Source organism: Populus trichocarpa, chromosome 7, assembly GCF_000002775.5.
Source record: "Populus trichocarpa isolate Nisqually-1 chromosome 7, P.trichocarpa_v4.1, whole genome shotgun sequence".
NCBI classification, from domain to species: domain Eukaryota; kingdom Viridiplantae; phylum Streptophyta; class Magnoliopsida; order Malpighiales; family Salicaceae; genus Populus; species Populus trichocarpa.
The window spans coordinates 6,297,473-6,441,651 of NC_037291.2; the positions used below are offsets into that span (position 1 = coordinate 6,297,473).

At 34.6% G+C, this 144,179-nt stretch overlaps 5 protein-coding genes and 1 pseudogene across 9 annotated transcripts; 3 read left to right on the forward strand and 3 right to left on the reverse strand.

Annotated features, from left to right (window-relative positions):
* Positions 1-12,696: 12,696 nt before the first annotated feature.
* On the reverse strand, positions 12,697-29,465 carry LOC18101069 (butanoate--CoA ligase AAE1). The gene is made up of 2 exons (XM_024605219.2): positions 29,191-29,465; positions 12,697-14,360 (listed from the first exon to the last, which is right to left on the reverse strand). The coding sequence occupies exons 1-2, from the start codon at positions 29,389-29,391 to the stop codon at positions 12,906-12,908; spliced, it is 1,656 nt and encodes a 551-aa protein (XP_024460987.1). The 5' UTR covers positions 29,392-29,465; the 3' UTR covers positions 12,697-12,905.
* A 20,731-nt stretch (positions 29,466-50,196) lies between these two features.
* On the forward strand, positions 50,197-50,988 carry LOC112328234 (pentatricopeptide repeat-containing protein At2g17670-like; annotated as a pseudogene).
* A 9,072-nt stretch (positions 50,989-60,060) lies between these two features.
* LOC18101064 (uncharacterized) lies at positions 60,061-60,966 on the forward strand. The gene has a single exon (XM_006380507.2). The coding sequence runs from the start codon at positions 60,061-60,063 to the stop codon at positions 60,964-60,966; it is 906 nt and encodes a 301-aa protein (XP_006380569.1).
* Positions 60,967-74,917: 13,951 nt separating this feature from the next.
* On the reverse strand, positions 74,918-91,295 carry LOC112328235 (uncharacterized). Its single transcript, XM_052454603.1, has 6 exons — positions 91,272-91,295; positions 91,089-91,135; positions 90,918-91,006; positions 90,722-90,792; positions 85,304-85,945; positions 74,918-75,325 (listed from the first exon to the last, which is right to left on the reverse strand). Exons 1-6 carry the CDS (start codon positions 91,293-91,295, stop codon positions 75,203-75,205), a joined length of 996 nt encoding a protein of 331 aa, XP_052310563.1. The 3' UTR covers positions 74,918-75,202.
* A 1,361-nt stretch (positions 91,296-92,656) lies between these two features.
* Positions 92,657-96,322, forward strand: LOC18101063 (uncharacterized). 2 transcript variants are annotated; one of them, XM_052454341.1, is made up of 7 exons: positions 92,657-92,885; positions 93,374-93,506; positions 94,325-94,428; positions 94,506-94,677; positions 94,936-95,076; positions 95,183-95,271; positions 95,353-96,322. In XM_052454341.1, exons 1-7 carry the CDS (start codon positions 92,794-92,796, stop codon positions 96,092-96,094), a joined length of 1,473 nt encoding a protein of 490 aa, XP_052310301.1. In that variant the 5' UTR covers positions 92,657-92,793; the 3' UTR covers positions 96,095-96,322. The 2 variants fall into 2 exon arrangements, with proteins under 2 accessions (XP_052310301.1, XP_052310302.1); XM_052454342.1 differs by having other exon boundaries at positions 92,728-92,885; positions 93,397-93,506.
* A 9,828-nt stretch (positions 96,323-106,150) lies between these two features.
* LOC18101060 (protein S-acyltransferase 10) lies at positions 106,151-117,629 on the reverse strand. 4 transcript variants are annotated; one of them, XM_024605708.2, is made up of 12 exons: positions 117,284-117,623; positions 117,087-117,201; positions 116,261-116,335; positions 116,029-116,100; positions 115,761-115,898; positions 115,168-115,201; positions 114,688-114,711; positions 114,119-114,228; positions 113,506-113,592; positions 113,173-113,256; positions 106,860-106,925; positions 106,151-106,599 (listed from the first exon to the last, which is right to left on the reverse strand). In XM_024605708.2, the coding sequence occupies exons 1-12, from the start codon at positions 117,333-117,335 to the stop codon at positions 106,425-106,427; spliced, it is 1,032 nt and encodes a 343-aa protein (XP_024461476.1). In that variant the 5' UTR covers positions 117,336-117,623; the 3' UTR covers positions 106,151-106,424. The 4 variants fall into 4 exon arrangements, with proteins under 4 accessions (XP_024461476.1, XP_024461477.1, XP_024461478.1 ...); XM_024605709.2 differs by lacking the exon at positions 115,168-115,201 and having other exon boundaries at positions 114,654-114,711; XM_024605710.2 differs by lacking the exon at positions 114,688-114,711 and having other exon boundaries at positions 117,284-117,619.
* Positions 117,630-144,179: the final 26,550 nt, after the last annotated feature.

Here is a 144,179-nt window from a genome sequence, read left to right on the forward strand (position 1 = left end):
TGTTTCTCTTATTCATAATATTCAGCCAAGTTTATTTTGTCAAGGTGAAAAGGGTACACTAATGGTGTAAGAATAAATATAATATAAACTCAACATGAACTTTAATGTTTGATACTAACATGTTATGTATTTGTTATCTTACTCACTTTTAATACCTTGCTTGTTAAATGGTTAATCTAGATTGTTTTGTACAACTCTTGGTACAACAAATACTTGACACTTTTATAGCCAATGGTATGGTATAACTGACACCTGAGCTATGAAAGGAACTTGCTTTGTTGTTAACATAAGTTATCACCATGAATACCTGATAATATTTACAAGTATTGGCATTACTTGAATAAGATAATTAATGTAATCATGTTAACAATTTATAATCAAATTGGAACCTCCTTTGTGTGTGGTTTCCAGTTAAGTAATAAAAAGAGTTTATACTATACTTGTTTGAAATACCATTAGTGGATCCTCTAACCATGACAATTATTTTATCCTTGTTTAATCCTTACATCAATATCACATATCAAAAGTTCTCTTCAACTCCTTTTCATTTATTGTTTATAATTTTATATAGTTCACCTCCCTATGATTCGACCCCGGTCTTGTCGGGTTATTTATTACTTCGACACTCTTGCACTTGGGATAAGACATCAACTTAATGATCGTGTCACATAACAATCATAATTCTTTCATATACTTGGTATATACAAAACATAGTACACATAAACACATCAATTCTTGAAAGTAACTTATTGCGATGTCACGGTCGCACAAATTAATTACCCTAGCTTAAATAAACAAGATAGTATAGAGCAAGCAAGGAGCCGATCCCACGAGGAAGTTTTAGTTCAGATTTTTATGCTATACAATATGCAATTGGAAGGGATTTTGAGATTATCTAGACTATAGCAGAATTAAACAATCAAGCTAAATTAAATAAATTAGAAAACTGTCAAGAGAACAAACCTTGGTTTCAAGTAAATATCCACCTATGGAAATTAGAACTAATCAATGAAACGAAACATCAATTTATATTCTGAATCCTTATCTTTTCTTAACATTAGTTAGTTAACAAATCCGCCGTATAACTAACCCTAACCATCAAATAATCACAGTGTCTGCACTAGTAATTAAAATTCAATGGCAGCCTTAAGAATTAGATAAGTTGATTAATCTAGACAACATAACTGTTCGCAGTTCATGTTTGACTTGATTGAATGTTTTCCCTAAGATTAATAACATAGATCTGCTACGATGATTAAACTTAGTTGCTTCACAAGTTCATATATCACAACTCCAGTTTTGATAGCAAACTTAGCAATAGATTGTTCACAATAATAACTTAGAGTCCGCTGATGCAACCATATTATTCGATAGTTTCACCCACATTTAACTAGTGTTTTGCCTATGTTTTATATATAAAATACCTTGATATTCTTTGTTTTATGTTTTGAAGGCACTTTTGGATGAAAGATGCAAAAAGGAGTAAATTAGAGATAATTGGCAGATTTGACCTTCAGTCGATGTTTTGTGTAGAGCGTGAGCTCTAGAGGTTGAAATGAAGTGATTCAAGTGGCATTAAAAATCTAACATCCATACCTTTCTGGACATCTAAGGCAAGAAAATAAAATAAGGAAGAGCATGGAAATTGCAGCCTTCAAAGTCAAATCTCGCAATCTGCCAGTGTTGCCCTTCGGCCATTCCAACTTGAATATCTAGAGCTACAGAAGTCCAATTTATAAAAACTCAAATGTTTTGGAGTCATGACTCAAAGGTCTATAAAAGCTCTAAATTTCAGCCAAAAAAGATGTCATATGAGGGAGATATGATTTTTCAAAGATGACATCTGAATTCTGCCAGCAAACAGGTTTCGTGAAGAAACGAGTCCAAATTACGTTCCGAAGCATCTAAACCGATATCCAAGTTTTTATTTCAGCAATTTAGCTCCTCTAAGTCAAAGCTTGAAGATTTCATGCAAGGCTATTTCTCCTTTTTTAGGAAAATAGTTATTGAAGTACTTAAATGTAAACAGTCTACTTAATGGAGGACTATTTTGTAAAATAGAGACCTAGGGTTTCCTAGGATATAAAAAGAATGAGAGAAGAGAAGGGGGGCAGCCAGCCAAGAAGAGAAAAACGCCCCCTTCCTCTAAGAAACCCTAAATCATGCATTCTTCCTTCTTTTTGATTAGTTGTTCAACAAACATGCAAGGCTAAACACTTTTTCTTGGTTGCAAGGACACGGAAACCTTCGGATTTCAAGAACTGTGAGATTTATTTTACCTTTTCTTTTCAGTTTATATGATGAATATGTTTGTTCTCCTATGCTTATTTTTCGTATGATTGTTTATTTTAATTGCTAGAGCGGACTCTAAGTTATTATTGTAGACAATCTATTGCTAAGTTTGATATCAAAACTGGAGTTGTGGTATATGAACTTGTGAAGCAACTGAGTTTAATAATTGTGGCGGATCTACGTTATTAATCTTAGGGAGAACATTCAATCAAATCAAACATAGACTGCGAACAGTTATGTTTTCTTGATTAATCAACTTATCTAGTTCTTAAGGCTTCTATTGAATTAAATTACTAGTGCGGACACTGTGATTGTTTAATGGTTAGGGTTAGTTATACGGCGGATCCGTTAATTAACCAATGTTAAGAAGAGATAAATATTCAGAATATAAATTGATGTTTCGTTTCCATGATCAGTTCTGATTTCTATAGGTGGATGTGTGCTTGTGACCAAGGTTTGTTCTCTTGATAATTTTCTGATTTTATTAAATTTCGTTTGATAGTTTTCTGTTTTCTTTAGCTTTAGCCTAGATAACATCCAAACCCCCCATATTGCATATCATCTAGCATAAAAATCTGACTTGAATCTTCCCCGTGGGATCGACCCCTTGCTTGCTCTATACTATTTTGTGTGTTGTGTTTGAAGCTAGGGTAATTAATTTGTGCGACCGCGACATCGCAACAAATTTTTGCGCCGTTGCCGGGGAGGTAATTTTAGTTGATTCTTGTGCTTGTACTGTTATTTTTATTTGTTGTGATTCAAAAAAAAAAAAAGAGAAACAATATTTTCTCTTGCGGCGGTACTGTTCACTTGCGGCAGCGATACTGTTCAAAACAGAATTTTTGGTGGAATTAGGTTTCGACCTTTTCTTTCCTTAAGGGAAACGACGTTCTGAACAGGACTAGTGGTAACCACTAGCCCCACCCTATCGAGGCCAAAGTCCACTGTTTTCTAAGGTTTTTAGGCAGTTTTAGTTTTCTAGCGTAGGATTTTCATATAATTTGCATTGTTTTTTTTTTTTTTTTTATCTCTTGTGTGAGTTGCTTTCTTTTGAGTTTTCTTAGCGATTTATGCCTGTGACCTGTTCTACTAATCAAATTCAAGTGCAAGTTGATCTTGAAATATAAAGCACTTTATGCAGGTTAAGAAAGGAAGCTCGCCTCAACATCATGGCGGTTGTACGACAACAAACACTCAAGGAGCTTGCTGCTCCTAACGTGGAAAATCAACCATTGTGCATAAACATTGACAATAATGTAAACTTTGAGCTCAAATCTGGTTTTATACATTTGTTACCAACATTCAATGGTCTTGCAGGAGAAGATCCTCATACTCATCTCAAGGAGTTCCATATGGTTTGTGTTGGCATGAAACCGAATGGAGTTGATGAAGAACAAGTTAAGTTGAAAGCTTTCCCTTTCTCTTTGAAAGGGGCAACAAAGACATGGTTTTTCTCTATTCTCCCAGGTTCCATTGGAACGTGGAATGCCATGAAGAAGATTTTTCTTGAAAAGTATTTCCCAGCATCTCAAGTTGCCAACATAAGGAAAGAAATATGTGGGATTCGACAATCTCATAGAGAGACACTTTCCGAGTATTGGGAAAGATTTAAGCAACTGTGCATTCAATGCCCTCATCATCAAATACCCGATCAGCTGCTCATTCAATATTTCTATAAAGGATTGATGCCTACTGATCGTAGTATCATTGATGCTGCAAGTGGAGGGGCATTGGTAGATAAGACACCCGAGGCTGCACGCCAATTAATCTCAAACATGGCAGCCAACTCGAAACAATTTGGCACGCGTGGAGACTTCGTAAACAAACGAGTAAATGAGGTAAGTATTTCTAACCTTGAAAATAAAGTTAATGATCTTACTTCTCTTGTGCGTTCTTTGGCTTGTGGAAATGTACAGTAGGTGAAAGTTTGTAGCATATGTTCCTTACAAGGACATACCTCAGATATGTGCCCAACAATGCAAGAAAATTACATTGAACAGGTTCATGCAGTTGATAGAGGATTCAACGGACAGTCCCAACATAAATATGATCCCTTTTCCAACACGTACAATCCCGGATGGAGAGATCATCCAAACTTATGTTATGGGAACCCACCTCAACAAGGCAATCAAGGCCGACAGTTCCATCCCCATGGATTTCAGCCCCAACAGAATTATCAAGCAAGATAACCCCCTCCATTCACAAACTCCAATGTTATGGGGTCGTCATCCAGTGATGATCTTCGTGAGATGATGAAAACTTTGGCTTCTAACACTATGACCTTGCAACAAAATGTCATGTCTTTTCAACAGGAAACAAGGTCAAGTATTCACAACTTGGAGAAGCAAATGGGGCAAGTAGCTTCAAGTGTGGGGAAATTGGAAGCACAAATGAATGAAAAATTACCCTCCCAAGCATTGAATCCAATAGAGAATGTTAGTGTGATCATGCTGCGAAGTGGGAAAGAATTTGAAGAGAAAAGGTCAAAACAAATTGAGATGGAGGAAGAAGAAGAGATAGAAACCAAATTGAGTACAAAGAAGGAACATCCTCCTCCTCCACAAACTGAAACATCGACCGACACTCCAAAGGTAACTCCTCACTCAATGAATTCCAGTTTTAAAAAAATTCCACATTTTCCTATGAGTTCTTCTAGGTCAAAGAAAGAGGACAAAGAAAAAGAGATTTTAGAGGTTTTCAAGAAAGTAGAACTCAACATTCCTTTGCTTGATGCTATCAAGCAAATTCCCAAGTATGCCAAATTCTTGAAGGAGTTGTGTACTACCAAGAGAGCTTTCAAACTAAAAGGTCATGAAATAGTAAGTATGGGTGAAGTTATATCTGCTATTGTTCAAAAGAATATGCCTTTGAAGCAAAAAGACCCAGGTGCGTTTACTATCCCATGTGTTATTGGTAATGCTGGTTTCAAAAGGGCTTTGTGCGATTTAGGTGCATCCATTAGTGTTATGCCTAAACATGTTTATGATTCTTTTAGTCTTGAGCCTTTGAATAAAACTAGCATTATAATACAACTTGCGGATCGTAGTTTTGTTTACCCACTTGGTGTGATAGAAGATGTCCTAGTCAAGATTGATAGTTTGGTCATTCCATGCGACTTTTATATTCTTGATATGGAACATGATTCTTGTGATTCATCAAACAACACTCCTATATTGTTTGGGAGACCATTCTTGAAAATTGCCAATACAAAAATTGATTGTGGTAAGGATACTTTGTCTATAGAGGTAGGAGATGAAAAAATTGAATTTAATTTTCATGATGCAATGACATAACCTTGTAGCAATGTTTATTCTATCACATGTTATGACCAAGTTGATAAGTGTGCGCAGCAAGTTCGTGATTTTGATAGTGAGGATGGATTAAGCGTAGCTTTGAGCTATGGCTATGATTTTACCAAGATAGAAGAGATGGAGAGGCATATATGTGTTTCCTAAAACGTGCATGAATCATCATTGGCTTTGCAAGCTTTGCAAATTGTTCCCCATGATACATGAGTCATTCACCCCATCATGGACAGTGAATGGGTGGCGCCTATTCTTTTGGTGCCTAAAAAGATTGGAATTATGTTGGAAGAAATACAAAATGATGCTTATGAGAATGCAAGGATTTACAAAGAAAAGACTAAGAGTCTCCATGACCGAATGATTACAAGAAAAGAGTTTAATGTTGGAGACAAAGTCCTTCTTTATCATTTGCGTTTGAAATTTTTTCCTGAAAAGTTGCGCTCTCGTTGGATTGGACCCTTTGTTGTTTCTAAAATTTTTCCTTATGGTGCAGTTGAAATTACAAGTTTAGAAACCAACAAAGTACTCAAGGTCAATGGGCATCGCTTGAAACCTTTCTATGAAGGTTGGACGACAGAACTCACCGCTTCTGCGGAGTTAGCTGAACCAATCTATGAAGAATGAGCATGCAACATGTTGAGCCAATGACATAAAACAAAAGCACTTACTGGGAGGCAACCCAGCACAAAAAAGAAAAAAAAACACATTTGCTTTCTTTTTCCTTAATCTTTTATTTTTCGCATTTTACTTTATTTTTGTCATTCTCCTATATTCCTTTTCTTTTATTTCAACATTGAGGACAAGGTCGTGTTTTAAGTGTGGGGGTATTGGGAGAATGTTGGTTTTCTTATTTTGATTTTCTTTGTTGTTCCAAAAAAAAAAAATTTCTATGTTTGATCTTTTAAACTCCTATTGGTTTATAAGAATGTGAGTATTACATATAAGAATTAATTGAGATAGATGGAGATATGAATCGAATGAAGGAGTGTGCATGCAAGTTTTAAGGTTTAATTGGTTTAGGGATTGACTTTGAGAATATGCCATGTTGACTTTATAGTGTTATACCAATGCAAGCTTTTGAGCCTTCAACATTATATTCTTTTATTCTGCCTTCTTTCAATGATATGTATCTCTAGAACTTGCTTCATATCTTGTTGAGATTACATTCACATTACATATATACATGAAGATGATAAAGGCATTAGGAATTTTAACCATTTGAGCCAAAAAGTCAACCTAAAGCATATTATCCTTAGTGAGCCCCTTTTGAGCTTGTTTATCTTTTCTTTGCTTTATCCATGTATAAGCCTTAACTTTTTATATGTTTTCCTTTTCCCCTGGCCAAGGATTAGTAGAGCATATACTTATGATATCTCATGGAATTATGGTTGGAAATTATGTGAAAAGAAAGAAGAAGTGATGCTTGATGAAAAGATGGGCAAAGTTGACAAAGGTAAAAAAAAAAAAAGAAAAAGAAAAGGAAAAGGAAAAGAAAAAGAAAAAAAAGAGAAAAAAGTGTTCCTTTATGTTCTTAAGATTTTATGTTGAAAAAGCTTGAAATCAAAAGAAGTTAAGCATTTGTGATTAAAGATGAAACATTTATGTGCTTTGATGGAATATCTTGTTTGAAATATCATTTTTCAGAATGCTCTACTTTCTTTGGTTTGAACCTTTTCTTTTACTCTCTTTTACCCCACCTTAACCTTAGCCCCATTACAACCAGAAAATAAGACCTTTTGATTCATGCATTGTTTGTAATATGTTAGTAATGGAGATGAGATTGAAGAGCAAGCTTATGGTAGAACATATTCATTGATTGAATTTGAGAGATTTAAACACATAAACCTTAAACATGTGAGTGTTGGAGTGTATATCAATGAGAGGACCTATCACTTTAGCATGACATAGATTTGATTTAAATCCCGACGATTAATTGAATTTTGAAGTTTGCATGTAAATAAATTCATGAAAATTTATACTCTTTATCCTTCTTAATTGTGTTCTTGTTTAAAATGCATGTATTCTTGGATATTGATGGGAGATTAGAAGATTAGTCATAGTGATTTAATTTAATTTAACTTCAATTTGATTTTACCTATCCTTTCTCGAGGACGAGCAAGAGCTAAGTGTGGGGGTATTTGATGCAACCATATTATTCGATAGTTTCACCCACATTTAACTAGTGTTTTGCCTATGTTTTATATATAAAATACCTTGATATTCTTTGTTTTATGTTTTGAAGGCACTTTTGGATGAAAGATGCAAAAAAGAGTAAATTAGAGATAATTGGCAGATTTGACCTTCAGTCGATGTTTTGTGTAGAGCGTGAGCTCTAGAGGTTGAAATGAAGTGATTCAAGTGGCATTAAAAAGCTAACATCCATACCTTTCTGGACATCTAAGGCAAGAAAATAAAATAAGGAAGAGCATGGAAATCGCAGCCTTCAAAGTCAAATCTCGCAATCTGCCAGTGTTGAACTTGAATATCTGGAGCTATAGAAGTCCAATTTATGAAAACTCAAATTTTTTGGAGTCATGACTCAAAGGTCTATAAAAGCTCTAAATTTCAGCCAAAAAAGATGTCATATGAGGGAGATATGATTTTTCAAAGATGACATCTGAATTCTGCCAGCAAACAGGTTTCGTGAAGAAACGAGTCCAAATTACGTTCCGAAGCATCTAAACCGATATCCAAGTTTTTATTTCAGCAATTTAGCTCCTCTAAGTCAAAGCTTGAAGATTTCATGCAAGGCTATTTCTCCTTTTTTAGGAAAATAGTTATTGAAGTACTTAAATGTAAACAGTCTACTTAATGGAGGACTATTTTGTAAAATAGAGACCTAGGGTTTCCTAGGATATAAAAAGAATGAGAGAAGAGAAGGGGGGCAGCCAGCCAAGAAGAGAAAAACGCCCCCTTCCTCTAAGAAACCCTAAATCATGCATTCTTCCTTCTTTTTGATTAGTTGTTCAACAAACATGCAAGGCTAAACACTTTTTCTTGGTTGCAAGGACACGGAAACCTTCGGATTTCAAGAACTGTGAGATTTATTTTACCTTTTCTTTTCAGTTTATATGATGAATATGTTTGTTCTCCTATGCTTATTTTTCGTATGATTGTTTATTTTAATTGCTAGAGCGGACTCTAAGTTATTATTGTAGACAATCTATTGCTAAGTTTGATATCAAAACTGGAGTTGTGGTATATGAACTTGTGAAGCAACTGAGTTTAATAATTGTGGCGGATCTACGTTATTAATCTTAGGGAGAACATTCAATCAAATCAAACATAGACTGCGAACAGTTATGTTTTCTTGATTAATCAACTTATCTAGTTCTTAAGGCTTCCATTGAATTAAATTACTAGTGCGGACACTGTGGTTGTTTGATGGTTAGGGTTAGTTATACGGCGGATCCGTTAATTAACCAATGTTAAGAAGAGATAAATATTCAGAATATAAATTGATGTTTCGTTTCCATGATCAGTTCTGATTTCTATAGGTGGATGTGTGCTTGTGACCAAGGTTTGTTCTCTTGATAATTTTCTGATTTTATTAAATTTCGTTTGATAGTTTTCTGTTTTCTTTAGCTTTAGCCTAGATAACATCCAAACCCCCCATATTGCATATCATCTAGCATAAAAATCTGACTTGAATCTTCCCCGTGGGATCGACCCCTTGCTTGCTCTATACTATTTTGTGTGTTGTGTTTGAAGCTAGGGTAATTAATTTGTGCGACCGCGACGTCGCAACATCCGCTCTAGCAATTAAAATAAACAATCCTAAGAAATAAGTATAGGAAAACAAACATATTAATTCATCATATAAAATAAAAAGAAAAGGTAAAATAAATCTCACAATTCTTGAAATCCGAAGGTTTCCATGTCCTTGTAATCAAGAAAAAGAGTTTAGCATTGTATGTCTATTGAACAACTAATCAACAAGAAAGAAGAATGCATGATTTCAGGTTTTTTAGAGGAAGGTGAATTTTTTCTCTCTTGGCTGACTGCCCCCTCTTCCTTTATCTCTTTCTTTTTATTTGATAAGAAACCCTAATATCTTTTTTTCTACTAAATAGTCCTTACCTAAGTAGACAATTTACATTTAAGTAGTTCAATAACTATTTTCCTAAAAAAAAAAGAAATAGCCTTGCACAAAATCCTCAAACTTTGACTTTGGACTTATAAGAGTTAAATTTCCAAAATAAAGACTTGAATGTCGGTTTGGATGTTTGGGAAGTAATTTGAACTTGTTTCTTCACAAAACCTGTTTGCTAGCAGAATTCATGTGACATCTTAGAAAAATCATATCTCTCTCATATAAGCTTCTTTTCTACTGAAATGTGGTATGATGATAGGTCTTCGAGTCAGGAATCCAAAAAAAGTAAGTTTGTATCAAATGGACTTCTCTAGCTCAAGATATTCAAGTTGGAATGACCAAAGGTTAACATTGGCAGAATACAAGATTTGTCTTTGAAGGCTGCGATCTCCATGCTCTTTCTCTTTTTAGTTTCCTTGTCATATATTTACAGAAAGATATGGATGTTAACTTTCTAATTCCACTAGAATCACTTCCTTTCGACCTCCAGAGCTTAAGTTCTGCACAAAACATCGATCGGAGGTCAAATATGTCAATTATCTCCAATTTACTTCTTTTGAATCTTACATTCAAAAGTGCCTTCAAAACATATAACAAAGAATATCAATGAATTTTATATATAAAACATAGGCAAAATTCTAGGTAAATGTTGGTAAAACTATTAAATAATATGGTTGCATCATAACTTATAACTCCCAAATCCGGTTATCCCCTTAGAACACCATTAGCCGAAGCCAGTCATTCATTCATCTCGGTCATCCACTTATGATGCCATTAGCCGAAGCTAATCATTTGTCCATCTTGGTCATCCCCTTAAGATGCTATTAGCCGAAGCTAATCATTTATTCACCCCGGTCATCCACTTAGGATGCCATTAGCTGAAGCTAATCATTTATATCATTTATTCATTCCGGTCATCCAATTAGGATGCCATTAGCTGAAGCTAATCATTTATATCATTTATTCATCCCAGTCATCCTCTAAGGATGCCATTAGCCAAAGCTAATCATTTATATCATTTATTCACCCCGGTCATCCACTTAGGATGTCATTAGCCAAAGCTAATCATTTATATCATTTATTCATCCCGGTCATCCTCTGAGGATTCTATTAGCCGAAGCTAATCATTTATATCATTTATTCATCTCGGTCATCCTCTGAGGATGCCATTAGCCGAAGCTAATTATTTATTCATCATGGTCATCCTCTTAGGATGCCATTAGCCGAAGCTAATCAGTAACCAATCAAACATTCCAAAGACAGTTTATGAAATCACTATAACATGATAATATATCTTTTGTAATGCTCATTGAAACGATTCATAACAATTTGACATTCACTATAACATAATAGTAAACCCTTCGTAATACTCGTACATACATTCTATAATAGTTTAGCGTTCAGTATAACACAACAATAGATCCCTTGTAATACTCAAATAAGCATTCTGTAACAATTTACCATTCTGCATAACACAACATTAAATCATTCGCAATACTCATACAAATATTCGTGACAATTAATATTCAGTATAATATAACGATATATCCTTTGTAATACTTATATGACTATTCGTGATAGTTAATGTTCAGTACAATATAACGATGATCCTTTATAATACTAATACAAATATTCGTAACAATTTAGCATTTTATATAACACAACAATAACTCCTTCACAATATTCATATAAACATTCGTGACAATTTACATTCAGTATAATATAACAATAGATCCTTCATAGTACTCATACAACTATTCGTGATAGTTAATGTTCAGTACAATACACCAATAGATCCTTTGTAATACTCATACGAACATTCATGACAGTTTAGCATTCCATATAGCACCACAATAGATCATTCATAATAAATTCACTTCAGAAATTCATGTTACGCTAGAAGGGGGTGGAAATCACCTACATGTTCCACCCGTGGGGTGTCCTTTTCCTAACGAAGGTCTGATTTGGGTCGCACCACCTAAAACATCAATGGCCATAAATCAGTACATTCGTATTCAGTAATCACTCAACTCATCACCATGCATCTTTCAAGCATACACAAGTTCATATTCAAGTGTTCCACACAGTACAATCACACCAAGCAATCATTTTAACCACTGGACCAATACAGATACATAAATCTGCTGTAGAAATTAGTTAACGAAAAACTAGTTCGCTAGTGATGTAGATTCGTCAACAGACTGATTCCCTGGAGCACAGAATCGTCAGCGAATTGATTCACTATTAACACCACAATTCAGTAGTGGAGACTGATTTGCTGTAGACAACACAATTCGACAGTGAAAACTGAGTCGCTACAGATAACACAATTCGACAGTGAAAACCGAGTCACTGCAGACAATACAATTCGGCAGCGAAAATTGAGTTGCTGCAAACACCACTATTCGACAACGCTGTGAGAACTGCCTCGCTGCAGACAACACAATTTGGCAGCGAAAACTAAGTCGCTGTGGACAACATAATTTTAGCAACGAAAACTAATTCGCTGTGGAGAACACAATTCGGCAACGAAAATTGACTCGCTGCAAACACCATAATTTGGCAACGCAGCGAGAACTGACTCGCTGTAGATAACACAATTCGGCAGCGAAAAATAATTCTCTGCTGACAACACAATCCGATAATGAAAACTAACTCGCTGCAAATTGTGTGATTTAGAAATCGGCAGTGATGGTGGGGTCAATTTCTAGCTTTACCCTCTTTTTTATTTTTGGTGTTTACAATAACATTAAAATTATCAAGACATGGTTTTTGGTTTTTTATTAAAACTTGTTTTTTAGAATACGATGATTATTTATTTAAAAAATGTGCTGCTATTAAAAAAAGATATATTTTTGTCAAAATAGAAAAGAAATGAATGAATAACGAAAAAACGTTTGAGTGGATTAAAATAATTAGAATTTTTATGAATATTTATTTTAATTGTCTTAAGTATTTATTTTAAAAAATGTTGTTAATAAAAAGCATATAAATAATAAAAGAGAATTTCGATAAAAGAAATATATTTTTTTAAAAATTTAAATCATTGAAGTTTTTAAATGAATATTTATTTCACTTGTTATAAGATTAAATAAAAATATATTTTAACTGGCGCACAAGCATACTAAAAAGTACAAATACTAAATATAAAAATATGCTGTTGATATATGCTACCGAATTTAATTTGCTGCTCCTGTCATGCCAACAAACTACTTTCAACAATTGGAAAGGCTGGTGCTGCAAATGACCTTCTCCCTTATAGCAAATTTTTGCACCTTTCCAGAGAAATTGACTGGTAAATCCCCAAAAACAATAGACTTTGGAATCATATGGTCTGGCAATCGATTACCACAGAAGTTAGTAATCTCTTCAGCACTAGCACCAAAACCTTCCTTCACTTTAACAAATGCACACGGCACCTCATTCAAAATAGCATCAGGTTGTCCAACAACAGCAGCCTCTGAAACCTTTGGATGACTTAACAGCACTGCCTCCACCTCCAATGTGCTTATAGCCTCTCCCCCTGAAATGATAATATCCTTACCTCGGTCCTTCATTTGTATGTAACCATTCTGATGCCTAACTCCAAGGTCCCCTGTGTGATACCATCCACCCCTAAAAGCTTCTTGAGTAACTTCTGAATTCTTGAGGTACCCTGACATCAAAATGTTGCTTCTAAACATGACTTCACCAATGGTTTTCCCATCCCTTGGTACGCTCTTCATGGTGTTTGGATCCTTTACATCAACCCCTTCAATTAAGAGGTTGTGCAGTCCCTCGCGGTTTCTAATTTTTTCTTGTTCATTTTCGAATGTAGAATCCAATTCAGGTTTCCATGGCCTCACGATTGCTGGACCGAGGGCTTCCGTCATGCCGTAACCATGATACACATTAAATCCCAATCCTTCAACCTTGGTGAGAATCTCTGAATATGGGAATGGACCGGCTATGATAACATTGACATTGAATGGAAGTGGATTTTGGTTACCAGCTGGTGCATTTGCAATGGTGTTCAAAATAGCTGGTGGACCGCAGAAGTGAGTTACCTTGTGAAGTGATATTGAATCAAATATGACTTCTGCTGAGACATTTCTAAGGCAGATGTTTGTAGCACCAAGAGCAGCCATTGCCCAAGTAAGGCACCATCCATTGCATCGAAACATGTCCACTGTCCATAGAAACACTGGCATTTGTCTCATGTCAAATCTGAATATCTCTGCCAAAGAATTGAGGTAGGCAGCTCTATGACTGTATATCACTCCTTTAGGTTTCCCGGTGGAACCTGAAGTATAATTTACTGAAATTGGATCACATTCTTTGTTCGGTCGAATTATTGTAAAATCATCTCTCCCCATTTCTAGAAGACCATTGTAATCCAGGTCACATGATATGTTTTTGCAGTCCATTGAAGAAGTTGATTTGTCACACTCGGGGATTCCCACGAGGTGGGGTGGCTTGACACTTTTTAGAGAGAGTAGGTCCAGTGCCTTGAGTGCAACATCATTGAACTGGTAATCCACAAAAATGAGTTTGGCGTTCAATTGCTCTAATGTCAATGCCAATGTGGATGCATCTAACCTGGTATTAAGCGCAGAAAGAACTGCCCCAGCCATTGGAACACCAAAATGCAGCTCGTAAAGTGCTGGAACATTAGGAGCCAAAGCTACAACCTGGCCATGGAAGACAACTATTAGAAATGGCAAGATTTCAATATCATTGTGGCAACATGTAAGATCCAGTGATCCGTTAAACTAGTTTTTTTTTACTTGGAAAGTCACCCCTCCATACGTTAGGCCACCAGTTCCTTGACAATATGGAATCTTACATGCATCTACTAAAAAAAACATGACGTTTGACTTAAAAGGGCAGCTCAAGTAGCTATTTCATGCATTTGAGTTTGTTAAAATGGATGAAACCTTGACAGAGAGTTGACACTTCAAAAATAAAAATAAAAGTACAAGGATCAAAATAAAAAATTTCAGCGGTTAGAGACTACGTTTTTGTTGGTCAAAGGATCAGGGCAGGTTGGAACCAATTAACCATAATTAATCAATGTAATTATATAGGAAAAGGGGTGCGACATTGTTCTTGGTAGATGGTAGCTTTTGCTTCTTCTATATATTCTAACTGTATAGAATATGCCTTTCGGATTTCTGTTGGAATGGGTTAATTGAATCTAAAATACATGCACTAAGCAAGCAGATAGTGAATTCATAAATGACTTAATATACAGTCCAACTTTTGTTTTTAATAGCTATCATGATTGGGTTGGCATCTGTTAAGGTAACAAAAGATTAGATGCGATGCAATTTCAATGCAATTTCAATTGTTGGAAGTCACAAGCGGACTTTGTGTCATGAGTCAATGGAACCACCATCCTCCTAGTAGACATATTATTATTATTACTACAACATTGTTAGCCGCTATACCTTGGGTTAAATTAATTTTTTTAACATAAAAAATATTCAAAAATTGTTATCATATTTTCTATAAACACCTTGCTTCAAACTAGTAAATTAATGCAACAAATGGTAAAATTTTTATTGAGAAATGATAGATTAGAGATAAAAGTTGTGTATCAAAATAAACATTTTCAGGTGATTAAATAAAATTTCAGATGAGAAAAAGAAATAAATTAGTACATGAAATATTAAATAGTGATAAATTGTGTAAGTTTCTCGATCGGCTAAAATAATTATTTGAAAGAGAAAATCTTGTAAATTTAAGTGATATTATTTAGAAAATAGAAGGAAGTTTCGAATAAATTAATGTAGGTCTCTTTTGCGTGAGAAATGTTGATCTCCGGAATAAACTCACGCACAAAAGTGCGAAGGGAACTAAAAGTGGTAAAGACTCTAAGAAAACAATTATGATAATTATAAATAGGAATCTACAACGAATTAGTCTAAGACACACAATGATTTAAGTAAATTATACAGTATGCAAAATTCAGATTTTTGGTGAAAAAATATCGACTGTTTAGTTTTACAATGTTGAGCGTATCTCTCAATCTGAATGTTGGATCGAACTGTAATTTTACGAGGGGTAGTTAGACATATTGGTTTATCTTAGGTTACAATTTCAAGACAATTAGAGCTTGGGAAGGTAATAAAGATCAAATTTCAGTGGTTAGTGCATAAAACAATGGAAGTTTAAGTTGGGGCCAAGTTGTAATTATGGAAAGTTTGGGCAAGACTATAATAAATAAAGTGAGAGCATTTAAATTGTGAATGGCTTCTCCTAGAAACCATTCATGGTCAGCCACTTTGTTTAAGAAAAAAGGGCAAAGTTTTGTTGATTTTTACTTGATTTCCACCTAATTCATCCTTTTAAACACTAAATAAGAGTGAGTAAAGGATCAAAAGAGAGTTTTAAAGGAATTTGAACTAATAATTGAAGACTTCTTGAAGTTTTGGAGAGTATAAAGTGACGGGTTGGGAGGAAACAATTAGAGGAAGAAAAAACTTGTTTTGAACATCTTTTTCCTTCAAATTTCTTGTGTTTAAGAGGTGAGAAATTTTGATTCAATCTTGGTTTGAGTTTATCTTGTGAAATGATACATTTTAGTTGAAAAATGCATGATCTAAATTTGATGATTGAATGATTGTTTCACTACCAGAAAACCGGAGAAAACCAACGGAATTACCGACGGAAATAATTCCGTCTCAAAATCTATCGGTATATACCGACGGCCTAGATATGTCGGCGAAACGGTCGGTATATACCGACAAAAATAATCTGTCGGTATCTACTGACCGTTTCGCCAACGGGGTATACAGTTTGTCTGGAAATATACAACGGCGTGGTGACGTCAGACGATTTTACCGATGGAATGACCGAGGGATTCAAACTGAGATAGCCGTACAGTGACGTGGCACTATCACCGATGGAATCACCGACAGATTCATTCCGTCGGTGATTCCATCGGAAAAAACCATTATATACCCACCCATCTGCCGACACTCTCTTCCTCTGTTTCTCCTTCTTCTTCTTTCCCATCCCACCTCTCCCCTCCCAAACTGCAGCCAACCACCCATCCCAACTCTCCACTATTCTCAACACGAGCACTCAAGTTAATTTCTTATATCTTGTACGTGGTCACAATATCCGTTTCTTGTAGATTTTATCATTTTTTTGTAAGTAAATCTATCATTTTAAATTTTAATATTTAATTGTGAATTTTATTGTTGTAGTATATGTATTTTGTTAACGTTTGTACTTGTTTAATTGTTATTTGTCAAAGAAACTTGTAGTATGAATTTTTGATTGTTTAATTGTTTTTTTTGTAAGTTAATTGTTTTAGATTTTGTCAAATTATATTTGTTTGTAAATTGTTGAAATTTTGTTTGAATTACACTGAATTAAATGTGTCGTTGTGATGAAATAAATAATTAATAGCTTGTTTAACGAGTCTTGTTTAATTGTTATCAATTCTATTTTGAAGTTGTGATTTCTGTAAATTTATATATGTATAAATTTGTATGTATGAACGTTGATAGTTGATAGTTGATAATGAATATTTAACATAAGTGTTGTTTTAGTTTGTTGGATAATGTCGGGGAAAACCAATATTTTTGTTATGTTTTATAGAGGTTCAATAGATGTCATGGATGATCGTTCATGGATGTATCGGGACTCACCCCAAGGATTGCGGAGGATGGATTATTGTAACGGTGTCCAGGGTTTTATTAATTTCGCAACATCTATTTCAAGGAATTTTACTGATGGCGGTATTAGGTGTCCATGCAGGAAGTGTAAAAATTTAAAATTTCTGCATCAAGATGTTGTAACGATGCATCTTCTAACCAAAAGGTTCATGGAGGATTACCTGTGTTGGTATGCTCACGGAGAACTATTTTTTCCTGATGAGAGCATGGAAGAACAGGTGGTTGGGTCAACTTCTAATGCTAGCAACATGCATGAAGTTGGAAATGAGAACAGTAATCCTTAGAGGAATATGGTTATGGATGCAATGAGAATGAGTGAAGGTAATGTCAGGGAATGTCCAATCATAGAAGAAGAACCTAATGCAGATGCAGCAAGGTTTTTTGATCTGTTGAGAGATTCTGACGAACCATTATGGGATGGCTGCACGAACCACAGTAAATTATTAGTCGTAGCACAGGTGTTCACCATCAAGTCAGATCACGGGTTGAGTGAGGCTGGTTATGACAAGATTATTGAATGAGCGAGAAACATTTTACCTGAAGGGAACAGGCTGAAAGAGAACTTCTATGCTGCCAAGTCCATGATGAAACCCCTCGGTTTAGGATACCAGAAAATTGATATATGCCCTAACTTCTGCATGTTATACTACCTTGAAAATGCTGAGATGACCGAGTGCATGACATGCGGGCATTCCCGTTACAAACCCAGAACTGGTAGAGGGAAGACTCTCGTGGCATATGAAAAACTTAGATACTTCCCAATCACACCTAGACTGCAGAGGTTATTCATGTCATCAAGGACTGCTGAGCACATGACATGGCACCAATCATACCATGCGGTTGATGGAGTAATGGTTCATCCTTCTAACGGTGAAGCCTGGAAACACTTTAACAATATGCATCCTCACCTTTTCAGCTGAATCAAGGAATGTGCGTCTTGGGTTGTGTACAGACGGATTCAACCCATTCGGGTCATTTGCTGCTCCTTATTCTTGTTGGCCGGTCATATTGACGGTTTATAACTTGCCATTGAGGATGTGTATGAGGCCGGAGTTCATGTTTTTATCTATGATCATACCAGGTCCGAGCAGTCCGGGGCGGAATATAGATGTTTGTCTTCGTCCGTTGATTGATGAATTGACGCAATTGTGGTCCTCCGGAGCTCTGACTTATGATATCTCAAAGAAACATAATTTTGTTATGAGAGCAGCTTTGATGTGGACTATCAATGATTTCTCAGCTTATGGAATGGTTTCTGGTTGGAGCACGCATGGAAAGCTAGCATGTCCATACTGTATGGAGAACAACAAGGCATTCACGCTAACAAACTGGGGTAAAGCTTCTTTTTTTACTGTCACCGTCGTTTCTTGCCACATAACCACAGGTACAAAAAGAACAGAAATGATTTCTTTGTTGGCAGAGTTGAAAATGATGTTGCACCCCCGCGTCTTTCTGGTGAAGAATTGTTTGATGTTGTGTCAGAGTACGGTGAAATTGTGTTTGGTCTCCAATCAGGTAAGCAGAAGTTTCCTGGTTTTGGTTTGACCCATAATTGGGTGAAGCGAAGTATCTTTTGAGAGCTTTCTTATTGGAAGACCAATCTTCTCCGCCATAACCTTGACGTCATGCACATTGCAAAGAACGTGTTTGAGAACATTTTCAACACCGTCATGGATGTTAATGGGAAGACAAAGGACAACATCAAGGCTAGATTGGATGTAGCGCTGTTCTGTAACCGTAAAAATATGGAGTTGGTTTGTCATGGGTCACGGGTGGCAAAACCAAGAGCAAGTTTCGTGCTAGAGAAAAACGCACAACTACTAGTCTACAAATGGCTTAAGAGTCTGCGTTTCCCCGATGGACATGCCTCGAACATATCAAGTCTGGCTAATATAGAGGAATGCAGATTATATGGAATGAAGAGTCATGACTGCCATGTGTTTATGCAAACACTCATCCCATTAGCTTTTCATGATTTGTTGCCTAAGGGGATATGGGATGCACTAACGGAGATCAGTCATTTCTTCAGAGATATATGCTCCAGCAAGTTGAATGTTGATCACATTGAAAGGCTTGAAAAGAATATCGTCGATACAGTATGCAAACTTGAGATGATATTCCCTCCATCATTTTTTTGACTCAATGGAGCATTTACCCGTACATTTACCGTTTGAGGTAAAAGTCGGAGGACTGGTCCAGTACAGATGGATGTATCCATTCGAGAGGTTAGATATTACATGAGCTATGTAATTTATAATTAAATTTTTTTATTTTTATTTAAATGTTTTTAATTGATAATTTATTATTAATATATATATATATATATGCAGGTACTTGTTCAATCTTAAAAAAAAGGTTAAGAACTAGGCGCATGTTGAGGCGTCAATATGTGAGGCCTATATTGTTGAGGAGATCTTAACATTTATCTCATACTATTTTGAACCTCATTTGAGAACGAGGATAAACCGTGTTCCACGACATGATGATGGTGGTGAAGTGCCTTTAAGTGGGAACTTGTCAATATTCTCCAATCCTGGACGACCCACACCTAAAATTGCCGTGAGGGGAAGATATTTGTCTGAAATAGAGTTCAGATAAGCACACAATTATATCCTATTTAACTGTGATGAGCTGAGACCTTTTATTAAGTAAGTAGATGTTCGACTTAAACTTTGTCAAGAGTGTACTATTTATGTTTTGTGATACCATACACTCATATAATTTGGAACAACCTTGCAGGCAACATCGACGATACTTACTGTCCAATAACTCACAGCGGACCGAATCCTAGATCTTTCAATTACAAGATGAACAATTTGCCACATGGTTTAGAACACATGTAAGTCCTATCATAAACTCATTATCTCTTGCAATGTAATTAATTGTAGTCAATGTTACATAATATCCGTTTATTGATTATTGTTGTATTTAATTTACAAGCTAGGTTTATCAAATGGGAGATAGTGCTGCTATTTCACTGTCTTTGCTATGTCTGGGCCCTGAAAGAAAAGTCAAGTGCTATAACGGGTATTTTTTCAATGGATATGTCTTTCATACTGAAGAATACGGGCATGGAAGAAAGACATACAACAACGGTGTTTGTATTAAGGGATCGACTTCTAGTGAGTTTGAAGTTGACTACTACGGTAGATTGGAAGAGGTCATCGAACTGCAATATCATAGCGAGCAAAATAGAGTGTTTTTATTCAAATGCTATTGGTATGACACAACTAACAGAGGAATCAGAGTAGATCCTCACTATGGTCTCGTTGAAATCAACTTAAAAGCTAGACACCGCAACGTAAACGACGTCTTTGTTTTCGCAAAACAATGCCAACAAGTTTATTACACGTACACCCCTTCCTTTAGAAAGGACTGATCAAGAGTTGATTGGTTATCCATTTTAAAAACAAAACCCAAGGGTCGTGTCGAGGTTGTTCAGGATGAGAACGAAGACACAAGTGTGATAGATGAAGTCTTTCAAGCTAGTGAGTTGGTTGAACCATACCGAGTTGCTCCGTCGATTGACTTAGAAGAAAATTTAAATTTTCGTGTTTTCAACGATTGTCTTGTTAATGTTGACGCAGAGGAGTTGAATGTTGTTTTGAGCTCTACTAGTGGAAAAAAGAATGTTGTTGAAGAAGATGATAACGAAATTGAAGAGTGCGATGAAGTTGATGATAACAATTCAATGTTGTTGAAATTGATTCTTTTACTTGAATATCATTATATGATGTTATTGAATAAAATGTTGTGTTGATGATGATGAGTTGGGTTGAGATCCAGGATGATTGGATCGGGATGTGAAATAAAATTGGAAGTGTAATATGATTTTGTTGATAACTTGGGACCCCCCAATATAGGGGAGACTCTGTCAATTTTTTTTTAAAATAATCGAAGTTAATTATGTAATTATTTGTATAAATTTGTGTAGATGCGTATAATGAAATCTACAGCACGTCGTCAGAAGACGATTGCAGCTAGTTCTTCTAGCAGCGAGGAGGACGTATCCTTAGGTGCTGATCACGGCGAGGAATCTACGCCAACTTGTGATGCTGCCTCTTCTAGCGTGGTTTCACAGCGCAGAAGCGGTGTGCCTTCACAGCGGGGTCAATTCACCTGCAAGTACCAGGCACAATGGAAGGATGACCTCTCAATGTAAGTTTGTTTAGGTTTTAGTTTTTTTATATATATACTTATAACATAATTTATGAACAGCTAATTAAAATTACTACTTTTATTTAATTTCAGGTTCACAAACATTGAGGCTGCAAGGACTATAACATTGGCGTTTAAATCGTCAATGGAGATTCTATTGTTTCAATGGAGCCAGGTTTCCAGACATCCTGAGTGGAAACCTAATATCAATGCATGGTTTAAGCGATTTCAGGTCGGTGTTAATTTTTAATTTCCAGCTTATTTTTAATAAATGATTTTTATAATTTTATATCTTGTACTATTTTTATTTTATATGAATTATTTATATACACAGAACAAATTTGAGTGGGATAGGGCAGACAACAATGTTGTGAGGAGGGTATGGGAGAATCACGTGGCAACTAGGTAACATCGAAAATAATATTTTTTTTTGTTTTATAATTTTATGTTTTAAATTCTAATTTGTTACTATGAAAGTATGTTGCGTGAGTTTTGGTATGACACCCAAAAAAAATAAAAAAGACATGCGAGGGATAACAGTCTTGAAGGATGGAATGAGGTGGCGGTTTGGCAGAAATTCATACCGCCATTCATCTTGGGGGAAATATGGACGACATATATTGAGCACGTGACCTCAGAGCGGTTCTCACGGCGCTCACAGTCCGGCGCCGACAACCGGAACCGGCAAATTCATGGTTCGGTGACCACGCACACTAGCAGATCCGTCCCATTCAGCTCACATGCAAAGCGGATGGTAAGATTAATTTTAATGAAATATATCGTTAATTAATTTGTTGTTCCTTATAATATATTTAACTTTCAACCTATTTTTTCCTTACAGGCTGCGTCTCTTCGACGTGAGCCAAGTCTAATGAAGCTGTTTGTAGAGACGCATGTGCGGAGTCAAGACCGTCAAAAGGGGGTGCAACAGTTCGTGGACAACCGTGCTCAGCATTTCGTGGTATGTTCGTTCATTCATTTTATTTTGTAAGTTATTATTTTCTTGAATTGCATCTTGAATTGCATTTGATGATTTTTTTACCGACGGAATTTTCAGGAGACCTATAATAGCCGGTTGAGGGAGAGATATGTGGACAATCCATCGACCCATCCAGATTTGTGGATGGAGGTGGGATCGTTTGGTGGACCCGATAAAAATCGGGTCTACGGGCTCTCCAACACTACGGCTGAAAACTTGCGTTCGGCTCGTAGTGTCTCAACCGTTGGAACCTCTCCATCAGTATCGAACACCCAGTCTGAGGAGTTCATTGCGTTGAAACAACAATATCAACAACTCTCGACGAATTATGATGAGCTCCGTCAAATAGTCATGGAGATGAGATCAAAGATGGGTGACGATACTTATGCAACTTCTTTTTGGTCGTATGGTCCCGGGAACAACCAGCCTCCTCCTCCTCCTCCTCCTCCAGCTCCGCCGCTATTCTAGTTTAATTTTGTTTTTTAAACACATTAAATTTGTAATGAATATTATTTAACATTACTTTTATATTTTTAATGTTTAATCCATTTTTATTTGTTTATTAAGGTTTTTTACTATTAATAAATTATTATTTTTATATATTTCAAAATACATACTGACGGATATACCGACAGATAATATTCGTTGGTATTTCACAGAGAGTTGCCAAACAATTACCAGCCATGCTATAATTACCGACGGATATATTCCGTCGGTGATTACATACAGAAGGATTTATCGACGGATAGTATCCGTCGGTATTTCACAGAGGGTTGGCAAACAATTACTACCGATGCCATAATTACCGACGTATATTCCGTCGGTAATTACCGTTGAAATTGTAGACGGATTTATTCCATCGGTAATGTTCCCGCGGGAAACTTTTTTTTTGGTGCGCGCGTATCCGTTTGTAAGACCGTCGGTGTTCCGTCGGTGGGTGTTTTTTTTTATTTGCGACAGACTTAGCGATGGAAATGGGAGTTACCGACGGACGTGTTCCGTCGGTGAGGCCATCGGTAATTATTTCACTGACGGAGTTCATTCCTGTCACCGACGGAATTAGTCCGTCGGTAAAACTGTTTAATGGTGTAGTGTTTATTGATGAAATTGTGTCTGAATAATATTTATAAGCATGATAAATGATTTGGTAATGGTTTAATTGAAAGAATTGAAGAACAAAATTCCATCCCCCACCATGGTATGAGTTTCGACCAAAAAGGGAAATCAAGGGGAGTTGGGATTTTGATGAAATTGTTATTAAGATTGCATAAAATTGTGTTGGTATGGGTAGTTAATAGATGAAACAATGTAAACATTACTAATTAAAAAGGGAAGAACCCATCGTGTGTCTATCAAGTCTTGTTCACATGAAGTAGTTGTAATTGTCTCAATTAATGAAGAATTTATGTTTGAATGTATGAAGTGAACATTTAAAAAGTTGATGATAAATTAATTGTACACATATTGAAAAGGAAATACATCCTTACCTTACCATGGATAAAGGTTTCAACCAACTCTACTTAAAGGGCTTAGAATTGTTGGTTTAATTGACTTGTGACATTATGTAAAGTTGTGTTGATGTTAAAGAACATTGCATAAATATGGTTGCCTTGAATGGGGAAAATTTCATAAAAGTATATGATTATGCATCCAGCTAATAACTAGAACCTTTCTGGATAATTTTATTGATTGACTTCCAGTTAAAGTTTGAAATAATAAATGATGGAATTTAAAATATTTTTTTTCATGAAAGTTGTAGTTAAAAATGTTAACTTTCAAATGGGATTAATATCATTTAATTTTTAGTTATAGAACTCCGGATATGGATTAAAAACTAAAGAAAGGTCATGCTGGATTTTTGCTGGATAGTTTTATCAATTAACTTGTCGCTGAAGTTTGAATTGGTAAATGATAGAATTTGAAATATATTTCTCATGAAAGATGTAGTTAAAGATATTAAATTTTAAATGGGACTGACCTCATTTAATTTGGAGTTGTAGAACTTTAGATATGGGTTAAAAATTAAAGAAGGTTCATATTGAATCTTGCTAGATAAATTATGAATGTCACAAAAAGGGCAAAACTAGGTTTCCTTCCCTCTCAAAAATTATAGCCTAGTATCTTAAATTTATAAAGAGAAAATCCATGTCCAAAACCAAAATCTAAAACTTTGGTTATGATTAAATTAAGAAATAGTGTTCTTAAAGTAAAACTTGAATGATAGAAATTATAAAAACGAAACTTGAGTATACCTAGAGTATACATGTGTGTGTGTAGGAATTGTAGGAAGTTTCTCTTGTTAATTAGATCAAGAATATAGGTTGAATAAGGAGTTGTAAAGAGATTTCAATACATGTTAAATTGTAAATGATGATCAAGTTTAGAGAAATCAACTTAGATTATATTATATGGAACGAGTATTGAATGAAAAAAGATATTGTAAATTATATTATTCGTGTACAGATACTCCTGAGCAAAATGGTGTGGTTGAAAGAAAATATAGGCACATTGTCGAAACTGCTTGTTCTTTCTTGTTGTCTGCTTCTGTTCCTAGTGAGTTTTTGGGAGAAGTTGTCCTTACTGTTGTAAGTTTAATTAATACAATCTCATCTTCTCATAGTTCAGGTTTTTCTCCTTTTGAAAAGTTATATGGGTATATCCCTGGTTACTCCTCCTTTAGAGTTTTTGGTTATACTTGTTTTTTTCTTTATCCTCATATAGAACGCAGTAAGTTGTCCACTCGATTTGTTATTTGTGTCTTTCTAGGTTATGGTGAAGGTAAAAAGGGGTATCGTTGTTTTGATCCAATAACTCAGAAACTTTATATGTCTCGTCATGTTGTCTTTCTCGAGCATATACATTTCTTTTCTATTCCATCCACTACTCATAGCTTGACTAGACTTGATATTATTCGTATAGATCCCTTTTCTGAGGATTCTGATAGTTTATCATCTCAGGTTCCTAGTTTATCATCCTCTTTGGCAGCAAGTTATGGATGAGGAACTTTCTGCGTTGCATAAGATAGATACTTGAAATTTGGTTCCTCTACCTCTTGGTAAGAGTGTTGTTAGTTGTCGTTGGGATATTATGGTATGGATTATGAGGAGACATTTGCCCTAGTTGCAAAAATAACTACTATTTGTACTCTTATTGTTGTAGGTTCGGTTCATCAGTGGCATATCTCCTAACTTGATGTTAAAAATGCCTTCTTGAATGGAGATCTTCAAGAAGATGTTTATATGATGCCCCCTCCTAGTGTTTTACATGACTTTGGGTATGTTTGTAAGCTCAAGAAAATGTTATATGGTCTCAAACAAGCACCTCATACTTGGTTTGAAAAATTTTATGTTGTGATCTCGTCTCTTGAATTTGTTTCTAGTGGTCATGATTATGCTCTTTTTATTAAGTGCACTGATGCAGATCATATTATTCTGTCTTATATGTTGATGATATGATTATTACTAGTGATGACATTGATGGTATTTCATTTTTGAAGATAAAATTGGCTAAACAGTTTGAAATGAAGGATTTAGGTTATCTTTGATATTTCCTGGGTATTGAGGTAGGTTACTCACCTAGAGGTTACCTTCTTTCTCAGTCAAAATATATTGTAAATATTCTTCGGCGGACTAGATTTACTGATAACAAAACTGTAGATACTCCCATTAAGATTAACGCAATGTATTCTTGTTCTGATGGTCTACCTTTGACAGATCCTACCTTATACCATACTATTGTTGGGAGCTTGGTATATCTCACTATTACTCGTCCAGATATTGCATATGTTGTTAGTCAATTTGTTGCTTCTCCTACTACAGTTCACTAGGCAACTGTTCTTCATATTATGCGATGTTTTCGTGGTACGGTCTTTCAGAATCTCTTACTCTCATCCACCTCTTCCTTATAGCTGTGTGCATACTCTAATGTTGATCATGACAGTGATCCCACATATCGCAAGTCTGTTACTGGTTTCTGTATCTTTCTAGGTGATTCTTTTATTTCTTGGAAAAGCAAGAAACAATATATTGTTTCTCAATCTTCAATCGAAGTAGAATATTGTGCTATGACATCTACTACCAAAGAGATTGTTTGGTTATATTGGTTACTTACTGATGTGAGAGTTTTTCTTTCTCATCCTACTCCTATGTATTGTGACAACTATAGTTCTATTCAGATTGCTCACAACTCGGTTTTTCATGAATGAACTAAGCACATTGAGATTGATTGTCATCTTACTCGTCATCATCTCAAGCACGACACCATTACTCTGCCTTTTGTTTCTTTTTCTTTGCAGATTGCAGACTTCTTTACTAAGTCACATTCCATTTCTCGTTTTTGTTTTCTAGTTGGCAAACTCTGGATGCTTGTAACTGTCGTATCATGAGTTTAAAGGGAGATGTTAAGAAATATATATATTTATTTTGTTTTATTTATTAAGGGTAGAGTAATATTTTCAGTTTAGCTTATAGTAATCTCTTTGTATTTAGGTTAAAGCTACACTTCAGAATATTGTGATTAATGAACACCCCAATCTTTCTCTCTTATGTTTGCATTTATTTTTTTGTTAATTTGGATTATTTTAACAAAAATTACTTGTGTGATAATGATATTGGAATTTTATGAAAAGTTTTATATAGGAAATGACAGGACAATATTTAGATAGAGTTTTTGAATAAGAGAAACTCTATCGAAATCTCATTAAGTTAGGAAAGTTTTCATTTAGAATAATAAATCGAGGATTGCGTTAGTTTTATAAGCACTATGATGAAATAAAAGTTTATCAAGGATTCAAAGAAATGTACTAAATTGGAATTTGGCATGGGTTGATGTATTTACCAAAACATTAGCTGAATTGGTTTTGCTTATATCATGTGTGTGTGTGTGTGTTTAACATGTATTTATTATAATATATTCTAATGTTATAAAAAATAAACTATTTTTAGAATTATCACTGATTCGAACAGAATAATAGATCGTGCCTAACATTTCTTTTAGTTAGGTGATGATGATATAATTTTAAATACATTGTAAGGTAGTTTTGAGAATAACTTGTATATAAATAATATCAATACTAAGGATGTTCATAACTTAATTATTAAACTTCTTTCATTGGGTTTGAAATATGACATTTAAACCTACTCTTGTTCTATGAAATTATTATTGTATGTATTTAGTTCATAATTATTATTGTATGACATAATGTATTGTAAATTTAAATAATAGTGTGAACCAGATATGGTTGTGATACACACACACATAATCGTATCAAGTAGATGTGTTTGAAGAAACAAATTGTGGCACGGATTAAATGTGTTGTGAATAAAAACTTCCTTAATGTGATTGCGTTAGTTTTATAAGCACTATGATGAAATAAAAGTTTATCAAGGATTCAAAGAAATGTACTAAATTGGAATTTGGCATAGGTTGATGTATTTACCAAAACACTAGCTGAATTGGTTTTGCTTATATCATGTGCGCGCGCGCTTGTGTTTAACATGTATTTATTATATAATATATTCTAATGTTATAAAAAATAAACTATTTTTAGAATTATCACTGACTCGAACAGAATAATAGATCGTGCCTAACATTTCTTTTAGTTAGGTGATGATTATGTAATTTTAAATACGTTGACTATCTTTTGTAATGTAATTTTGAGAATAACTTGTATATAAATAATATCAATACTAAGGATGTTCATAACTTAATTATAAACTTCTTTCATTGGGTTTGAAATATGACATTTAAACCTACTCTAGTTCTATGAAATTATTATTGTATGTATTTAGTTCATAATATTCATATTTTAAAATTGTATATGAAGTATGAAATGAAGAATATGGAAGGATATATGATTCTATTCTTGACTGATGATGTAACTGGTTAAGATCCAGAGAACTTGGATAGTGTTGAGTTGGAGAAATAAATGTGTATGCAGGAGTCGATGACTTGGAAATACACTCTATTGAAATTTTAATAGAGCCTTAAATGATATGAAAGTTGGAAACATGATACTAATATATAAGAAAAAATAAAAAATTTACCATATTTTTCTAAGTTTAAGGCTCAAGGATAACGACAAGAAAAGGAGTGTTAAATTTTGTAGTAAAATTTTTTAAATCATATGAGATTGACTATATATATTGAGTTAGGTTTAGCTACTTTCAAGTCCAGTTTATATATCCGATCAATTATTTATCAAGCAAAATAAATATATAAAAAATTATTTAATCTATTTGATTTGCGTTAAAATATTATCATTCCTATTAATGAACCATAATAGTTTGTCAATAACAATATAGAATTAATAAGGACAGAAAATACAGTTGGCTTCATATTCAACGGAGCTGAATCACTCCCTGGAACTGAAGGAATTGATTAGATCAATTTTTTTAATATTAGTTATACAAATTAAAAAGAAGAAACATTATTAATGAATTCAGGAAGAAATAAAATACATAGCAACAAAAACTGAATTTATCATTTAATCCGAGAATTTGAAAGGAAGAATTAAGAAAGAAAAAAGAACACAAACACACAATATGGGAAGACTAAAAAAGTTCAATGGCTTCTCAAATTCACTTGCATCACGTAATTCTTTTGGTTTGACTGTGGGACTCGAAAATAGCTCATTTAATAAGAAATATTTTCGACAAGAATGCATATATATAACAAAGTGTGGAGAGCCAAACTTACAACATCTCCAGGGAAAATCTTCAACTGGACCAAAGCAGAAGCGACCTTGAGACATCTCGCAAATGTATCTTTCCATGAAAATCTAACATAACTGCCATACACAATTGATGTTCTATCTCCGTAAACAGTAGCTGCTCTCTCTAGGAAACTTATTGGTGACAAAGGCACGTAATTTGCAGGGCAAAGAACTAGTCCCTCCATTTCTTACGTCTCTCAGGGGATATTCCTTGAATTTGAAAGAAGTGAACGCTTGTAAATACAGAGATAATGCCTATTGCGTCATGAGTCAGCCCATAACCGCCTTTTTATTTGGAAAAAAAAAATGCTCCTTGACTATTGAGGCAATGACAAGTTCAGCACGACTCTAGCTTTGTGGTCACCCCATTATGTCGTGTCATTCTTCATTTTTACTAGGTCATGCTTGGTTGACCAAGGACTGTGTGCATCTAATGGTTGATATATAGTAAGAAGTTTTCAATCGACTCACATTTCCTTCCTTAATTAGGTTAGATTTACCCTCTCTTAATTAGGATTATTATATTACTATTACTTATCAATATATTTTAAATTATTTTTTTCTAGTATTCATGTTCAATAAAAAGATCAAAAGTAGGGTGATGATCTAACATCCTTGAACTGAGCTATGATCTAAGTCCAAATATATACGGGTTTGGTTAGCCAACAAACCCAACATTTCTAGGCTCAGCTAAGCATTAAGCACATGTACATGTTGGTCTGGTAGGTTGCTAGACCTAACATCTCTAGTCTCAGCATCTCGTTGAGTCTAGATGGATGTAAAACTAATGATCTTTCTAGGCTTTCTATTAGGTCACAAGACCCTGTTAATTTTTGGTAAATACCCTTAACATAAATAGTTAAGGTGAAAGATACTCAATCCTCTATATCTATAGGTTTATAAAAGATTTTAAAATGACCTGTTATTTTATTCCTCATTAATGATGTGAAAGAGATATTTATACTTCATGAAATGCTATAAATGAAAAATGACCTTTAAGCCCTCCCTCTCTATAAAAAGATAAGCTTCATGGATTATAAAGCTTCAAGATTCACAATCTATATTCTCGACTAAATACATATTTTCAGAGAATCTCTCTAAAATACTAAAAATTATTCTTATTTAAACATTGAAGAGTGCCAAAATCAACTAAAATAACATTTTTTTTAGGTACCAGACATAGCTCCCTTGGCCTACCAGGCATCAGGTAATAGCTACCAGAGAAGAAAACATTTCTTGAATCAAAAGGTTAACAATTATCCGATACATATGCCTTGTTCTCAAACTACTTGGATTTTTAGAAGATCATCAATTGACGTTGTTAGTGAGCAAAGATTAAAAAGCCATCAAATGTTCTTTATGAACTAGTTATTAATATCCCTAATCACTATAAAAGGCAAATGATCAAAACACTCCTTGAATGGGATGTGTCACAAATCTCCCTACAGTTATTGGCACATTTGCTCCATTAGAGTTCCAACAACTCTTCATTAAGTAGAAAAGGTTGGGTAGTAATTTGTTCACTCTAAGTCAGAGTATGATTTCTTCTACTTGCCCACGAACTTAATGAGATGAGAAAATTTAGGTTATGTGTTTGCCAACTTCACGAATGTAGTTGGAGCCTCGAGATTTTGAAAAGCTTTCAACAAGTACAAATGAAATGTTGGTTGAAACTGTAAAACTGTTGCGATGTCTCGATCACATAAATTAATTACCCTAGCTTAAAACACAACACACAAGATAGTATAGAGCAAGCAAGGGGTCGATCCCATGAGGAAGGTTCAAGTCATATTTTTATGCTAGATGATATGCAATTAAGAAGGGGTTTGGAGGTTATCTAGGCTAAAACAAAAGTAAACAGAAAGAAGCAATCAATGTTAAATCAAAGAAAACCAAAATTTATCAAGAAAAACAAACATTGTTCGCAAATAAACGTCTACCTACAGAAATCAGAACTGATCATGAAAACGAAACGTCAATTTATACTCTGAATATTTATATTTTCTTATGTTGATTAGTTAACAGATCCGCTGTATAACTAATCCTAACCATCAAACAACCACAATGTCCACACTAGTAATTCAATTCAATAGTAGCCTTAAGAACTAGATGAGTTGATTAATCTAGACAACATAATTGTCCATAGTCCATGTTTTATTTGATCATTCGAATGTTCTCCCTAAGGTTAATAACATACATCCGCCATAATTATTAAATTCAGTTGCTTCACAAGTTCATATACCACAACTCCGATTTTGATATAGAACTTAGCAATAGATTGTCTATAATAATAACTTAGAGTCTGCTGTAACAATTAAAATAAACAATCATATGAAAAATAAGCAAAGGAGAACAAACATATTCATCATATAAACTGAAAAGAAAAGGTAAAATAAATTTTACAGTTCTTGAAATCTGAAGGTTTCCATGTCCTTGCAACCAAGAAAAAGAGTTTAGCCTTGCATGTCTACTGAATACTTAATCAAAAAGAATGAGAAAACATGATTTCAGGTTTTGTTGGAGGAATGTGCGTTTTATCTCTCTTGGCTAGCCGTCCTCTCTTTTCCTTTCTCCTTTTCTTTTTATATCCTAGGAAACCCTAATCCCTTTTCTACAAAATAGTCATTTTCTAAGTAGACAATTTACATTTAAGCTTTTTAACAACTATTTTCCTAAAAAAAGGAGAAATAGCCTTTCATAAAATCTTCAAGCTTTGACTTTTAACTTAGAGGAGCTAAATTGTTGAAATAAAGACTTGGATGATGGTTTGGATGCTTTGAGAAGTACTTTAGACTTGTTTCTTCACAAAACTTGTCTGCTGGCAGAATTAATGTGTCATCTTAGAAAAATCATCTCTCTCTCATATGAACTCTTTTTCTGCTAACAATTGTTAGGCTAATAGGTCTTCAAGTCAGGAATACAAAAAAATTGAGTTTGCATCAATTGAACTTTTGTAGTTCAAGATATTCAAGTTGGAATGGTCGAATGTCAACACTAGTAGAATGCGAGATTTGAATTTGAAAGCTGTGATTTCCATGATCTTTCTTTTTTTATTTTTCTTGCCATATATGTGTAGAAAGGCAAGATTCAAAGCTCTATTCCTACCAAAATTTGATTTTCCTAGGTATAGGTGTTGGACCGATACAGATTTTCAATAATTTCTTAAGGCCTTTTAAACCTTGCATAGAATTTTTATTATGGGCGTTAGACCCATGTAGATTGGCTAGAGAATTCCCTCAATATTTTTCTAAGTATGGGTGTTAAACCGATATAGGTTTTCAAAACTTTTCTTAAAGGCCTCAAACCTCGCGTGGAATTTTTACTACGAGAGTTAGATCCATATAGACAACACAAGTCAACAAAGAAATGAAAATAATCAAATTCATAAAATAAAACTAAATATATGTTACATGAATTAACCCTACAAGACTGGGGTTGTGTATATAATAAGTAAAGGGATGGGGGAACGAGGGTCATATATCTAGCTCGGGCTCTTCAACTAGATATTCCCAATGTTGGGCAACAACTACTCTAACAGGGAACACATCTGCAAAGTCAGGTATCGGGACTGGTTGGAAAGCAGCACTGAAGTCCATCTACACTCCCCATGATTGATTGAAGAAATATAGGCTGGATATGACAAGAAATATCTTATCTCTAACAATCTCGAACAAAGTTGTAGACCCCTAAAAAATTCCTAAAACTCTCCAGGAGAGTTCCTCAAAGCCTTTAGTTGAGCCCGAGAGCTTTAGGCTTCTTCCCTGATAGTAAGAAGCTTAACTTTTAGACCATCTTGGGTGATTTTTGCCTCAAGAATCTCTCATTTCATGATATCCACTTGATTATAAGTGGCCTCAAATAATTTATCATTGTAGCCCAATTGAAGAACAACACCTTATATATGTTCTTTCAATGATGAATAGGCCACCTTAAGGTTCCTCAATTTGGCCCCACAATAGCCTTCTCCTCTTTTAGACACTCAAAGAAAACCTATTTTCCTATATTTTTAGAAATGGCCTCCCTTACATGGTTCCTCTTTGCCATCTAGCGCCTCTTGGAATGACACACATTATGAAAGTCTATCGAATCTAAGTGTTATGAACAATGGTTATAAAACAAAACTACAACAAATGAGAAATTTCTTTACATTAAAGGTCATTTGTCAAGTTAAGGCCAAATGGTGATAATAGCTCTCATCAGACATCATTGAGAGGTTTGAGGGAATGGTCAGGGATCCTCTCTTGCAATCTCACACCTTGAGGCTAGTCTCCCAAGGCTTGACCTTCCACCAATAATAACCTTCATAAGCTATCTCTCCTCATTAGTTAAGGTGGGGAAACTGAAGGGAGCTTAATAAAGAGCGAGGCAGCAAAAACATCCTTAAAATTAGTTTCCTCGAGAAAAGCCTAAGTAGAGAGCCTAACTACTACAACCTCTGCAGACAAGGTTGGAAGTCGAGGTAGAGGAAATGCCATCATAAGAGCCTCTATGGTCGAGAGCCTCGAGGCTAAAACACTAGTCTCTACAAGGGTGAAGACTCTTCTTCTCTTAAAGTAGGCCACAACGTCCGCAAACACTTCAAAAGGTCAAATATTTTTGACTCCCTAAAAAGAGAGAGTGACTACCCTTAGCTTTCATTTTTATAAGAGTTTTGGCTCCCACCATTGCATCCTCTAGGATAGGGAGTTCATTGATGATGATGAGGTTGCCCTCCATCTATTCTTTAGTCTTGCTTATACTCAAGATAAGAGACAAAGATCCTCTTAGTGAACTTTCCTCTACAAACCTTGCTGAAGTTTCTCGTTCTCCTTTAATTGTCAATCCTATACAAAAATAAAGGTAGTAGTTAACTTAGATGTAATAAAAACAAAAAGGGTAAGGAAACTACACATTTTACAATAGAGCATGGTAATTCCCTCGGGCCATCTTATTGACTTCGTACTCGGTTGAGGCCGATGCCAATACAACATATGTCTTCTTCTCATTCAAGCTCAGATGAGGTATATTGAAAACTTTAGAGGGAGGTACCCACCAATAGTGGGAGTAACCCCAAATCTATTGCATCTTATCTTTAGGGCTGACTACCTAAATATTAGCCACCTCATTCTCTATTTTCTGACATGAGCAAGTTTTCCCTACAAGGCTCCCTTTATGACTCATACAGGCCTGTTGGTGAAGGGGAAAAAAAATCAACGCATGTCATTGCCACCATTGATGCCAGTAGCTAGATGGTAATAGGTCCTAAAAATTATCCACTTGTTGGGGTGTAGCTGGCCTGGGTAATATCTAAAAATCCCCTCATAAATCCTTAAAGAGGAAAGGTGTACCCCAAAGCATATATGTAGAAGGTGAATGTAATTTCCAAATGCCCCAAGCAGAGCCCAAGGTTAATTGGTTGATACGCTTAGCCTCAATAGGCATTTGAGTTGTGTACTTTCTTGTCTGTCGAACATTAACGAAATCAATGTCCTCCATACCTAGAGTGCTAAGAGCATTATCCTTAAGAGCCTAAGGCAGTCTTCCTCTCTTATGAGGTTTACTATTAGCGGCAGGAGAAGTACTTCCCATATAAGTAAAGCAACTCTCCCACTACCAAAAGTGGATGTTAGGGCTTCACCTCTTTTAGTTTTGGGGCTCAGTCTAATGGACCGTTGTCCTCTTTTGTTTCCATAAAAAAAGATCTTATTTAGGTACCACTCATTGCAACCTTGCCCTACCAGGTATCAGGTATTGACTACCAGCCACATAGGGAGAGAAGAAAAGATCGCTATAATCAAGAGATTAACTAATTATCGGATATATAAGTTTTGTTCTCAAGCTTCTTGAATTTTTGGGACATCATCACTTCTTTTTTAAAGTTCTTATTTTATGATATTTCAATTTTTATTCTTTTGTTTGAAGATTTGTTAATGTATCTCAAGATTTTGAAATATACAATGTTGCAGGAGACTATTGTTTCTCTTTTTAAAAATTGTACCATATTAGTGAGATTAAGATCATGTGACTGTACAGAGCATGGAAGAGGATTCAATACTAGTTGCGCCAAGGTCCATTAATTCTATTTACTTATCCCTATTTCAAGATTTTGCTTGTTAAGTGATTGGTATGAGACAGCGCTGATGTCAATGAGCACTTCAAAAAGATTGGGGGAGAGAGCAATAAGGTAACTTGACTAAGAAAGAGAGAATTTGTGATGAATAAAAAAACATGTTTTTCATATATATATATATATATATATATATATATATATATATATATATTGGTGGATTCATATATGCAAGGTGTAAGACAAATAGGTTAAATTCAAAATTGAGAGGGAAAGCACAAAATATAAAAGGAATTTCCCCTTCACAACTTTTTAACCCATTGGTCATGGAGTGTAACGCTTAACCTCATCCTTCATAATTTTTCTTTCTTCCAAATTTTGTCTACCAAATAAAGACGAATGAGATGAGAAATTATAAGAGATTAACGTTCTACCCATTTCCTCTCATACCAAATAAATTTTCACAAGTTCTTCGGTCTCAAAGTGAATGGTATATATATGTTTAATTGTCATGGGACGGAATACGAAGATCTTACATTCACAGAAAGTCACAAACTTTCTTCTTCTTCTTCTTCTCCAATTCTAGGAACATCACCACACCGCTCCAGTGTTTGAAAAAATCTATATCTTTATAAATTCACCAAAAATAAAATAAAATCAAACCCGCGTTGGAAATATATATATTTCTAGAAGACATCACATTTTGGCACATAATTCACGGTGAAGGACTGACTAAATTTAGCTGAATTGCTAACTTTTTCTTCTGACAGAATTAATCTCATGTGATCTTGTAGACATCCCTGCCTAGAATATTTATACGTCAAATAAGGCAACGAATTTTGCACGCCATCATGTGAACCTCACATAACACGGCAAAACCCTATAACAAACCATAGTAACCCCCGTGTTCTAGACGAGTGAAAACATCATTAAATCTTCTCGTCATTAAGTGCCTTCAATATCATCAAAATTGTCAGTTACTCAAGAGTCAAACTTTGTAAATTATTATTGACACACAAAAGTTTTCTGCTCCTTTTTTTAAGATTATGGATATCTTCTATTATGTATGGCATCAGAAGATCATAACAGTCGGCCTCTACAAAAACTTGGTGAATGGGATGTGAATGATCCTGCCTCAACTGAAGGATTTACGGTGATATTCAGCAAGGCTTGAGATGAGAAAGTAGCTATTGGGGCGGCTGGTAATGGGGTATCAGTAGAGATAATGGTCATTATCAACAAAGCAATACATGCAAGAAACCAAAAAAGAGATAGGTTTGTTGTATTCAGTGACATTGATATTATTGCTGATTGTACAAACAAACAGATTGATTAAGGAAGCTCGATCTTTTTTTTTTCTAATTTACTTTTCTGCTAAAGTCTTGACGAATCCAATTGGGATGAAGAACAAAAAGTAGTGCCTGTTGAGGTGCAAGCCAATGCCTCAAAAATATTTTTTTCATTCAATAGTTGGGTTGTAAAAAGTGAAAACTCTTTTGAATGACATTTGATCTCAGATCACTCGAAAAATTCTCAATTCAAGTCAGAGCATTATATAACACAAGAACTATTAGATCTCTAATTAAACAAAAAGAAAAAAAGTTTCATCAATCGAATGACATAAGAGAACGTATTTTGACATCAATATCTGAAGCAAAAAATGATTAATTTACAGTGACTGTTCTCTGATTTGCATAGATATCAATCATAAAAGGAGAAATCAATCCTACAACTGCAAAGAAGGAAAGTTGAGAATGTGGAAACATATGCAGGCAGGCTAACAATATTAAAGCTATATTGCATACATGAGCTGCCTCCACTACATTTTGGCTTTTCATATTAAGTAATCTGAGCATGATGTTTCAAATGTTTCCTTTCGGTACTTTCAGAGGCAATAAATAGTTAAGTATATAATTTTTATATTCCTATGGTTACATAGCTATTGTTGCTTATTGCTGCCAACAACGGATACACTTGGGTAAGCTTGAACCTGCAATATTTCACCAAAGTGATCTTTCTTCAGAGATTATGAATTAAGGATCTACAAACCCCCACTCATCGAAGAAACAGTGAAGATATATACAAGCAATCAGATAAGATAAACTTTGAAAAATGGACATAAAAAATTAGTCCAACATTGCTCCACCTTCTAATCATGCATTTAATTATGACCAAGACTGAAATGAGTCTTTCCCATCTGGCTTCCATTGATACATATTGTATTGATTTGTGTTTCATCGGCTGTTTTTAATAGTTAATTAATACCAATTGGCGTCTTTGAAGTTGTTTTCTATCACTCTTTCTTTCTTCTCTAAGAACACAGCTGGGTTTCATATATGCTGTTAATTTCTATAAGATATATAACTGGTTCGACAGAAGAAACATATTCATGCAACTAACTTGTTACAAAAGGCAAGTATGTGAAGATAAAAAACAATGTTTTTTTTTATGATCAAGTATAATCATGATAGTATTCACACAACTACGATAATTTTTTCTTTAGTTATCGCGCGGCAAACTGGTACGAGTACAAAAACCAATAATATAAAGTCCCATCTACTTGAATTGAAGTCTGCTGCGAACGAAGTTACTTATAATCTAAATTAACCAACATCTCAAATATGCAAAAAAAATTATTTGAGATTGCTTAAAAACTTAGCTAATAAATTACTTGATATTTCTTGAGAAAAATAAAGTATTATTCTCCGTAAGGTCTGATATTTACCTTACAAATCTAAAAACAAAACTGGATTTCTTTACGGACCTTCATGTTCATGTGTACAATGAAGGTCCTTAAACAAAAATGAAAAGAAAAAATTACTTTTTGAGGACTATAAAAGTCTCTTGGATCATTTAATTTTGAAATCTTTCACTACTTGCTAGTTTTTGCACTAAAATCTTTGCAAATGTTTCTTACACGGTATGGACATATAGTTATGATAGAAACTCTTCTTATTCCACAACCTTTCCTTTCTCATTGCAGCTCTTGACTTTGTTGTCATATTGTTCCAATATGTTGATGCCCATAACAACTAAGTATTTGGTAGGGACATCCGTCATATCTTCATAATGCATTACATAAACATCCTTAAGAATGATACCTTCTCGATCAGAGGGATGACAATTTCTTCCTTTTCTGGTTCCCTTGCTTTCAGCCTGGCCAATATTTTTTCTCGTTTGAATATCAATAGCTCTTTTATAATTTTTTGTTCTAGGCTTAAAGCCAAGCCCAAATCTATGATTTTCAGTCTTTAACCTTATCGGACTTATCCTCTCAGGATTCCTAGAGATAGGATTATACTAGAAATGAAGTTTATGCTTTAAGAAATATTTGGCCGCCATTCTTGTGGCTTCATAAATTATCGATTATCTTAATACTGTGTTTTCTAGCACCAATTTCCTCCTGCTTTTATGTAGAGAACGACCACATTCTGCACCATTGCCAAGTTCTTTTTGGCCTCAATTATCACCAATGTCCCATTCACAATATACTTCATACATTGATGCAAGGATGATGCCATGACGCTAGCGGCGTGTATTTAAGGACTTCCTAATAATATGTTGTATGACAGGTGGGTGTTCATCACTTGCATGGTTACTAAAAACACCTGTGGGCCAATGAATAACTCTATTTCAATGGTCCCCACCCTTGGGGAACCATCATAAGCCCTAGTTGTCATGATGCTTGATAGCATATGCGTTGAATAAACTAGCATTTCATCCAGCACATGTTTTGGGAGTACAATTAAAGCTGGATCGTTATCCACCAATACGTTTCCAATGGTGCAATCCTTGCACCTTACAATGATGTATAGAGGCTTATTATAACTCGTTCCTCTAGCATCGAGCTTGTTTTTAGTGAATATAGGTAATTTTTCACATGAATTCTTCTGACCAGATGCTTCATAGTCCTTTGGGTCATGTCTTGGGGCATACATGCCTCGTTTAACACTTTTTGCTACGCATTATGGTGTGACTTAGAACTCAGGATAAGAGGCATCAGGGGTATCCTTGTAGGGGTTTTTTTAGTTGCTCTATCACACTATACTTATTGTGCTTCATCAACTTTAAAAATTCAACAGCTTCTTCCTCATTCAAGGTTTGTTTGTTTCTATATCTTTGATGGCATCTACAACCTCTTTGCATTTGACTTTTCATTTCCTTTCTAGTTCTTCATATGTAAAACACCTGCCACTTCGAGTTAATCCATCAATTTCGGTTTGAAACATAGGAGCAGGACCCTCTATATTGAGAGAATTTCTATAATTATAAGGCAATGCATTATAGTTCATATTATAGGTAACGACAGGCCTTGTCGGGACAAGATTCGATGGACCATTCTCGGTATGTTGAAGCCTACACATCTCTACTTTCTTCCTTTAGAAACTTATCATGCCTATGATATCATCATTTTCCTCATTTCTTATTTGTAACAGACCACAAGTCATTATTTGTATCACCTTCTAGTAAAACTCTTCACATTCATCAATGTTATATTTCATTGCTTCATGGAACCTACAAAAATCATCACTCTTTCTTGAACCTAATTCATTTTTTGTTGGAAAACACTCAGCTTACACTAGCATGTCATATAACATATCCATATTTACCCTTAAAACCTTTTCTTTCTTTCTTCCAAACTCCACAACATTTACTCCCTCACTATTAGAAGCATGATTAGGCAGCGGGTGGAATTAATGTTGGGGGTATCTTTAAAGGTTATCCATTCTGCTTTGAATAATTGCAAGAGCTTCCTCTTGAATGCTAAGAAAGTATTAATATTATGGCCAGGGTTTTCGGCATGGTACTCACAGGTTAGATCTGGTTTGTACCAATTTGGTAAGAGAGGCTTTAGTGGTGAAAATAAAAGAGGGGCCACATGACCTATGTTTAACTATTTTGCATAGATTTCTTTTAAGGGTATAGGTAAAAGCGGGAGTTGTTCTAGGTTTATTTGATAAACTCTCCTTGGATTATTTTCGGCTTGGTTTTCTAGCGGGTTGGTGGGCTGGTTTACCGAAAGAGGCTTAGAAAGTTAATATTGGATAATTGGGAAGATGGGGCCTGGTAGCTTTGGTAATTCTTTTTACCCTTATTTATCTTCTTTCCACATTACTCACATCAACATTCGTTTCCCCTACTAAACCCTTTCTTCTCGGTAGGTTTTGATATTCTACCACCTTTTATCCTTTGTTCTATTCTCCTAGTAATAATAACATCATAAAAATATTGGGTGGAGCTACCTATCAAATGCTTATAATATGCATTGCTTTGTTTTTCCACCTATGAACATACTCTTTTATAATTTCCTTGTTGCTCTTCTTCATCACCATCAAGTTTTTCTAGTCCGTAGTGCTGTCAATATTGAACTTGTATTGTTTCAAGAAAGCATCAGCAAAATCACTCCATTTCTTAACCCTTGTGTTATCCAAGGTCATGTATCAACTTAACGCAGAATTGGTCAAGCTATCTTGAAAGAAATGGATTAACAACTTCTCATAGCGTATGACTTCTACCATTTTATTGTAGTATGACCTCAAGTGTGTATTAGGGCATTCCATTCCCATATACTTAACAAATTTTGGCACACTAAACTTCTTAGGCGCCACTACATTTGGCACCAAGCATATCTCAACTGCTTCAACTGGGTCATAGATGTCAAATCCCTCAACAACCCCTAATTTTCCTCTTAGACAACCCACTAATCTTATTCATGATGATCAAAGGATTTAACCTCGTGGGATTCCTCCATTGTTAGAACTATTATAGCTAGCACTTGAGTAGGCGTAATCTGGCGAATCATCAAAATGCTTGTTGTTTCTTATGGTCTAGTAGCGAGATTTTACCCCAAGTTTTATAAGTTAAGGATAACCAAAGCTATTGACAGCAGTAACATGGTTGGTTGTTAACTAGATGTCCTTTCCCCAAACTACGCTTGCAATAGTTACTCGAGTAAGGCTATCGAGTAAGCTAGCCATCTAAGCCATATTATTCTTAACATCTTTCAGCTCTCTTTGGTAGTGGGCCTTAAGTTGAGCCCTCTCTTCATTATTCATCCTTTTGCGAAGCCTAGTATTGTATACTCTGGAAGGGGGACCTATATTTCGAGTACCTTCCATATACATCCCATAATTCATAAACATAATTTCATATGGATGTATATACATGATGATGTATATTAGATATGGATTAGCTATACCTCGGGCTAATATATGGCCACCATTCCTGTATAAACGGGTAGGGTTGTTATCCTTTCATAGTTGTCGAGACAATTTAATATGAGCCAATGCTTAATAAAAGTACACTCGTCACAAAGAGATATTACTTAAAAGGTTGGGTCTAAGCCCTTTTCATTAATAGTTGATGAAAACTTTTACATTTGAAAGCTAATATACTTATTATCATTATTTATAGGGAGAAAGGCAAAGCTTTTGTTTTTTATGTCCTTAAGAAAAACATTAGTCTCAATCATGCTTTTTTGATATCGATGGACATCCCTTCCAACTTGCCAGGAATTGTGGCGAATACTTCGGGCATAGATAAAGTCTTCATTAGTCTAATCATCCGTGTTTCTTATCTTCTCTAAAAGTATCATATTGTTCATATCTAGTTGATTGTTGTTAGTATCAATCATCTAGTTATGGTGCTTTAGCAGTTCGTTCTTTTCTTCCAAATGTCTTTTGACACGATCAAAAAATTGATGTCTTCTCCCAAATGTAGGAGTGTCAAAGTAATAAATAACCTGGCAAGACCGGGGTCGAACCACAGGGAGGTTAACTATATAAATTATAAATAATAATAATAAGTTAAAGAGCTTTGAGATGTGATATTAATATAAGGATTAAACAATGATAAAAACAATTGTCAAGGTTAGAGGATCCACTAATGGTATTTCAAACAAGTATAGTATAAACTCTTATTACTCAACTGGAAACCACACACAAAGGAGGTTCCAATCGGATTATAAATTGTTAACATGATTACATTAGTTATCTTATTCAAATAATGCTAATACTTGTAAATATTGTCAAGTATTCATGATTATAACTTATGTTAACAACAAATCAAGTTCCTTTCATAGCACAGGTGTCAGTTATACCATACAGTTTGGGCTATGAAAGTACCAAGTATTTGTTATACCAAGGTTATACAACTTTAATCTAGATTAACCATTTAACAAGCAAAGTATTAAGAGTGAATAAGATAATAAATACAAAACATGTTAGTATCAAACATTAAAGTCCATGTTGAGTTTATACTATACTTATTCTTACACCATTAGTGTAACCTTTTCACATTGACATAATAAACTTAGCTAAACATAATGAAGAAGAGAAACATAAATAAACAAGATAAGAACATAAATAAGATATAAGTTAACTAAGTAAAGGAAGGGAAATGAAAAGCATAAACAAGAGATTAATATAAACAAAACTTCAGCATTACAAATATAAAGAGAGAGCAAGAACATGATCTTGATCTAAAAACCAAGATGCCTCAATGCATGGCAAATGCCTCCTTTTATAGGCCAAAATATAGAACTATTGATTTGATGACTAATTGTTGAGTGGGTGGCCACATCTTGACTTGGTGACAATCCTTATCTTCTTGTCTGCCTAAAATGCCATTGCTAACGTCAGAATTTGAATAGGTTTTAGTCATGAAAGTTCTATGAAATTGTCTCAGCTTTCCAACAAAAAACGAATCGGTGCATTTGGACTTCTGAAACTCGAGATATGGGTTGAACACTAAACAGTGTCTGGGCTGCAGGATAGATTCTGACTTCTTCATTGTTGCTAAGATTTGGACTTCCAAACAGCAGAATTGAGTCTTGTATTCCTCATGAATGTTTTAGGCCTATGTCTTAGCTTTTTAGCCATATAAACCAAATTGAAATCCAAGATCTACAGCTCCAAATATGACCCAATGACTGAAAAGTGTTCCAGTTTGGACTGAACCAGCATCTCTTTTCTAAGTTTAACCCTCTCTATCTTCTCAATTTCAGTAGTTAAACTCATCAATCAATCCTTTGATTTATGTGATAGGCCTGCATTTTAGATGAACATTTACCATAAATTAAAGGTATCTTATAGTATCAGACATGTTATTATAAAAGATGCTCTAGTTAAGGAATTATTGATACTTCAAGTGCAAAACGATGATATAAAACCTTGATAAAAATGCATTTTTAAGTACTAATCATCTTTTCTTGGCATTTTCTTTGTCAAGCTTCTTCTCTAGCAAGTTGATCTTATTTCTCTTATTATCCAAATCAGTTTAAAAGACACCGACAACTTTTCCTTTGGCTTTCACGTTAGCGAGCTCACTTTCTAGCATCACATGCTTCTTGTATAGCCTTTCATACTGCTCAATCCAACTTTCTAACTCAGTTTTGGTCCTTGAAGACAAATTAGTCCTTTCTTGACAATTGTTGAAATTAGTTTTCAAAGTCTTTAGCTCAGTACTGGTTTGCATCCAATGTGTTCCCAATTCTCCTAGCTCTTCCTCAGCTTGGTTTCTAACCATCTTTTCTTCTTTTAATTGCTTCTCTAAGGACATGATTTTCTTGTCTTTTTTCTTCAATTGTTGCTTATAAACTTTCTCAGTTTTTCTTTAGTGAGGAGTTACTCCTTGAGAGATATCCTAACGGCTTTACTGGTGCCCACCTCTATTTGAAGTGAAGCTTTTCCAGATATTCTCTCAACTCTTTCTCGTTACTAATCCTTTTTCTTTTAAATGGTTCAACAGCTTGCGAAGTCCTGACTTCAAATCCAAGAGTCATGGGGATGTTGACTAATGATAGATTTCTTCACTTTGGATATTTTTCACTAGTAATTGGATCTCTTAAACCATTTGATTTCTTCTTGACCAATACCAGAAGTTTTTAGTCTTGCTTAATGTTCTCCGTAACTTCTAAAGTAGATTGGTCCTTAAATAATCTAGAAAATTGAGATAACTCGATCATCCTTGGCACATGTTGTACACCCCCAAGTTTCTTTACAGCCAAAGTGAGCGCGTAGCTGACATATCCAGTCACTCTAATTAGAGGCACCCATCGTCTTTGCCCATAACTCATTAAGCAATATGTTGCTCTCATCCACGAGGCTTTCCACTTCACTTCTCCCTGTAGGATTCCTTGTAATTTTATTTTCCAGTTTTCCTTGCTCAAGTCCTTCCACTCCTCTTCTTTAACTATCTTCAAAGGATTTTTACTACATCATCAGAAGTTGTTAAATATCAACTTCTTAGTTTCTATATGGCTAATCAGCCATATGTACAACAACTGTTCACAACATCTCATTGATCCTTTGTCAACCCTCCTACAATGGTTGAGTGTTAAAATAGTTTTTGTTAATATTGCCACAATAGGATTTATTAAGTCGTTTTCATGTGTAACAAATATTGTAGCCGCCTTTAAACTGATTATTCTAGTGAGGTTTGGAAATGACACCAACTTGAAGATTTCTAAAGCAAATATTTTGGCTTTTTCTTTAATAAATATAAATCCATTCTTCCTCTTTTCGAATACCTCTTTGATCATCTTCCACTTCAGGCCGCTAGCACTTTTCTCCAATATTTTAAGGAGATCTGGAACTTTAATCAATTTGGCGAATTCAGTTAGCACTTGGTCATGCCTTTGGTGGAAGTAGACTTTGTATAGATTTTAAGGAAATTTGGTCAGTAAACCATACTCTTCAAAAGTGGAGCACATGTCTACATTCCTAAAAATAAAGCATTGGTACTTGGGGTCCTAAAAATGCATCAAGGCTTTAATTGCTAAATTATACACGGACACCATTGTGATTTCCACTATCCTCCCATATTTCTTCAAAAACTCATCCTCGCGGATGCTTTTCATGTGTAAGATGAGCTTCTACAGTCTTTTCTGGGGCAACTTATATTTTTTATTGGTGGTAATTTACTATTATCTAGTCTTAGGCAATCCCCTTATAACAATTATAGGGATTCAGAATCCAACCCGTATTCAACAAAGATCATCTCTTTATCAGCCTTAAATCCTACATTTCAATATGGTTTTTAGGGTTGAGCATGTCTTAATCCAATAATGTTTAATTATGGAACATACATCCTACAGGTAGGTTATATGTGTTTTTATGTACGACATTGAGGTAAGCATAATTTAGTCTAAAAAAGGTCTCTTATTGTCCCAATGATTACCTAAAGGTTATACGGGAGCTAAGTATGTAATGGGATGGTATGCATACCAATATCAACCAGTCCAAGCAGTCAATAAAGAGTCAGATGGTTTCACGAACTTAAATCTTGACAGAAAGTCATAGGGTAAGCCACTACTCCCCCACCTAACCTGAAGTTTTCATATGTGTGCATTCCAAAATGATATATCATAAATAGACTAGTGATGCATGAAGACATTTATTCATATCCAACGTACATGCATGAGCATGATAAAACATGCAAAAGCATAAATAAGTATAAAAAAAAAACCAAATGCAAAAATTTAAACACATCAAATCATATAAACTATATAAAACACACAAAGCCTAGTCCAATATTGTAAAAAATAGAATGTCTCTATTGGAGTCATTATTCTATCGTACATAAGCCCGCACGGCGTAACGGCGCCAGGATTAAGGAGTTCCACCTAGTTGTTTGGTTTAGATTCACTAGGAGACCCGAGTGGACTAGTCTTATCTTAAATTCTAGTATAAGGGACTAGTTATGGCTAGAAAAGGTATTAGCACCCCTAGCAAACTTTACCTGAGGTAACCTGCATTGTATGGTCTGGATATGGTTTAAAGGTGTTGATGAGTTCCTAATTGGTGGTACGTCTATGGCTTAGAACAAAACTTTACGCTCATGAATAAATCTAGCATTTTAAATTTATTACGGGCTTGTATGTCCAAGTAAATTCTTATAGGAAGAATCCATTTAGGTGCCTTGACAGGGTTCACCTATCCTAAAAGGCGAAAGTCTTTTTCACAACTCGTATATTGTGGTGCAAAATACTCTCAATTAAAATTGATAAATATCCAAAATAATTCTGAGAATTTTCTAGTCATCTCTTAGTACTTAAATACCAACCTACTGATAGGTCCGGTATTTATAATAAAATGTTGACCATTAATTTTCAGGAATTATAATTTTTAGGGTTATTGAGATATTAGTCAAATTCTTAAGGAAATTTACAAACTTATTTTAAATTAAAAAAAATGCACAAAAAGTTTCTAAAAACAATGCTAAAAAAACATTTTCCCCTCTTTATAAATAAAATGTAATTTTTTATAAGGATTGAGCCGTATGCAACAAGCAAAATCATTTTTTGGTTTTTTTTAATGCAAAAACTTATTTTTGTTAAAATCAAAACTATCAAAATAGACCTAAGAGGTGTTTGGCAAACACACCCTTAAATCAAAAACACCTTTAGCAAAAACATTGTCAACCAAACAGGGTCTTAACCATTGACTCAATTTTGACCCAACTGGGTTGACCCGACTGAGTCGACCTGAAATCTTTGTTTCGACCATAAACCGAACCAAAGACATTCACTTCGATTATCCTTTCACTAATCTATCATCCATTCACTTTGATTATCAAGGAATCAACACGATTTGGTTCAAATGGGTTTCAATTCTACACTGAAACCTTAAGATTAAAACCCATTAAAAACTTGTTATTTATATCAATAAACCTTAGATTATTAACTAATCAAGTATCACAAAGTGTTTAGTACAAACAAATTAACCAAAACAGATCCAAACCATAAAGTTAAGGCAATGTTCTTCTTAAGAACACGAAGAATATTGCCTAGTAACCTAGAAAAACCAAGCACACTATTAAACCCCTGAAATGGCACCACACTGCTTTTGGTCCTCACGAACCACATTACTAATATCAAACATATTTAAATCAAAAGAACTAATAAAAAAAATCAAATCATCAAAATCATGCATTAGATTTCACCTTCAAAACTTTAGCCCCAATGCCAGCCAATAACAACATCAAATTTCAACTCAAAACCAACTCTCTAAACACCTTGGGACCCAAATAAAAATCAGGAACCAAAAATTATACTAATAAACAAAAAAAAAAGCATCAAACACCTATAACCATATTTGATAGAATATAAAAACCATTTTATTTCAACAAAATAAACATCAAAATATTTTCTAAACATCTAGTAAACAGTAACAAACAACTCAAATCAAAATTAAGCAAAGAAAAATAACATTTCATGCATTTATCAAAATACAAGTTCAATACAATGTATCACCAAAAACAACTTCAAACCATCATTGAAGCATGCAATGGAGAGCTAGATGTAAATCCCGAGAGAAAAAAAAGGCTGGATTAAATTAAAGGAAATAAACTAAACTAAAAAGAATTGGGGGCAAAACGAATACACTTAAAGAAAATGGGGCCTAAATGCAAATAAAAATAATTATAGAGCATAAATACTCCTCTTCTCACCAAAAACAGATCTGCAGATAACGTAAAGAAAGAAAAGAGGGAGTTTTTATATTCATTTTTACAAATCAAGAGAGAAACACCAAAATTTCAAAAACCCATCCAAGATTAAGGATTATAGGTAGAATAAACACTAGTGGGAAAGGGATTAACAAGAGAAATTGAACAAGAAGAGAAGAGGGGAGGGCCGGTTGTCATTAGAAAGAAAAGGAGGGATCGAAACCTTGATTCGTACCGGGTAAGGTATTCTAAACCTGCTCTTATGAGTCATTTCAAGTCGATTATGAATTGATGCCTGGATGTTAATTTATAGATTTGAGTTCTTAGACTTGAATTGAGGAAAAAGTATGAGTTGCTACATTAAAGAACTTCATGTGTTGTATGTAAATGGAAAGATTGACGAATCTGGACAGTTTCGTCTCTTGACTTTCACAGAGATTTCAGGTAGGAGGATGAAGGAATTAGGATCAGGTTCCTCATAGAAATTGTAGGTTTGGATGTTGGCTAATCAATGAAATTGTTCTTGCTCAATTTGGAGTTATAAAACTTCAGCTATGGGTCACCAACCGAGACTGGGTCATGATAGACCCTATAAGGTAGTAGGTCTGGTTCGTTGATGAGAAATTTTAACTGTCTTAGAGGTAGAACTGGGTTCTCCTTCCTTCAAAAAACTTGTAATCTCATGTCTTAGCTTTCCAACAAGACTAATCCCGCTTGAATCGGAGTTTTATAACTCTAGATATAGTTAAAAATCTGAGGAGAGGACGGAGAGTAACAGTTCAATGTCTAGACAGTAACAGTTCAAAAATGAGACAGTAACAGTTTGGGATTTATATATATATATATATATATATATATATATATATATATATATATAAAGGAATGATAACTGTGGTTGGTCAAAGAATGACAATATTAATTGGTGAAATGAGAAAAACGTAAAATATTAAGAAATGACTGAAAGAAAGACTTATTGGTTGTTGATATGGTTATAATAAAACATATCATTGGGTGAGGAAAATTTATGAGATAAACTTGTGAATTGCAGGAGGGACCACAGGCGTGGTGCAGCAGCAGCAAGGGAGCACGAGTAGAGCTTCTATTGCAGGTAGGTGAATCACACCTATACTTCCTAGTTAATTCCATGATTTATTTATATTACTAATGTGAAATGTCAATTACTGAATGTATGTGTATTCAAGGTGAAAACTTGTTATGTGAATTGCCAAATGATGAAATTATCATTGACAAAAGAAATATGAGAAGTGCGATTTAAGGCATAAACCTGCATACATTTAGTGTATGTTAGGATCCCGGGTAAGGGGATTGCCATGTATGGACTAGCATACATTTAGTGTATGTTAGGATCCCGGGTAAGGGGATCACCTTGCATCGACTCCTATGGGGTGATGATGATGATACCAGTGAAATTGGTATCGGTAATGTGATAAGCAAGAATAATCATGGTTGATCTCATAAAGTCTGGAATGAAGGTTGAAAGTGGCAGAGGGAACAGTTATTAATAGTTGAATAAGAAAGAGATTCTAATAAAAACGAGAAGGGAGAAGCGAATGAACTATGAATGTATTTTACCCTGTTGAAATTGTTAGATATTCATGTTGTTATATTTATTGTAATATTCACGCTTCAATAATATGTATTTTGTTTCAGGATCATCGCATGCACGACAGGAGTAGACCCTAGCTTATGTTCCCTTCTTGTAATTTAGGTCCTAGGGAGTATACCCTTGTATTTTGTAAACATAAAAATGTTTGTATAACTTAATTTGTATAATTAATGTTTAAACTTGATTGAATGAATTTAACCCTGTAGTTCATATAACCATATTTCATGTCTATGTATTTATATTTATTTATTTTTATCCATCCATAATGATATTGTTATATAATGCATATCATAAATATTGTGGTTGATAGGGGTGAGTATAAGTGTGGAATTGAAACCCAGGATGATTGGGTCGGGAATTAAGTTATGAGATGCGAGCTATTAGAAGTGTAAACAGATTCCATGTCAATAACTTGAGACCTTCCAGTATAGGGGGGACTCCGTCAAAATTTCGGTAGATTTTAATACGAAGACCATGAATATATATATACAAAAAAAAATTAATTACTCTGTTTTTGACTGGCATGAGATTGTCGTTTTATCCCGGAATAGGGGATGTTACACTAGAGGTGTGCTTCATCGATATCACCTACTAGATTAAAAGTGTTTTTTTTTTTTAATTTCCAATCTCTAACAATGGTTGCTACCTTATCTTTTCCAAGCTTGCAACTTTCTCTTAAAGTTAAGGAAATCTTTATGATAGGCTCTTAAACCTAAACTCTTGGAATTCCTTTATTCTATCTTCCTCTCTCTTCTTTCTCTCCTCGCTGCTGCTACTCAACTTTTATTTTTTAGGGGTATTTATAAGGTTTCAAGGTAGAATTCAATCAAAGATTAATCCTCTTCATCAAAGCTTGGCCCTCTGATCGAAATGAGAGATTTTTTGATACGTTTTATAGTTATATGCTATGCACCTATGTTGTTTTTACAATGATGGTTTTGCAATAAACTTGATATTGTGTTACAACTAGACAACCTTCATTTACACAACTCTTTCCTTCAATCCTACACTTCGATTCCCAACCTTGATGATTCCATTTCTCTCCTTGATCACATGATCAAGACCCTCCCTTCTTTATCCCCTAATCGATCAACTTACGGTGTTTTGCTTTCATAGTCTTGCAGAGAATCTGATTCTTCACTATCTTCTTATCAAAAGGTTTTGAACTTGATGGTTAATAACGAGTTTAAGCCTAATCAAGTTACTGTTGATGTTGCAATTAGGTCATTGTGTTCTATTGGGAGAGTAGATTATGTTGTTTTATTGGTAAAGGAATTTTCTTTGAAGCATTCAAAGCCTGATATTTTTACCTATAATTTTCTTGTTAAGTCTTTATGTAAGAGTAGGATTTTGAATAGTGTTTATAGTTTTATTAATGAAATGAAGAATATTTTTAATATAAAGCCTGATCTTGTTACTTGTACTATATTGATTGATAATGTTTGTAATGCAAAAAATATTTGTGAGGCTGATAGATTGGTAGTTGTGTTAAAGGAATGTGGGCTAAAGCCTGATGCTTTCATGTACAATACAATTATGAAAGGTTATTGTATGTTAAGTAAAGGGATTGAGGCTGTAAGGATTTATAAGCAAATGAAAGAGGAAGGAGTGTTGCCTGATCTTGTTATGTATAACACGTTGAAATTGAATTATATGGGGTGATGAAAAAGGATAGCATGAAGCTCGAGGCAGCTTCTCATGCTATGTTTGTGATGGCTCTTTGCAGGGAAGGTAGAGTTGCGGAAGCTTATGAGGTGTTTAAATAAGAAGTAGAGAGTAAGAGTTTAACTGATGTTGCTGCTTATACTATAATGGAGAGTACGCTGAAGTGGTTGAAGAAAGCCAGAGAGCAAGGCCTTGCTGTAAAGATGGTGTGTTGTCTGAAAGAATTAAAATATTTCTGCAATTGCTTCAGAGGGCCTGTGTTCTCTCTGCCATAAATATATACACACCCAAAGTTTGTTACAGAACATTTATCTTTACAAGAGTTTACATACAGAAGGGAACCTAAGGATAAATAGAGAAACAGAAGTTTAAACACAATGGGACTAGATCTCAGTGTCTTTCGGCAGGCTCAGCATGTTGAGGTTTATCCTTATCATGCTCAACTTTATCCTTATCATTATACTGAGCTTTATCCTTATCATTCCCCTGTAAACTGGCAGGGAGATCTGTTACAGAAAGTTTATCCTGGAGAAAGTAGAATCGATCAGCTGTATGTCCCTTAGTAAATATATCTGCAGGTTGTAAAGAGGTGGGGATATATTGAAGAATGATATCTTTTTTGGCCACCTTTTCTCGGACAAAGTGGTAATTCACTTTAATGTGTTTGGATCGTGCATGAAAAATTAGATTTGAGGTAAGAGCTAAGGCATTAATGTTATCACACCACGCGACTGGAGTAGAAGCAAGAGAAACCTGCAGCTCATGCAATAGCATTCGCAACCAATATACCTCAGCGGTAACGAGAGCCAAACACCTATATTCAGCTTCAGTACTGGACTTGGACACTATAGGTTGTTTCTTAGCCGACCAGGAGATAAGATTGGGTCCAATAAAAACAGCATAACCACAAGTGGAACGTCTGTCATTAGGATCACCGGCCTAATCAGAATCACATTAGGCATTAATGGCAAAGGAACCAGGTTTGTAGAAGAGTCCATAATCAAGTGTATGTTTTAAATATTGAAGCACATGTTTGGCTGTTGTCCAATGAGCAGAGGTTGGTGCTTGCAGATGTTGACAGAGTTGATTCACGGAGTATGCGATGTCGGGGCGTGTGAAAGTGAGATATTGTAAAGCACCCATCGTGTGCCTATATTCAGAGGGGTCTGGTAGAATTTCGCCATCAAATTTGGACAGCTTAGAGCCTGACACACAGGGAGCATGATATGGATGAATACCAATTAGATGCACACGATCCAAAAGATCTATGATATACCTTGTTTGGCGAAGATGTAAGCCGGTAGAATTGCGTGTGGCCTCAATGCCTAGAAAATATCTCAACTAAGCGAGATCCTTCGGAGCAAACTAAATTTGGAGTTGAGAAATAAGAGAGCTAACAAAATTCTGATCATTCGAGGTAACAAGAATACCATCCACATAAACTAACAGAAATGCATGGATGTTCTCTAGTTGATAGGTAAATAATGAAGGATCAACTTGGGAAATGTGAAAACCGAGAGCCAACAGAGCAGTGGACAGACGATTAAACCACGTGCGAGGACTTGTTTTAACCTGTAGATAGATTTATGAAGCTTACACATAAAGTGGGGGTGTACTGGATCCACAAAACCCTTTGGCTGGGACATATAAACTTCCTCTTCTAACAAACCATGAAGGAAGGCATTAGAAACATCAAGCTGCCGAATGTCCTAGTGGAAAGAAATGGCAAGAGCAAGAACCATGCGGATAGTAGAAGGTTTGATGAATGGGCTGAATGTTTCAAGAAAATCAACCCCACTCCTCTGTAGATAATCGACAGCTACCAGTCTAGCCTTGTGACGTTCAACACTGCCATCAAGTCGCCGTTTGAGTTTAAAAACTCATTTACAAGGAACCATATTCTTGTCAGGAGGAAGAGAACATAGTGACCAAGTATCATTCTTTAATAAGGACTGAAATTCATTGTCCATTGTTGCATGCCACTTGGGTATTGATGCCGCTTGTGTGTAGGTTCGTGGATCAGGAAAAACCAGACATGCATGCAATGCTTGGAGGGGGTGACGAGTATAATATAAATGAAAATCAGGAAACCTACGAGGCTTAAGATTACCAGTCTGTGATCTGGTGATAATATGAGAGAAAGACACAGGAGGAGAGAGAACTCCAGCTTGGAGGTTAAGCTGTGCACTCTCCTGGGGAGCAGAAGGATTAAGAACTGACACAGGTGAGAAGGAGACAGAGGGCTCGGGGTGAACAGAAGCAAGAGATTGGACAAAAGAATGGAGATGGTTAGCAGGAGAGATAAATTATGGAGTATTATGAGTGTTGGGTGAGTCACAGGCAGGAGATGATTGTGGTAAAGAAGATTCACGGGGAGGAGAAAAATCAAAGGATGAGCAGGAAATATGGAAGGGAAGAGTGAAGGACAAACCTGGAGTCTTACCTGAGGAGGGGACGCAACTGACAGAATCTGTGAGAATGGATTGTGCTGGAAATTTCTCTTCGTCAAAAATCACATTTCGAGATATGTAGACACGTCTGGAGGAAGGATCTAAACAACGAAATCCTTTGTGATTAGAACTATACCCAATGAAAATATAAGGTGTGCTACGATATGATAATTTATCATTTGTGTAAAGGCGAAGACATGGAAAACATTGACATCGAAAGGCTCGAAAATAGGTGAAGTCAGGTGGATGGTAAAAAAGACGTTCATAGGGTGATAAATAATCAAGAACTTTGTTAGGTAATCGATTAATTATGAAAATAGCAGTTCAGAAAGTATCAACCCAAAATTTTTTAGATAAGCCAGATTGAGCAAGAAGAGTAAGCCCCATATCCATAATATGACGATGTTTCCTCTCAGCGAGACCATTTTGTTGAGATGTATGTGGACATGACAGTCGATGAAAAATACCATTGTCACTAAAAAACTGTTTAAAGAGGGTAGAACAATATTCACCACCATTATCACTTTGAAATTGTCTTATGGTGGAGTTAAATTGTTTTTCCACTAAAAGCTTGAATTTAACAAAGGTAGAATAAACATCGGATTTATTTGAAATAGGAAACATCCAACAAAAATGAGTAAAATCATCATTAAAAATAACATAATAGTGACAACCACTCATAGACAAAGTGGAAGTAGACCAAACATCAGAATGGATTATTTCAAGAGGAGCGGTAGATTCTCTTGAAGAATCAGACAATGGCAATTGTCTAGACTTGCCTAGTTAACAAGACACACATACAGACTTTTTATTGATTGAATCACTAACTAGAAAGGAAAAATTGGAAATGACACAATGAAGAATATCCGTGGAAGGATGACCCAAACGACAATGCCAGGTGGAGGTAGAAGCCTTGACGCCAACAGTCATTATGAGAGCACGATATAGTGAGGAAGAAAGTTGACGAAGATTGATCGGATACAATCCATTGTCATTTGGCCCCGTTAGGAGCGTGTCCACCGTCCGAATGTCCTTCACATAGAAATCAGAACCAATAAGTTCAAATAGAACATTATTATCGTTACAAAATTTATTGATAGAGAGAAGATAAGCAAAGGCTTAAGGACAATAGGCAATATTATTTAAAGCAGGAGTAGAAGACAAGGTTTTAATAGAAGCATTGCCAATGCGAGATATGGGCAAACCTATTTCGTTGCCTACCCCAACAGAATCCCCTTCATATGTTGAGAGGTTGCAAGATTAGTAATATCAGAGGTAACATGAAGATTAGCACCACTATCCGCATACCGTTGATGTTGATTTAGATAAGTGGTATTAGCCTCCGCAACCATGACGGCTAATTCAGTAGGAGGATGACGTCCCTGAAATGAGTAATTCATTCGATTAAAACAATCCAAGGCCTGATGCCCCTCACGCTTACAGATTTGGCATGGGGAGCGAGAGCGAGAGCGAGTTTCAGAAGAAGCCACGGAAGATGTGCGAGGTAAGTGAGGTAATGGCTGCCTAAACTGGGAAGAAGCACCACCCGAGCCTTTAGGCATCCTTAAGAAGTGAGATTTAGCATTGTTATGGCGAGAACCTATTTTGGAGCCAGGTTTATGCGAGTAAAGAGCATAGGAACCAACCTCAGGTTGAATAGAGTGGCTATGAAATTGTTGCATAAGGTCATAGTTCAACAGTTCTGCATGGAAATCTGAAAATGGCATAGATCTCTCTCAAAAAAGAAGCATATGCATAGTGACAAAGGAATGAAATGAAGAATTGAGACCATTGAGAACAGATAAGATTAAATCAGAATCAGCAATTGGTTTCCCAACAGAAGAGAATTCATCAGCAAGAGTTTTAACTTCATCCAAAAAATTCTGACAGGATAAGGAACGTTGTTGTAAAGACTGTAACTTTCTCTTGATAAGAGAAATGCGAGAAGTTGAGGGCGCAGCAGAACATGCACCAAGGGCTTGCCAAGCAAGACGAGAAGTCTCAAAGCCATAAATAGTAGAGACCACCGTGGGAGACAATGAAGAAATAATCCAGCCAAGTATTGTTTGGTCCTTATACTGCCAAGCTAGATAAGCAGAATTAAGAATCCCTTGAGCCTTGTGTTCTTCGCAGGAAAATTGAGGACAAAAATCAGAACCATCAACAATTCCCATGAGTCCATAGTTCCGAAACAGAGGAAGCAATTGAGCAGACCAGGCAAAAAAGTTAGTTCCATCAAGTTTGATGGAAATCACTTAAGCTGGAAGATGAAATGCAGCGGGAGACAATGAAGAATTTGTTGCAGCAGCCATAGAATCGTTAGAAGCGTTAGCTACGGGATGCTCTGATACCATAAAAGAATTAAAATATTTTTGCAATTGCTTGAGAGGGCTTGTGTTCTCTCTGTCATATATATATATATATATATCCAAAGTTTGTTACTGAACATTTATCTTTACAAGAGTTTACATACAGAAGGGAACCTAAGGATAAACAGAGAAACAGAAGTTTAAACACAATGGAACTCGATCTTAGTGTCTTTCGGCAGGCTCAGCGTGCTGAGATTTATCCTTATCATTATACTGAGCTTTATCCTTATCAGTGTCTACTGCATTAATAATTCTGTTTGCTTAGCTATTCTTTTTCTCTCTGCCCTTCTTGTATCATGGTAATTAATGCATCTCAGGCTAACAATTTAATCCCTTTTTTTTTTTGGTTGCTGAAATGCGCAGTTACATTTCAGTTGGTCATAACTCTGTCAAACTTGTTACTTGGGCTGCTTTAGCTTGAAAATATTCATTCTTGTTGGCCCTGAGAATTGAGAAGAAAAACATTGACACCATTTTGATATGGTTTTCTACATGTCAATAACTAAAGGAAGAAATTTTTTAAAGATGAAGCAATATTATGCCGACAGAAAGAGAGGGTATTTTCAAGTTTTTGATCGAATTTCTAATGACCGGGAAACTACAAGTAAATAAATCCGAAGAGAGGATCCCAATAAGTAAGACTGTGCTTTCTCTGTTTAGTGCTTGACTGTCATTTTGTCTGCATGTCACACAGAACAATTATACCATGGCTCTTTCTTATTAGTCATTTTCTCTTGTTGTGGATCAAGTCCTTGGTCTGACCTTAGTTCTTGGTTCTCCCGTGTGTTTAGTCATCTAATTCCGCTGCTTTAATTTGAATTTGAATTTGAATTTGAATTTGAATTTGAATTTCCTGTCATTTTTCCATGAATTGCTAATTATCTTTAAAATTTTGGATTCAGTTTGTTTTCTTCCTCCTCCACCTTTGTGCCATCAGAAGACTAAAACATAATCCATCAGAAGACTAAAACATAATCATGATTTTGCATCCTTTTGCTGCTTATGAGATTATAAGGGATCTTTATTTAATGTCGACCTTTTTTCCTCAACATTTTAGAAGGTTTTTAGAGTGCAATAATAATTATTTTTTAAAATATTTTTCGCTTAAAAATATATTAAAATAATATATAATTTTGTCATAATTAGATGAGGATTTATCTCATACAAATTACATAGATATTTAATTAAATATTGTGGTTTAAAACTGCGACATCTAAAAGTGTGTTATTTCGTGAAAGTTTTGTACTGCCATGTTAATTTGATTTTATTAAAAAAAACAATTATATGCTAATTACCTAATTTATCCTATCTTCAATATGCCAGTGATTGTTGCAATTTGATTCTTTTCTTTTCTTTTCTTTTCTTTTCGGTGTTGATTATTTCTTGTGAATATCTTTTTACAGCCCTTGCATCCCCCTAGACCAAGTTTCTCATATCTAAAGCTACTGGCCAGTGGTCGCTAAGGTAGGCAAAAGATACGACAGCCTTGAATTTGGATATTATACATGCACACCTAGCATTCTTTAACTCTCTTAAAATTTTGTCCTGTGTGCGGCAGTCTGGGATATTGACCCAACTTCAAAAAAATATATATATTAAATAAAATGGTGCATGTTCTTCAGTCAGAGGTTCGGCAGCATATCTTCTTGCAGATTCATGTCTTAATTTTAGTGAAAACATATAGGGATAGGGCTCAACTTTCTTGAAAAAAATACCCAAAAATGCATCGAGAAGCGAGTGCAATATTGTGAATTTGTTATATGTATTGTGTTTATGATCTGAATTGCAGTAATAATCTCGAGAAATCTCTAGTGGTAAATTTGGCATTGCGCTTGGACATATCCAAATGCAAAGTTGAATAGAAATGCAAAAACCAGTTGTGTTGGGCAGGAATGAGCTTCACTTTTTGACTGTCGAACACAATGTTTTAGGATTAGTGATAGCATGCGCATAAATTTTGGACCTCAATGGGCTACAAAAGGTATGAATTCCATATGGACAGGCCCAAAGAGATATAGAACGATCTCCTTGTGCTTTGTGTAAATAGAATATGAGATCAAGATTGTTAAAAATATTTTTTTGATATGATATAAAAAAAATATAATATAAACTTGAATCATAAAATTATAAATAATTTTTTTAAAATAATTATATATTGATAATTCTAGCTAATAAATTAATTAATTTATATTAAAATCTGATAAAATGAGTCAACAATATTATAATCAATGAGTGATCTAAATAAAATGAGAGAGATAGAGAGTATGAATCAATAAATTAATAACATGGAGAAATAAAAAGTCTCGGAACAAAATTTCTCAATACAGGGGAATCACTGAAAGGTAGGAAGCACACATAAATCTAGTGATAACCTGGTTGTTCTTATCGCAATAAGTTTTGATAGACCCCTTCTAGGTTACAAGCTAATGAGTTTAAATTAGTAATTAATTAACATAAATTCAATAATGAAATAAACTCCTAAACAATGTCTAATGTGCTAGAAAAAATTTAAATTAAAAATAATTATTTAAAATTAAATAAATAATAAAAAATAGAATAATAAAAAAAATCTTCATATTAAAATTTCTCCATATAGTCTGAATCTCCAATTTTTGCATATTCTTGGCAGATTTGAGTCCTGATTTCAAACATGTCGTTCTCTCTCGTTTGAATGAATTATTGAGCCTACGATATATAGTTGAAAAGTTTCAGATGTCTAATTTCTATCCCAACTTTAATCGAAGCTAGCAAAATTTCATCGATAGCTCTAGATATGTCCCCAACAGTACACGAAGGTCTTATTTAATATATTTGACATTATTAGTTTACTAACTTTGACCCTCTGAAATATTATGTTCCCTAACTCTATTTGACCTGAAAATTTACCACAATATATTTTCATGTATCTAATATTTCCCTGTAAAATTTCAGCTTTATCCAATTTACGGTTTGAATGATATGCTCAATCTCGCAAAACTGGTCAGCAGACATTTTAAGATCAAATTTGGACCTGACTTGGTTCATATCACAAATTTAGTAAACTCGTAAAATCGGACCGAGTTTACCGATTTTACATGAGTTAAGTCCAATTTTACTGGTTTCGAGTTTTTAGTCCAATATAGCACGTTAGATACATGTTGACTCGTAAAATCATAATATTTTACGAGTTAACTCGCGATTTTAACAACTTTACATGAGATGCTCATGTGACCTGTGGGCAGTCCTTTGTCTTTTGCTATACAAAACCTTATGCACTCATCTTGAAAAGATTTTGGTATTTGAGATAGTAGTGTAGTGTGTTTTTTAAAATAATTTTTTATATAAAAATATATTAAAATAAATTTTTTTATATCAACACATCAAAATCATTCAAAATCATTAATTAAAAAATCAATTTTATATTTTTTTATTTTTAAGAAGCATGTTAAAAAAAAAGAAGCAAATATTATGCCAATAACCCCTTCCATACATATCACACATAGGTGCGTGCTACAAGATTTGCCAAAGAAACATAAATAAACAAAAAAAACAAAAAACATATATAGAGCACGATACTGTCTCCTTGTCTCCCAAGAATGATTGACAGTACATGGTGCAAACCTTGATCCCATATGGTACACATTACTACGGAATTCAGCGCCCATGGATATAATAGTATAATGAAATTGGAACCTCCTCTTTATAAATTATGAAGCATGCATTGCCGGTTATGACAATACCTTAGATTCTGAAAGATCCTTTCTTTATGCAGAATTGTGTCTCTTTTTGTCGTTATCTTTCTCGTCAAATGATTAGCTTGATGAATTAATTCTGGGTTCTTAATTTTGAGATTAAATAATCATGTAATTTGCCAGCCTTTCATGTTCACGACCTGCTTGCAAGGGATATAATTGAAAACTTTTGTCAGTGTTACAGGTACGATCAATGATTAGGGGAGGCGTTATGGCTCACAAACTTTCATGGTGATTACAAATAATATAAAACCAAGCCCTATCTGTTATTGTTGCCCATTTCCAGACCTCAAGATTTAAGAAACAATTTAGGGTTTGTAGGTTGCTGGCTAAAATGGATACAAGAATCTTGCATCCACATTGCCATCACATGAGCCTACTCCTTAGGCATTGAATTAACAAACAAATTCCTCATCGTTGTGTTCGTATAAATATTAGGGTACGTAGGGCATAGTCTCCATTCAAGGCATTCATTTGTGACTATCCGAGTGATATTCAGCATTTGCATAGTAAGTAAAGATGGCTAGCTTGTCTCCCATTAAATCTATCCCTGTTAGGTCCATTAGCTTGCCTTCTAGGTCACATCCAAATTCTCTCAAAATTGAAGCTCAGCTAACCAAGCTAAGAGCTTGGGAATCATCTACAAATCCTTTATCAGCTGACACTATTCAAATGAGTTTGACTAAGCTAGCAGAGTTGTTTAATTGCATTCAGGAACTCATTCACTCACCACTCACTCAACAAGCCTTTCACCATCAACATTTGAGTCAAGTGGAAGAGGCACTTGAGGGTTCGGTTGCCCTGTTAGACGTGCTTAGCAGGGTAAGAGACTTGTTCTTGACAATGAAAGAACATGTCCAGGAGCTGCAGTCCGTGATACGTAGGCGTGGGGCTAGAGATTCAAGCATGGGAAGCAATGTTCACGCTTACATTAGCTTCAGAAAGAAGACAAAGAAGGAAATTACCAAGTCCATTAGAATATTGAAAAGAACGGAAATCAATGTTAATGGATCCTACCGTCTCGGCAGGGATGTAGATAATCACCTATCATATGTGATTGAAGTCATAAGAGAAGCAAGGGCTATCACGATTTCGATCTCCCGATCTCTACTTCTATTCCTATCTATGCCAGAAATGAAGAAGAACACTGGTGGATGGTCGATTATATCGAAACTGATGCTTTCAGGGTTGCTAGCTTCCGACAGAAGTCAGAAGATTTTCAATGAAGTTGAGAATGTTGACATAGCTCTATGTTCCATTCAAGGACAAATTAGGAAAAATGATGCCAAGGTTGATGTGCAAGAAGTGCAAAGGAGATTTGAGACTCTTGATGCTTGCATCAATTGTTTTGATGCAAAATTAGATCGCATGTTCAGATGTTTAATTCAAAATAGAATGTCCCTTCTTAATCTTGTTAGTACTTGAGAGATATTCTTTTGTACATCAAACTTGTCATGGCATCCACGTTTTAAAGGATACTTCCATGTACAAAAAACCCATATTTGTACAAGTATTAATTAATTGGTGATCATTACTAAGATTTAAAATTTCTTTTATTTTATTCATTGTACCTTTTTATCATTCACTGAAGACTATTTTTCTGTAGAATTCCTTCTATAATCGTTTTCCAATAATACTTTTCATAAGAAAAAAACAAATAGAATTAAAAAAAAAACTTTTAAGCTATTAGATTGGTGGAACTTACCCGTAACTATCATATTATTGATTGCCTAATTGGATGGTTCACAATTTTTCTTATAATCTATCTTTTTAACTATTTTTTTTATGAAATTATAACAATACTTTTTTTTATTATTACTTTTTGGTTTCACAATTAAAAATATTTTAAGATCAATTTTCCTATATTAATATTAAATCTTTCTCCCACTATTTTAAAACTTTCTCGTATGTACTGTTTTAAAACTTGGAATGGCTCGAGAAATCAACTTGGAGCTTGATGGATCATTTTAGAACCTGGTCAATCTGAGATCTAGATTGATCCGGGTTGAAAAAAAAGTTAAAAGAAAAAACTTAATGGACTCGAATAAAAACTCAGGTTAACTTGATTGATTTGGCCTAACCCGATTAAAATCCAACCATCAAAACATTGACTCAATTACAACTTTTGGTAGTTGAAGGACCGAATGGTAATATTAATGATAGTTGGAGACTGTAGATGTAGCTTGTTCAAAAAATCTCTTAGTTGCTCTTGGATTTTTCCTTTTTTTTTATTAAGAATAAAACAATGAAGGAGATCTAATTGCATGTTGTTTTGTTGGAGTTGTCTTTGTGCATTCAGCAGGGCTATGAAACATGCTTTCTATTAAGGGAGTGGAAAAGTATGAAATTGTTATTGTAAATCTAGAATAGCATCATTGAGCATTTTCACCTAACAGGAAAGTTGGTGGAGATCTAGAATAGTTAGAGTATTTATGATGGGGAGGTTAGTTACTCTCTAATGGTCTAGAGTCTCTAAGTCGTAAACAATAAAAAAGAATTTTTGAGGTGTGAAACTGGAATGAATAGATTTTGTTCAAGTTACTACAGACAGAGCTACTAATAAAGTCATGAAAACTTTATAATTGGATTGGGCTTTTCTTGGTTGCATCTTGATCTAAAGTTATGGGTTTTTTCTTTGTGTTTGGTTGTTTTTATATATATAAAAAAAAATCAATCCTTTATTTGACTAGGGGACCCTCGGTGCTTAAATCAGTAAATATAGGAGTAATGTATAAGAAAGAGAAAAGAATAAAAAATGTAAAGTGTGTGAACTTGTGTGAAGCTTTTAAATGATTTAAATGTTTACTTCGTGATTTAAGATATTTATAAATTTTAATCATATTTATCTCATGAAGAATGGTGTTGTAAGTAAATTGTAGAGAGTGGTGTTATAGTACCTCATAAAAATTGAAGTTGCAGGTAACTTGTTATGCATGAAGCTATATGTATTTCATGGTGAGTTATTGATTGATGTGTTATTGGTGAAGAAGTTGGTGATTAAAACTGGTTGCAATGTCTTACTGTGTTATCGGTGGATAAAATGTTAGTTGATATGTCATTGATTGAGAGCTTGATGTTCCACATTGATTATTGTGGTGGATAAAATATGTTTTTGAGGTTGGATTGAGACAGGGATAGTTTGTTTGGGCTGATTGCAGGGGTAAAAGTCCAAGGAAGAAAAAAGCAGAAGACCAGTCCAGTTAGGCTGGTCTTGTCAGAGAACGGACAAAATTATGTCCAAGAACGAATAGAAATTCTATTAGTTTGGGCTTGGCCCAAATGGACAATCAATTTATTTTTTAATTTCTGGTGCAACATCAGAGTCTAATAAGGTATAACAAACGCGTAGCTATTGAATGGATAGGGATCAATTTTGGCAGAGTGGTGCTGGGAATGCTAGGGGAGGCAAGGAGACACATTGCAAAGATGCCCTGTAGCCTGCATATCTTAAAATTTTATCTTCGACCATATGATTAAATATACATTAGTTGTTGCAGATTGTTCGATAAAATAACTATATTAGAATCAGAAAAAGCAGTGCACCTGGCTACATTATTATCACATGGATGCTGCTTCTCAAGAATAGGTCAAGCTTCCTTGCGGAAACTTGGCCAATTCATTGAAATTTTTATTTTGTGGAGTTATATCAGCTCATGCAAAGTTTAATGGAAGGCTAATAATATAGATGCGATAGCACGTAAATTCCTGTTAAGACCATCAACTCAGCCTTGTCCTTCCTCCACAAGCTACCTCATCACCTTGTGCATGTTAGAGCAGCAGTTGCCCCCAACAGCCACACTATATATAGCAGTGAATACCATACTGTTAAGTATTATCAGTGTTACTTACAGGTGTTGACACCGCGAGCAATGCACTTATCCTTGCCAATGTGTACGATTTATGGGGAATGAAGTAATGTGTCGCTTGCTTCCACCCTTCAGCAGTCCCCCAATTCTGTGGTTTATACTTCCATTTAAGGAGCTCAACTCAACACGTACGTAGAGGAAGTTGCCAAGTCTTTCCATGAAATTTCCTTCTTTTAATGGGCCCTAGTGCATTCCACACTTTAATGAATGTAAGAAATTTTATAGTTGTTCCTGTTTCCTTGTTATCATTAGTTGCTAGTAAATTAAGTGACTCTATTTTTTCTGGTTGGAAATTCTCATAAAATGTTTGCGGTGTCCAGAGTCTTTCCCTGGAATGCAGCTACCCAAGTGAATCCGTCTAGGCATATTTGTTGGGTTTTTCAAATATTATATATGAAATGAAACTATAAAATAAAATTATTTAGAAGTTTTTAGGATCATGTTGAATAAATTTAGAGTTGTTTAGAAATTTATTACCTGAAAATCTGATTTTTTTTCGGCTTAATTTAAATAATTTCTTAAAGGTTAAGTTGTCGCAAACAACAAGTTGTTCAATTGTCTGGTCTCCAACGATAATTTACATGAATCACCCATGAAAAATCTTATAGATATCTATATTTAAAAGAGAGAGATTGTTATGCCTAAAATGTTAACTCTAGTTTTGTGTTTACATAGTTTTTCTCTATAACAAATAACTATTTCTTTTTTTTCACTTATAATTTACATTAAAGGAGCACAAATGTTTGAACAATCAAATTAGATTGGACTCCTGATGTTGAGATTTGTTTTCATAATAATCAAGCATTTTCTCCCCCAATATTATTTTTTTCTCGTTGATTCTCTTCCAAAATTTAATTTGTAGCAGTTTTTTCTTGATTTAAGCTTAATTGTTCTAGGCCAACCCCTCAAGTGATCTTGTAGAAAAAACTAAGAGAGGACAAGACTGTTGGGGATTCCGACCCCCCTGTGCAGACCGGTGGTGTTCTGATAGTTGCCAATTAGAGGCTTAGCACACTGAGACACAATATTTAACGTGGTTCGGCAATCACCTACATCCACGGGAGAGTTCCATATTATTAGAGATAGAGAAAGGATACAATACAAATACATGGAGGAGGGGGATTACATCCACTCTTCTCAACTCCCATCTCTCATTGCTGCACTTGCAGCTGCTGCAATGGTAGCAAGGTTGCTGCCATTGCAGCCCTTCTCTTTTCTCTCTCTCATACTCTCTAACTTTCTCTCATTTTGCTCTCAGATAATGCCTCTATTTATAGGCAACAATGACAGACAAGAGGCCATAAATCATGGCACTAATGGTGAACAAAAGTCATGAGACATAGCACAAATGGTGGCACTAATTAAGCTTCCACTAAGTGGAAGTGGGGTCTTGCCACAAAATGGCAATTTCCTAACAATCACCCCCTTTGCCATTTGTGTGGGCAATTATCCTCTTGCTTCTTCAGCATAAGCTTGCATCCTACAGCTTTTCCAAGCTTACCATTATGATAGCGTCTTCGGCCAAGTTTACAGGTACTTGTCAAACCTTTCAATCACCAGAGTCACCAAAGCACACCCTTGCTGACACCAAAGGATAACTTCAACCAGATGGTCTCCCACATCACATCTGAAGAGTGTTAACGCTTGTCTCTGGGACACAACATTCGCCTTCGAGCGTATCAACCATGCTCAGTCCGGAATGAATTTTTGAAGCCTCACATCAAGGCTTACAACCCCCATCAAAAGGAAATTTCCATTTCCAAGTGCGACAGTCATTATCTAAGTATCTCAATATGATCACGAGCTCACCAATCTTCCAAGAGTCTACTCATCCAGGAGTTGCGTCTGCCCTCTGTTCCACGCTAGGAACCACGCCTTACTTCTCTGTGAGTCTCTCGCTCTTAGTCCTAAGAGTCCAGATAGCTCTCCACCTTTACCTATGGGGGCATCCCATTAAAGGTTGATCCATATCTGTCTTGATACTCTGAGTATTACAATGCCTTCACCGAGCTCACCACCTTGATAAGAGTCAACTTGTTCCAGGAACCTGCGCATGCCCTCTGCTCATTCCTAGCAGTCGCGTCTTAATGGTCCACAAGTCACTCACTTATTGTCCAAGGCAAATATCTTCTAGCACATTGATCTTTAACATAGGGGCAATATCCATGAAAGTCAATCCTGCATTTGTCTCCATACTCATCATAGTCACTTCATTGGCTATACACTTGTCCACTCATATCTAGCCATCACATCGGTTGTGGGGCGTTCTGAACTTAGGCTCATATCGTGGCACTCACACCTTCTCTCTAAGGTGTCTTCATCTTTTATAGGCGGTCACATCCTCCTTCAGCTGAGATGCTTCAAAGTGGCTCCAAAATTCTCTACCACCATGTGGACTTGGGAGAGATCACTGCCACTAATCATATAGAAAGAGAGAGTTATGGTATACTCCTCATAATCCTCCATCTTGATTTCTATGTTTGGAGCTTCTACGTCTTTCTGTTTGACAGCTCCACCTACACCAACTCTTTTTGGTGTCTTCGCCTTTCATAGGCGGTCGCCTCTTATCACAGGCGTTCGCACCCCCTCAATTAGGTGCCTCTACAACAACTCATCTTTCCATCCTTGCATGCATTGGAAAGGTCTTCGCTTGTTGTCTTCATCAAGAGCACAAGAGACTTCCTGTTGTACAACTTCTACACAGTCTATGCTCTGAGCTTCATCTGGAAACACTTCTTCTCCTTGCACTTGTTGTCTCATTATAGTACCTCGTTGGATCCTACGAGTACTTCTGCACAAACTCCGTGTGCCCTCGTGCAATTTTTGTTCTCCAGATTTCTCCCTATTCTTTGCTTATGTTTGACAGCAGCTCATCCTGTCACAACACTTGTCCAAGTCAAAATAGGGTGCCAGTCTTTATCCCTTTGCTGTATTTCTCTTCCATTATCAGGGTCTTCATCAATTCTTTCCTCGAGAAATCACAGTCACCAAATCTAACTTCTTTGGAGAAATCACCACTCCATTAGATCCTTGAACATACGGAACCCAACTGTTCCTTTGTGTCGTCATCTTGCTAGTCTTCAATCATTTCATTACAAACTGCTATATATACGAAAATAGTACCGTATGGATAATACTTCAACTAAGCAAGTTCCCAGGAAATATTTGGAGGGGTCACACTGGTCTCGCTTAAAACCCAATCTCCTAGACAGAACTTCTTAGGCCATATCTATCTATCGTATTGTCTTTTCATATATACAACCATTTGCTAGCTTTGTTGCGGCTTTCCTTTATAAGTGATCTGCAGTATCCTAGTTTTATACCTGATTTCTCAACATCTAGCGAGACTACCAGTGCTTAGATTCATCAAGATTGGTCTTCTTCAATTTTCACTCTCCACCTCAAATCGTCCACATGATCGGGTGTCCAGAGTATCCCAATTTTTGCCTTCCTTCAAGGCAATTAAAAAATCTCCTCACTTAGCAGTTCAACACATGTAATTGGGTAAACATGTGCACCTTCTTCTTCATCATCTCCATCGACCACCATGATAACCTTCAGATGCCTCATGACCGGGCAATCTCTCTTTAATAATTCACCACCACCATTTTCCTTCTTAATCTCAATGATCGGATTCTACCATTGCATCCGCAATGATCAAATTAGCTGGAAACAAGTCTGAAATCATCCAAATCGCATTTCAGACGGCTAAGCTTTGATTAAAACAATTCTAGCCTGATGAACGGCCCAGATTCAATCTCAGATCCGGTTGCACGCAAGATCAGCTACATTGGATCCTATCCCTCGGCTCGCGGCTCGGCTTTAACTCAGCTTGCCTCCACTCGGCTTGGCTCGGCTCACGACTGATGATGTGGTCGGTGGGTCCCACTGTGCCTACGTGTCAGTTGACTGGGCGCTGACATGGCATGCCAACTGTACATGCTGATGTCATAATTATGTCATGTTGACATCATCCTTATCCGGGTCGGTCACGTGGGTCGGGTCAACTGGTATTCGGGTCAAGTCAGCCCATTCGGGCGAAAAAGACGCATGGGGCGCGTTGGCGCGCGTGGACAACCACCTTATCGGCGCGTGCGGCCTTATCTAACGTCCGATTTCGACGTCGTTAGATAAGGTATTGTCAAAACACCATTTTGACAACTTTTATTTTTGGGAAAAAATCAAACACCACTTTAAACCATATGCTCTGATACCAATTGTTGGGGATTCTGACCGGTGATGTTTTGATAGTTTCCCATTGGAGGCTTAGCACACTGAGACACAATATTTAACGTGGTTCGGCAAATCGCCTACATCCACGGGAGAGTTCCATATAATTAGAGATAGAAAAAGGATACAATACAAATACATGGATGAGGGGGATTACATCCACTCTACTCAACTCCCATATCTCATTGCTACACTTATAGCTGCTGCCATTGCAACACTTCTCTCTTCTCTCTCTCACACTCTCTAACTCTCTCTCATTTTACTCTCAAATAATGCCTCTATTTATAGGCAACAATGGCAGACAAGAGGTCATAAATCATGGCACTAATGGTGGACAAAAGCCATGAGACATAGCACAAATGGTGGCACTAATGGTGGCACTAATTAAGCTTCCACTAAGTGGAAGTGGGGTCTTGCCACAAAATGGCGATTTCCTAACAAAGACATGGGTAGGTCTAACAATTCAGCCCTTATTATTAGGATTTGTGCTATTTAATTCCAAAATTAAATGGAGGTGTTGTCTTATCCTAAGCCATAGGTTTGCGCCGACCCAGCATTGCAAATTTTTAGAGGCTTCTACCAGCTACTAACCATTATAATAAAAGCTAAATCACTTATAATAAAAGCTAAATCACCTGGAAAAATTATTGGAGATATTTTTACTTTTAATTTATCATTTTTTGCACAAATTGTTTTTTGGTTTTTTTTTTCTTCTTATTTATTGCTTTTTCTCTGCCATTTTAGCACCTTGAATCTGGCTTGATTTCCATAATCACGACTTGGGCTTGGCAAAAATGCCAGATCCACAAGCATCATGAATCTAGCAACCACGTTAGGCCCAAGCGTCTTGAGTCTAACAACCATATTTGGGTCTGGCAACCATGATTGGACTACAAAAACAAACACCGCCTCATTCAAGCAGGATTTTTCATTCATATGCAGTAGAACTTAACAGCAAACTCTTTTTTATTTGTGCAACTTATTTTATAAATTTGTTATATTAGAAGATGAAAGAATGGAAAAAAAAAATATTGAGTTTTAAATGATTTATTTCAAGTCTTCAAAAATAAATTTTTTTTTTGTGTGTGCATTGTGGATGAAAAATATGTATAAGGAAACTAAACACATATAGTCTAGTATTGTTAAAAAAAATATAAAATAATTTTTTTTTAGTGAAAAATCACAAAGGACCACCCATTAAATAAACATTTTTTATGCATTGAGTTCGATTAAAAAATATAAAAAATATAAAAAAAATCTTTTTTAAAAAAGAGAAGATAGAATTTCTATTGAAGGAACAACAAATAAATAAACATAAAAAATAAATCATTTTAATAGAAAGATATGATTTGAATTTTTAAATCAAAAACATTAAATAATATTTTTGTGATGATTTGTTATTTATAAATAATTTTTGAACTTAGATTTTTATTTATAATACTTCAAGGATAATTTAAATATTTTTTAATAAAGAATAAAAAAAATATAAGTCTCAACATTTTAATTATCACCTGCTCAGACCCAAGTCGCTTGGGCCTGGCATGGTTGTCAGGCCTAGGCACTTGGGTCATGCCAGATCTAGGCATTGAGTTAAAAAAAATATAGTTAAAAAAGAAAAAAAAAGAGAAAAAAAAAGAGAGAAGATATAATTTCTATTGAATGAATAACAAATTCATAAACATAAAAAATAAATTATTTTAATAGGAAGATGTAATTTGAATTTTTAGATCTAAAATGTTAAATTAGATTTTTGTGATAATTTATTATTTATAAATAATTTCTGAACTTGAATTTTTATTTAGGTTACTTCAAGTATAGTTTAAATTTTTTTTATATAAAAAACAAAAAAAATTATAAGTTTCAACATTTTAATTATCACCTGCTCATACCCAAGTCGTTTAGGTCTGGCATAGTTGCTAGACGCTTAGGTCATGTCAGACCTAGGCATTGAATTATAAAAAATATAGTTAAAAAAAAAGAGAGAGAAGGTATAATTTATATTGAAGGAATAACAAATTTATAAACACAAAAAATGAATTATTTTAATAGGAAGATATGATTTGAATTTTTAGATCTAAAACGTTAAATTAGATTTTTGTGATGATTTGTTGTTTATAAATAATTTTTGAACATGAATTTCTGTTTAAGATACTTCAAGAACAATTTAAATGTTTTTTCTTATAAAATAAAAAATAAATTAGGAGTCTCAACATTTTAATTATCATCTGCTCATATCAAATTCGTTTGGGTCTGGCATGGTTGTTAGGTCCAGGCGTTTGGGTCATGCTAGACCCAGGCATTGACTTGAAAAAAACATACACTACAAGATTACACAGTTTTACCGACGGAAATATTCTGTTGGTTTGTGATTTAGAGTTCATCGGTAATTTTTTTACCGACAAAAAACGTTCGTCAGCTTTCCTTTCATCGGTAATACCTAATTCCATCGCTAAGTCGGTCGGAAAAAAAAAACAATTGCCGATGGTTTTACAGACGAAAATTGTGCGCCAAAAAAAAAAATTCGCGCTTGAAATATACCGACGGATTGATTCCGTCGGTGATAGTGGCATATCCAGTAAATATTATCCAGATCCCGATCAAATGCCAGTGGACTATATCCCTCAGTAAAGTTGTCGGTGAGTGTGTGAAATACCGACATAATTTATCCGTCTGTAAATGCATCGGTGATTGTGGCATTTGCACCAAGCTACTGTGAAAGGCCGACGGAAACACTCTGTCTGTAAATTCATCGATACGATTGGCATTTCCCGCTCTCTGTCAAATGCCGACGGATAGTGTCCATCGATAAATCCCTCGGTAATGATTTTTAAATATTTTTTAAAAACATTATTTAGAATAAATAATATAAAATTATATAAATTAGTATTAAAAAAACCAATTATGCAAATAAAATTTTTATTAAACATCAAAAACAAAAAAATAAAGTTAAATAATATTCATTACAAATGGAATGTGTTTCAAAAAAAAATATTAAATTAACTATTAAAGTTAAATAATATTCATTACAAATTAACATAATGGTGGAGCTGGAGGAGGAGGCTGGTTGTTATACAGCCAAAAAAGAGGCGCACATGTATCACCACTCTGTGATGCCATGTTCATGACCATTTGGCGAAGCTGTTCATAATTCGCCGAGAGTTGCTCGTATTTTTCGGTGAGCTGAGTCGTGTGTTGCTGCAAGGCCACAAACTCCTTAGATTGGGTGCTCAATACTGATTGGGAGCTCCCAACGGTTGAGACACTACAGGCCGCCCGCAAGTTATTGGCCGTAGGATCAGGCCCACTAGACGATCCTACCTCCATCCACAAATCCGGATCGAAATTCAGATGGGTCGAAGGATCGTCCCCATATCTCTCCCTCAACCGGCTATTATAGGTCTCCTGAAAAAAAATCATCATATTCAATTCAATAAAAATAATAACTGACGAGATAAAATGGTCGAACAAACATACCACAAAATGTTGAGCGCGGTTGTCAACGAACTGTTGCGCCCCCTTTTGGCGGTCTTGACTCCGCACGTGCGTCTCAACAAACAGCTTCATTGGGCTCGGCTCATGTCCAAGAGACGTAGCCTGTAATGAAAAAAATTAATTAAGTAACAACAAATTATTTAACGATATATTTCATTTAAATTAATCTTAGCATTCGTTTTGCATATGCATCAAATGGAATGGAGCCGCCGGTGTGCGTTGTCACCGAGCCATGAATTGGCTGGTTCCGGTTGCCAGCATCGAACTGTGAGCGTTGTGTGAACTGCTCAAACATCACGTGCTCAAGATATTGCGGCCATATATCTACCGGGATGTATATCGGTTTGAAATCCCTCCAAACCGCCACGTCGTTCCAGCCTTGGAGACCCTTATCTCTCATGTTTTTTTTGTCTTTTTTTGTGCTTCATACAAAAAATCACGCAACCTACTTCCATAGCGAGAAATTAGATTTTGAAACATAAAAAAATCTTGTATTGTTTTCGATGTTACCTAGTTGTCGCGTGATTTTCTCACACCCTCCTCACAACAGTGTCATGCGCACTGTTCCATTCGAATTTGTCCTATGTATAAATAATTAATTTTAAATAAAAATAATAATTTATTTACAATTATATTAATAATTTATTAGAAATAAGCTGAAAATTAGAAATTAACACCAACCTCAAATTTGTCAAACCATGCATCGATTTGAGGTATCTATTCAGGATGTCTGGATACCTGACTCCATTGAAATAATGGAATCTCCATCGATGATTTAAATGCTGATGATATTACTCGGGCGACCTCAACGTTTGTGAACCTGAAAATAAATTAAATTAATGAAATATTGATTAGTTGTTCATAAATTATGTTATAATTAAAAAAAACGTTAACAAACTTACATTGAAAGGTCGTCCTTCCACTATGGCTCGTACTTGCGGGTGAATTGATTCTGCTGCGAAGGCACGCGGCCTCTGCGCTGTGAAACCGCTCTGGAAGAGGCAGCATCGGTTGACGACGTAGGTGCCTCTTCTTGACAGGCACCTAAGGATATGTCATCCTCGCTGCTAGAAGAACTAGCTGCGACCATACGTGAGCGACGAGCTGTGGATTTCGTTCTATGCATCTACATAATTTTATACGAATAATTATATAATTAAATTCGAATGTTAAAAAAAATTCGGCAGCACCTCCCCTTTACTGGAGACTACCCAAACGTGATCAAACCTGCAAATATTGACAATAGTCACAACCAATTGACCCCATCTATACTAATCTTGTATATAACATAACATCTATACAAATAACATCCATACTAATTACAAGGTAAATTCAACAATAACAATTAAAATTCTACAAATTATTCAATTATTATGGAAATACAAACAATAAAATATATTCAAAAAATTCAAAAAAAAAACTTTAGACTAACAATTAAAATTAATGGAAATAATTAAACACAAATCATGCAATAATAGAGTAAAATTGAGAGAAAATAATTAAATTTATTCCAACATATTCAATTACTAATTACAAGGTAAATTCAACATTAATAATTACAATTCAACAAATTATTCAATTATTATGGCAATACAAACAATAAAATATGGCCAATAAATTAAAAACAAATCTAGACTAACAATTAAAATTAATGGAAATAATTAAACACAAATCATGCAATAATAAAGTAAAATTGAGAGAAAATAATTAAATTTATTCCAACATATTCAATTACTAATTACAAGGTAAATTCAACATTAACAATTACAATTCAACAAATTATTCAATTATTATGGCAATACAAACAATAAAATATATTCAATAAATTAAAAAAAAAACTATAGACTTTAGGAATGAATTATGCTTACCTTAATAATGTGTTTATTTCAAGACTTTATACATTATAAAAATACACCAAAACAAAAAATATAACAAAAATAACAATAGCTAAAACAAAGAAAAAAAAATTCTTGAAGTAAATGAAGTAGAGGAATCACATACCTTTTAATTTGCTGAAGATTCAAGTAGAGATTACAAGCAAAACAAACAAAACTCTTGAAGGAAATGAGAGGAAAAAAATCAAAAATGAAAGGGGAATAACGGAGTAGATGAAAAAATGAACTGAAGGGGCGGTCGCTACGATTTATAGCGCAGTTTTCCCGACGGAATCACCGACGGGCAGTAAAAAAATATTATTTTAAATTATTTCATCGGTGATGTTTCAAAAATCCGTCGGTAACTTTTGAATTTCACACCATCATTTTTAATTACCCTCCATATTTTTCGCAGTCCGTCGGTAATTCCGTCGGCAAACTGACGCGGTCAGAGATGCATTTAATGCCCCGTCCTTTGGAATTCGTCCATTCGTCGGTGATTTTGTCGGTAATTTTGACCCACTGAAAACATACCGACAGACTGGAATCCGTCCGCAACATCGTCGGTGATTGTGGCATTTCCAGCAATATTTTTTCAACTCTCTGTGAAATGCCGACGGATGGTAGTCCGTTTGCAAAGTCGTCGGTGATTGTGGCATTTCCAGTAAATATTTTTCAACTCTTAGTGAAATACCGACGGACGTGAGTCCGTCGGTATGGACGTCGGTGATAGTGCATTGTACAAGAAAGATGATGCTTGTATTGCCTATTTACCTTCTTGCAAACACTTAAATGATAAACTGTCTATCGCACAAAACAATAACAACAGTGCTTAAACAAAACAAACTTATAAAATAAATATTTCATGTTACAAAATATATCATCCATAATATATATATTACATGAAAAAAAATGTCTTACACATGGCTTCATTCTGATAGTTAGTCAGAATTTTTTTCTTCTTCGTCGTCAATTGAATAGTCATCACCTTCATCGCAATCTTCAATATGGATATCATCATCTTCATCAACATTTGCTTGTCTGCTAGAGCTCAAAACAACATTCAACTCCTCTGCGTCAACATTAACAAGACTATCATCTAATACATGAAAATTTGAATTTTCTTCCAAGTCAATCGAAGGAGTAACTCGATATGGTTCAACCAACTCACTAACTTGAAAGACTTCATCTCGCACACTTGTGTCTTCGTTCTCATCCTGAACAACCTCGACACGACCCCTGGGTTTTGTTTTTAAAACGGATAACCAATCAACTCTTGATTGATCCTTTCTAAAGGAAGGGGTGTATGTGTAATAAACTTGTTGACATTGCTTTGCGAAAGCAAAGATATCGTTTACGTTGCGGAGTCTAGCTTTTGAGTTGATTTTGACCAGACCATAGTGCGGATCAACTCTGATTCCTCTGTCAGTCGTGTCATACCGGTAGCATTTGAATAAAAACACTATATTCTGCTCGCTATGATATTACAGTTCGACGACCTCTTCTAATCTACCATAGTAGTAAACTTCTAACTCACTACTAGTCGATCCCTTAACACACCGTTGTTGTATGTCTTTCTTCCATGTCCGTATTCTTCAGTATGGAACACATATCCATTGAAAAAATACTCGTTGTAGCACTTAACGTTTCTTTCAAGGCCCAGGCTTAGTGAAGACAATGACTTAGCAGCACTCATTCCCATTTGATAAACCTAGTATGTAATGTACATCAATGAACAGTAAACAAGAATCTCGTAATGACATGCATACAGTAATTTTGCAAGTAATAATGAGTTTGTGATAGTACTTACATGTGTTCTGAACCAAGTGACAAATTATTCATCTTGTAATTGAAAGATTTGGGATTCAGTCAGCTGTGAGTTATTGGGCAACAAATATTGTCGTCGATGTTGCCTGCAAGTGATAATGAGTGTATGATATTACAATATATAAACAGTGTATTATTAACAATGTTTAATTAGTAGTACACATATATATACTTACTGAATGAAAGGTCTCAACTCATCACAATTAAATAAAATATAATTGTGTGCTTGTCTGAACTCTATTTCCGACAAATATCTTCCTCTTATGATATTTTTAGGTATGGGTCGTCCAGGATTGGAGAATATTGACAAGTTCCCACTGGAAGGCACTTCACCGCCATCATCATGTCATAGAACGTGATTGATTCTCGTTCTCAGATGAGGTTCAAAATAGTACGAGATAAATGTTGAGATCTCCTCAACAATATAGGCCTCGCATATCGAAGCTTCAACATGCGCCTTGTTCTTAACCTTTTTTCTTGAGATTGAACAAGTACCTGCATTGAATTAATCAAATTTTTTAAATTACGAAAAACAAAGAAAATACTTTTATATATGAATTACATTGCAACTATAATATCTAACCATTCGAATGGGTACATCCATCTATACTAGACCGGTCCTCTAACTTTTTCCTTGAACGGTAGATGTATGTGGAGATGCTCCATTTAGTCAAAAAATGATGGAGGGAATATCATCTCAAGTTTGCATAGTGTCTCAATGATATTCGTTTCAAGCCTTTCAATGTGATCAACATTCAACTTGCTGGAACATATATCTCTAAAGAAATGACTGATCTCCGTGAGTGCATCCCACGTCCCCTTTGGCAACAAATCACGAAAAACTAATGGGATGAGTGTTTGCATAAACACGTGGCAGTCATGATTCTTCATTCCATACAATCTGCATTACTCTGTATTAACCATCCTTGATATGTTCGAGAGATGTCCATCGGGAAAACGCATATTCTTAAGCCATTTGTAGACTAGTAATTGTGCGTTTTTCTCTAACATGAAGCTTGCTCTTGGTTTTGCGACCCGTGACCCATCACAAACCAACTCCATATTTTTACGGTTACAGAAGAAAGCTATATCCAATCTAGCATTGATGTTGTCCTTTGTCTTCCCCTTCACATCCATGACGGTGTTGAAAATGTTCTCAAACACATTCTTTTCAATGTGCATGACGTCAAGGTTATGACGGAGCAGATTGTTCTTCCAATAAGGAAGCTCCTAAAAGATGCTTCGCTTTATTCAATTATGGGTCAAACCAAAACCAGGAAACTTCTGCTTACCTGATTGAAGACCAAACACAATGTCATCGTACTCTAATACAACATCATGCAATTCTTCACCAGAAAGACACGGGGATGCAACATCCTTTTCAACTTTGCCAACAAAGAAATCTTTTCTGTTCTTTCTGTACTTGTGATTCGGTGGCAAGAAACAACGGTGACAGTAAAAAACAGAAGCTTTACCTCCGTTTGTTAGCGTGAATGCCTTGTTGTTTTCCATGCAGTATGGACATGCTAGTTTTCCATGCGTACTCCATCCAGAAAGCATTCTATAAGTTGGAAAATCATTGATAATCCACATCAAAGCTGCCCTCATAACAAAATTTTGTTTCCTTGATATATCATAAGTCAAAGCTCCGGAGGACCACAACTGCATCAACTCATCAATCAACGGTCGAAGACAAACATCTATATTCCGGCCTGGGCTGCTCGGACCGGGTATGACAGTAGATAAAAACATGAACTTCGGCCTCATGTCCCGATGGCAAGTTATAAACCGTGAGTATGACCGGCCAACAAGAATAAGAAGCAGCAAATGACCCGAATGGGTTGAATCCATTTATACACAACCCAAGACGCACATTCCTTGATTCAACTGAAAAGTGAGGATGCACACTGTTAAAGTGTTTCCACGCTTCGCCGTCAAAAGGATGCACCATCACTCCATCAACCGCATCATTGGTGCCATGTCATATGCTCAGCAGTCTTTAGTGACATGAATAACCTCTGCAGTCTAGGTGTGATTGGGAAGTATCTAAGTTTTTTATATGCCACTAGAGTCTTTCCCCTGCAAGTTATGGGTTTGTAACAGGAATGCCTGCATGTCATGTACTCGGTTAGCTCAGCGTTTTCAAGGTAGTATAACATGCAGAAGTTAGGGCACATGTCAATTTTCTGGTATCCTAAACCGAGGGGTTTCATCATGGACTTCGCAGCATAGAAGTTCTCTTTCAGCCTGTTCCCTTCAGGTAAAATGCTTCTCGCCCATTCAATAATCTTGTCATAACCGGCCTCACTCAACCCGTGATCTGACTTGATGGTGAACACCTGTGCTACGGCTGATAATATATTGTGGTTCGTGCAGCCATCCCATAATGGTTCATCATAATCTTTCAACAAATCAAAAAACCTAGTTGCATCTGCATTAGGTTCTTCTTCTACGATTGGAGATTGACTAACATTACCTTGATTCATTCTCATTGCATCCATAACCATATTCCTGTAAGGATTAGTGTTGTCATTTGCTGCTTAATATAGGTTGTTAGCTCTAAAAGTTGACCCAACCACCCTTTCTCCCATTCTCTTATTACGAACAAATACTTCTCCGTGTACATACCAACACCGATAATTCCTCCAAAAACCCTTTGTGTAGAAGATGCATCATTACAACATCTGGATGCAAATACTTTTTATTTTGACACTTCCTGTATGGACACCTAATACCGCCTCCAGTAAAATTTCTAGGAATAGATGTTGCGAAATTAATAAAACCCTTAACCCCGTTATAATAATCCATCCTCCGCAATCCTTGGGGTGAATCTCGATACATCCATGAACGATCATCCATGACTTCTGTCGCACCCGACATCGCGGCGGCCTTAAAAAAACTTTTATAGAAAAGAACGGATTTCTGGCATCCTATTCTTTGATAGGGAATAGTCTTGTTTCAGGAGTCGCCACCTAGTATTATGGTCACTAGGAACCCTGACTAGTCAGCAGAGATTCTATGGTACGGGACTGGTTGTGACTAGAGAAGGTATTAGCACCCCTAGCACATATTACCTTAGGTAAGCTGCATTGTTGGTTTTGTCTTAAATTGCTAAAAATCTGTTGGTTTATACTATGATGGTTTGCGTGTAATATTTCTGACTCTGGCGTCAATGAATATTCAACTACGAATACTTCCAACTCTGGTATTAGTAAATATTACGTAGCTATAAAAATAAAATAAATTTAAATCAGTATTTTTTATTCCTAACTCTAGCTTCAGTGAATAAACAAATAAAATAAATTTATTCTTACGCATACACATATAAATTTAAATCAGTATTTTTATTCCTGACTCTGCGTCAGTGAATAAACCAATAAAATAAATTTATATTTTTTATGAGAGCACATATTAGTTATTTTTTATTTTTTTTATTTTTTTGGGGTTGGGTCAGCTCAGCCCATGTGGGCTGGGCTAGACCCAGCCAGGCAGTTCTTACCTGCAGGCACGCGTGAATTGTTCACGCACGCTTGCTACAGTCACCATGCAATTAAATCTCTAAAGCACAATGTTGGTGAATTAAAATTGTAAGCAGGGGAATGTATGAAACTTACCTGTAACAAGGGCTGAGCATTTCCGGTTCGGTCCGGTTTTAAACCAAAATAAACAACCAAACCGATTTATTTTTTTTTTAATTTTTTGAACCGAACCGAACCGAAAACCGGTTCAAACCGATTAATTTCGGTTCGGTTCGGTTTTTTCCCTTCCAAACCGGCTCAAACCGAAATTATTCCAACTTGTTCACAGTCCAAAAAAAATCCCTAATCCCTACGTCGAAGAAGGCAACTAAAAATCTTCCTTATTTGGGCATTTTGATGCTCAATGCCCCGACCGCCCACAATTAAAACAAGAGCCTCCAAATCCAAAGCTTCTGTTACGCATCATAAAGAAAAGATGTCATGTTTGTTTGCTGAAACTTGTATGAACAAATTGTCCAAACCAGCAGCCACACAAGCCAGCAAAGATAACAGGGAAAAAAAGGGGGGAATGAAAGGGAAAAAAATCCACAACTTGGCAGTTACCCACATCATGCATGCACCCCATAAAGCCTATAACTTTAGGTTTACAAAGAGTAAAGGGAGGAGAGAAAAATCAAAGCAAAGGAGAGTAAAGGGAAGGGAGAGGGATATGCAGAGAAGGGGGGGCTAAAAGGGATATGCAGAGAAGGGGAAAGGGGGGGCTAAAGGGAGGGAGGGATATGCAGAGAAGAGGAAGGGGGGCTAAAGGGAGGGAAGGGGCGGCTGATGGCTAAACGTGATTTTAGGGTTAGAAAGTGTTGGCTGGTTGAACCGGTTCTGTTCAATCGGTTTCAGACTTTAGAAGGAGTCAAAAATTGGATTATGACAGTTGCCCCCTCTTTATGATATTTACGATACAAAAACATTGGAAACTTTTGTTTTCTTTTGGCTTTGCATAGTAAATTTATAAAGAAAAGTAGACACAAAAAGAACTTTTGCTTTTCTGAGAGTCTTGAAAACTGTGACTATAGTAGATTGATAGACGACCATCACAAAGAGATGTTGAAATCAAGAAATTAGTCATTTGAAAGGCTCCCTACATTGTCGAGAGAAAAAAAAAGTTTTTTTTTTGTAATGGTCTCATTGTTCCGAGCGACTCGTCCGATGATAAAATGCGAGGAAACTCGCAAGTGGTCAAATTGTTCCAGACGACCTGCCTGATGTTGAAAAATACAAGGATTTTTCAAAAGTGGTCTCATTGTAATGGGTTACCTGCCTAGTGGAAAAATACGAGGATTTTTCAGGATGGTCACATTGTAATGGGTTACCTGCCTAGTGGAAAAATACGAGGATTTTTCAGGAAGGTCACATTGTAATGTTACCTGCCCAGTGGAAAAATACGAGGATTTTTTAGATTGGTCACATTGTAATGGGTTACCTGCCCAGTGAAAAAATACGACCAGTGGAAAAATACGAGGATTTTTCAGGAATGTCACATTGTAATGGGTTACCTGCCTAGTGGAAAAATATAAGGATTTTTCAGGATGGTCACATTGTAATGGGTTACCAAAATATAAAAACTTTTCAAGGGATGACATGATAGGGCTCGAAGGCGCACTATTCAAGAGATGGAAGCTCAAACGAAATGAGGGCTCATAGACGCGCTCGAAAGGAAATGAGGGCTCGAGGGCGCACTTAAAAGGAGGTAGGGTTAGGAAACGCACTACCTTGATTGGTCGAGGGCTCGAAGAGGTGAGGGCTCGAAGGCGCACTCGAAAGAGGTGAGGGCTCGAAGGCGCACTCAAAAGGAGATGGGGTTAGGAAACACACTACCTTGAATGGTCGAGGGCTCGAAGGTGCACTATCTTGAATGGTCGAGGGCTCGAAGGCGCACTCAAAAGAGGTGAGGGCTCGAAGGCACACTCAAAAGGAGGTAGGGTTAGGAAAAGCACTACCTTTAATGGTCGAGGACTTGAAAGCGCACTCGAAGAAGATGAGGGCTCAAAGACGCACTCAAAAGGATGGGGAAAAATACAGAGATTTTTCAGGTGGCCTAATTCTCGTGGGCGGCCTGCCCAGGTCAAAAATTTCTCAAAAGTGGAAAATTTTCAAAAGCATTTTCAATTTTGGCCCTTTTTGAGGTGGTCTTCCTTGTGATGGATCCCATCGAGGATCGCTTTTATGAAATTTGCAAAAATGCATTATTCAATGTTTCAAAGCTTAGATGATATGCATGCATCTTTACCTGATTTGAAATATAGGTCCCCATTTCTTCTCACTCTATAAAGTTTAGTTATTTTTTATTTGAGTCCTCTTTGTCACTCGGCTTCTAATCCACTTGAGTTGGCTCATGTAAATCTTTTCCCAGATTTGTTTACACAACTCAGCCTTTGTGGTGCCCATCGTGACCCACTTGTTTGCTAACGATTTTCTGTCTCGTAAAATAATTTGAGAGGATCACTCATTACTTCTCGTTTCACTGCTAAAAACATTCGGGGTCACTTGCTGAAAGGACTAAGTTGTCTTTTGTAAACCAAAATGCCCCCTTGTCTTGTTGAAGGAAATTACCATCTTTTTTTCTAGAATTTTTCCTTCTAAACACAATGTTGCCCCCTTGTATTGGTCATTGCCCTCAAGTGTGCTCTGTCAGCGACTTAGACAAATAATGGTTTTAAGAGACCAATCTCTCATTTCTCTTCTTTTCATTTTAGTGAAGGAATATGGGTCAAGAATAAAGCTTGAAATCTTGATCTTGCATTTTGAAAACAAAAATTGTTTCGATGTGAGCCTAAAACAATTTGCTTTTGAATTCTTGCAACTCCTTGGTTATTTTCTTTCTTGAAAAAGAGATTATTTGCTCTTGTGTTTGGCAATGAGGTCTTCGGTGAAAATACATCATGAGGTGACCTTTTGTTTTTATAGGTTTTCAAAGTGAAAGGCTCGAGAAAAAGCTCGAGGTTTTGTTTGAGAAAAACTTGTCTTTTTTTAACACTCATTTTTATCAGCATGAATAATTATGAGTAGTTTGTTCTTGATGTCATGAATCTTATGAAAAATTATTCTTTGCATTTTGAGAGCATTGTTTATTGTTCCAGGTTGCTTGCTTGCTTGATTAGAAAGGACTTCTAAAGGCACGTAATGTAGGCTGTGGTTTTTGGCTACGAAAGAAAAGGAATCATAAGGCTCAAAAGGTGTTTCAGGGTTTCAAAGACTGAGGACCACTATTAACAGTTCGACTCTTGATGTTATTCATCTTTTCTTTCGTCGTTCTTCTTTGATTTGCGGGTTCTTCTTCTTTTCTTTTTATTGCTTTGCTAGGGTATACTCACTTTATCTTGGATGTTACCTTTTCTAGTGATTTGGGCATGCCCCCTAGCATTTGAGTTTCTTGGGCTCTTATGCCTTTTTGACTTTCTCACGGCTTTTCATCCTTTCTCATTGAAATTTTCGCTTGCCCCCCAGTGTGGGGTGTGATCCTAGTCAGGATTTTTTTATGAAAGAAAAATTATTCAAGCTCAAAATAGAACCGCAAGGGATGTACTTATTTTATAATGTGAAAGGAATAACAAAGATGGTCTTTTCTCATTTCAAGCGCAAGCAGCTATGATCAATAAACTTTGACCTCATCCGGTGTGATGGTTTGGACTTTGCAAAGAGATGCATTTCATGAGTCCATAAACAACGAATTCATTACGTATTATTATTCATACATTTAAAATACTTGGCTAAAGAGTTATGGTGTGAGAGTGATGATTCACTCATATTCTCTGGTTTTAGAATTTGGTCACCTAGATGAAAGAGTTGTTTGGTTCATGTTATTTTTAAATGAACATCAAATTGTTTTTGAAACCAAAAGCAAGTTCAATTTTTCAAAATTCATTATAGCAGAAAAGATTTTGGTAAAAGAAATGAATTGGATCTATAAGATCATGCAAGGCTGCAAAGGTGTATTTGTGAGTTCTTAAAGGGAAACTCTCTCAGGAAAATGAATAATGCTTGGTCGTAAACACAATTGAAGGACAAACTCATTATTTCATTGAAACTTTGAAAAAAAAGGTTTAACAATAAAGATCTTATGCCAATATCTTGAGCTATGAACATTGGCATGATAACACATAAAGGGGCTAAACATTTAGCGATCATTGATTGGAATTTCTGGAATCTTTCAGTCATTCATTCTCCTCGACAAGGGCATCTTTTCAACAGTTAATTGAAGTCATATGTAGACCATTCTTGACCTAATATCACCATAGTTTTATCTTCAAGATAGTTGATTTCTGGGAGTCGGTGTGAAGAAATTATTTATAGGAACGATAAGTGCCTTAGCAACCACCTTCAATGTCCTTTCCTTTTTCAGTGAAACCATTCTTCTTAGTCGGGTCAGTAATCTTACCTAACCCAATGGCTTGTTCAATCCTCTCAGCTATAACTATCAGGTCAGTGAAATGTTGTGCAGAGCTTCTAACCAAGTATTCAAAGTACGGAGCTTTAAAGGTGTTGGAAAATAAACTGATCATCTCTTTTTCCAACATGGGAGGGTTAACTTGTGCAGCTACCTCACTCCATCTTCGGGCATATTCCCTTATGGACTCCTTGTTGTCCTTCTCCATAGCTTGCAAGCTTAACCGATCAGGGCCCACGTCTATATTGAACTTATATTGCCTCATGAAGGCATTAACTAAATCCTTCCATTTTTTAACCTTGGTATTGTCCAACTGCATATACCAAGTGAGGGCAACATCACTCAAGTTGTCTTCAAAGAAATGAATCGGCAGTTTCTCATCATCAACCACCTCAGCCATTTTGTTGCAGTATGCTTTGAGATGAGTTATAGAGCATTGAGTTCCCGTATGTTTGACAAATTCTAGCACTCTAAACTTTTTGGGAATGACCATGTTGGGCCCCAAACACATCTCAGCAGCCTTTATAGAATCATATAGGCGAATTCCCTCAAATGCCCTCATTCTTTGCTCTAGAGCAATTAATTTGTTCAGACCATCTTCTTTTTCCATCTTGCTCTTTTGAGATTCCTTCTTTGTAAAATCAATGGTAAATGACATTCTCATAGGGTATGCTGGTTGGAAATGCATGGCTTGTTGAAAATCAAATGACAACCTATTTGCCCCCAAATTCTATGGATTGAATGGATTTATGGGCATAGGTTCAGGCTGAGCTATATGTGTTACTTTTCTGGATTTGTCTCTCAAGGCCTGTTCGAGTAGACTAGTAAGCCTTGCGACTTCTTCTCTAAGATTGTCCACCTCTTTTTGGTGTTGAGCTTCCAACTATGCTCTTTCTTCGTTTTCCATTTTCCTTTTTCTTGAATGATTGTTATAGGTGGGTTTCAATGGAGAACCTATATTTCAACCTGCTAAATGTAAATCATGCAATTATGCAAAAAATGTTGATTCAATTAAAAATACGTATGAAATGCGGACTCGCCCTTCACGGGGTGATAGTCTAGTAGGAAGATCTTAATTATTGAGTGCATCGAGGGGTTGGTCATTATCTAGTTTTAAAGGGTCTCTCGCATGCTCAGTGATCGTCCTTGAAAGGTCGATATGAGGCTTACAAGTAGTGTGAAGATAAAGGCCTTGAGTAATATCAGTTTGGCATATCAACCACTTCCAAGTAAACAATCAAGTGAGAGTTGGATGGTTTCACGAGTCTTACCTAGGCTAAAGTCGTTGGGGTACCGTTACTTCCCCACCTATCCTAGATTTTAAGGTGTGTGCTCTTAACGTGATGCATGACAATATAAATAAGGATACATGCTAAAGCAATAAATGCAAGAAAAATAAACAAATAAACAAAACAAACAAGTTAGCAATAATAAGACATAAATCAAAGCTTAGTCCTAAAAGTCCCCAGTGGAGTCGTCATTCTGTCGCACCCGACATCGTGGCGACCTTAAAAAATTTTTATGGAAAAGAACGGATTTCTGGCATCCTATTCTTTGATGGGGAATGGTCTTGTTTCAGGAGTCGCCACCTAGTATTATGGTCACTAGGAACCCTGACTGGTCAGCAGAGATTCTATGGTACGGGACTAGTTGTGGCTAGAGAAGGTATTAGCACCCCTGGCGCACCTTACCTTAGGTAAGCTGCATTGTTGATTTTGTCTTATATTGCTAAAAATCTATTGGTTTATACTATGATGGTTTGCGTGTAATATTCCTGACTCTAGCGCCAATGAATATTCAACTACGAATACTTCCAACTCTGGTATTAGTAAATATTACGCAGCTATAAAAACAAAATAAATTTAAATCAGTATTTTTTATTCCTGACAGTCACTAGAAACCCTGACTGGTCAGCAGAGATTCTATGGTACGGGAATAGTTGTGGCTAGAGAATGTATTAGCATCCCTAGCGCACCTTACCTTAGGTAAGCTGCATTGTTAATTTTGTCTTAAATTGTTAAAAATATGTTGGTTTATACTATGATAGTTTGCGTATAATATTCCTGATTCTGGTGCCAATGAATATTCAACTACAAATACTTTCAACTCTGGTATTAGTAAATATTACGTAGCTATAAAAACAAAATAAATTTAAATCAGTATTTTTTATTCCTGACTCTAGCTTTAGTGAATAAACAAATAAAATAAATTTATTCTTACGCGTACACATATAAATTTAAATCAGTATTTTTATTCCTGACTCTGCGTCAGTGAATAAACCAATAAAATAAATTTATATTTTTTTATGAAAGCACATATTTGTTATTTTTTATTTTTTTTATTTTTTTGGGGATAGGTCCAGCTCAGTCCATGTGGGCTGGGCTAGACCCACCCAGCCCAGCCCGGTCACTGGCCCAAGCCAGTGACCTGGCAGTTTTTACCCGCAGGCGTGCGTGAATTGTTCACGCACGCTTGCTATCACCATGCAATTAAATCTCTAATGCACAGTGTTGGTGAATTAAAATTGTAAGCTGGGGAATGTATGAAACTTACCTGTAACTGTTGGAGACGAAGACGATGGCGATGAAGACGTGACGTTGATGGTCGAACGGGCACTCTCTCCTCTGCTTCTTCTTCTTTTCCTCTTTGTCTTCCCTTGCCTTTCTTTCTGTCTTTGTTTTTCTTCGTTTTTGTGTCTGTCTCTCTTTCTCTGTAATGTATGTCTTTCTCTCTCTGTTTTCGTTCTTTCTTCGTGTTTTCGTTCTCGGTCTCCTGAGCTTCTTCCTCTTTTTCTTTCGTCTTTGTTTCTACTGTGATCTTCTCTTGGAATGCTCCGTTTCTGGTGCAGTTGCTGCTGAAGATGGAGCTCTGGAGCTGCGGTGTGAAAGAGCTGTTGGGGCTGCGGGGTGAAGGCGAAGACGATGACGATGGTGATGGAGGGTTGCCCGATTGCTGCTGCTTCCTCCTCTGTTTCTCTGTTTCTTTTTTTTTCTTTTTTGTGTTTTCGGTCTCCTGAGCTTCTTCCTCCTCTGTTTCTCTGTTTTTTGCTCTTTTTTCGTCCCTGTGTTTTTTCTGTTCTCTGCCGTTCGTGGCTTTTTTTTCCCATCCCCCCTTGCTGCTCTGCTCTGCTCTGCCTTTTATAGAGCCAGAGAGCTTGCCAAAACCAGTCCCTGTTACAGTCCTGCATTTACAGGACTGTTAATCAATCCACGAGCGGGATCGTGGGCAAAAGATGTGGTCCATGATCGGATCGAATTGCTGCAGTTTTCCCTGTTGAATAGGCTTTCTCCGTGCGAAATGAAAGGGATAATGAACAGCTCTTCAAAACGGCGCCGTTTGTGTTCTTGGGAATGACTATTTTTCACCTTGGTCCCTGAACTTCTGCCATTTATTAATTAGGTCCCTGATTCCATTAAATAATTCCAAGTCCAATTAAGTACCCAAACTTCTAAATTATGTTGTCTTGGCCCAAATTTCAATTTATTCCTCATTTTTATCCTTTCACACATTTTTTTTTTAATAAAATAGAAGGAGTCAAAAATTGGATTATGACAACTTCTATCGAACCTCTATAAAATTATGATGACAACATGTATTAATTAACTATATTAGGTAAATAAATTTGTATTGCAAAAATATTGGTTTACCTCGAGATTATCCAACAAACTAATTACAACTTCTCATAAATATTAAATATTCATTATCAATTATCAACGTCCATACAAATTAATACATATAAATTTACAAAAATTACAACTCCGCAATACCATTGATAAAAATTAAAACGGACCCGTTAAACAAGCTATTAATTATTTCAAAACAACACATGTAATTCAGTAATTCAATAAAGTTTCAACAATTTACAAACAAATATAATTTTACAAAATCTAAAACAAACCATAACAAGTACAAAATTATGCATTCATATACTACAAAAACAATAAAATGTGTACATATACTAACAAAATACATATACTAAAAAAACAATAAAATTGACATTTAAATGTTAAAATTTTAAAATATAGAATTACTTACAAAAACTGATAAAAATCCGTCGGTAAATCAGAACACGGATGTTGTGACCAAAAAACTTAAATAAATATGACTTGTGCTGAGAAGAGGGAGATTTTTTTGTTTTTTTTTGGGGGGGGGCGGGCTGGTTGTTTGCAGTAGGGGAGAGTTGGGATGGGGAAGAAGAATGAGAAATAGGGGAGGAGAGGTTAAGTAGAGTGGTCATATATTAACTTTTGTAATGGAATCACCGACGGACTACTTCTGTCGGTGATTCCGTCGGCCATTCTGACAGTGAATCGGTCACGTCACTGTACGGAGATCCCGGTTTAAATCCCTAGGTGATTCCGTTGGCAATTCTGACGGTGAATCGGTCACGTCACCATACAGAGCTGCCGGTTTGAATCCCTCGGTGATTTTGTTGGTAAAATCACCCGCAAAAACTTCAACGTCAGCGCACCGTCCTTTTTTTAAAATTCTGAATATTCCGTCTGTAATTCCGTCGGTATATACCGACCAGATTAGTTCGCCGGTATATACCGACGAAATTACAGACGGAAAATATTATGTCGGTAAGTATGACCGCAAATTACCGACAGAAGTATTCCGTTCGTATTAAGCGAATTTCTGGTAGTGATATAGTTAAAAAAAAAAGAGGAAAAAAAAAGAAAAGAGAAAAAAATAGAGAAGATAGAATTTCTATTAAAGTAATAAAAAAATTATAAACATAAAAAATAATCTATTTCAATAGAAATATATGATTTGAATTTTTAGATCTAAAACGTTAAATTAGATTTTTGTGATGATTTGTTGTTTATAAATAATTTCAGAACTTAGATTTCTGTTTAAGATACTTTAAGGATAATTTAAATGTTTTTTCTTATAAAAAATAAAAAATATATATAAGTTTCAACATTTAAATTATCATATGCTCAAACTTGGTTCTGGCATGCCGCTAGAGCCAAGGCTCATAGGTCTGGTATTGCTGTCAGATCCAAGGCGCTTGGGTCTTGCATAACCACCAATCCTAAGATGCTTAAAATATTCTTTATATTTTTAATATTTTTTTATATATTAAAAAAATAATATTAACATGTTGCGAAACACTAGCCAATATATTAGTTATCTCAATTCTATATCACCACCTTTTGGTTTCTTGCCAGGCCCCTGATTGTTCCGGGGAAAAAATGTAAATTTAGGTTTAAGATAAAACTAGATAATTGTTTTGTCCTTGTGAGTCAAATCAATTATTTTTAAAATATAGAAGAAATATTTAAATACTGCTAACTTGTTTAGTTAACCTTAAAAAATATGATGTATATATTTTTAAAAATATTGATATGATAATATATTTAATATTATATATTTTTAAATATTAAGTTGGTGATATATTGAATCAATCCAAGTTAACGTGTAAAATTTGCAACCCAGATTATAAGACTGTAATAACCTTATAGAAAGAAATAAAATTACAAAAATCAATTCATAATCAACCTAATGTTGAAAGATAAATTGAAAAAAAAATATTAAAGTAAAAAAGGATAAAAAAACAACTTGAGTTAACTTATCAAACCCGCAACCAAGATCATGAAATTGGAATAACCGTATAGAAAACAAATAAAAAAAGAAGAAATTATGAAACCTAGTTTCGAACAAACTTAATGTTGAAGGATGTAATAAAAAATATTAATTAAAAAAAAGATAAAAGATAACTCAAGTCAACTCAGACTAAGTTGTTAAACTCGTGACCTGAATCATGAGATTGAGATAACTTCATATATATTGAAGGATGAAATTGAAAAAAAAAATAAAAAAAAATATTGAGTTTTTGAAGGGTGAAATTGAAAAAAATAATAAACTGAGTTAACTTAAGTCAACCTGCCAAACTTGTTATTCGAATCATGAGATTTGGATAACCCTATAGAAAACAATTAAAAAAAATTAAAGCCCAATTAAAAAAATATCCAATTATAAAAGGACAAAAAAATAAGCAGGGTTAACCTACCAAACTCATGTCCCAGATCATGATATCGAGATAATCTCATAGAATACAAATCCAGAAAAATTATGAAACCTAATTTCCAAACAACTCAAAATTGAAGGATGAAATCGAAAAATAAACAATTAGAAAAGACATAAAAAATATCTAAATCAACCTGTTAAACTTGCGATTTAAGTCATGAGATCATAATAAATTATAAAAAGCAAATAAAAAATAAAGTTTTACTTCCAACTGATTTAATATTGAAGTTTGAAATCGAGAAAAAAAATTAAATCTATAAAATTGATATATAATCTAATAGAAAAAAAAAACTACAAAAAAACAATTTCTAAAACAATTTAATATTAAAAAAAAATTGAAAAACAAACTAAAATAAAAAATTAGATCGTTGAAGAGTGAAATAAATTTTATTTCAGGTCATATTTTTTTAAACAACACAATGTCAGTTTTAGAGTGTTTATAAACTTCTTACAAGGTCCCATGTGCCATTAAAGAGAGCTAAAAGGAAGCTTATTTTCTTCATCCCAAGGCCTCGCATATGTGCTACGACACTATATCTCAATTATTATTTATTTTAATATTTTTTAAAAACAAATTTGATGAATATTCAACTAACATAAAATTTATGTTTTATGATATTCATAATATAATTTTATGATATTCATTATTAATTTTTTTTCTTTCATAATGTACAAAATACTAAGGCTTTTTTTAATATTTTTATTTTAAATTTGGTTTTAAAACCATAATGAATCTTTATTTAGTATTAAACAGTGCTTGCAATTACAAAATATCTCAACATTGGGTTGATTTTTGGTTTTGTAAGTGTTTATTTTTTTTTATCATATTATTAAATAAAAAATAGTTTTAAAAAATAAAAAATTAATAAACCTAGTTGAGTCCATAATCAGGATTGCAGATGGATGAGTTAACTAAAGTTATTAAACCTAGTAGAGTTCATTACTCGGGTCGCGGGTTTGACAGATCAAACCGAGTTAATTTTTTTAAAATTTGATTTTTTTTCAATTTCATCCTCTAATATTGGGTTAATTGGGAATTGAGCTTTATAATTTGTTTTGTTTTACTTTCTATAGAATTATCATAATTTTAAACAAATATTATAGCATTGGATTAGTGCTTGATTTTGCTAGCGTCTATTTTTTATCATATAATTAAAAAAAATAGTTTCACAAAAAAAAGTTATTAAACTTATTGTAGTCTATGATTCTGATCACAGGTTTGACTAGTTAAGTCATGATGATTTGAGTTAATCTAATAAGCCGTTGTCTAATTGTTTTAAAAGAAAAGATGTTGTCTTGAATATTTTTATAAATCAAATTATATCTTAACTATTTGTTTGGATTGTTTTTAAAATTATCAAGATGATTAAATCGTTGTAGAATAATTCGGACACAATTTAATTTAAAATTTAAACTAAATAAAGAGATTTTAATATTAAACTGATAAACCGTGTTTGATACCATTGCCAAATAGTTGCTCATGACCTTTCTTTTCTAGTTTCGAAATCTCAAGCCAGAAACTTACTTATCCCATAGCGTAACACAGAAAACATGTTTTGTGGGTATACATGAATATGCATGGATTCATTGTTAGTCACTCACTAGACAAGAGTCCCTTGGTAGTAAGAAAATATAAAATAAAATAAAACAAAACAAAATTGAAGCAATTCAAGTAAAATTGTGGAGCCTCAGAAACTAGTGCCATGTGAGCTGACAAATCAGGTGGCATTTTTTGGGAGGTTATGTAATTTCAAAGAATTCACACTTCACGCGTTATTAAGCAGAAAAAATTTAGCAAGAAAAAATAGATCAGGGAGGAAGACAAGTGAAAAATTTTCCAGATGAACTCCACGATCAACTTTGATGGAGTTCACCCACAACCACAGATATTGCTATTTGGTTAAACAAAAAATACAATTTTATTTTAATAAGACCTACTATAAATTGTGGTTGTGCCACAAGTTTAACAAAAGCACAATTTATGTGCTTTGCAAACAGTAGCTCCTCCACTGTTCACATAAACAGTGGAGAATAAAGGAAAACTGTAGTAAACCAGAAAGGAAAAGAGCAAGCTTTCTTTGAAAAAGAAGAGCAGCCCCAAGTTCATTGAATGCTGATCACTTGCTAATATTACTGGATCTCTTATCAAAAGCAATGAAGAAAATCAGGAGAGGTAAAACGAAGAAATCAGGAGAGGTAAAACGAGGAAAATCCAAGTAGATCCTGTCAAAAAAAAAAAATTCCAAGTAGAAGACAGCGAGTGCAGCGTACGCTCGGGACCTAATTTAGGATTGTGGAAAATTACCTCGCAAGATGGTATCCAAAGTCTAAAGATTTATCTGAATCACCAGGCTGCATTGACAAGAAATCAATGGGTTATTCATTTGTAACATAACAAACATATTACTGTGACTTTTCTTCATATAGGGCCTCTTGCCAAAAATTTCGAAACCCAGATCCACAATATAATTCACTTTCCATTGTTCACGTGAACAGTGGATAGTATATCCATTGTTCAAGGTTAGACCGGGTTTGACTCAAACTTAAATGCCGGGTGTATGGGTCTGTCCTAGTGAAATAAAAAAAAATCCAAAACAATTTCTTAGATATTGTGTTTTATTTGAAAAACTAGTGTTTAATATTATTCAATGACACTATAATTATATTAGAAAGAGATCGCATGATGACGTAGCATTTGCAGAATTTGATCGCAGTCCCAATTTTGTTCCTGATGATATTTTACCTGATGTTGTTTCACGCTTAGGAAGCCATGAAAACTATAATCCTTGTCGGATGGATTTCGTACGTGATGAAATTGCAAATAGTTTAATGGAACAATAAAAAATAATTTATATAAAGTTTGTTTATTTCATGATGTAATAACAGTAGTTAAACGTACAATATTTTAATTAAAAATCATCAATATTAATATATATATTTTTTAGTTATTTTATAATCTCAATTTAAAAAGCATTTTTAACCAAACACATTAAACTACTTTTTGTTCAACTACAATTTTAACCAAATATATATTTTTCCAAACTAACCTCAACTAAAAATACTTTTTATAAAATAATTTTTTTCAAACATAACCACAATAGCTACCACGAACCTAAGAGAAGGCATTTTTACTATACATTCAAAGAGGGGAAAAAAACACTAAAGGTTAAAACAATATTTCTTCTTATTTTTATTCTTTAAGTTTTATCTACTTCATTAATTAATTTTTTTTATCTTATTATTTTATATATTTTAACTAGAAATTAGCTTGACAATTTATTTTAATTTATTTTCTATATAATTATTATGATATTAAAAAAAAGTTATGAAATTGACTGAGTTGATGCTCAATTTGTTTTTTTTTTAAATAAAGTTTCATTACTTGAAAAAAAAAATTGAGGGCTAAAATCAACACAAGACAAATATTTGATTTGTAATGTATTTAATTCAGGTAAAACTCGATCAAAATTACAAAAAAAAAACTTATTGATTTAAAAAAAACAATATTATTCTGATTTTTTAAAAATAAATATTGGTTTTACCCTTCCAATTTATGTCCTTTCTATGTTTCGACTCAGTTTTTAAACTATAATAATTAATTTTATTTTTACATATTTTAGATAATTTTGAAATTAAATTTTTTTTTGATGAATATTTTAAAAATAAAAAATAAAAATATTATACAAGAAAACATTATAAGTTTAAAATGATAGAAATTCTTCAAAATACAATGGAGAGACGAATCAAACGTTACTTGGGATTCCTCAAAGTGGGACCCTTGAAATTGCCACGTTTTCACTTACCATAACGGCTAGTTTTCCATCGTAACCCACCACACACCAGTCTTTCAAGTATCTGAGTCATTTGATCATGATCAAGACCCATAAAATAAACAAAAATATTTCTAAAATCAAACAGACCGTTACTTTCCCTTTAGAAAAAAATCCTGTCTTTAATTGTCTTTGCTTTCTCTTCTGAGGAATCATCACAAGACAGAGAGAGAGAGAGCCATGACTGCTAGCAGTGTAGTCACTTCTCACACCAAGAAATTCATGAAGCTCACTATCTCAATCTTTTGTCCACGCTTCAACTCTTCAAAATGGTATATTTCTTCTTGAAAGCCCTTTATTTATTTTTCAAGAAACGAGAAGTGTTGCTATTTACAGTGGGAATTTTTATGATTTATTTTTTTGTTCACTGGAGTTTTTGTTATGAATCCAGATGCTAGTTTGTGTACAAAATGGAATATTCGTTATACACTTACAACCCCTTTGTTTATTTCCCAAGAAAAATAATGTTATTACACTCAAGTTTGAATTTTTTATGTTATTTATTTTCTTCTGGTCATTTTGTGATGAACCCAGATACCAATTTCTTGTTTACTTTGTGGTGTTCGAGTAAAACATGGAGCATTTTGAAATAAACTGAAAACCCTTTTTGTGTGGTTGCCAAGAAATTTTTTTGATATTTTTAAAAGTTAGATTCTTTGATAGGTTTGTGTTTAGTTTTTGGTGCTTTTGTTATGAACCTAGATGCTTATTTTGTTATGTGGGCTTTTTGGAAAATTTGGAATGGTGGGGGTTGTAACAGTAAAACAGCGGCTAAAATGGCAGTGGCCAGGATAAAGTTGTTGAGGAATAAGAGAGAGGCAGTGATGAGGCAAATGAGGAGAGACATCGCCTTGCTTTTACAATCTGGTCAAGATGCTACTGCTCGTATCCGGGTATTTAAAAAATGCTGCCTTTGTTTGTTTCTTTATCATATACTGGGTTTCTATAGTACAAGTCTGTGTTTTCCTGTTTATTCTTTGTAACTTGTGATGATGGGGGGTTGAATTCAAGGGGTGAATCAATGTTTTTTTGAAATGAGATTTGAATATGGAGCATAATGTGTTTTGTAAAATATTTATATTCTGGTTTCAACTGGCTCATAATCCAAAACCATCACTTTTTTTGCGGTTGCTATTATGAAGCTATGGGTGCGGAGTAAATTGTGCGGAGTAAATTGAAGCTATCAGGGCCTGTCTAGTTTCAGTTTCCATGTAATATCTAATAAAAAACCGTTCCTTTTAGCAAAGTCTAGCTTGGAGTTTCAATTACTAGTTGCAAATGTTTATAGTATTTGTTCTTGATGTAACTGTTTCTGAAGTAGAAATCATGCAAAAGAAAATTCTGTTTGATAGGCTTGGATTACAATTTCTATCCATTTGAATCCAATCTGACAGTAGTTTGATTTGTAATTAAGAGCATGGATGAATCAAATTGATTTGCAAATAACATTGAGCTTATTCTTGTTTTAGGAGACCTGTAATCAGAACTTTCTTGATGGTAGAATGGTTTCCAAAAGTTGATGTCTACATTTTCATGTTATTCTAGGCTTGAAACCGTCTTTCCTTTTTATATCTTTATTCATTGATTCTGTGATCCAATATGGGATTTGAACATAGGTATTGACAAAGTTTTCCAGGGTATTAGATTCCTTGCAATATGATTATATATTAAGATAACTCGTAAATAAGTTTCTGTGTTCATGGTTTGGTAGGTTGAGCATGTTATAAGAGAGCAGAATGTTTTGGCTGCAAATGAGTTCATTGAGCTCTTCTGTGAGTTGGTTGTTTCTAGACTTTCAATCATTGCAAAGCGAAGGTGAGAGCAAATATAGAATACTGTGATTGCATGTCATGGATGAAGTACAAGTTCTGATGTTTCTTCGACATATTCAGGGAATGCCCAGCTGACCTGAAAGAAGGGATTGCTAGTTTAATATTTGCATCTCCAAGGTGCTCTGAAATTCCAGAATTGGTAGCACTCAGGAAGATTTTTGAGAAGAAGTATGGGAAGGATTTTGTGTCCGCAGCTACTGATCTGCGACCTAACAGTGGTGTAAATCGCATGGTAAGCACTCTCTCTTGCTGTTATCGCAGTCATTTCATCTGAAAATTTGTTTTATATCTGTCCTTTTACAAGTTGAAATTCAATTGATCATTACTAGTTAATTGCTGCGTAGGCATTATCATTTTTTTTCACCGATTAGCTTATATGTGTGGCATAGAACTACTGGATCTTTTATATTATTTTTAAGGTTTACGTTCTTTGGAACTTCCCAAATTGATATTAAAGAAAATCTTAATTAAGTGACTTCTTTCGTGTTAGTTAATCGACAAGCTTTCTGTTAGAACTCCAACTGGTGAAGTGAAGCTGAAAGTCATGAAGGAAATTGCCAAAGAACATCAGATTGAATGGGATACTGAAGAATCTGAGAAGGAGCTTCTCAAGGCTCCAGAGGAGATGATTGTGAGTTCCTCTCTCTCTCTCTCTCTCTCTCTCACACACACACACACACACAAGAAGCTCAACTTGATGTTTCTTATAAAAATCTGAATACTGTCTTTTTCATCAGGAGGGACCACACACTTTTGTTAGTGCCTCCAGTTTACCCATAAGGAGAGCTCCATTCCAATCTGTTGAGCCAAATCAACCAATTGCTAGGTAGGTCTTTAATTTGTTTCCTCCAATTCTATTAATGATTTAGATGTTGAAGAATTATAATGGTTGTTCTGGTTTACCCAGGTCAACCAATGAGGGAGAAACGGGCAACATGCATTTTGAAGACACTGTGTCCGCTGCTCAAGCAGCAGCAGAATCTGCGAAGCAAGCAATTGCAGCCGCCCAAGCTGCTGCTTATCTAGCCAACAATGGCTTGAATCAGGTCTCTTCAGTGTCTGGTTTGGATCACAAGTTGAATACTTCTAACATCAATCATGGATTAGGAGTGCTTTCTGGCAATTCAACAGGCCTTTCCATGCCAAATCATTCCCAGATCAACTATCAGAGGATGGATCATTATTCTGATGGTCCAGGGAGAACGTATGAGTCCCAGAATTTTGATAGATCTCACTATCCAGGCAATGAAGGAACAAGACCAATCCAGACAGACAGCAAACATGTCAATAGGAGGAGACACAGCTACAATGAGACGATGCCAAAGCAGATGGATGGTCAAAATGTCTCCCGGAGACACAGTTACAATGAGGTGAGGCCAATGCAGATGGATGGTGAGAACATTTCCAGGAGACAGAGCTACAATTCTAGTTCTCCACATTCAGATATTAAGTTCGATGAATCAGACTGTGATGAAGAGATTGAAACAGAAGAACCACCTGCTGGTGTTTGTCCACCACCTGAACGCTGTCCACCGCCAGTGCCTTCATCTCATGTTAATCTGGACCCTGTTGCCCGAGTTCACCCGAAATTACCCGATTATGATGAACTTGCTGCCCGTTTTGAAGCTCTAAAATATCGCAAGTCATAAACCTGGAGTCCAGAGTCACTGTAGTTTTGTTTTCTTTTACGAGTCCTATGCCGTATACTCTAGATAATAAATACTATATACTACATATATTCGTTTTCTGTAATATTTACGATAGGAAATCATCAGGGTCATTGATTTTTGTGTGTAATTTCAATTTCATCACATCCTAAAAACTAAATCATACATTGAGCATGTAAAAGCGTGAGCAGCACCCTTGGGATTTGTTTATTTCGTATACCACAGATACTAATACTACACATACATACAACTATGTTTAGCATGAGCACTCTTCATATTATTTGTGTATTGCATGGCATGAACACGAGCACACTTGATATTGTCCTAAGTTGTGATTGGGGAAAGATGGAGCTAGGGTAATCCAGGAATGGTGAGCATCCTAAAGAGCAATGGAAAGTGGGCCAGAGGAATAAACACCAGGGATTACTACTCAAAATTAAAGGATACGCAACAGGAAAACACGGAGCCTTTTTTTCGAGGATGGCATTCAGCAATAATATCATTCAACACTCCTGTTGTTAGCACAAAGGACAGAGATTCTAATGTAAGAGCAGAATAAAACTAAAATAAGCTGCCCTTTTCTTCAGTCAGGGTAATGTTTATGTATGAGATGTCAAAATTGTCAGGTAACCTGCAGTTTGCCCCCCACCTTGAATGCTTAGTAGGGTCCTTCCTTCCCAGAGTTTCCATATTGGGTCTTTTTCATAGAATTGCCCTTACCCCAAGAGGGTTCTGTTGAGCGCTTCAAAGAGATGAAGTGCAGCTCCCATGATTGGCTAACCAATGCACCACAAATCTTGTCCACCCCCTCAATATAAATCATGAACCTTCAAAGGAATCTAACGCTGGAAAATGTGTTTAATAACATGGTTAATATTCACATTTAACATCAAATTAAAATTGCCATCCACTTGCCTTTTGAATTAAAATTTTATTGGAATTGAATCTTCAAAATAAATTATGAAATATTAATATAATTTATATAAATCATAAGTGAGAAATTGATCTCAAATAATCTTTATTTGATATGTTGTGATGAAACTCGCCTTTTGAATTAAAATTTTATTGGAATTGAATCTTCAAAATAAATTATGAAATATTAATATAATTTATATAAATTATAAGTGAATGAGAAATTGATATCAAATAATCTTTATTTGATATGTTGTGATGAAACTCAAAAGTAAAAACTCATCTAAAAGCTTCTATCCCACTTAAAAAAGAAAACTAACTTTTTTTTATTATTTATTAAAATTGAATCCAAAGGGTACCCAAGATTTTAGAGGAAAGAGATCCTAAATAAAATGGGTTTTAAGTTTAAATTCATTCAAGCCGAGATTAGATTTGGGTTCATTGTAAAATAATTTTTTAGCCCATAAAAAATTATTTTTTATAAACTAAAACTTAAATTTGAGCTTTATCCATTAAGAATTATTTCAAATAATCTAGAGCTTAGGTCTAGTTTTTATAGAGGGATAATTAAACAATATTTTATTGGTTCGTTGTATCTTGTTTATAAAAACATCAAAATAATATGATGGTGTTGAATCTTGTGAGGCTTATTAAAAGAAGTCATATTGCACTAAGTGAATAAAATTTGAAGAACAAAAAATTGATCTTTAGTAAAAATTATTTTATAAAGTACTTCAACAAGTACTTTTTTGTTTTTATTTAATTTTGTATATTAATATGCATATTGTGATTATATATATATAACTAGGAGCATGCTAGTCTGATAACAAATTTACTATAATCTTATAAATTACATGATTATAAACTAGACATGCATGATCTTGCTGTTGTTACATATACGCTCTTGTTTTAATTATTATTTGCTAATATTTTTGTACAGCACCTAAAACAAAGAAAAGCCCAAGAACCGCACTAGTCTCTCATACTCCAAGGCTTATTACTCCTTTGGGTAGTCCTGTGAGGAGAAAGCTCTTCGCTGAACAAAGTTTGATCCTCAGGATGCTTGGTTACCTCTTACTGAATCAAGAAATTGCAACAAATACTGTGCTGCCTTCCACACGTATTGGAGTCCAAGCTCTTATCCTCCCTTCGGCCTTCACTTATCAAGCTGGTAAGCCTACTACTGAACTCATTTTTTTGGTTTATCCAAAGAAATTGCAACAAATAAATGTTGAAGGATAAAATTAGAAAAAGATATCAAAACAAAAAAATAACAATTAAAAGAATAGGGATCAAAATAAAATTTATTTTTTATTGAAGGGTGAAATTGAAAAGAAAAATCAATTCAACAAAAGACCTAAAAAATAATCAAAAGAATGAGGACCAAATTGGCAAAAATAATATATAGCAAATTAGGAAGGAATGATGAAATTGATAACAAATAAAACTTCTATAAAAAGGTCAAGAATAAAAATTAGAAATCAAAAGAATAAGGACGAAGTAGAAATACTAACAACAAAGAGGATCAAAAAGTAATTCTTAGAGGAAGAGAGAGAAAATTAAAAAAACAAAAAAACAAAGAAAGGTCCACCGGCTACAAACTGGACCACTTCCTCCAACTCGCGTTGCTCCACTTGGAAGAGAATATAGCAACATATCCTACCCCTTGACACCAATTTTATTTTATTTCTCGCTTTTACGAGTATTTTGATAGTTTCACTACTTTTAATTTTTTTTATTTTTTTATTTTATCAAATACCAAATTTTCCCTCAATTGGCATTATAATAACGAAAAAAATATTTGTGAAAATAGAAAAATATTCATTGACGCTAGTTTTAAATTTTTTGCTTATAATGGTATAATTAAAATAAAAAAAGATTATTTATCCCTGGTTAATTTTGTAATGACTAATAAGTATGTGAAAAGACTTCAATGCCATTAAAAAAAGTGTTAATTTTTTTGGATAGAAAGACAAAATTATTATTATATTATTCGAGTCAACGATGCAAATATTTTTGAGTGAAAAATGTTTTTAAAATGAGGTTTGAGAGATAATAATCTCATCTTGAAATTCTGGTATGTGTTATAGTTCCATCTAGTTAATATTCATAGCAAAATAATTGAAAGATAGAACTTTTCGTCTGGGAAAGTTATGGTTTTAGCTATGGTTGTCTTGTGGGTTTTAGTTGTGGCTGTGGTTATGGCTTTTAAGAAGCTACAAATTGTAACTTCTGAAAATAACATATGAAAGGAGTTATAATATTAATTCTTAAAATATTATCAAATAAATAAAATCACATTCACAATTTAAAAAATAAATAAAATCACAGTGACAACCAAATTAATGATTCTCAAATGAGCACTAAGCTTCCAGTCTCCCAACACTTCCTCGAGGATCTTATGCAAAGCTGGTTTTTTGAATTCTTCGAAGGCGGAGGAAATAAAAATCGTATAACCAGAAGCTAAAGGCCATTAATATTTTTGGGTTTTCCTGAAAGAACATGAACGCAAACAGTAATTATTTTTATTTTTTTTTAGGAGTTCATGGTACTGTTGGATAACTTTGGGTTATTTAAAGTTTTAACAAATATTATTTGAAGATTAATTCTTTTTTTTTAAGGATCTGATTAACTCTTCAAGGCTAATGCAAACTACAAGCCATTTAATTATCTCATCTCTAACAATAATTAACATTTTATAAATCTCTTAAACTCTTTTAGGATGTAAAATTTATTATGGCTCCGTTTGTTTGCTGGAAAGTTATTTTCTTTTGCAAAGTGGTTTCCTTGGAAAGTGAATTATTTTTCGATGTTTGGTAGTGTTATGAAAAATAAACTGGAAAACATTTTCCGATGTTTGGTTATGTTATGGAAAATGAACTAGAAAATAATTTATTAATGAATTAATTTTTTTTCAAGTTTATCTAATATATATAAAATATTTAATATAAATATTTAATCACTTACAATAAAAGAATGAAATCTAAAAAGTATAATGATGAATTTTTTTTATTATATCATATATTCATATATAGCTTATTTTATAAAATATAACTATATATGTCATATCATATTATAGATAAATAACCTTGTCAAATATTTCTTATGTAAAACCTATAATATATTTTTTTCAATTTTAAAAGCTTAAAATAAGTTTTTTTTTCATATGAAGAGAGCCAAATTAGTTTATGGTAAGAGTTAGATATTTGGGTTTTTTTTTGTATGAAGATTTTTTTAAAAGATAAATAAATACTAAAATATTTTGATGGGTTTTTTGGATAAAGATTTTTTTTTTTACGGGTATAGGCAATTATCCCTTTAATATCCCTTTAATATATATCAAATAAGCATCAAGAAATAAATATAAATATCTAACATCAAACATAGTCATGCATAAATATTAAGTTTCGATGTCATATACATACATATTAGTTCAAATTAACAAGCATAAACATACTAGACCGAATTAAACAAGTAAACATACTTGTCAAATAACAAACATATACTTTTTTATCATAGTCAAATCATCTTAGCAAGCAGGCCTGTAGTAGTGTTGGTTCACAAAATTCTGAACCCAAATTTTCCTCAAATTAGCATTTTTTGTCATAAATGCTTTTGCCAACATTTCATTTTGGACCAAGTGATCAAATGCATCCTCAAGAGTGATCTCATCAAAGCCTTCAATTTTCATTACCTCTGTATACAGCGCATTAACATTAAGTTGATTTTTGCTGAGGCTTTGAATTGCAAATGCTACATCTCCAATCTGTTTAGACAACTTTTCAACATCATCATCTTCATATATACGATTTCTCTTCCTATGTTGCCTCTTTTGTGTACTAGAGGAAGATGTCTCTTTTCCCTTAGAAGTTTCTTCATATTCCCCTTCATTTTCAATTGAAATTGATTGATCTTCAATGTTCTCTTTCAAGTTGACATCAGCATATGATTTGGTATAATTTCTGGTTGCCATGTCTTTTCCAACAACAATTATCATTGCCTCATACATATCAAGTTTTTTATTGAGATACTTGTCATGATGGATGTGCCTGTTCATAAAGTTTAGAATATGCAATTTTTTAGTTCCTTGTATAACATTTTAGAAACAAAAGTAAATATAAAAATTACAAAGAGTATAAATATTTATCATACCTTTACTTCTTCATCATATACATCTTTTGAAACTGTAATCATCTTCAAACAATCATCCCAGCCAAAGCCACTTTTATTTTTAAGTTTGGTTATTATTCCCCATTCTTTTTTCACAGTCTGGAGATGATTGTCCACATGCTTAGGCTCGCATTGCATGTTGAACTTTCAACTAATTTCTGTAGCCACCTTAACAAAAGATTATGTTTTAAAGGTGGAAGTTTGCTTCATTTAAGTGCCTCCTCAGCTAATATCTCAAGTAACATGTGAGACATAGGCTTAGACCATGTGAAGTGCTTGCCCTTGCATTTTTCATTCTGTGTGGAACTCATTTCTACAAAAAAGAAATTAAAAATTTATAAAAATAAAATCATAGAATATTTAGATTTAATAAATTTCATATAAAAACTGCAATTAATATTTAAAAGAGAATACATAAAATACATAAGAAATTATAATAAAGTCAACATCTACTCCAAATACATAACAAAGATAATACAAACTCAAGCAAGACATAATAAAAACAAACACATATAATTAACACTCAATTACTAGTTTCTGTGAGTGTTATAATCATTCCACATGGTTGATGCAATCATTTCTCTTTTTGTTATCCACTACCTATTCTCTTCTCTTTCCTCTCGTTGATTTAAGTTGATTGTTTGTCTAATTGGTTCACTTTCCGAACATATTTCTTCCATAAGAAAGTCATAAGGATCAACTCCCATTATGTGATTATGAATAATACAACATGCAAGTACAACATCTACTTGTGTTTCATAAGACCAAAAAGATTTTCCATCAATTGATCTAAAATGACTCTTCAAAATACCAAACCCTCGCTCAATAGCGGTTCTCAATGAAGAGTGTCGAAGATTAAATAGCTCCTTTTCATTTTCTGGTGAACGTTCTGTAAACTCATTCAAGTGATATCGAACTCCACGAAAAGGAGAAATGATTCATTTTTGAATACCGTAACCAACATCACCAAGAGAATATTTCCCTACAAATTAAAAAAAAAAACCTATTACTATCTTTATCAAATAAGACATTTTATATGTTTATTGCATATAATACATACTTTATTATATACCTTCTGGAATTTTCAGACCACTAGGTCTTGATAATGCATCACCTAAAACCCGTGAATCATATGCACTTCCTTCTCAGCCAGCTAAAACATATATAAATTTCAAATCAAAAGTTATAACTACTAAAACATTTTGTGTTATTCCTTCTTTTCGACCTCGAAACTTTCCTTGAATCTCAACAGGAACATTTGCAGGAACATTTGCAGGAACATGGGTACTATCAATTGCTCCCACACAATCCTATATAAACATGAAAAAATAATTTATAACCTTTTCTTCTAGATGTAATTAATTAATGTATAAAAATATTGGTATTGTTCTCATACCTTAAAATAAGGATAGAATCTTCGATTATTCATTATCTCTGCTAAAACTATATCCTCTAGATCTTTAATAAGGTGTTTATATAACTTAAGAACTGCTTTTAAAACAATTCTAAAATAACGATGGATAGTTTCAACAGACCTATAGTATATACCACTAATAAAACAAAATCTTTGGTTTTGGCCTACAATTTGTAAGAACACAATTACTTGCTCCCTAATAGACACATTTTGAGTTGATCGTAATAGGTCACAACTTGTGAGAACATCACACAATCTATATAAGACAATAGGTTTTATACGAATTTGTTCAACGCAATGTCTATCACCTCGATTCAAAATGTTGTCAATATAGAATTCTCGTTGAGCAATTGCATTTATACGTGGTTCTCTTGGTATATAAATTCTATTTCTTTCTTGTTCAATAATAGCTACCCCTGTAGCTATCACAGTTACAGCTGCTCTCATACATGCTGCATGAATTATCTTACTATCCATAACATGAAAGTGAAGTTTTCTGATAACAAAACCTAAAAATTTAGGGAAATAAATATTAAAAAAAGCATATAAAATACTTACACAATCAATACAATAAATTATGCTCAAAGAAGCTGACAATGTATAATAGTTATGGCAATGATATCTAATTCCCTAAACAAACAAGGTCTTAAAATATATTATTTAAAACCATAAAATTCAATTTCTCGATGATAAAACCGTTTTGAAAATTATACAATTCATAACTTCACAACGATCAATAGACATTGTGCAATGAAATCCATATAATTACAGGCATGGTCCCACAAATTGATCCATATATAACAAATATAATCAAACACTAATCATGAATTAATCAAAGCAAAATAAAACAAGCACATATATACATTTATAAATATAGCAAAATAAAGCAATAATTGTGGCAAAAATCACGCTTTTTCTATGGTGGAGGTGTTATCCATGTTTTTATGTTTAGGTTCTGTTATCTAATTCCCCTTATTAAACTTCCTCTCGGTCTCGGTCAGTTCCCCTCTAATAACAGGTTCTCTAATTCTCTAGTTCCCCTGTTCCCTCTCGGTTTCTCTAATTCCCCTGTTCTCTCTCGCCATTCCCTTGTTCTTTCTCTAATTCCTTAACTTCCTCTCTCTGTGCACAAAGAAGCAGGACAAAGATCAAAGATTCAAGGGGCAAGAGGGCTAGACCTCAAAGACCTGCTCCTCCTTCCCAGTTCTCCTCCCTCTCTCCCCTGGCTACTTGTATTGATAACGCTGGGACTTGAAAAAAAAAAGAGCAAGGGTTGATTTTCAACACATTCACTGATCCCCCCCCCCCTTTTTACTTTGCCTCTCTCTCTTTGTGCTTCCACCCGGGCATAATCCTTTGGTTATGTTATGGAAACAATAGTCTTTTTTTTAGAGGAGAGTGGATATGGTGGCTGGATCCGGGGACGGGGAAACAGGGTAGGGACTGCTTTTTGATGGGGAAGTTTGGGGATTTTGTTATCTGTGAGTTTTTTTGGTTTATTTGGTTACAAACATGAGCTGCCGAATGTGAGTGATGAAGAAGAAAACTATGTCATGGAAAAAATGTGCTTTTTATGGCTTGCTTGATGAATTTGGTTTGTTTAGTTTCTGTGAACTAGCCGAATGTGACGAGGTAAGATGAAGAAGAAAACTGGGTTATGGAAAAAATGTGACAGATAGCAGATTTATCATGGTTTGTTTGAACAGCATGGAAAAAAACACAGAGAAACACAATTTTGTTCGGAACAAACATAGCAAATTAAACAAGAAGATCAAAGGATTTATGCCATAATTCTTACAGATCTAAACGAAGAAGATAAAAACATAAAGGAAATAATAAAGGAAAAAAATACCTGAAATAAGAGGAATATGCTTCAATTGTTCCAGAGAGATATGCTTCAATTGTTCCTGCTTGAATTGTTTTCGAAAAGAGACAGAGAGAGACAGTGATTTGAGAAGATGTGTTTAATGTAAAGAAAGGAAAGTGTTTTCCTTTCCTTATCAAAAGGAAAACACTTTCCTCTTATTAAAGTTACTTTTTTCTTTTGACTGGAATTAACTTTTCTTTGACTAGCTTTCCGTATTGTTACCAAACATGGAAAAATGAGGAAAATGAATTCCAGGAATTTGTTTTCCTGGAAACAAACAAGGCATATATCTTTAGTTCAACTCTATCTCTCCTTTTCCTTTCTATGGTTAATACATATGCTACATTACTCTATATTAAATCCATTTGATTATCTAATCTCTAACCAATGAAGTGTTGGTCTACCGGTTAAGATAATGTTATATCTCTGCAAGGGTGAGAACACAAGTTCGATCCCCAGGAAGCGAACTTATTGGGAGGAGCAGTCACGAACCCCGAACGGGATTAGTCTCACCCTTTAAAAAGATGTGAGCAATTTGACTAGAAATATTTAAAAATAAAAATTTAATACAATAAAAATCCTCATAATTATAATTATTTTTGCAAAATATTTTTATTTTAATGACTTTGTCTTTATCTTAGATTTATTAATTAAATTTAAATAAATATTAAAGATGAATAATGTGTGTATAAATAAAATTTATCTATCACCTAAATAAAGTCAACATGCACACTGCAATGGCAAGGTCAAAGAAACAACCAAACATTTCGGATTTAGCACTATTTTCTTTTTACCCTGTTTTTCCATCATTAATGGCTCGCATTAACCGGGAACACCATGTTTTGCAGGGAACCACGCCGTCTATGGAGAAGCATCCATCACGAGTGCCAATGTGGAAAGGAGTAAAGGTTGCAGCTATGTGCCTATTTTCCCTTGTGATTGGTGGATACTGAGCTTATGGACAGAAGGTAAAAAACACCGTAGTAGAACAGGGTGCTTCTCTTTCATAAATGCAAGCTAAATAAGCCATTGCCTTTCTTTACAGATAAAGAGATGTTAGCTGCTCTGTACTTGTTCTGTTCCCATGATGTCTCACAATTTGTGCTATGGCTTACAAGCTGGCTTCTTGTAATCAACTCAGGAAGCTCGTTCCAAATCTATGACAAGCCAGGTTTCGATGACTTCAAGAGTCTTTCTACACTAGGAAGAAGAACAAGCCATGCCATGGTGGCTCCGAGTATACTTTCTTTGGATGTTAACTTCTTCGCAGCTGTGGTAACTCCGATTTTAGCAACAGCTGCTGGTATGGTAGGAGGGAAGGCTCTGCCCATGCTTCCTGTGGCTCAAGATGAAGAAACCAAAGATGTTGTTTTGGTATATCCCTCAATGTACCAGAACTTTTTTGGTTTTCCCACTCAATCAACTGCAAAACTTACTACAACTCTTAGATTCCTTGTTCACAACATGAGGATCGTGGAATATCAGTTTGGTACAAATGCAAGCACACCACTCCTGACTGGCTTTGATTGGATGACCAGATTCATGATCCAAACAGTGAAATCCACCAGCAGACATTTTTATTTGACGAACTACTTCGTAACCTAGAGAGCATGGTATGGCTGCAATCAGACGCACTTGGAATCCTAATTATTATTATTTTACTTGGCAATTTGAATTCGCAAAAAGATAAATCTTAGATTTCATCTGGGCATGAAAAATCCGTACACAAAACATTCTGAAATTTTCCAGGCAGAAAAAACAACAGAACCAGTTCCTACCGACTACAAAAATCTAAAAGCCCACAACAAGCTCCAACTTAACCATCTGCACTGCCATATCCTGTAGCTAAAACAACTGGATGCACAGGCACACACATTCACATGGATATCAGAGAACAAATTAGGGGATAGAAGTTGTTGTCATTAATGTTACAATATGCCCTTACAACCTCAGCAACAACGGCCGGTCAAAAAATCTAAGCATGTGTAAGGCCTTGACTTTTCTTCAAGTTCCATTGCTGTGGGTAATCTTTCCAAACTATATATGCTGCTTCGAGCAAAACAAAAGTCATACAAATTTCTGCAGACTCCTTTACTGAATGGATACACTCGTTCAGGAATTCCTCTGCAGATCAAAGAAAGTTAGAGGACAAAGAAATCAGAATATAAATAATGGTCAAATCATATTTGCTTTTGCTAGTAAAATATGGTGCCCATAGCAACAACATCCAATTGAACGCTGGCACCAACTAATGCAACAGTGATTGGCCATGAATGAACCCAGCATATGGTTTGATTTCGATAGATTTCATTGGTCATTAAACAGAAATCCAACTCTAAATGAATGATGTAAAATAAAAGAAGATTACAGGACTGCTAGCAAACCTTAGATATGGAATGCGTCTACGTCTTACGAGTTCATAGGTAGTTTGATATGTCAGAATAAGATAGCTGCATCAAAACCCATTAAATTAGTATAATCCTGCTAAAGCACGCCAGACATATTTCATGAGTGTAGACATTTTTTTATGATATGCATCTGATTTTTTGGGTGAAAGGAAGTGTTTTTTAACAATAGTCATGGAAACTTTAGTAGTAAAAAACAAGCGCACACCCTAATCTGCTTGTAGTTCCTTTTTGTACTGGCAAACTGTAACCAGGTATCATTTCCAATTCCTTGTCAGCATTTGCATGATCTTTACAGCATGAGTAACTATTCTTGATCTATTTCCACCCATTAACATACATAGATAGGCCATCAGCACAAAGAAACCAAAGGGGAATTGTTACCAAGGCCAAGGAAAGATTTTCTTTTCCTGCCTCCAGAACCTAGTAAACAATGGATTGTTTCCTGGTCGGTATTAGCAAACTGGACAAGCACTGTTGTAAAAAACACAATGTGTTAACTAGGAGTGTCACAGTCAAGTTCGGTTCAGTTTGGGCCCAAAATTCCAACTGAACCGGGATATGAAATTTCATAAGAAAATGACCCGAACCAAACCGGTTCGGTTCGGTCAAAGTTGTTTTTTTGGATTGAAACTGGAAAATCATCTATGAAATAAATAAGCAACCATTTTCCTTTTGTCCAGCAAAGATCTGGTCTTCTCTGTAAATGCATAAACAAGTGACTAAGGACGAAGCCAAGAATCCATAAAGAAAAAAGGAAAACAACAAAACCAGCAGTGGAAATGGAAAACCAGTAACATGCAATGAAGCCAATGGATTTGCTTCTACCAAATCAATACCACACAAACTAATTATATAGATAAGAGTGGGTCTTCAATGAAAAGAAGGAACAAGAAAGAGAAGGCAGGGGGAGACGGCATAATGAGATGTGGGTATCAGTGGCAGAAATTATGGATTAGAATTATAGAAATTATGGCTGCGTTATGAGATTTATTTTACCATAATTAGTGCATTAAACTGTATATATATTCCTACCTATATTAGAATATTAGCAGTTAGTGTATTAGCTGTTTATATTTTCTTACCAAAATAGATTGTACAGCAACTCTTATTTAATAGAAAGGATCCTCGTGAAGAGGACATTCAGCCATTTACTCAAAATTGTTATGGTATCAGAGCAAGGTTCTGTACCCTTCTTATCTGTCTTTTGTTTTGGGTTGATTAATTTTTTAATCAACAACTTTGTTTTACTTTTGGCTGACAGTCTTGCTTTAAGATTTCTAGTTTTGATTTTTTTTAGAATGTCTACAGAAACTTTGAGTATCAAATTTACAGGCAAGAACTATGCGGCATGGGAATTTCAGTTCAGGATGTTTTTGAAAGGGAAGGAGCTTTGGAGGCTTATTGACGGGACTTCTCCTGCTCCTGCAAATGATGCAGAATTTAGTCAATGGGAGACAAAGGATGCTCGAATTATTTCTTGGATTTTAGCATCTATTGAAGGTCATATGGTGAACAATTTACGCTCTTTTGGTACAGCTAGAGAGATGTGGGATTATCTAAAGCGTATATATCATCAAGATAATACTACAAGACGCTTTCAACTTGAACTCGAGATCAGCAATTTCAATCAAGGTAATCTCTCGATTGAGCAATATTATTCTGGTTTTGTTAATCTATGGAGCGAATATTATGGTATTATCTATTCTAAGGTGTCTAAAGAGGCCTTACCCAGTCTTCAAGCGGTTCATAAAGTTAGTAAGTGAGATCAGTTTTTGATGAAACTAAAACCAGAATTTGAGATTGCCCGAGCTGGGTTGCTTAATAGAGATCCAGTTCCTTCTTTGGATGTCTGTCTAGGTGAATTATTGCGTGAAGAACAAAGAATGGCTACACAATCTGTAATAGGTGAATCCAAGGAGACATAAGGTTGTCAATGTTGCTTATGCTGCTCCAGGGAAGAATCGAGACAAAGGAACCATACAGTGCTACAGCTGCAAGGAGTATGGGCATATTGCCCGTAATTGTGGCAAGAAATTCTGCAGTTACTGTAAGCGAAATGGACACATTATTAAAGAATGCCCTACACGTCCAGAAAATCGGAGAGCACAAGCTTTTCAAGCTGCTGTTGTAAACCATCAGATTCCTGGTTCTACTTCCACAACCACTGTCACTCCAGAAATGGTACAGCAAATGATTATCACTGCATTCTCTACGCTTGGACTTCAGGGTCAAGGTAATATTGTCTCTTCTTCTTGGATTGTTGATTCTGGAGCATCCAATCATATGACTGGCTCATCTGATTTGTTATGTAATCTTCGGGAGTATAGTGGCACACAAAATATTCAGTTGCTAATGGTAGTAATCACCCGATTACAGCTATTGATGATATAGGACCTTCTTTTCCTCGTGTATTTGTTTCTCCTGGGCTGTCTGCTAATTTAATTTATGTTGGACAAATGGTGGATAATAACTGGGATGTGCATCTCTCTCGTAATGGTTGTCTTGTGCAGGATTTATCCGGGAAGGTGATCGCAAGGGGGCCTAAAGTGGGAAGATTATTTCTGTTGCAATTTACTATTCCTAGAGCTTTGTCTTTAGCTTCTGTTATTGTTGAAATAAGGTAGCAGATTGGCATAAACGAAATAATGTTATTTTATCTAATTTAATGAAGCGTGGTTTTCTTGGTCACAAAGATAAGGGTTCTACTCATAGCTTGTCTTTTGATTGCTCTACTTGCAAACTAGGGAAAAGTAAAACTTTACCTTTCCCTGCTTTTAGCAATCGTGCTAATACCTGTTTTGAGATTATACACTCTGATGTTTGGGGCATTGCTCCTGTTATTTCACATGCACAGTATAAATATTGTGTGACCTTCATTGATGATTATAGTCGTTTTACTTGGATCTATTTTTTGCGCACCAAAGCTGAGGTTTTCACTGCTTTCCAAACCTTTCTAGCTTATATTGAGACACAATTCTCAACCTGCATTAAGGTGTTCCGGTCTGATAATGGTGGTGAATATATTTCACATGAATTTCAGGCTCTCCTGCAACAGAAATATATTATTTCGCAACGATCATGTCCTTATACCCCTCAACAGAATGGGGTGGCTGAACGTAAAAATCGTCACTTGCTGGATATGGTTCGTACATTGCTTTTAGAGTCTTCAGTTCCACCTAAATTTTGGGTGGAAGCTTTATCCACTACAGTTTATTTGATTAATCGTCTGCCCTCTCAACAATTGAATTTTGATTCTCCTTACTATCGTCTTTTCGGCATGCATCCTGACTACCACAATTTACATACATTTAGTTGTGTTTGCTTTGTTCACTTGCCTTCTCATGAGCGTCACAAGCTTACAGCTCAGTCAGCAAGGTGTGCTTTTATGGGTTATAGCGCTGGTCAAAAAGGTTTTTTTATGTTATGATGTTGTTACTAATCGTCTGCGCATGTCCATAAATGTGATTTTCTTTGAACATGAGTACTATTTTCAGCAACACGTACCTTGTTCCAATGGTGTTCTACTTCCTACCTTTGATGATATCTCACCACCAATTCTACGGTATCAACCCAGTTTTGTTTATTCGCAAAGATAGCCCCCGACATCACAAATCCTTCCTGATCCAGTTCCTGCCCCAGTTGCTCTTCGGCAATCTTCTCGCATTTGTCGTCCTCCTGATCGGTATAGTTTCTCTGCTATTTTAAATGATACTACAGTTCCTACCCCTTATTCTCAGGCAACTAAACATGCATGTTGGAAAAAAGCTATGCAAGAAGAACTTCAAGCTCTTGAGGAGAATCATACTTGGGATATTGTTCCATGTCCTACTGGTGTCAAGCCCATTGGTTGTAAATGGATATATTCCATTAAGTTGCGGTCTGATGGCTCACTTGACAGATATAAAGCAAGGTTGGTGGCACTCGGTAACCGTCAGGAGTATGGCATAAACTATGAAGAAACCTTTGCACCTGTGGCAAAAATGACAACCGTGCTACTTATTATAGCCATTGCTGCTTCTAAGGGCTGGTCATCGCGACAGATGGATGTTAAGAATGCTTTTTTGCATAGAGATCTTCAGGAAGAGATATATATGACTCCACCACCAGGGTTCTTTTCTACAGCATCTGCTGTGTTTGCAAGCTAAAACGATCTCTCTATGGTCTGAAACAAGCCCCGCGTGCTTGATTTGATAAGTTTCACTCCACGCTTCTTGGCTTCTCCTTTGTCCAGAGTCAATATGATTCCTCTTTGTTCCTTTGCAAGACTACTAAAGGAATCGTCTTGCTCTTGGTATATGTTGATGATATCGTTATTACAGGGACTGACACTGCATTGATTTTTCAGCTTCAAGAACGTCTTCAGTCTTCTTTTCATATGAAGGACTTAGGTCCTCTACAGTATGTTTTAGGCCTTGAGGTGCATTCTACTACTACTGGTATTTTTCTACATCAGCATAAATACATCCAAGAGTTAATTGCTTTGGCTGGTCTTCAAGAAAGTCGTTCAGTTGATACTCCCTTGGAAGTGAATGTTAAATATCATCGTGATGAGGGCGATTTTCTATCTAATCCCTCTTTATATAGGCAACTGGTAGGGAGTCTAAACTATCTCACTATCACTCGGCCTGATATTTCCTTCGTTGTTCAACAAGTTAGCCAATTTATGCAAGCACCTACACACCTTCATCTGGCTACTGTTCGTCACATTGTTCGCTATTTGCATGGCACTTCTGCTCGAGGACTTTTCTTCCCTGTGGATTCTCCTATTTGTTTGGTTGCATATAGTGATGCTGATTGGGCTGGTTGTTCTGACACTCACCGTTCAATTACTGGGTGGTGCGTGTTTCTTGGTAACTCTCTTGTTTCTTCGAAAAGTAAGAAGCAAGATCGGTTGTCTAAGTCCTCCACTGAGTCTGAATATCGTGCTATGTCCTCTGCCTGTTCTGAAATTATTTGGCTTCGGGGACTCTTAGGTAAGCTTAGATTTCCTCAAGTTGAGCCTACTCCACTTCATGCAGATAATACTAGTGCCATTCAGATTGCTGCTAACCCGGTATTTCATGAGCGTACTAAGCACATTGAAGTGGATTGTCATTCTATTCGTGAAGCACATGATACTCGTGTTATCTCTCTCCCGCATATCTCCACTACTCTCCAGACTGCCGATGTGTTCACTAAGGCTCTCTCCAAGCACCGGCATCACTTTCTTGTTGACAAATTAATGCTTCTTGATCATACAGCATCAATTTGAGGGGGGGTATCAATGGCAGAAATTATGGATCAGAATTATAGAAATTATGGCTGCAATTATGAGATTTATTTTACCATAATTAGTGCATTAAACTGTATATATATTCCTACCTAAAATAGAATATTAGCGGTTTGTGTATTAGTTGTTTATATTTTCTTACCAAAATAGATTGTACAACAACTCTTATTTAATAAAAAGGATCCTCGTGAAGAGGACATTCAGCCATTTACTCAAAATTGTTAGTGGGGATGTGCAGCTACTATAAGTCTGTATCCAATTTGCTGTATCAAGAGGGGGAGAACGAGAGGGGGGGGGGGGGAATGGAAGAGGAGGCAATCTGTAACAACCTCTCAAGTCTCAACACGGGAGATAATAATAAAGACAGAGAGAGAGATGGAAACGGGAGAGATGGAACAACTAGCGGCTGTTTTCACTGGGAAAGGGGGAATTTTTAGGGTTAGCAAACTTAGGCTAGGTTAGTTTTCTATTTATACCCCTTTTTTTAGCGGGTTTAAGGTTATATTGGGTCCGGTCTGGTTACCCAGTTTCAACTTCTAAAACCGAAACCGAACCGGCCCGAGTGAGTTTTATGATTTTTAAATCGGTTTGAGCAGTTTTTTCTCTCGGTTCGGTGTTTTCAGTTATTTTTTTTCCGGTTTTTACAGTTTAATTGATTGGTCGGTTTTTTTAAACACCCCTAGCGTCAACTAATCATATTTGAGACCTGGCCATTCTAATGGTCCTTGTCAAGTGGAATTCAGATTCATTCTTAAAATGGAAAACTTAATTCCATGCTCCTACTTTTCTGATCAAAACATGCCCATTCCATACAAATGATATCATTAGAGAACTATAGAACCAAGATGACATAAGGATAACTAAGTCAGCTCACTAGAAGCACCGAAAACAACAAATGGCATATTCTAGCTATGTGTCAATACTCTATGGCTTTTATGGCTAGCATAAAAGTGAAAGGAGCTGCGTCTGAAACCATGTATCATGCAGGAAACAAAGTATTGAGTGAATGAAAACACTTGCCTATGGAAAATGAGGAGCAGCAGGAGAAAAATCAAGGCAATTGACAAAGTAACCAATAGCAGGATCATAATTGCATCCTTCCACCTGACAGAAACGGCATAATTTAGGATCAAATTTAAAGATGCAGGAGAACTAAAAGTTGATCCATGTGCAGCTAACTTAAAATTTCATCATCAAAACCACTGGCACCAGCAAGATAATAAACTTGATGACTAATCATTGCCTTTTCTCCTTTCTTTGAAGGTAATGATTTTAGCAAGGCATCAGAGTGTTTCAACAAGAAAAACAGAAGCTTCAGAGAAAAACAGAAAAGACTTCAAAAAGATACTGTACCAAACTCTTGAGATGTTAGCCTTCAAGCATGTGATGTACAAGATGCCAGTCCAAAGGCATAGCGCTGTTTCTTCAAAAATGTACCACCTAAGAAAAACACAAAAGTAACGGAAGTACATTAAAAGTATGAGGCAAATCCTACATGTTTCAACTGATAGGTGTCATGAACCATATAGCCCTACATGCAATGTTGGGAACACCAACCAATAACTTCAATCCATATGAACTGGTCCACTGCAACTAAATTTGCAGCAAACAAAATTCCATGTTGTAAATCATTTTATCCAATGCATGTGAAATCAGAAATCTGATTATCTGAATGCAAAATGACTATGAAAATGGGAAAATTATAACAAAATGCTTGTCTCTCTTCATCAAATAAACATGCTAATACTATCACGTGGTGAACATGAGATCAGAAATGATAATTGCAAATGATAGATATTGAACTCAATCAATACTGAAGAGAAAGAAAAAATCAATCATAAACAGCTGCAGCTTAAGTTTATGATGACCATACAACCATCCTTATGGAATTTGAAGGCAACATTTTGTTTACAAGTCATCCATCACAATTTTGGCATAGAGAACTTTAGAAGGATAAAAAACTCACCAAAATCGACAATGATTTCCCCGGCCAATGCACGTCCCAAGCCAAACACAATGATGGTCAAACTGAAGAACACATTTGTCACAATCATGGCAATGCTTTGCTCGTGGAGGCTGCAATTATGGCAAAGAAAAATAAATAACAACCAAATATTAACTTAAGGGTGAAATAGAATTCATTATAAAAAACAAAGCCAGAAAGCATGTTGAATAATCAACACAACTTCACCAGTACTTGGTAATGTATGCAATCAAAAGACTATTAAAATGCCACCATCATGAAAAATGAGATTGTAGAGCAGGAAAAGCAGCAAGTCTGGAAAATGGTTAAGTTTCTCAGATGTTTAAAGCAATGCCAATTAGAAGCCAGATCATTACTCTGCAACCTAATGTTTTCTATCAAAATTATTGCAACCAGCATATGTGTGTAGTTACTTTTTATGCACAAATTTCCTGCAATCTTTGTATGTGTATGTGTGTGTGCGTGTGTATTTTTCATTCATTACAAAAGAAGGAAAAGTTGACCATGGAGGAGTTACAGTGAATTTTGAAAGGTTAGTGATGGGTAAGTACTTCGCATGATCTCTGACAATTTTCCTGCAAATGTATAAGTACATTGATGAGATGACCACTTAATCTGCTCTATCATGTATTGAGAAAAAAACAGTAATTTATGTCATAATTCCATGCTTGTGGGAACATGACAGCAAGTCTTGGGCTTGCAATCGCAAGGGTGTATGTTCAAGTCTCGGAAACCAATCAATTCAGGGAAAAAATGCTGAGGGGTACACTGACCAAATTCTCCATCCAGAACTTTTCAATGAGCTCACAATTCAGTAATTGCCTCCATGAGACTTGGGAAGAAAATTCATTTAGGCACTTTTAGATGCTATACTCACCCTAAACAAGACAACCTTCTTTCTTATACAACAAACATAACAGTATGGAAGCAGGTAGTTGTAGATATAAGCATTCTAGAGTTGGAATGAGATTTATATTGATGCAACCAGGTGTATCACACAAACTAGGACGTAAACATGAGATAACAAATACCTGTTCAACATTACAATATGAACATTTCAAATTTCTGCAAAGACCAAGGCAAAGCAGTTAGTGGCAGATTGCTAGTTTTTTAAAAGATATAGAATAGCTGCATTTTCTTTCCCCCTTTGTAATTATCGCATGAAATTATAAAGAAATTATCTCAGTGGCACCACTATCTATTCAATTTCCTGATTTATACCTCTGCTATGATTTTGTTGAACATCACATTATCAAATGTAAGAAAACAACTGAAATTGTAAACAGGGACCGTGCAAACTTTATCATCTTCCCTTTTCAAGACCTTATGGTCCAGACCTTTTCCAACACATCATATTCTAATTTCAAGGCTCTGGGTGCAATTAAGGCTTAGTCAAGGCATTGGCACCTTTTGAGCAAACTACAAGTACTTTTTAGGAGTTGTATAGCTGTCTCTTATAGTCACCATTGACTTTTCATTCACCAGATGCAAGAAAACACGATGAATGCTTTTGGTCAAGCCAATAACAATCCTATTACCATAAACTAGGCAGCCCATCAACTTGTCACATAAAAGACCAACAGGGCAAAGGAAGGGATTCCTGAGTGTACCCAGCATTGCATACCTAATAGATGTTCCAGGGGGATACATGTCTAGAACTAGCTTTGTCCACGATGTAACATTACTTCCTGGAATATTTCTTTCAGACTGACTTCCTTCCACAGTGATAACAAAGCTTCCACTTTTGCTTGAAGCAGGCTGTCTTTTCTTAAACATTATAACAATTGATAGTTAGTGAGATTGACTTAAATGCAACTGAACTCCAGTTCATTTTAATCTGTGTTATTTGCAATGATTGACCTATTAAAAGAAAGTTCAAGTTTAGTTCTTACTTTGACAACATTGATGACCTTCTATATAATGAATTTTTCTCATTCAGATCCCTCATTGCATCAAGGACATAGCTGAAATTGTTAAAAAATGGGCAAGATTAGAAACCAGAAGAGGAAGAAATGATATTAGGCAAGTAGTGAAATCAATCAAAGAAACTTATATTACAGAAATTATGTGTTGTAACCACAATGCAGATTCATCAAGAGGCATTACAACTGCAACAAAATTTACCCGGGAGAAGAACACGATGTAACAAAGTATTGAATCAATGCTGCAACAAACAGCAACAGATATATTGCAGTGTACCTGAAAGAAGGAAAAAAGTTGCGACTAAATTCTTGAACGTTATGGTATACTGTACACTCAAGTTAAAAGCAAAAATAAAAAACCATACCAAAGATTTTTAAAATGTTTTAAAAAACACTAGTAACACCATCCTCACATAGATTCCTTAATGTCCACTAACAATCACATAATTATGCACTCTACTTACCATAATTTTTACCTAAGATTCCAATCACAAAGTAACCATAAAAAACACCCTTGATTAATATGATAATTGATAACATAAATAAACATCAAAGGTTTGTCAACACATCCACAGAGAATAATTAAGAATCATAAGACTCCTAAACTTACTCTTATTGTCAAAAGAAAAAAGGCATTTCCCCTTAACACTTCACAACCCATTTTATATTTTCATTATTTTGTTCAGACTTGCAAATTATCGGGATGAAACAGTAATCAGCCATTTCTACCACGTCTTAAGTTATTGACTAAAATTAATTAACTCATTTTAATTCAACAACTCAATTAATCAAACTCATTCAATCAATCAAATTCCAATTCCAACATCACCAATATGATCATGACTAACCAATCACAAGCCGCCTTCAGCTATATTTCAATAATTCAATAAGGGCATTTTAAGTTCCACTCCAACTTCAACCAATCAAAACCACAGAGTAAAAACTTTCACTCAATAACTCAAATAATTACTCTCAAATTTCCAAGCTTTCATCAACCAACCAGAAAAGAAAAAAAGAAACAAACATACCATGGCTCTTCTTTGGTTTTCTCTATCAAATCACTATAAAAAAGAAAGAGAGTCCCTGCATATACAATATGCAACACCACTAATGCTGCTTTCAACCCCAATGAAGATCTCCTTGCTACACAAACAAAACAACAACATTAATTACAAAAACAAAAGAAACCCATTATTTCATTTCTGATTTTCTAGCAGAAAGTCACCTGGATCGGCAAGGCAGGGGACAATACGGTAGCAGAAATTGAAAATTGACATGGAAGCAAAAAAATCATTAATTGAGAAAAAAAATAAAGAAAAAGTACTAAAAATAATTCTGCTAAGCAAAACAAAGAAGAGAGAGTGTTTTAATTGAGAAGGGAATGTGATGGCTATCTTGAAAAATGAACGATTTTGAGAGAAATGTAAGTAGAAGAAGACTGAGAGAAAAAGAGGTGAAAATATTTAAGAAAATAAATGAAGATGGGTATTAGTAGTAGTAGCTGTTGTTTTATTTTTATTTTATTTTGTATTCTTATTGAAGAAGCTTTATAGTTGAAAGATGATTAGCCGATGCTGCTGAAAAATTATTTTAAGCTACTGTTTCGTTAGTATTTATACCTAAATGTGACTTAAAGGAAAGTTTGTTTGCGAGGAGTGGTGCTATTGTGACTATGATTTCAAATAAATGGATTTAAAAAAATATTATTAGTTATTATTAAAAAAAAAATATATAAATATATAATTAGTTAAAATTCTTCTCAATTTTTGCATACAAAGTAAAATAAAAGTAGATTTTCATAAATAAAAAACATAATTAACTTTTACAAACTCAAGATTTAAAATGTAATTATACGTGAGACTCAATATAAAAACAGAAATAATATGACTAACTAAATGATTTTTTCTCTATGATTGAGTATAAAATAGAATCTACCATGATATCAAACGATATTTTAATTAATCCTAAGACTCTTTGTATAAGTTGTGTTTTTTTTTCTTTTCTTTTTTAATTAAGGTTTTCCTGTTCAATGTGATGATAGATATGGAAACCCTTTTTATGGTAATTGTTATAATTTATTTCGGCCTCTTCGCTTAAAAGAAAATTGAAAATGATGTTCCTCACCAAAATAGGATTTTAAAAGAAAAATTGAACTATCACATTAAAAATCAAGCTTCTCATAAAAAATAGCTAAAACCATAAATTTACGATCAAAACCAAGTTCATCGCATCAAAATTAGTTTATCAAGGTCAAAATTGGATTTCTCGTCAAAATTAGCCAACACCATCATTTTATTGTCATCATCACATTAAAATTAGTCAAAATCAATATATCAAGATCAAATATGTCATTTTATAGTTAAAATTGGCCAAAACAATCATTTTGCAGTCAAAACGTTAAAACTTGTAAAAAATAATTTACACGGTTCAAATTCATTAAAGTATTTTTTATAATAAAAAAATTTTCAATGGTCAAAATTGGTTTTCCAGTGGTCGAAATGGTTTCTTACACTAATTTTTAATTATTGTTTTCTACATTAGCACAGTAGAAAAACTTATTTTTCAAACTAGCACAATCGGAAAAATAATTCTCACTCTAGCACATAAATAATGATTATGCATGTACTAAATGTGTCACCTATTAAAATACTAGTCGCTCTCGGTCTCAATCATTTCAACTCCCTGCCCAACAAAACCCAATTTCACTATCTCCAAAACAACAACAATAGTTCAAGCCAACATTTCACAAAATCATAAAAACAACAACAATAACCAACAGCCAATAGAATCACTTAGTTCCATGGTAGGTAAATTTATAGTTAAAAAAAGTTAATCTCAACACAAAAATAATTCATTAGAATAAAAAATACCAATTCAATTATAAATTAATTAAATTGCATAGTTAAACATCTAACAAATTAACTTGTTGATGAGCCTGCATTATCAGAACCACTGTCATGTCATTGTCGTGCATGATAAATACAGTCATCCTTTTCTATTGCATCGTCCAAACATTGAGCCCCCCCAACCTCGTCAAGTGAAGAATGGCGTGACGAGAACCAAGTATTGAAAGTATCACCTAATATATTAAAAGACATCATATATATATATATATATATATATATATATATATATATATATATATATAGCATTGTCAATAGCATCACGCACTGTAGTAACAGCTCTCTGACCCTCGTGTATTAAAAAATTATCTTAAAAATGATAATATGATGTCTTTTAATATATTAGGTGAATTTTTTAATACACGAGGGTCAGAGAGCTGTTACTACAGTACGTGATGCTATTGACAATGCTTGTATTAAAAAATTATCTTAAAAATGATAATATGATGTCTTTTAATATATTAGGTGAATTTTTTAATACACGAGGGTCAGAGAGCTGTTACTACAGTACGTGATGCTATTGACAATGCTATATATATATATAGCATTGTCAATAGCATCACGTACTGTAGTAACAGCTCTCTGACCCTCGTGTATTAAAAAATTCACCTAATATATTAAAAGACATCATATTATCATTTTTAAGATAATTTTTTAATACACGAGGGTCAGAGAGCTGTTACTACAGTACGTGATGCTATTGACAATGCTATATATATAAATTATTACATGTTAAGAAAACTAGTTCATACATACCAATCTATTATATCTTGGTGCACGAGACTCATAATTATTTGAATTACATGTTGACTGATGCAGAGTGTCACATGGATGTTTCGTAACACGCTCCCATAATGGAGTTATAAATCGCCTTATTATGTTCATGTACTAAAATATATAGAGATCTAATTCAATAGGCGAATACATATATGTAAATATGCAATCTCTTCTCACATGCCATAAATTAACATATTGTGCATGAACCACCAACCAATCATCTTTCTCTTTACCTCGATGATTAATAGCATGTAGGTCATCAAGTGTGTCAACATTATCAGGTATGTTGATACACTCCAAATTGACGCATTACCCAATCAGGATAATGCATCTCAACTATGATAAAACAATGTATAGGGATCACTGATAGTCATAAATCACTTTCCTCCGTGCATAATGAAGATGTTATTACAATCAAATCGCTAGTGTATGGTGTTTATCACCTATAAAACCATAAAACATATATATTAAAAACTTTCACACCAAGAAATAAAGTTAAATAAGAAAATGAATACTTAACTTCACGCATACCTAATGAGGCTCATGTGAATCCAACTCGTCTTGATAGAACTCATGGACATGAGTAGGATTTTGTTTAAAACACCTAAATCTCTCCCCAACCCAACTAACATATTCAAGACAGTTAAGTTAGACAATTTTTTATAGAAAATTTAAATTTAATAATGTTTATAATAATTATTACCGAGCTCTAACTGAGAGTTGTCTTCCTGTAACCGTGTTGAACATCTGATTTCTCCAAACATCAAGACGATCGATGTAAAGATGCTCTTACAACCATAACTTCATATTCACAATAAAAAAAATTTAGTAAATATTTACATTAACTATATTTAATAGAATATAATATCAAATTATACTTGTAGAAACAATAAACATCCACCTATTTGTTTCTCATCTGACATACATGTGTGGCAAAGCTGACGGTACATATATGCAAACACCGTCGAGCCTCAACTATAGTTACGAATGACAACAAAGTTTTCCAACAGTGGAGAAAGTAACATGGAATTGCATTACATGTCAAACCGGTGAAGATCATGGCTTTAAACATGTGCATTATATATGCTCTAGCATAATAATGCAATACAATCTCTATAACACCCTCTAGTGGGATCTCAAAACTCTCATTCAATCATATCAACCTAATATAATCCTATTTATATCCCTTAAAATGAGGCACTCTTTCCAATATATGAAGTCATAAATTATCTTTGTTGCAATTTGTGGGGCCTGTAACAGGAATTCCATCTATTAAAAGGTTGACTAGCATGACAACATATTATAATGTTTGTCATCTCTCCAACAAAAAAAAATAGAGTATGAGAGTCTCTCAGCTCCACTACTCAACTAATGTTGTAATTAAACCATGATCGATACTTATGCCTTTTAGGTGACTAATCTCCAAAAATCTAGCCTCGATGAAATAAGGACGAAAATGGTCATCTAAGTCCATCGAGGCATGATGACAAGTTTAACCAAACCACCATGATATTTTCATCAAAAAAATATGAACATAATTATTAACAACATTTATAATTTATCAGGTGATCATGTTATATAAAAATATCTATTTACTCATCAAGCCCAAATATCCTCAGATTGATGCATGTACTACAATCACAAGACTAATAAATCATCAGGACCTGAAAATAATGAGGACTCGTTCTTTCGCATGCCACGACATCCGTTCATAGATCCACCTCCCCTAGTTCATACCATGACATGTACAAGTATAAACAGTGTTGAAGGAAAAAAAAAACAACTTAACATAGAGATATGAAATAAAAGTCTTAATTTAAAACAAAAATTTTCACTTACATTGTCTACTTTGACATGTTTTTCTATATGACCAGTTACACTGCATAACCCATATTTATTTTGTGTATGCCCCTCTCTAACATACATCTCGTTATGCAGACGAGTGGATCTACGTCAACCTTCTTCAACTCTCCATCTAGTTGGACATCCTTCAACTACTGGTTTAGTATAATAGGTCATGATGGAATATCAGGTAAGCATTCAAAATAAAAATCATATGAATTTATGTAACTGGTGTTAGAAAATAAAAGGTCAACAAATTATTCAAAGTTAACATGTCGCAATGTACAACATGCAATAAGTTGTGAATATGATCGATGATACAATTATCATTTACCATACATACATATTCTATGATTAAATCGAATTATTCATTGAACCTCTCTTCAACTACCAGTTACTGGGGGGTTTCAACTTGAAAAATACCATCTAGGATAATATACTCGGATTATGTGATCTTGATTTTGATGCATCAACAAGAAGTTCAGCAAACACTTGTGGAGGCCACAATACACAACGACTTTTCAATAAGCAAACCACAAACACTTTTCAAGACATTATTGAAAATCTTTGACAAATTTGTGGTCACATTTCCATAATGATAATCACCATCATATGAGAGTGCTCGTCTCTTTTTCGATTCAATCTCAAGCCATTTTTTGATTTGATCATTCCTATCAAACATATCATCATACATAGTATTAAATCCCCATCTTGAAGGCTCTTGACACATCTTATCTAATAGTTTTTTCAATGCCACATGTTTGAATCTTTTATTAAAGTTACTCACAAAATGGCAAGAACAATAACGATGATATCCATTTGGCTCGATCCATATTTATGACATCACATTCTTAATTTCTGCATGTCTATCTAAAATTATACACAATCCAATACATCTACCTGTGACATGTTGGAGAATCAAATCTAAAAACCATGTTCAGTTACTATTCATTTCTTCTTTGACCAAAGCATAACACAGCAGAAAAGCCATATTATTTGTGTCATAAGCAACTGCAATCAAGATTTTGCTTTTTATTTTCCATATAAGTAAATGTTTGATGCAATCATATTATTCGATAGTTTTACCCATATTTACCTAGTATTTTGCCTATGTTCTATATATATATATATATAATGTCTTGATATTCTTTGTTTTATGTTTTGAACGCACTTTTGGATGTAAGATTCATAAAGAAGTAAATTGGAGATAATTGACAGATTTGACCTCCGATCGATATTTTGTGTAGAGCTTGAGCTCTATAGGTTGAAATGAAGTGATTCCAGTGGCATTATTAAGCTAACATTCATACCTTTCTATACATATACAGGAAGAAAAATAAAAAGAGAAAGAGCATGGAAATTGCAGCCTTCAAAGGCAAATCTCGCATTCTATCAGTGTTGACTTTCGGCCATTCCGACTTAAATATCTTGAGCTAGAGAAATCTATTAGATGCAAAATAAATTTTGATGGATTCCTGACTCGAAGGCCTATCAACTTACCAACTTTAAACAGAAAAAAAGCTTATATAAAAGAGATATAAGATTTTTAAGATGACACATGAATTCTGCTAGTAGACAGGTTTTATGAAGAAATAAGTCCAAAATACTTTCCAAAGCATCTAAACCGACATCCAAGTCTTTATTTCGGTAATTTAGCTCCTCCAAGTCCAAAGTCAAAACTTGAAGATTTTATGCAAGACTATTTTTTTTTAGAAAAATAGTTATTGAAATACTTAAATGTAAATTATCTACTTAGGAAAGGACTATTTTATAGGAAAGGGGGATTGGGGCTTCTTATCAAATAAAAAGATAGAGAGAAAGGAAAGGAGGGGCAGCTAGAAAGAGAAGAAAAACACACCCTTTCCTTCAAAAACCCGAAACCATGCATTCTTCTTTCCTTTTGATTAGTTGTTTAATAGACATGCAATGCTAAGCTCTTTTCTTGGTTACAAGGACACATAAACCTTCGGATTTCAAGATCTGTGAGATTTATTTTACCTTTTCTTTTCAGTTTATGTGATGAATATGTTTATTTTTCTATGTTTATTTTCTATGATTGTTTATTTTAATTACTAGAGCGGACTCTAAGTTATTATTGTAAATAATTTATTGCTAAGTTTGCTATCAAAACTGGAGTTGTGGTATATAAACTTGTGAAGCAACTGAGTTTAATAATCGTAGCAGTTCTATATTATTAATCTTAGGAAAAATATTTGATCAAATTAAACATGTATTGTAGACATTTATGCGTCTAGATTAATCAACTTATATAGTTCTTAAGGTTGTCATTCAATTAAATTACTAGTACGGACACTATGGTTGTTTGATGGTTAGGGTTAGTTACACTACGGATCGGTTAACTAACTAACGTTAAGAAAAAAATAAATATTCAGAATATAAATTGATGTATTGTTTTAATGATTGGTTTTAATTTCTGTAGCTGGATGTCTACTTAAAACCAAGATTTGTTATCTTGATAGTTTTCTGAATTATTTAATATAGTTTGATTGTTTTATTCTGCTATAGCTTAGATAACCTTAAAACCCCTCCAAATTGCATATCATCTAGCATAAAAATCTGAACTAAACCTTCGTCGTGGGATCGATCCCTTACTTGCTCTATACTATCTTAATTAATTTGTGTGACCGTGACATTGTAATATTGTTGTCAATACTTATTAGTGGACAAGTATATTGAAACCTCTGAATTGAAGTTCTACATGCCCACAATTCTCTTCCAAATACTACTATATCACCATCATCCATCTTATGATCCTACTCAGCAACTATACTAAGATTTGATTCTTTTAGAGCTAACAACATCCTAGGAAGCATTAGAAAATATTCCTCATATAATCCAAACAACCTCTCCAATATTTTTTGTTTAGCCAACCAAGCTTTTTTATACAATATATCGTACAAAAATCTCTATGGATAGTTGCTTGAATGGTTGCAATTATAATACTTATTTCAACTTTGACAATGTTCAACATCATATTGGTAACAAAATCAGAGCCAATTTGATGGTGAGCTTGCATAACTATTGGATTATAATATGTGTGGGACTCTTTCAATTTTGAAATATCAAATGAATCAGAATTCTTGTGATATTCCCCATGCAAATACTATTGACATGATGGTTCATGCTTACACTGTAACTGCATATATGTTGTGGTTGAATGTTACACTTTGTATTGAAATGAATTTTTTACATGTCACCGCTTATATGCATTAATTAAATCAGTCTTGGTTCAGAATATTTTTCCAACCTCTGACTTAATACTTAAGTCTGAATTCCTATGACCCAAAGCCCAATTAAAAAGCTCATCTTGTAAGTAGATCCACTAACATCTTCAAATTCAGGAACATCGGGTCTCATTATTTGGTTTATTGGCTTACATTGCTTAACTTCCTTAACTACATCATTAACATGATAATCATCTTCCTCGTCACTCAGTTCAAATTCTTTATAACAATATGAAGTTGTTATCATACCTAACTGAGGTTTCATATGCATCATTTCTTGAACTAATATTAAGTTCATTGTAACATTAATTGTCCTAGATGGACTTGCAACATATGATGATTTTATGGTCTTTTGACTGTGACTTGACACCCAAGTTAACTCCAAACTCGAAGAGTTTCCTACTTTAAATTTTCTACTTAAGTAAAGCTCTAATATTTGCAACCCGTTTGCGGTGATCAATCCAACCATTGCATTAAAACTCGTATTACTGGTAATGGGCACAACAATATAACAATTCAAATGACACCCACCTAACATCCTTCAAGTAATATCAACATCAAATTCTGCCAATTTCCACCCAATTCCTCAACATATTAAATTTTTAAATTTGTCAAATGAACTGTCTAATCTCAAGCTACATAACTCGGTACTTCCTCCACGGTAAATAATATCGTTATCATTATCGATGATTTTACCACCATAATAACATAAAATTCCCACTATAGAAGACATGCTTTATAAAAATCACAATAAAGCACAAAGTTAATTTGTCAATATAACAAATTATTCAAGTTACATTAAAAAATCCAAAATTAACAAAAATCATAAACTAAACCCTAACACTAACATAATCAACACAGCATAACTCATTGATTCTTCTTACTGAATAAGATAATATACACTTACTTAACTAATTTTATATCTAATTAATCTTCAATTAGGCAAAATCAACAAAAACCTTAACTTAAACCCTAAAATTTTTATCATAAGAAATTCACAAATTAATCAAGTAAAATAACAAATTAATAGAGTGGAAGGTGAATATACTTTAAATTAGTTAAATAGGGCGTTTATGTGTGGTGGTGGTGATAGAAACGGTGGGAGAAATCGCTAGTTGCTGCAGGTGGATGGGTAGAGAAAGAACTAACGGCTGAAAGAGAGAGAAATATGAGGTTTGTCATGAGGATAAGATAAGGATTTTTTTATGGTGAAGAGAAAAATCAGGTTGCTTGAGTTAAGAGCGATGCCAAGAGGATGAAGAACTAGTGGAAGATAGAAAGAAGTAAGGGAGAAGAAAAGAAATAGAAATTGTCTTGAAATTAATTAACCGGGTGGCCGCATATTTGCTACATGCACAACCTATAGGTTGTGAATTTAGTATATGCGCAACCACTGTTTGTGTGCTAGAATGGGAATTATTTTCCCAACTATGCTAGTTCAAGAAATAAGTTTTCCCACTATACTAATGTGGGAAAATACTTGATTTTTAACACACACACACACACACATATGAATGGTTATAGCCCACGTGATTGGGCGGTGCGATGAGATCTGATTAATCACATCCCATTACTCAAATGATATACTAGCTATAAATAGCCAATGCACCATTTGAGGTTAGTTTCTTTTAAAGGATTAAAAGCTTTGAATGTTAAAAGCTTTACAAATAGATGACTCCTTCCTCTTGTTTTTTACTTTTTCATCATCCTAAAAAAGAAATCTATCTTTAAAAAAAAAAAAACGAATCTAAGTTATTGATAAAAAGAAAAGAAATCTGGTTGTTAAACGTAAATACCCAATGAACCTCATAAATTGATTCAAGGATCTAATCTGATCTCACCCATACCCGATCAAAACCCAAACAAATCATAATGTCAATTCCAAAAATCTACTGAATCCCAACCTTTGGTTTAAAAATTTCATCTAGGATTACCCGTAATTTATAATGTTATTTCCATGTCATCTGATCATCATTCTCCTTAAGATCACCATAGAAAGTAACTCCTCCTCTATCTAGCCAAAGCCCAACCAAACCCTATTGTCAACGTCATTGATAACAATATAAAAGGCTAAGAAACAGAAGGGAAAACCTAAGTCTTTATAATTGATAATCTCCCTCCCTATAACGAGATCGAGATCCCCCTAGTGAATAGATTGGCATGTTGAAACCTCGTTAGGATCATCGACAACAGTGACATATGATGCATATATACTGAGTGAATAATGTAGGTGCACTGTTAGGGGCCAAACCATAATTTCATAATATTGACTAGGGCAAAACAATAATTTCATTTGGCCATCTAAATTTTATTTTTATTTTATTTTTCTTACATGTATTTGTGATTAAAAATAATTATACGTGCATATGTATTTGTAAATATATAGTTGAATGAAGTGTGTGCAACACGCCAAACATAAGGGGTTTGAAATCCCATGTAATTATAAGAAGAGGTAAGTATTACATCAATGGTCCGTGATGAAAATGAGAGGATAAGATTGTAACTTGAGGTAAATATTATATCAATGGTCCGTGATGAAAATGAGAGGATAAGATTGTAACTTGATTTTTTAGGATTACCTAAGAGCAATTTATTTTGAGCAGTAGATTTCAAAACCTATGTTTTTTTTATTGGTTCACCCATGAGCGGTTTGTTTTTAACCGATTTTTTTTCAAAAATCTTGTGTTTAATTAGTCCTCCCACGAGCAATTTGTTTTGACCAATTGGTTTCTAAACCTAATTTTCTGATCAGTTCACCCAAAAACAGTTTGTTTTTAACTAATCCTTTAAAAACTTATGTTTTCTTACCAGTTCACCCGAAAGCAATTCATTTAACAATTTTTCCCTTTTAAATCTTGTGTTGATTCACCTTTAGCGGTTTGTTATTGATTGACCACTTAAAAAACATTTTTCTTTATCATGTTGTCATATATGTAATTTCTTATGTGATAATGTGTTGCATGCTATATATATATATATATATATATATATATATATATATATATATATATATATATATATATATTCGAGAGAGATGGTTGGTCGATGATGATGATACTTTATATAGTCCGTGCCTGATTCCATTAGGTTTGGCATATCTCCTGGAGTTAAAAAGGTGATAAAAATCAAGAATTCATCATTTGTGTTTAATAATTTGAATCTTACTTGGTTATGTGTTTATTTTATTGTGTGTGCTATCGAGTCTTGAGAACACCATTTTTCCAAGGAAACGATTCATATGTATTTGTTTTTGCTTCTCCCCACTTTTTTTTAATTAAAAATACATCAAAATTATAATTAAACTACAATACCAAACACCAAAGCATTACCACTGCAGTGAACAAAATTTATGATTTATTATTGATTTTTATTTTTATTTTTATTTTCTAGCCCTCATCCTCCTTAATAATCTCTTTGGAGCTTGGACCATTATGTTTTCAACACAAAGAAAAGTCAAGGGTTTTAACTACTTTCTTTACATGATCAAATCTTTTTTTCCCCTACATTTCAGGTCTTGAATTTGAACCTCAGAAGAAAGTTTGTTGGTCTCTACTCTCTACGCACCAGCCGGTCCAACATACCTTTCTGCACAATAAAATTCAATAGCCCAAGGCACCTAACTATTTATTTCTTCATTCTAAAATCTAAAGTTTTTTTATTTTTTTTTATTTTTATTAAGAACCTATAATGATTGACTAGATAGTAAATGAACTTTTCCTCACATTATTATTTCCTGAATAAGTAGTTTCTAATACATATATTAATTCAGATATAAATAATTCATATAAAATCCTAAAAGGATTTATTCTTATTACAAACCTTAATATCAAGAACAGTATTAAAATTTGATAGGTTGAATCCCTGGAGTGTGCCGTCGAAGATTTCGAATTCTTTTCTTACAGTGCCGTCTCGTGTTTTTCGTTACACACACACATACTAGATAGATACACTAGATATACCATTACCAGATACACGGCCTGTACTAGGCCAAGGCCACAAGAGGCACCATTTTTTTTTAACTCAAAAAAGAATGTTGAGCTGGATTTCATGGCCTCCCACGTCAAAACTTCTTAGGAGAAAAGCAAGTGCTCACCAGCAGCACACTTATTTTGAACTCAACAAAAATGAAGTTGATAATTTTTTAAAAAATATTAAGATAATAATATATTAAATTGATACCTACCCTATCAAGAAAGTTTTGAAGAAAAGGATTGTTTATTCCACAACAAAAAAATTTTGAACTAAAAATAACCAAAATCCAAAAATAACATGATTCTTTTTTAAATACTAAGACGATAATATATTGGATTGACCCATATTTTGCAACCTAACTCGTCAAACTCGTGACCTGAGTTATGGATCTCAACATGTTTTTTTAGATTATTTTTTATTTAATGATATAATACATGAGCTAGGTAATGATATCAATTTGGTTTAATAACTTAGTTATTTCTAAAACTATTTTTTGTTTAATTATACCAAAAAAATAGAAGTTTTAAGGTGTTTGTTTAAAATAATGATAAATTCACAAATATCAAACCAAAACAAATTATGTAGGCCAATTCAAAACAAATAAAATATTAAACGATCAAATTGAGTAAATATCACCAAGAAAAATAAATAAGGTAAAAAAAATCAAATGAAAAAAAAGAAGTTCAGCAACGCTGCCCTAGTTAGCCTAGCATGATTGGGCCTAATAGAAGCCCAAGTGAGCGGGCCTGATGCAACCCATGCATGTAGGCCCATTATTATTTTTTCTTTTTAAGGGCACTACTTGGTTAAAAAAATAATAGGTAGCACGTCGCTTACTATCAAGGATTTCATTCGCAACTAAAATTGGGCAACCATTGCTTAAGAGTAAAATTAACCCCTTATGACCTCTTTTTCTAGCCCCAAATACCTAAAAAACACTCTAGAAATCTTAAAAAACTCATTTTTGATATTAAATCTCCATTTAATTGGTTAAAAATGGAAAAATCAACTTGAATCAAAATAAAACTTTGAAGCTCGATTTACTTTTTTCAACAAGAAAAATGGAAAAAAAAGATCTAAATGAAACTCTTCTTAGCAAATAAAACTCATCAACGCTAAGAATAATGAGTTTCATCGATGAAAAATGAGTGTTTGTCAACTATCTCCCTTCTTTTCTCAAACTCAAGAACTCAAATGAAAGAAAAATGAAGTTTTCGACCCAACCATGTAATTTAAAAAATAAAGGGACCAAAAATGATTTTTGACAAAACCAAAAGGCATAGAGGTGCTAATAGTTTTTTTTAAGGACCTTCAAATATTTCTCTAATATAATTTTAGTCCTCTCATTTTTAATCTTTCTTAGACAATAAAATTGGATTATTTTTTGTGGAATTGAGGCCGGGAAAATGGTGAGACAGGTTTTTGTGATTGATATAATCATATAAAAAATAGACCAAAATAAATTATCAACTCTAAATCCTAATCAACCTAAAATTAAAAGGATCCAATTGAAAAGAAAAAATAATCCATGATTGAAGGGCGGAAAAAATAGCCAAAATTAACATTTTTTTTTCATAAAACTCAAAGGAAAACTAATTTTCTTTTCCCTCCCCTCACTTTTAGTTCCTTGCAAAAAAACTAATTGAATCTATTTTTTTGAAACTGAACACCAACCGATGATGGGTTGCTTCCCAAGAAATTAATAACTATATAAAAAGAATAAAAATAAATTAGTAATTTTAAATTCAAATTAATACAACATCAAAGAAATAAATTGGAAAGAAAAAAAAACTATTGCAATCACACTGAATTAGATTGCTGAGCTCTTTTGGTTTTTTATTTTTTAATATATATTGTGGCATTTCAGCTTGCCTTCGGGCTCCTCAACCATTTAGCTTCAAGACTGTATAATTAGAAGTTGACAAAAAAATAAAAATAAAATTGATGATGATGATATTTTACGGGCCTTCTTGACAGTTTATGGAATGGACGTTTATATGGTCATGGACTTAATTTTGACAAGCCTTGATGAGGCTATCAGCAGTAGACTAATGATTTTGGTGCTCACTGGGTAGAATAATGTCATACTATTTGACTCTAGTCCTTCAATTCTATTTCATCTTTAAGCCATGAATCTGCAAAACCAAAGGGATCAATGTTCTTCACTTCACTAAGAAACTGGAATTAGGGCTCCCTAGATATCGTCAGCAGCTTATGCATTCTAAATCAGATTATTGATGAAGGGTCGTTCAATTTAGTTGTTGACTCAAACTGATAGATTGGGAAGTGCAGTGTTAATAAAGAGTTGCATTCTAATAGTCACTAACACAAAAAAATATAAAATACAAATAGAAATACCGAGAAAAAGTTTATGTTAATAAATTGCAGTGAATTTTAACGACAGAATAGTTCCCTACTATGTCCATCGATACAAACCAACAAAAATATTCTCTCATTATATACCCAAAGAAATTATAGTAGGAAGAGAAAAAAATCAAAAGTTACAATAACATGTCATTTATACAGATAGAATTACCAATAAAATAAATTTATCGGTAAAATCCATCTGTAAACTCATCAGTAATATTTAAGTTATGACCTGGTGAGCGACCTCCCCCTCTCTCTCCCATTTCTTCCTTTTCCTTCAACAGCTCTGTCATAACTCAAATTTTAACCACATGTTTTTCTAAATATTTTCAAAATACAAAAAAAATTAAAAAAATATGTTGTTGACGTATTTGCATCATTTTTATCGTCTTTTCAAATGAATTCAAAATTTAAAAATTTATTTTTAATGCGTTCAACTATTAATGCACACATTTCAAAATCATTGATCAATTCTTCTCATTAAATTGATGTTGATATTGTTTTTTTTTAAACATAAAAATACAAAAAAATAAAAAATAAAAATATATGGACAAGGGAAAAAAAAGTGCAAGGAAAAAATGAGGACTAATGTGAATTTGATTTGCTTGGTCAGCAAGTAATTGCAAGAGAAGAGACAAAGAATTTTGCGTATAAAATTGTGAAGGAATCTCACACAAAGAGGGGAAGCTAAGGAAACCTAAAAAGAAAAAACTACAAAGAAAGTAAGAGATACTCTCCCACACAAAAAAACTCCTAGCCCCGATCTTTACAACAACTAGCCACTACAAAACAAAAAAAAAACAAAAAAAGCCCCTCATTGTGCAAACCTCCATCTCACGGTCCAGCTTGCACCATACCACTATTGCCAGTATTTCCAACCATCAATAGCAATAAAGCCTCTCGTTTTCAGTTGTCTTTTCCTTCATTGTTCCTTCAAGAACAAAATAGAAAACAAGAGCCCATCTTTAACCTTTCTTCAACAAGTCCAGCCGCCTTTCCACCTACAAACCCATGCCATTATCATAATTTTTTTTTTTGGGTTCTTCCCCCACTAAAATTACCCCTTTTCTTTTAAAAAAATAAAAATAAAAATAAAAATAAAAAATAAAATTAATAATAACAAAAAGACTGATAACTTGATAAAAACAGGTTGAGGAAGGTATCAAATATGTAAAAGAATCAAGCTGGAGTTTTGAATGAAATTGTGAGTCTAATCATATTTCATTGAACCCAAGATTGAAGAAACAATATAGATTCAAAGTCAAATTAAATGATTATTGGAAAAATTTATATAAAAATTAAATCCGGGGACATAATTAGATTTTTGATAGGCCAATTTGATTTAATCATGAGCCAAATTAAAAATTGATTTAATTAGGTGTAAGGCCTTAATTATACTTTTAATGGGTCAAATTAATTTTATTAGTAACTTAATTGAAAAATTAAGTTTAGGAGCCCAATTTGAACTTAATCGAGAACATTGGAATTTTAGAGTACCAAACTCAATTTTTATGAAGTCAATTGATTGAAATCAGAGACAAAAATGCAAAACAAAATTCAAAGTTTATTGTCAATTAAAAGTTAAATTGAAGAAATTCAAACCAAGAACCTTTTTGAAAAAAGACATTAAACTTCGAAGACTCAATTTGGTTTAAAACAGGGGTGAAATTGAAGCAAATTAAAAATTTAATAGTTAATCTCCTTTCTTCTCATTGGCATCATCCAGACGTGGATTAATTCATGTCTTGTTACCACTAGCATTTGCTAGTAGTAAGGTAAAGTGGGTTGGACCCTGAGCCCAACCCGCACGGCTAGCCTGGATCTAGCCCATTTTAAAAAATAGAAAATATTGTTGGGCTATCTATTAGCCCAATCCAACTCGATCGGGCCAGGTTTGGGCATTGGGCCCAAGTAACCCATCCAAAAAAGAAAAGAAAACTCAAAAATTTCAAGGACCATTTTAAAATTATTTGTAGGTCCATCACGTGTTTTTTCAATAGTTTTGTCTAATATCGGGTCATACACTTACATTGTAAAATATGGACCTGGTATAAAAAACATCCGACGTTTCTTTGAATTTTTTTTTAAAAAAGAAAAATCCAAAAATCTAAAAAAAAGCTTTCATTTCAAAAACAAAAAAATGTTTTGTTTTTGTGTAACGACCATATCCTAAAGGTTTTTCATGCATATTTTCTAAAAAGAATAAAATCACATTTTTATCATGTTTTAAAAATGCTAAATGAATATCGTAACTGGTTTATGATTATCCATTAAGGTTTGGTCAGAATACCAAAAATCCCACAACAATTAATTTCTTATTTGGATTGTTAGGATTTAGCTATAAGACTTTAATATTTTGAGAGTATAAAATTACATTGTAAAGTATACTCTCAAGTATTAAAGATACAAAATAGAAAATAAATGCGGTGCTAAATCTAGGTCTTATAATGGTCAGGATTTAACCCAATAAGATAGAGACTTCCTCACGAAAGGAGATTTGCTTTGAATCTTAGATGAGACCAACAAATAGAAACATGATCTAGAAAAACAATTAATCAACAATGCAACTTACATTAGGTAGGGTGTACTGGGGATGATGCATTTTTCCCTTGCACAGTTAGTCCCTTTACTCGGACTTTCACAGACCATTAGGTTTCTTAGTGACCATAACATTAGGTGGCAACTCCAAAACCCTATAATAATAACTTTATGACTAAACCCAAAACCCCTTCAATTTTAGGAGGCAACTCTGTCATGCGATGCCGTGCACGTCACGACAAGATGTCGACTCCACTGGGGACTTGTCTGATTGGACTGAGCTTTGCTTGTTTGATTGTTTAATTGTTTATTTTGTTGTTCTGTTTAATTAAATTTAGGCATATTTTTCTTTTTACTGCTTTAGCATGCATTTTTATATACTGCTCATGCATAAGTATATCGGGTATGGATTAATACTTTCATGCATCTTAATTTTCAAATAAACCGAATTCTAGGTTAGGTAGGGAGTAACGGTCTGCTTCATGACTTTTAGTCAGGGTTTAGATTCGTGAAACATCCAACTATGAGCTGAGCGTTTATCCGGTAATGATGGTTACACTATGCCCCAACAATTCCTTGTAAACCCCTATACTGCTTTCATAAAACGTGGTCACTAGGCAGATCATAAACCCTTTCGAGACCAAGTAGTGAATTTACCCCTTATATAATAACCTAGAACCTGCATTTAGGGTACAAACTCCTTAATAATTCATTTTGTATTAGGAAAAACCTGATTAAAATCCTAAATTCTGCAGGGTTTTTTGAGTTAAGACCATGACTTCCATGACTTTTTTCTGTGTATGGGAAAAGATCCAAGATGATGCTATTCGTTGAAGAGGATTGCCCAAAGACTGAGGTTGGGGAACTACCGCACATGAACAAAGTACATTACTCCTTGGACAATATGAAAAAGCTTGTTTCAGTCTTGGGGTATGTGGATGAAACTTTTTTTGAGAGAAAGTATGGGAGAATTGCCCACCTAATAAGGATCTCGTTCAGATTTCAGCAGTCAAGGCCTTAATACATTTATGGAATTCAAGTTATTAATGTTTCACCTTTGGAGATGTTAACTTGACCCCTACCATTGAAGAGTATGCCCAGATTTTAAACTTCTCAAATGACCCTCACAAAGTATATTTTCGACAAAGAATCGAGAACACAGCTGTCGAGATCACAAGATCATTGCATCTAGACCAAGGTGTCGGTAATATCAACGGTAAACACCTGTGGAATATATCCGTCGGTGATTGTGGCATGGGTGGTAATTTTTTTGCAACTCTCGGTAAAATACCGACGGCTCGGTTCCGTCTGTAAGGCCGTCGGTATTGATTTAAAATATTTTTTAAAAAAATTATTTATTAATAGTAAAAAAAACTAATTAACCAAATAAAATTGCATTAAACATTAAAAATATAAAAATAATGTTAAATAATATTCATCCAAATATTCATTACAAATTTAATGTGTTTCAAAAACAAAATTAAACTAGATTAACGACGGAGCTAGAGGAGGAGGAGGTTGGTTGTTCCCAGGACCGTACGGCCAAAAAAGGGCTGCACATGTATCATCACCCATCCTTGATCTAATGTCCATGACCATTTGATGGAGCTGATCATAATCCGTCGAGAGTCGTTCACATTGTTGTTTCAAGGCCATGAACTCATCAGACTGAGTGCTCGATACTGATAGAGAGCTCTCAACGGTTGAGACACTACCGGCCGCCCGCAAGTTTTCGGCCGTAGTATTGGAGAGCCCGTAGACCTGATTTTTATCGGGTCCACCAGACGATCCTACCTCCATCAACAAATCCGAATCAAAATTCAGATGGGTCGAAGGATCGTCCCCATATCTCTCCCTCAACCGGCTATTATAGGTCTCCTGAAAATTAAAAAAAAAATCATCATATTCAATTCAAGAAAATAATAACTTACGAAATAAAATGATTGAACGAACATACCACGAAGTGTTTAGCACGGTTATCCATGAACTATTGCACCCCCTTTTAGTGGTCTTGACTCCGCACATGCGTCTCTACAAACAGCTTCATTGGGCTTGGCTCACGTCCAAGAGACGTAGCCTGTAAGGAAAAAAAAGGTTGCAAATTAAATATACTTATAAGCAACAACAAATTAATTAATGATATATTTCATTTAAATTAATCTTACCATTTGCTTCACATGTGCATTGAATGGGACAGAGTCGCCGGTGTGCGTGGTCACCGAACCATGAATTTATCGGTTCCGGTTGTCGGCACCAGACTGTGAGTGTCGTGCAAACCGCTCAAATGTCACGTGCTCAATATATTGCGGTCATATATCCCCCAAGATGAATGGCGGTTTGAATTCCTGCCAAACCGCCACCTCATTCCAGCCTTCTAGACCATTATCTCTCGCATATCTTTTTGCTTTTTTTTTGTGTGTCATACCAAAAATCACGCAACCTACTTCCATAGTAACAAATTAGAATTTAGAACATAAAATTATATTATTTTCATTGTTACCTAATTTCCGCGTGATTCTCTCATACCCTCCTCACAACATTGTTGTTCGCGCTATCCCACTCAAATTTGTGCTGTGTATAAATAATTCATTTAAAATAAAAATAGTACAATATATAAAATTATAAAAATAATTTATTAAAAATAAGCTAGAAATTAGAAGTTAACACCTACTTGAAATCGTCGAAACCATGCATCGATATTAGGTCTCCATTCAGGATGTCTGGAAACCTGACTCCATTGAAATAATGGAATCTTCATTGATGATTTAAACGTTGATGTTATTGTTCGGGCAGCCTCAATGTTTGTGAACCAGAAATTAAATAAAATTAATAAAATATTTATTAGTTGTTCATAAATTATGTTATAAGTAAAAAAAAAAAAAACTAAAACCTAAACAAACTGACATTGAAAGGTCATCCTTCTATTGTACCTGGAACTTGCGGGTGAATTAACCTCGCTGTGAAGACACACCGCCTCTGCGCTGTGAAACCGCCCTAGAAGAGGCAGCATCACAAGTTGGCACAGGTGCCTCTTCGTGATCAGCACCTAAGGATAAGTCATCCTCGCTCCTAGAAGAACTAGCTACAACTGTCTGCTGACGATGTCCTATTGATTTCATTCTACGCATCTACACAAATTTATACGACGAGAAATGCGTCGGTGATTATGATAGGGGCTATAATTTTTTTGCAACTCTCAGTAAAATACTGACATGACATATTCCGTCGGGTATAGCCGTCAGTGATTGTGGCACCATGCTGTAATTTTTTTGCAACTCTCGGTAAAATACCGACGGGACACAATCTGTCGGTATATTCGTCGGTGATTGTGGCACAATGCTGTGATTTTTTTGCAACTCTTGGTAAAATACCGACGGGACATAATCCGTCGGTGTTTGTCTCAAGCTTTTGCATGTTTTGTTGTATTGCATGTCTATTCTCTTGCACAAACGCTTAAATTGCAAACTTACAGCACACACAACACAATAACAAGAGCAAACAATTATAAAATACATATTTCATGTTCCAAAATATCATCCATAATATTACATTATAAAAAAAAGGCTTTACAACATATTTAGTTATAATTTTCATCTTCGTCCTCAATTGAATTGTTATCAGCTTCATCGCACTCTTCAATGTGGCTATCATCTTCTTCATCAACATTCTCTAGTCCACTAGAGCTTAAAATAACATTCAACTCCTCTACGTCAATATCAACAAGACTATCATCGAAAACACGAAAATTTAAATTTTCTTCTAAGTCAATCGAATGAGCAACTCAGTATGGTTTAACCAACTCACTAGTTTGAAAGACTTCATCTATCACACTTGTTTCTTCGTTCTCATCCTGAATAACCTAGACACGACCCCTGGGTTTGGTTTTTAAAACGGATAACCAATCAACTCTTGATCGGTCCTTTCTAAAGGAAGGGGTATATATGTATAAACTTGTTGGCATTGCTTTGCGAAAACAAAGATATCGTTTATGTTGCAGAGTCTAGTTTTTGAGTTGATTTCAACGAGACCATAGTGAGGATCTACTCTAATTCCTCTGTCAGTTGTGTCATACCAATAGCATTTGAATAAAAACACTCTATTCTGTTCGCTATGATATTGCAGTTCGATGACCTCTTCTAATCTACCATAGTAGTCAACTTCAAACTCACTAGAAGTTGATCCCTTAATACAAACACTGCTGTTGTATGTCTTTCTTCCATGCTCGTATTCTGTTAGTTGTGAGTTATTAGACAGTAAATATCGTCGATGTTGCCTGCAAGGTTGTTTCAAATTATATGAGTTTATGATATCACAATATATAAATAGTACACTCTTGACAAAGTTTAAGTAGAACATCTACTTACTTAATAAAAGGTCTCAGCTCATCACAGTTAAATATGACATAATTGTGTGCTTGTCTGAACTCTATTTTAGACAAATATCTTCCCCTTAGGGCATTTTTAGGTGTGGATCATCCAGGATTGGAGAATATTGACAAGTTCCCACTTGAAGGCACTTCACCACCATCATCATACCGTGGAACACGGTTGATCCTCATTCTCAAATGAGGTTCGAAATAGTAAGAGATAAATGTTGAGATCTCCTTAACAATATAGGCCTCACATATTGACGCCTTAACATGCGCCTTGTTCTTAATTTTTTTTTTTTAAGATTGAACAAGTACCTGCATATATAGAATTAAACAAAAATTATCAATTAAAAAAATGAAAAAACATTTAATTATGAATTACATTGCAACTGTAATATCTAACCTCTCGAATGAATACATCCATCTATACTGGACCGGTCCTTCAACTTTTACCTCAAATGGTAAATGTACCAGTAGATGCTCCATTGAGTCAAGAAATGATGGAGGGAATATCATCTAAAGTTTGCATATTGTCTCGACGATATTCATTTCAAGCCTTTCAATGTGATCAACATTCAACTTGTTGGAGCATATATCTCTGAAGAAATGATTGATCTCCGTGAGTGCATCCCATATCCCCTTTGGCAACAAATCACGAAAAGCTAATAGGATAAGTGTTTTCATAAACACATGGCAGTCATCACTCTTCATTCCATATAATCTGCATTCCTCCGTATTAACCAGCCTTGATATGTTCAAGGCATGTCCATCAGGAAAACACAGACTCTTAAGCCATTTGTAGACTAGTAGTTGTGCGTTTTTCTCTAACACGAAGCTTGCTCTTGGTTTTGCAACCCGTGATCCATCACAAACCAACTCCATATTTTTACGGTTACAGAACAACACTAAATCCAATCTAGCCTTGATGTTGTCCTTTGTCTTCCCCTTCACATCCATGACGGCGTTGAAAATATTCTCAAACACGTTCTTTTCAATGTGCATGATGTCAAGGTTATGGCGGAGAATATTGGTCTTTCAATAAGAAAGCTCCCAAAAGATACTTCGCTTTATCCAATTATGGGTCAAACCAAAACCAGGAAACTTCCACTTACTTGATTGGAGACCAAACACAATGTCACCATACTCTGATACAACATCATGCAATTCTTCACCAGAAAAACACGGGGGTGCAACATCCTTTTCAACTCTGCCAACAAAGAAATCATTTTTGTTTTCTGTACCTGTGATTCGGTGGCAAGAAATGATGGTGACAGTAAAAAAAAGAAGCTTTACCCATGTTTGTTAGCGTGAATGCCTTGTTGTTTTCCATACAGTATGGACATGCTAGTTTTCCATGTGTGCTCCAACCAAAAACCATTCCATAAGCTGGGAAATCATTGATAGTCCACATCAAAGCCGTTCTCATAACAAAATTTTGTTTCCTCGAGATATCATAAGTCAAAGCTCTAGAGGACCACAACTGTGTCAACTCATCAATCAACGGTCGAAGACAAACATCTATATTCTGCCCCGGACTACTCGGACTTGGTATGACCATAGATAAAAACATGAACTTTGACATCATACATATCCTCGGTGACAAGTTATAAACCGTCAATATGACCGGCCAATAAGAATAAGGAGTAGCAAATTACCCGAACGGGTTGAATCTGCATATACAGAACCCAAGATGAACGTTCATTGATTCAGTTGAAAAGTGAAGATGCACACTGTTAAAGTGTTTCCATGCTTCGCCGTTAGAAGGATGCATTATCACTCCATCAACTGCATGATGTGATTGGTGCCATGTCATGTGCTCAGCAATCCTTGGTGACATGAATAACCTCTGCAGTTTAGGTGTGATTGGGAAGTATCTAAGTTTTTTATATGCCACGAGAGTCTTTCCCCTGTCAGTTCTGGGTTTGTAACGGGAATGCCCACATGTCATGCACTTGGTCAGCTCATCATTTTCAAGGTAGTATAACATGCAGAAGTTAGGGCACATGTCAATTTTCTGGTATCCTAAACCAAGGGGTTTCATCATGGACTTTGCAGCATAGAAGTTTTCTTTCAGCCTGTTCCCTTCAAGTAAAATGCTTCTCGCCCATTCGATAATCTTGTCATAACCGGCCTCACTTAACCCGTGATCTTGGGGTGAGTCCCGATACATCCATGAAAGATCATCCATGACTTCTATCGAACCTCTATAAAATTATGACAACAACATGTATTAATTAACTATGTTACGTAAATAAATTTGCAAAAATATTGGTTTGCCCCAACATTATCCAACAAACTAAAAAAACACTTATGTTAAATTTTCATTATCAATTATCAATTATCAACGTCCATACAAATTTATACATTTATATTATCAATGTCCATACAAATTTATACATTTATAAATTTACGGAAATCACAACTTCGCAATAGAATTGATAAAAATTAAAACGGACCCGTTAAACAAGCTATTATTTATTTCATCACAACACATCTAATTCGGTGTAATTCAAACAAAGTTTCACAATTTACAAACAAATACAATTTGACAAAATCTAAAACAAACTATAACAACTACAAAATTATACATTCATACTACAAGTTTCTTTGACAAATAACAATTAAACAAGTACATACGTTAACAAAATACATATACTAAAAAAAATAATAAATAATAAAATTGACATTTAAATGTTAAAACTAAAAAGGATAGATTTACTTACAAAAAATGATAAAATCCACAATAAATTGCTCGGAGAACGGATGTTGTGACCGAGTACAAAAGTATAAGAAACTTGAGTACGTGTGTTGAGAAGAGGGGGAGAGTTGGGATGGGTGGTTGGCTGCAGTTTGGGAGGGGAGAGTTGGGATGGGGAAGAAGAAAGGGAAGAAGAAGGAGAAATAGAGGAAGAGAGAGTCGGCAGAGTGGGTATATATTGGCTTTTACCGACGAAAACGTTTCGTCGGTAAGTCCACCGGTGACTGTGCCACGTCACTGTACGGAGATCCCGGTTTGAATCCCTCAGTTATTCCGTCGGCAAAATCGTTTGAAAAAAATCCACGTCATCACACCGTTGCAACTTTTCAAAAATCTATATAATCCGTCAGCAATACGGTCGGTATATGCCGATGAAATACGTTCGTCGGTATATACCGACCGTATTGCCGACGAAAATGGTCTGTTGGTATATACTGACAAAATTAGAGACGAAATTATTTCCGTCAGTAAAAATTATCGACGAAAAAATTCCGTCGATAATTCCGTTGGTTTTCACTGATTTTCTGGTAGTGATGACCTATCAATTCAGGGCCGAGAATATATCATAATTTATGGCATCAGTGATTAGGGAGCACTGGTAACAAGGATGCTGAATCCCTTGCAGCAACTTCAACCATGAATATGCCTGATGAACAAGGAATTTGCAATTCTGGACCACTGGTTCGAAGATCATCTATATTCACACATAAAACTTGAGGAACTACGCGAATGATACCAGTTCACAGACTGAAACAGCAAAGTTGAAATTCTGCTACGATTGGTTTGTAAGCATAATTGACATCCAAGTTAAGGTTTTGCAATGCTGACAACAGTAAGAAGAATGATTAAGTGGAATCTGTCTACAATAAATATCGCATCCAAACTTCAATCTTTGATGAGGTTCTGCATATAAATAATGTGGAATCTGTCTACAACAGACAAATACATCCAATTCTATGGGCTTTTGAATCTGTCTACAACTCATAATTATATCCTGCATACATACAAAAAAAAAAAAAAAGGTGCAGTTGTAATAAAACAAAAGGAGGAATGGGGGCGTTAGTGAAGAAACAGAAGTATTGCTTGGTTGAGGCTGCACCGTTAATTAAATTCAAACTTGAGCAGTACCACACTTGGTTTAATGATATCACCAAGCAGTCACCTGACGCGACATTGTTTTGCTTGACCTTTGGCGGACCAATTCTACTCGTAGATACTGACCGACACTTGACAATCTTCACAAAGCAGCCAAAAAGTTTGATATTGATTTTGAAGTGAGACGTTTGGTTGCTATGTTGATGCTGCACGGTTAATAAAAGAGCAACAGGAAGGGCTGCGTGGCTGGTAACAGGAAAAGAGCAATGTCAGTGATTGTTTCTTAATCTAAAAATCTTTCTTATTCTGTGAGAGCGAAGTCGGCTTCCAGTACAGGAAATTGTTTTGTTCTCTTTCGTAACAAGTCATTCATGTTGGATGGCTAAGTCAGGCTACCAGTAGTAGAGGATCGATCTTTTGTTTACTCTAAGCAGTTAATTCAGGAAAGAAAGTCAATTAAGCAAAATAGTTTACGTGAAGAAGTGATCTTGCCCCCTGGAAATGCTTTCAGGAAAATATTGAAATTAACAAAGGATGGAGGGCACGGTTCCCGAGGCAATGAGAAAGGGAGTTGCAACTTTCATAGCTCATAACTTACTAACCTTTACTCGGAATCATGAACGGATTGCGTCGTTGTATTCAGCACAATGAGATCTCTAAAACAAGATGTTACAGTGACCATTTCTAGTGAAAAGAATTCCCGCCGTCTGGTCAAAGTGTTGGTTGCTATTCGAGTATAAAAATAAATTTTATTTGGTCCTGAATATGCAACAGTTTAAAGTGAGGTATTAGACTTGGATATTCTATCATTTGATTCCATAAATTTCAATCAAGAGTGATCCATAAATTTCTAATATTGACTATTATATTTTATTTTCACAATAAAATTTATTCATTTATTATGAAAATCTAATATAATCAAATCAAATTTTAGTTAAAAATATAAAACCCTCTCAATTATATTTTTCAAGACATGCTCACTTGTTTTCGAGAGTAAGTGAACTTGTTTCGAGGGAGCATCTATAGAAACACAATTTTTTCTACCAATCAAATTTCGCCACGTGTTATTTTATTTTTATTTTTTAAAAAATAAAATAAAATTGAAATATATGACATGGAAAATAAATGAGCCTTCATATATTTCTTGGCCAATAAAAAAAATTATACTTGGGATGAGATATTCAAGATATCTTGTCATAAATACAAGATCCCGTCAATAAATATCAATCAATAAAATTATATCATGTGACATTGAAAAAGAACTTGAGAACCCTTACAGGTCTCTATAAATAGAGGGCCTCAATTTAGAGAAGAGAAGGAATTCTTAGAGATACAAATTTCCTTCAAGACAAGCTCTTCAAGTAAGGAAACTCTCTCAAAAGTTCTCAAGCCTCATTCATCCATGCTTGAAGTCATCAAAGAACAAAACTCTATTAAATCAAGCCAAAACACCCCATAAGAGTTCTTCAACAACACTTTGAAGACAAGTCAAAGGTACTCTTCAAAGCATCAAATCACCATATCTCGTTTCGCAATACACGCTCAAATTCACATTCTTGCAAAGCACAAATCTTGACTTGATTTCTCAAATAAATCAAGTCAGTACTATACATCAAATCCAAGGAAAGAATAAGAGGATTGTCATATTTTTTTAAACGAATATATTACATAGAGATTATACCCGGTCATATATTTAATAAAATTATATATTTATACCGGTGTGCTTTTATATATATATATAACAGCAGATTGTTTATTTACATAGTAAAACTCGGATTGTTTTAATTTATTCACGTGCTTAGGCTAGAGGACAACATGGCTGCCTGATAAAAACAGTTTGACAGAAGCAATGCCAAGAATTGCATGGATCATGCCCACAAGATAAAGAGACAAAATGACGTTAGGCATGTCAAAGAAAAGAAAAGAAAAGCTTTGGAGTATATACCACACGGGCGGGCTTCCATTACACTTCCTAATTTGGCATTTGCAAGATTTTATGCCTCTACTTTACTCCCACTTTTCATTTTCTTTCTGTGGCAGGGAGACCAATCTGTGTCCATGATGTTACTTGTTCTAAAATCTTTACCTCATCGTCCATTGATCCAACCTGTGTGTAGCAATATTTATCATCCCCGTCAGCAATTTAATTTCTTCCTACAACCAAGCAAAAACCGAGTTTTTTAGATATTCGGAGTCTTCCCCCCCCCCCCCCCCCCCCCCCCCCCGATTGAATCATGGTTCAATCGTTACATCTA

What these genes read in the sequence shown, in the direction of transcription:
- LOC18101069 (XM_024605219.2), bottom strand. Translation starts at nt 29,391, where the DNA reads ATGGAGGGACTAGTTCTTTGCCCTGCAAATTACGTGCCTTTGTCACCA. An exon ending in AGATTTTCCCTGGAGATGTT is followed by an intron (nt 14,361 to 29,190) that starts GTAAGTTTGGCT and finishes TTCCATGGCCAG; the next exon opens with GTTGTAGCTTTGGCTCCTAA.
- LOC18101064 (XM_006380507.2), top strand. Translation starts at nt 60,061, where the DNA reads ATGGCTAGCTTGTCTCCCATTAAATCTATCCCTGTTAGGTCCATTAGC.
- LOC112328235 (XM_052454603.1), bottom strand. Translation starts at nt 91,295, where the DNA reads ATGGATATACTATCCACTGTTCAC. An exon ending in TGGCACAACCACAATTTATA is followed by an intron (nt 85,946 to 90,721) that starts GTAGGTCTTATT and finishes ATTGATTAACAG; the next exon opens with TCCTGTAAATGCAGGACTGT. An exon ending in TTCGTCTCCAACAGTTACAG is followed by an intron (nt 75,326 to 85,303) that starts GTAAGTTTCATA and finishes AATTCAATGCAG; the next exon opens with GTACTTGTTCAATCTCAAGA.
- LOC18101063 (XM_052454341.1), top strand. Translation starts at nt 92,794, where the DNA reads ATGACTGCTAGCAGTGTAGTCACTTCTCACACCAAGAAATTCATGAAG. An exon ending in CGCTTCAACTCTTCAAAATG is followed by an intron (nt 92,886 to 93,373) that starts GTATATTTCTTC and finishes GGGTTGTAACAG; the next exon opens with TAAAACAGCGGCTAAAATGG. An exon ending in ATGCTACTGCTCGTATCCGG is followed by an intron (nt 93,507 to 94,324) that starts GTATTTAAAAAA and finishes ATGGTTTGGTAG; the next exon opens with GTTGAGCATGTTATAAGAGA.
- LOC18101060 (XM_024605709.2), bottom strand. Translation starts at nt 117,335, where the DNA reads ATGTCAATTTTCAATTTCTGCTACCGTATTGTCCCCTGCCTTGCCGAT. An exon ending in CCCCTGCCTTGCCGATCCAG is followed by an intron (nt 117,202 to 117,283) that starts GTGACTTTCTGC and finishes TTGTTTGTGTAG; the next exon opens with CAAGGAGATCTTCATTGGGG. An exon ending in GCTAACATCTCAAGAGTTTG is followed by an intron (nt 113,257 to 113,505) that starts GTACAGTATCTT and finishes CGTTTCTGTCAG; the next exon opens with GTGGAAGGATGCAATTATGA.